Here is a 144,179-nt window from a genome sequence, read left to right on the forward strand (position 1 = left end):
TGTTTAATTGATAACTTTCACTTTTTGATTGATGTCAAAAGGGGGAGATGTTTTGGGCGAAACTGAGGCTGAGCATAATCATGCAACACTAAGCATGATCATGAATATTGAGACAACACTAAGCATGATCATGATAATTGACATTAATAATATTATATTGATGAGATTGATGAGCATGAAAATTATAATTGATGAACTATTAATTGAAAAACTAGTATGATATTGATGATCTTGAAATATGAGCATTAATTAAATTTAATGAACTAAAACTAAGTTTGATGAAATCTGATGATATGATATGAATAATGTTTTACTTTACAAATTTTGTTAAGATTATGCTTATTGTAAGGGCCGGGGGAGCCTTATTAAGGCTTACTCACTTTTGCTCCTTATTTGTCATCATCAAAAAGGGGGAGATTATTTGTAACAACCTATCTAATTTGCATATATATATATATATATATATATATATATATATATATATATTTCCACATATTAGCCTGCCAATAATCATAACTACCACATACATAATCCACCTAGACCCGTGGGTGCTGGAAAATAAACCTATCATATGAACATGACACCCTAGCAGCAGAAGGCTACAACATATACATATCAAATAGTCCAACAAACACAATACCAGAGTCATACAAAAATCTATCATATTCAAATACACACATCCCAACATGAACATAAAGTTCCCTAGGATCACTACCCCAAAATCCATCTAACCCTAGTGGAACGACTTACCCTTTTGGCAGGGTAGATCAGGCGACCACTATCGCTACGGAGCTCTATTCGCTCCCCTACTTGGATTCCCTGAAATATTTTAAAACTGGGGTGAGACACCTCTCATTAAGGGAAATAAACTAATATCAGTGTGTGGCAACATGGGTATTTCACGTGTCATAAGCATATGTTGTACACAAATCATATTTGAGAAATATGTCTGATAAATACTGAATAAACATATTTGAAAGTAGCATACATGTCATGTTATATATCTGTACATGTAAAAGATCTTATATTACTGTATAATACGTGAAATAAATCCCAAGATGGATAGCTAACTGATGCCATGTATTACCCCCACATGACTAGGTTGTGCAGCCCGAAGGCAGGACCTAGCACTGGTTGATCGACCATTCTATATCAATATAAGTTTGTAAGTATGATGGGTCCGCCCCACCCTAGTCCAGACTGCTAGGGGGATGTCTACAACTCTGCACTGAAGCCACATCGACTGTTAATCTCCCATAGCCCCTTACGGCATGTGGTAGCACTATCATAATCTGAATACATATATAGTTACGGTACCGTGTTCTTGAAACTGAACTAAACTAAGTCATCTGGGTTATGATATCATAAACTATGTTTCATTTGCTGAATATAACCATTTTACCATAATATCTAACATAATAATATTTTCATAAAAATAACATATCTTTCATTACGACCCCTGCGCCGACATTTCATATCATATCATATAAATTAATGGCCCTTACACCATTTTATATAAACCATGGCCCTTGCGCCATTTCACATGAATTACAGCCCTTGCACCGTTTCATAAATTACAGTTATTATACTATTTCATATAAATTAGGAAAAATATAATTCCTGTACTATTTTAACCATTTCCCGAAAACAATAATAGCATGAAGGTTCTGAATAAAATGCTGTAAAATAGTAAATATTTTCATGAAAAATACTGACTTAATTTATTCCCTTACCTGGTTTCTTGAACTACACTAACAAGAATCCCAAACTGATGCCTGCGGCACTCACCCGGATCCTGAATCAAAAATCCTAATTTCATTAAATCAATCCTAAATAAAATACTATTTTAATATTTCCTAGACCCATAAATTCCAAATAAATAGTTATACCCTCAAATATAATCAATTTACTTAATTCCCCAAATTCCACTCTCGCTTTGGAATGGTACCTAGGAAACCCAAATTGAAAATTTATTCTAGCCAAAATGACAACGATCGTGACTAGGACCCCGTGGTGGTGCTCAATCGTCGATTTGGCTGAAGATTTAAGGAAAATTTGAGAAAATAGGGAAAGATTACCTTATTCTACGAATGGTGCCTACGTCGATCCCACGACAAATCCGCTCCAGTATAAATGTCGGTGGTGGAGCTAGGAATCCAACGACACATTTCGTTTCCCGATCAGCTGAATGTTCGTCAAGAAATTAAAGGAAGTGGGAGAGAGATGGAGGTGAGCTAGAGAGAGATTTAGGGGGGGTTGCGGCATCTCCTCAAATGTAATTCAAGCTTCAGGAAGCTTTGATATAATAATAATAATAATAATAATAATAATAATAATAATAATAATCTTTAACATATATAATAAATATATATTATATTATATTATATTAATATATTAATATATTATATTATATAATTTAATTAATAATATTTATTTATTTATTTATTTAACTAATTTTTTTATTTTTTAAAAATCATTACATTCTCCTATAACAATTTTTTTTTTTTTTGGGGCGTTATATTCTCCCCTCCTTATAAAATTTCGTCTTCGAAATTTGCTATTCATCACCTTTTCATCCTTAGAGAAAACATTTTCAATTTTATTAACTACCCTCACTTATGGCGGAAGAACACCCTGGTTACGAAGAGGGTTCTGGGGCATATTTCCTCAGCATAGAAACGTGGAATACGTCATAGATCCTAGATAGGACCGGTGGCAATGCCAACCTATAGGCAACTAGACCCACCCGTTCAAGAATCTCAAATGGTCCAATATAACTAGAACTCAACTTACCCTTCCTCCCAAATCTCATGATTCCCTTCAATGACGCTATCTTCAAAAACACATGATCTCCAACTTTAAATTCTAACTTCCGGCGGCAAGTATCGGCGTAACTCTTCTGCCGACTCTGAGTTGCACTAATTCTTTCTTTAATGAGCCGAAATTTATTATACGCCTGCTGCACTATTTTCGGTCCCAAAACTCGCCTCTCACCTATTTCATCCCAGTATAGAGGAGAACAACACCTCCTACCGTAGAGCGCCTTATACGGTATCATACCAATGCTGGCTTGATAGTTGTTATTGTATGCAAACTTTACCAGCGGTATATATTGGGTCCAACTACCTCCAAAATTCAGCACGCATGCCCGCAACATATCTTCTAATATCTGAATCACCCTCTCAGTCTGACTATCCGTCTGAGGATGAAATGTCGTGCTAAAAGGTAACTGAGAACCCAGAGCCTCCTATAAACTCCTCCAAAAACGTGACATGAAACGTGGGTCTCGTTCTGAATACAATAGATATTGGCACTCCATGTGATTGCACGATCTCCTGAATATATAACTCTGCTAGTCTGTCCATGGAGTAGTTGACTTTAATGGGAATGAAATGGGCGGTCTTTGTCAATCTATCAACGATCACCCAAATAGCATTCTGCCCTTGTCGTGCCAATGATAAACCCATCACCAAGTCCATAGAAACATGGTCCCACTTCCACTCTAGGATGAAAAGTGGCTGCAACTGGTCTACCGGACTCTGGTGCTCAACCTTAATCTGCTGGCACGTCAAGTACTGCTGCACAAACTTGGCAATTTCTCTCTTGATGTCTCTCCACCATAAGGATTCCTATTGATCCCTATACATTTTAGTGCTATCGGGATGAACTGTATACAAGGACCTATGAACCTCCTCAAGGATTGTCCTCCTGATATCAACATCTGCAAGCATGCATAATCTATAATGAAACCATAAAGTTCCATCATCTAAAATACTAAACTCCTCCCCCTATCCGTCCTGCACTTTCTCAATCAATTCCACCAACTCTATGTTATTCTTCTAGGCTGCCTTAATCCTTTCATACAACGTAGGTTGCACCACCAAGTTGGCAACAAAAGCCTCGTGATCGCACTCAACCAACTCCATGTCAAATCTCTCCAGATCCATCAGGATCGGATGTCGAATTACTACTACTAACTATGCTACACCCCGTAATTTATGGCTCAGTGCATCAGCTACCACATTTGTTTTACCTGGATAGTAGCTGATGGTGCAATCATAGTCCTTGATAAGTTCCAACCATCTTCTTTGCCGCATATTCAATTCCTTCTACGTACAAAAGGACCTTAGACTTTTGTGGTCGGATAATATCTCGCATCTTTCATCATACAAGTAATGCCTCCAAATCTTCAGAGCGTGTACCACTATAGCCAATTCAAGATCATGGGTAGGGTAGTTCTTTTCATACTCTTTTAACTACCTGGAAGCACACACCACTACCCTACCTCGCTGCATCAATACACAACCAAGTCCTTTCAAGGACGCATCACTGTAGATAACATAACCATCACCCCTTAATAGGATGATTAACACTCGTGCAATGACGAGCCTCTGCTTCAGTTCTTGGAAACTCTGCTCACAGCTGTTGTAACAACCTGCTTAATTTCCATATATATATATATATATATATATATTTTCCATAATATAATAAAACCAGTATAACATATCCAACAGATCATGATCAACCTGAACCCGTGGGTACCAGGGATACATCAGAGATATAATACGAAAGTCTAAGCAGCAGGAAACATAAAATCATATACATCTCCATATATTATCTAACACAATACCAGAGTTACTATATTCATTATATACATCTCAAAACAGTCAAAAACCAGTCCTAGGGTTGTTTCCCACAAGACCATCCAACCCTACCAAAATGCATACCCTTCAGAAAGGGCAAACCAGCTGTAACTATCTCAGCGGAGCTTTATCCGCTCTCCTATCAGGGGCTCCTAAAATGATCATATAATTAAGGGTGAGACACCTATCAATAAAGGAAATAAACTAATACTAGTGTGTGGCAACATGAGCTTTTCTATGATATACATATAATCATATACATAAACATAACTAGTAAAACTATATATATCATTTCTGGAAAAAACATGTATAATCATAGCATAGCAAAACACACAGGATTTCTTTAAGCATAATCCATCTCATACAATAATAATAATAATAATAATAATAATAATAATAATAATAATAATAATAATAATAAAACAACCTTGGTAGGTTAGTGACTCACTCGAAAAATGAGCAGCTCGAAAGCTATCCCAAGTATAGGAGTTGTGTCGTGTAATATTAAGCCCAAGGGCTAGATCGTCTCCTCAGGGAATGCGTTTTAATCTCAGATTTTACGTTCTTCCAATCGAAATTAAAAATGTACTGAACTCAGTTCAGATTCGGGATTTCAAGATTGTTCAATTTCACTCTTGACAAATTAAATAACACGCAATTTAAACCCTAAAACTAACATTCACTAAATTAAAAAGCAAGAATGGAAACCCTATCCTACTTAAGGAAACATCAAAACACGCGCTAATTAAAGATGATAATTTTGAACATGGAATTAAAAACACACAGGCAAGGAAACTCAATTAGATTCAAACGCACACACTAAAAACCAAGACCTTAACACAAAGCAAGAACTCGAACCAAAATAAAAAAAAAAAAACACAAATAAAAACCTAAATTTAACGAAACACAATAAAAATACAAACTTTGATAAATCTGACCGTAAATAAACCGAGCTACAAAAAAAAAAACTAAAACTTGGGAAACTTCAAAACAAAAACAATATATATATATATATATATATATATATTTTTCTTTTTAATAACCAAACCAAACCTTAACAAAATTAACTAAATGACTCGAACAATAATTAAATCTACCACCGAAAATAATAAAAAAACATTAATAAATAATTAACCACTACAATGATAATCTTTTTTTGAAGTTTTTTTTTTCCTTTTTATATTTTATAATTTTTTTCTTTTTCTTTATTAATATTTTTCAAGAAGTAAAACGGAATTTAAATTAAAAGAACGATAAAAAGCCACTAATTTAAATATAATAATAACTTGAATTAAAAACAAGATAAGTAGACAAAAAGAGAATTAAACTTCAAAAGAAATTAAAACCAATTGAACAATATTCAAATAAACTCTTCACGAATTTAATAAATAACTAAACAAATAAAAAAAACAAAGCATTAAGCTGTAATTGAAATTAAACGGAAGAAAAGAAAAGAAGAAAGAGGAGAGAGAGCAAAACAGAGAGTGATTGCAGAGGAGGATCCGAAGGAGGCTGTGTTGGAGCTGTGCAGCTGTGCTCTGTGCTGGTATTCTGCTGGAAGACTGGAGAAGGGCGCGGGACTGCTGTGTTGCTGGTGTTGGATGCTCACGGGTTGCTGTGGCTTCGGAAATCTGGTATGGTGAAGCCGCGGCTGCTGCTGCTGTGTTTTCTCGGTTGAAGAAACTGTTGCAACAGAGTGAATGGCTGCAGTGCGGCTGTGGTGTTGGCTGAGAAGGGGTGGAGGTCGGGCTGGAGTAGTTGAGAAGTCAGAAGACAGGAAAGAAAAAAAAAATAGAGAAAGAAGACAGAAAAAGGAGAAGAGAAGATGGAATAGAAAAGCTTAAGGAAAAAAAATAGAGAAAGAAGAAGGAGAAGAGAAGATGGAAGCCTCCCCCTTGCAGGGAAGAAAAAGAAAAGAATTCAAAGGAGGAGGGCGGTGCCCTAGGACCTAGCGAGGAACATGGCCGAGTCACATCAATAACCCATTCAAATATATATATATATATTTTATTTTATTTGTTCTCGGTTCGTCACAAATTCTGCTCTTCTAGAGCCCGTATCTCACAAAAATCAAAAAATAAAAGTTGTAGATGATCCTTTTCTATTTCTCCAGAAATTTGAATTGTATCAATCGGAGCTTGAATGGAAAAGTTATGCATAAAATACGAACAGGTGTCGGTTTTGATTCTCGGGAATTTTCCTGCGACAAAAAATTACCAAAACTTCATAAATAGTGCAATGAAGTTCAAGAATGATGATTTTGGCACTTTATTAAAATATTGGACAATTTTAGGAATTTAATTAAAAATATAAACCGTAAGGCCTGAGTTAAACGCCCAATTACGCAGTTTTGACGCGAAATCAGTTAACTGGTTGTTGTCATGTATTACTCCCATATGACTGGGTTGTGTGGCCCGAAAGCGGGACCTAATAATGGTTGGCCGACCACAATCAAGTCAAAAGTACAATCTGTAAGTCCGATGGGTCTACCAGACCTAATCCATACACCAAGGGCGTCCATACTTCTTAAAACCACATCGACTATCCGTCCTCACGCTACTCCGTATAGCAGCGTTAACATAATATCATGATGATCATGAACACATAGAAGCGGTACCATGCAAGTGCTAGCCTAAACTAAGCCAACCAGCATCTGATAACATATAGCATATAATCAAATTGTGATACACAGATATTTCATACTATTAATTGCCAAATCAATATCATCACATCATTTTGCATATATATACATCATAAAAATCATTGGCCTATACGCCGGCATTTCATATTTTACCATAGCTTGGCTCGTACGCTGGCAAAACATATCCATAGCTCGGCCCATACGCCGGCAAAACATATCCATAGTTCGGCCCGTATGTCGGAAAATTATATCCATAGCTCGGCCCGTACTCCAGAAAAACATATCCATAGCTCGGCTCGTACACCGACAAATCATATCCATAGCTTGGCCCAGGAAAATCATATTCATAGCTCGGCCCATACACCAAAAAATCATATAAAATTTTCGGCCCGTACGCCAATTTTTCATTATAAAAAGCCATAATATTATCATGTTCCTAGAAAACAGTAATTCATCATAATTTCTACTCATGCCACACAAAATGGGTATTACGTATATTCAGAACATATCACCATTTTCAATAGTATTTTCCAACATAATGCATAATTATATATATATATATATATATATAAACATATATTTCCCTGAAATCAAATACTATAAAATTATACTTATTTTTCATAAAACATCTAACTTAGTTTATCCCCTTACCTGATTCCTGAAAAGCCTCATTGAAAAATAGTCCTGCACCTGCAGGGTTCCCCATTCAATTCCCTGAAAATGATATTTTCCAGAACTAAACTTCAGTATTTCTGCACGTACTATGCTTTCTACAACTGTCAAGAGTTCAAATATTGAGTAGAAAGTCTTACCCTAGATCTGGGATGGATTCCGAACTAGCCCCACCAACGATCCACTCTGATAGATATGCAGATAACTTCCTTAGGAGCATCGTGGTGGCCTTGGATCGTCGAATTGGCAAAAAATTAGCCTGAAATCCTAGAGAGAAGGAGGGAAAACCGAAAGGAGAGAGAGAGAGAGAGAGAATTCATGCGGCTAACTTCAGCTAAAAAATCGCGTTTAGGGCTATTTATACACTGGCCTTCATCGACGAGGTCATGAAGGCAATTTGTCGACGAACTCACTCCTTGTCGACAAAATTCAGAATCGTCCAAATCCACTCTCGGTATCTTCTCGTCGACGAAGTCTACTGTCGCCCCTTTTTTTTACTAATTCCATTTTTACTTCTCTTAATATTTAAATGTCATTATTCTTCGAGTCATTACAGTTGTCATCCCATTCAAACTTGACATTCTTTCTGGTCAATCGCATCAGAGGCCTTGATAATGCTTAGAACCCCTCAACAAATCGACGGTAATAACCCGCCAACCCCATGAAACTCCTGATTTTCTGAACTTTCTTCGATCTGGCCCACTTCATAACTGCATCAATCTTGCTGGGATCTACTGAAATTCCATACCTAAGATAACGTGCTCCAGAAATGCCACCTTCTCTAACTAGAATTCGCATTTACTGAACTTAACATACAAACTCTTTTCCCTAAGCGTCTGGAGTACCAATCGTAAGTGTGTTTCATGCTCCTCAGAACTCCTCGAGTAGACCAGTATATCATTAATGAAAACCACAAAAAATTGGTCTAATTACTGATGAAAGATTCTATTCATCAAATCCATAAATACTGTAGGAGCATTCGTCAGACAAAAAGGCATAACAAGAAATTCATAATGCCCATACCTAGTCCTAACAACTGTCTTCGAGACGTCTTCTGCTTTTACCTTCACCTGATGATAACCTGATCTGAGGTCAACCTTAGAATAAACTCGTGTACCCTGGAGCTGATCAAATAAGTCATCTATATGGGGTAGAGGATATATGTTATTAATGGTTACCTTGTTTATCTCCCTGTAGTCTATACACATTCTCATAGACCCGTCTTTCTTCTTTAAAAATAACACTGGAGCTCCCTAGGGCAAAACACTAGGTCTGATAAATCCTTTATTCAACCAACTCTGCTAGAGCCATATGGTAAGGAGCTTTAGAGATTGGTGTCATCCTCGGAAGTAGATCAATAGGGAAATCTACCTTGCGGTTGGGAGGCAACCCTGGAAATTCTTTTAAAAAAACATCTAAGAATTCTTTAACCACTGGGGTGCCGCTAAGCTTTAACTCATTCTTTGACACCTCTTTCACGAAAGCCATAAACCCCTGACACCCATCCAGGAGTAGTCTTCTCGCCTGCTTGGCTGGCACCAACTGAGGTAGGGAACTCACCTACGACACCACAAAACTGAATTCTGGTTGTCGGGTGGTCTAAAAATCACCTCCTTCCAATAACAATCAATGTTAGCATAGTTCGCCGTCAACCAGTCCATACCCAGTATTATATCAAAGCCATACATATCAAGCACAATTAGATCAGTTGATAACACTCTACCCTGGATTTCTATCAGATAACCCTTGAGCACCCTATGACATTTCATCACTAATCCAGCTGGTGTAGCTACTACCAACTCTACCCCCTAACAACTGGGTCTCATTTTCAGACAATTTAATATAGGCCACAGACATAAAAGAGTGTGTGGCACCTGAATCAAATAAAACAATAACCTGATATGGTAAAACAGTAAAGGTACCTGTCATGACGTCATCTGTGGTCTCGGCATCACCAGGCATCAATGCATAGACCCTTGCTGGAGCCACATTCCTTTACTAGCCTCCACAAGGTGCCTGGTAACCTCCCCTGAACTGCCTTGGAGTAGGAGCAATACCAGGTGGTGTAGAACAATCCCGTGCCATGTGCCCTAAACAACCACAATGATAACAAACAACACCCCCTTCTCGACACTATCTCAAGTGTTTCTTCCCACAAGTCTGACAAATGGGGTAAGATTGCGCTGCTTGAACCCCACGACCCCCAGCCTCATGTCTCTATCCTCTGCCATAGTTTCCTCTTCTCTATTGACCCTGCCTGGACTCCTTCTGGAAACCTGAAGGCGTAGGTCTCTTTTTTTATCCCTGCTCCTTAGCACCCAATCGCTCATTGGCCTCAGCCAAAGCGGCTCTATCTACTAGTTTAGTAAAATCCTGAATTTTCAACACCATAACCTGTCTGTAGATTTCACGCCTCAGACCTCTTTCAAACTATCTCGCATTCCTTGCCTCATCAGGCATAATAAATAGGGCGAAACGAGACAATTCTATAAACCTTGCCGCACATTGCTGGATTGACAATTGTCCTTGCTTCAGATTCAGGAACTTTTCCACCTTGGCTTCTCTGAAAATAGTTGGAAAATATCTGTCAAAAAAAAAATTCTCTAAATCAATCCCACGTCATAGCTATCGACGTCGTCCTCTACTATTCCAGGAGTTTTACAGCAGTCCATTAGTGCTCTGCCTCTCCTGTCAATTTATAAGTAGCAAATAGAACCCGTTGCTCCTCAGTACGCTGTAGCACCGCCAACATGTCCTCAATATCTTGAACCCAATTCTCAGCCACTAATGGGTCAGTCCCTCCAAAAAACGAAAGGGCTTCATACGCATGAAGTACTCAATCATGCAGCTTCGTTCTCCTAAACTCCTAGTCATTTCTGCCATCACCTGCTGGGTGACGTTACGTAATACCACTAGTACACTTAACACACTAGAATCCAAAAATAATCTTCTATGATCATTCATTTTATCATCTTAATCCAAATTTAGGATTCAATCCTACCACTCAAAAACAAGAACCGGCCATAGTATCCATGGTTTTCTTGAAATCGTCATCCCAGGAAAAACACAGAAACAACCACAGAATTCTTGCCTCCAAGCCACAAGATAGAACCCCAAATTCCCAATCTCATCCTCTAAAAATAACTTACTTATATTTCAATCTATCCATCTCCTACTCTCATCAAAATCCATTCCTATACTCTGGTATTGTTTTCCCTGCATTCTAAAGTCTACAAAACCTAACAACCTAGGCTTTAATACCAAACTGTAACGACCTGTCTAATTTTCATATATATTTTTTCCATGTATTAGCCTGCTAATCATAACTACCACATACATAATCCACCCAAACTCATAGGTGATGGGAAATGAACCTGTTATATGAACCTAACACCCTAGCAGCGGAAGGCTACAACATATACATATCAAATAGTCCAACAAACACAATACCAGAGTTATACAAAAATCTATCATATTTAAATACACACATCCCAACATAAACATAAAGTTCCCTAGGATCACTACCCCAAAATCCATCTGACCCTAGTGGAATGGCTTACCCTTCTAGCAGGGTAGATCAGGAAACGACTATCGCTACGGAGCTCTATTTGCTCCCCTACCTGGATTCCCTAAAATATTTTTAAAATGGGGTGAGACACCTCTCAGTAAAGGAAATAAACTAATATCAATGTGTGACAACATAGGTATTTCATGTGTCCTAAGCATATACTATACATAAATCATATCTGAGAAATCTATTTGATAAATACTGAATAAACATATTTGAAAGTAGCATATATGTCATGCTATATATTTGTACATATAAAACATCTTATATCACTGTATAATACATGAAATAAATCCCACGATGGATAGCTAGTTAATGCCATGTATTACATCCACATAACTAGGTTATGCGGCCCAAAGGCGGGACGTAGCACTGGCTAGCCCACCATGCTAGATCAATATAAGTCTGTAAGTACGATGGGCCCACCCCACCCTGGTCCGGACTGCCAAGGGAACCTCTACAACTCCACACTGAAGCCACATCGACTGCTAATCTCCTACAGCCCCTAGCGGCATGTGGTAGCAATATTATAATCTGAATACATATATAGCTACCGTACCGTGCTCCTGAAACTAAACTAAACTAAGTCATCCTGGTTCTGATATCATATATTATGTTTCATATGCTGAATATAACTGTTTCACCATAATATCTAACATAATAATATTTTCATAAAAACAACATATCTTTCATTACCGCCCTTGCGTCAACATTACATATCATATCATATAAATTAATGGCCCTTACGCCATTTTATAAAAACCATGGCCCTTGCGCTATTTCACATGAATTACGACCCTTGCGCCATTTCATAAATTACGGCCCCTGCACTGTTTTATAAATTACGGTCCTTGCACCGTTTCACGTAAATTACGAAAAATATAATTCCTATACTGTTTTAACCATTTCCCGAAAACAATAATAGCATGAAGGTTCTGAAAACATAACATTTTGTCATCAAATAAATCATAAGATTTTATACCCATGCCACACAAATTAAACCATGTTCTACTTATAAAATCTATACTGAAATCATTTTCCCTAATTAAATGCATTAAAACAATCTCCTGTTAACAACAGTAAATTTCTCAAACATAATTCTATGCTATACATAATTTCCTGGAATAAAATGTTGTAAAATAGTAAATATTTTCATGAAAAATACTAACTTAATTTATTCCCTTACCTGATTTCTTGAATACGCCAACAGGAATCCCAAACTGATGCCTATGGCGCTCACCCAGACTCTGAATCAAAAATCCTAATTTTATTAAATCAATCCTAAATAAAATACTATTTTAATATTTCTTAGGCCCATAAATTCCAAATAAATAATTATACTCTCAAATATAACTAATTTATTTAATTCCCCAAATCTCACTCTCGCTTTGGAATGGTGCCTAGGAAATCCAAATTGAAAATTTACTCCAGCCAAAATGACGACGATCGCGACTAAGACCCCGTGGTGGTGCCCGATAGTCGATTTGGCTGAAGATTTAAGGAGAAATTGAGAAAATAGGGAAATATTACCTTACTCCAGGAATGGTGCCTACGCCAATCCCACGACAAATCCGCTCCAGGTATAAATGTCGGTGGCGAAGTTAGGAATCCCACGGCACCTTCCGTTTCCCGATCAGCTGAATATTCGTCAAGAAATTGAAGGAAGTGGGAGAGAGACGAAGGTGAGCCAGAGAGAGAGATTCAGGGGGGGCTGCGGCTTCTCCTCAAATGTAATTCAAATGCTTCTTAAAATATATATTATATTATATATTTCAATTTATAAATATATAATAAATATATATTATATTATATTATATTATTCAATTTAATTAATAATTATTATTTAATTATTTAATTAATTATTTTTTATTCTTATTATTTTTTTTTTAAATCACTACATTCTCCTGTAACAATTATTATTATTTTTTTGGGCGTTACATTATTGGCCTAACAAGACTTATAATCTTATTTTGATGATAACAAATCAATGGTACTTAAGATATTTGGTTAAGTGAAGTTTCAAGGCTCAAATGGTTTTATAGAGATCAAGATCAAGTTTATTAAAAGCTTGGACTTAAAGATAGAAGATCTATTGAAGCTAAAGTCTATTGAAGAAAGAAGTCAAGATAGACACAAAGAATGGAAGCAAAATATATGAAGACTTAGTACTTAGAAAGCTATAGTTTATAAGAAGTCTCATGTAAGTACTTCACGATTTCAATATAATTGTTTGAAGCTCTTAGGATCTATATTTGACTTAAAGACCTACTTTTGAAAATCATGGAAAATACTTTTTAAAAAATCTCATTTAAGTTTTCCAAGATCAAAGATTAAAGTGTTGAAATCAAAGCTTTTGCAAATTTAGAAAAGTTATAAGCTCAAGCGACTGATGTATTTTGATCAGGCAATTGATCTTTTTATGCTGACAAAATTAAGCAAACAGAGCCGAGACAGGCAGCTGACTGAGCATTGTATTTTAAATTTTCACTGAACTATAAAAGCTCAGGTGACTGACCCTCAGGTCACAATCAACTAAGTTTCATAATTTTAAATTTTTAAACAGTGGGGGAAAGTTTCCATAATTGATTTATTGGACTCCAAATTTTGAGAAAACTTGGGAAACACTACAAGTAACTTGGGGAACACGAATATATATATATATACACATACATGTTGGTTTCAAGAATTAAAAACAACGATAATTAGCAATCAAGAAAAATCATACTACACATTCAAAGCTATCTTGCTAAAAGTCTTGTTGTGTTCTTACTAATAAAAACTCACGGTTCTTTGATCTTTTTATTGAGATTTTCAAATCAAGTTTGAACCACGGTGATATTTAACTGAGTTTCATTCTTTATATTGATTTTTTGCTTAAGTATATTGTTCTTAAATTGTACAAATATGCTCTAACTGAGAGTTTCCCTTATACAAACCAAAGTTGTTCTTGTTTCTTGTTTTCTTGACGATTCAAGGTTGTTTGGATCATTGCCTAGCAAGAAGGGGTATTCTTGTTAGAGAGGGATCTCCACCTTATAAGGAGAGAGGTTGTAACTTTGCCTAGTAAAGAAAGTTGGAAAGGTAAATCCTCACATCGGTTGCTTGGGGTAAGGACGTAGGCTTCTAGCAGAACTTTGTAAAAAATCTAGTTCTCAGCTCTTCTCCCTACTCTCTTTAATTTACTACAAGTATATAACCTTCGTGTATGATCATTAAATACTTGCTGAATTTTGGAAGTTGCTAAAATTACTAATTTTTTTTCATATCAGAAATCAAAGAACATATTGGTGATCATTGATTGAGTTAACAAATTTGAAGTTAATGTTTTGTTTTTATTTTACTAGTGAAGTTAATCTTGCTCAGCTAATTAAAGGAAAGTTTCATGCTTTATTTAATCAAATCTCTAAAATTATATCTCAAGGAATAAAATCTTATTTTGAATATAAAAGATTATGAGATTTTTTAATCAATCTTATATTGTTACTCAGAATTTACAAGCTGATCTTGAACATCATAAATGAACTAAACTTTGATTGATTGTTGGCTATACTTGATTGTTAATCAATATTATTTTATTTGAGTGATTGTTGAAAATTGATTGATTGCTGAAAATAAATTTGCTGGTGTTAAATACTCAACAAAAGGAACATGTAAAACAAAGTAGCAAAGAAATTTTAAAATCTCAATTCACCTCCCTCTTGGGAGTATACCTAGATTCTCATTATTATATAAAGTCAGTCCAAAATTTGTGTCTTTTATCTTTTCAAATTTGTTACTATAGGATGCCAAGAGAGATAGATCTGCCTGTCATCCTAAGGTAACAAATCTATAAATAGGGGCAGCTGTAGACATCCAAATTTGTCTGGGGCTTATGTAACAAAATTAGACAAAATTTTATTTCATAAAATGGAAAAAATACAGGGAAGTAAACTTTTACATTGAAAAGAATAAAAAAATATAGAAAAGAAAAAATAGAAGTTTCAGATTCTCCAATTTAATGTTGGCACCTGCACACACTCACAAAGGAAACAATTAGGAAATCGGCAATAAAGATTCATTGATTTTTTTTAAAAAAAAATTTTGATTGATCCATTTTTTAAAATATGATTGATTAAGTTTAAATGTTGATTATGCTAATCAATGCTCCAAAGCCTATAAATGAAATCTTTTTGAGAGATTGAGGACACACATACATGGAAGAATAAACAATTAGGAAATCAATAATAAAGATTGATTAATATGTTGCTTAATTTGATTTATCCATTTTTTAAAAATTGAATGATCAAGTTTAAATGTTGATTTATGTTGATCAATGCTCCCAAGCCTATAAATGAAAGTTTTTTTTAGAGGGATAAGACGCATAGAAGAATAAGTTGTTAGGAAATCAGTAATAAAGATTAATTGATTTGTTTTTTTAAATTTGATTGATCAGTTGTTTGATTTGGTTGATCAAGATTTAATATTGATTTGTCAATCAAATTTAATGTTGATCAATGCTCTCAAGCTTATAAATAGAGGTTTTTTGAGAGACACAGACACATTCACACATTTAGAGAGACACAATTACAGAGAGAGCACATGCAAATCATGAAAAAAATCAGAGAGTTCTGATTAAGACACAAGCATAAAGAGAAATCATACAGTCATTTGTGAGAAAATCAGAGAGTTTTGATCAAGGGTGAGCTAGAGTGCTTGAGAATTGGAGATACTGTGAAGGAAAAGTAAGGATTTAGAGGAGCTCAAGCAAAGGTAACTAGAGTTCGTGAATCAAAGCTTGAAGATTTAAGGACTGCAAAGAACTAAAAGGACTGGCACTAAACCTGAAGAATGGAGGAGTGTGAAGATTAAGGTTTGGTTTCGTTTTGTTTTTTTGTTTAATTTAGCTTTTAAATTGTACAAATTTTGAAATTGAAAATCTAGTGGTTTGAAATGAAAAATCATCTTTATATTGAAATTTTTTATCAGATCCAGTGACTCGGATTCGATCCCCTATTTGGATCAGACCCGTTGACCCAAAAGATCCTACCCGTCAACCCCACCCACAACCCAATATTGGGATCCAACTTGAAAAGTCAAGACCTGGGTCCATTGACCATTAACCCAACATTTAGCCCAATACCCAAATTGAATTGGGCCCAACTCAATTAATATACCTAAGCCCAATGCCTGGATTAGGCTAAGCTCGATCTAGTAAACGAGGCTATCACGTGGAAGGTGACGTCATGTTGATGTCACCTTGCTACAATAAATTTTAAAAATAAATAAATAATAAAGTGAACCACATCTCACCACTATGGGAGGACACGTGGCCCACTAAGCCCAACCGAATTAGGCCTGGTTCAGACCGGTTTGAAACGATCTGATTTGTGAACCACTGGTTTTATTTATTTTACTTTTATTTTGATTTTTAGTTGATTTTTAATTTTGTAAATTGGAAAAATAATTTTAAAAATAGAAAAAAATAGGAAAATATTTTAAAAATTAGGAAAAATAAATTGAAAACTATTTGAGTTATTTTGACTCAAATAATTTTTTTTTAAAAAAAGGCAAAATAAAAATGCCAAAAACAATGAGAAAAAACTTTTAAAAATCCTAGAAAATTTTAGAAAAAATGTTGAAAATTTTCAGAAACATTTTTATAAAATTTTGAAAAAAAATATGAGAATGTTTTAGAAACTCTTTTGCTTATGTTATTTGATTTTTGTGTGTGTGCATCCTAATTAATGATTTAACAAAGGGTAAATAAGTATTTCAGACCTCACCTATATTTGTTCTAAGGGGGGTTAATCTAATAAGATCCTCTCATTTGGGGGTCTTATTAGACATTCCTAAATCGCACTATGGTTTTCATCTCCCCTTTAATTTTATTTATTTTTTTATGTATTTATTTGTTTGTTTATTTTAAAAAAGTTAATCAAAAATCATTATATTCGATTTAGGTATATTTAATGATTAATTAGGTCTTGTTCATACAACAGGTGTTTAGGGGGTTCTAATACCTTCCTCTCACATAATTGAACTTCTAATCCCAATCCTGGTTGATGCAAATTGAACCTACTTGTTCCTTGGCCTAAGATTATTCTAGAAGACCAATCAACAAGTAGTAATTAAGTGAACTAACCACAATTGGGGAAATAACAAGTTAGTGGTGACTCCATCAAATTTTCAATATTATTATTCATCGCTATTCTGAGCCCTTTTGCAGGACGTTGAGACAATCCCTTTCATTGTAGAAGTTAGAGTTAAATAAGGAAGCAATCATTAAATATATTCTCTGCCTCCTATAATGACTCACCAACATTAGTAGGGATAGGAGTTATAAGCCCTTGAATAACCAAAAGAATGAAGACAGGGGAGAGGTAAGGATGAAAGTAATGAAGAAAATTGAAGCACAATAGACTCCTTTTACTTCCCCTAGATCACCTTACTAACTTAAGCACGCATCAATGATTTTTTTTTCTAGTACCAAACTCTTCTCACCCTCTAGACACCATTTGTTAATTTTTACATGAATGCTATTCAAAGGAGGCCAATATTTACAATAGGAGATTTTCCGAGTGCCCACCAATTTTTGCTTTTACACATTTTTATGGGATGTTTGGTTTGCAATATATTTCAAGTGATGCACGTAGCATCTCATTTTCATGTTTGTTTGAGGATGAGATTCTAACATGACGAGAATGTTATCATTCTTGGGAATGAAAGGATTCTTATAGAGCATGGACATCCTATTCCCACCCTCCTCCATGGGTACAATTTATAGAAATTCCATTCCTATGGAAATTCTATGTTTTGACCAAATTGTCCTCAGTATTTTGGTTGGTCCGACAACAATGCCCTCATAACATAGTATGTTCACAGTCAATTACTCTATTTAAAATATTAAATTTATTAATAAAATGAAAATAATATTATAACTGTGCTATAATAATTTAACATAATGATTAATATTTAGACTCTATATATCTCACAATTATTTCAACTAAATAATCATTGATTTTTTTTTAAAAAATATTTATGATTGTTGGAAATATTAGAACATGGATTTAATTAAATACATATCCTTAGTAAGTTTTTTGCATTGAAAATGTAAGTATTCTTCATATATTATTTACATACATTTCAAGGGTATAATGATCATCTTCTCAAGATGCGATTCCCATGCTAAATTCTATGTGTATTTTGAGGAGTCTTAGGATGCAACCGGACTAAAATATTCTCATAACAGAGGCATCCTATTTTAGGGATGAAATTCCCAAAATGTTATTTCATGAAAATATTTTTGATACCGTGAACTAGATGCCCTCTTATCCTACATTTAGAGCATGAAATTAAAACATGTGAATTTAAATAAAATATAGTATAAAATTACACCGACTTTCTTCGAAATTCATGCTCCCAAAAGAACTAACTTAATCCCAAAGTGATTCAATAGCAAATGTAACGAGTTTGGATCAAATTATGATGAGGTATTCTTTGTTTGAACTCACTGATCTTATGATTTTATCCTATAAAAAAAATTTCATATTGTCGGAACATAAATAATATTTATTATAAAATCGATTATGAAAATACTTAATAATTCACATCTTAATTTGTACGCATTTTCCGGATCATCCCCACAATACTATTTTGAGAAGAAAAAAAAAGCAAAATAGAAAACAAAAATCACACTAAAAAAACCCTACCCTATAGTTTTAGCCTCAAAAGATGAAGTGTGATTGGTTATGGGCTGACAGTTGGTGTGAGGTTTGAGAAAAACGCTTGCAAGGTTAACAATTTCATCATTAAACTGTCTCCCCAATTGACGCAGTCCCATCGCGCAATTCCCAAGAAGACAACATGGTGACGGACCGGCGTGGCCCCAGATACGCAAATCTGACGGCCCACGCAGGGTTTCGATCAACGGCTCCAATTGATCAAGATGTCCATCGACCCACGAAAGTAACACGTGGCAAATGATGTAAAACAACCAATCAGAAGGGAACACGTTGATCGCCATACTGGAATTATATTGCGGATTTTCTTATTATTTTTTGGTTAATTTGTTTTGTTACCCAAAGAGCCCATCAGCGTGTTGATAAGATCTGCAAAGCCCTCGGGAGTGTTCGAAGCCTTGAATTGACTCCTCTCTTCTCCCCACCACTACTCTCTCTCTCTCCGTCGTGAAAACCGATACACTCTCTCTCGCTCTTTCTTTCTCTCCCCGTCGTGAAAACCAATACGCCCGCCCTCTCTCTTTCTCTCTCTCTCTCTTCATTGGGTATTCAGAGTAAGCTCTGGTCGCCGTCGGCGCTGTTCGATTTGCTGAGATAAAGTCAGGTTACGTGTCATCGACACCTGTGTGTTTTGCATGGAAGAGAGAGAAATTAAAGAGAAAAGAAGCAGTAGAACTGTAGAGGGGAGAAGAAGAAGAAGAAGGGCTTTTTGGGTTTCTTTCTGGGTTTCTGGGTTTTGTATGCGCCCGTCTGAGCAAACCCTAAATCACCAATATTATCTCGGTCTCTTTTTTTGTCTCTTTCTCTCTCTTGAAGGGTAGATAAAATCACCATTATTATTTGTTGGCGGGGGCGTTTATGAGTTGTGAGTACCACCAGTGGTACCTTTCCGTAAATGGGTCTGACTCAGTTTTCTCAGATCTGACTGTTATCTTTCCTATTTATGTGTTTGATATGTTTGTTCTTCTTCTTTTCCTTTTCTTCTGTGTTCTTAGTTGTTACCATTTTTGGAAAGTTCATCTTCATCATCGTCTTTCCTGCGCTCTTCCTTTTTTTCTTTTTCTTTTTTTTTTTTTATGGTTTTTTGGTGTAGGGAGTCTGCCTGTTTCGGGGTCTTAGAGAGATTGACAGAAGAGAGTGAGCACACAGAGGCCGAATTGTATAAAGTTATGCAATTGCTTTTGCGTGCTCACTGCTCTTTCTGTCACCTCTTTCCACTGCCGGAATTTTACCATATATCACTCCCGTACGTGCCTCTCTCTCCCTTCAACATCTCTCTTTCTCTATGTGGAGGAGACGAATGGGAAAGGAAGATCACTCACTGTTTAATTTACAACTTCATTAGGACGTGTGTATTTGTATATTTAATTCAATAGAGGAAAATAGGTTGAAAGCGTGACTTTTGATGGGTTATCTTTGAGATGGTAATCCCTGATGGATTACTGTGCTGATTTAACGGAAAACTGTATTATTATTGGACCATTCTCACGTTATGTGCAGTACAACTTCATCCCATACATGGGTTAATTCTTTAAAACTCTTCCCCCCCCCCCCCCCCCACCCCACCCCACCCCACCCCACCCCCTATTTTCTCTCCCCTTTCTTTTCTCCTTTCTTGCTTTTTCAAAATTGTTTGTCTGCGCATGCTGAATCGTGAATTGGTCTGACCAATCAATTGGTTTTTGTGTGTGCGCGCGAGAGGGGAGGTATGTTTTCTTTTTCTTGTTTTTTTTTTTCCCAACTGGGACTTGGTAGCTTGCACTGTCAGTGCAAATGGAGCTATTTAATTTTCATGCGTTTGCTTCTAGCTTAAATCTTGCCCAAAAGGGAATTACTTGTATGTGTGCCCTTGCTTACGTTGCATATGGGGTTTGGGAAACAACTTCGAATTCTTTAGATTACGTATAGCTGTTGCTAATGGAGAAGTGTACTGTACGTTTTCTGAAATTAGTGTTTAAGATGTTTGACAGGTGGAGAAAAATATGTATCTGCTAGTGTGCGTCACTGTGTGCGTGTGTAAATGTGTGTTTTCTGGTCTTCTCTTCTGGAGATTGTGCAGATCTTTTGGAGGTTTTAAGGAACTTATGTGATGGTGGCAGGAAGCTTTCTCAGGAGGAGACTTATCAAACAGGTTTGGACTTTGTATTGAATCTTCTTCTTACTCCTACATACATAACCTGGTGTGGTAAAAGGCATTTTCATCTTTGCTTGCTGTAGGTATCTGTACATTCATTTTGCCAAATTATGCAACTTGTCTATTCAAGCTACTTGTCTATTGTGCGCGACCTTTAAACCGAAATTTTTTTTTTTTTTGAAAAACTTGTTTCTTTTAGGTGATGACAAGTGAATGGCATCCGGGACAACTCAATCTCTTCTTCTTCTTCTTCTTCTCAGATTACACTGATATAATATATGCATGGTTTACTCTCGCAGAACTGATGGGGGGATTTGTATTCGGGGTAAGGCAATAATATATAATTGCATGCATATGGAAATCCAAGTGGAACTTATTGTTTTGATAATCATTTTCATAAAGCAGTGATTAATTAATCTTTACTTTTAACTAGGGAACTTGTTTCTTTTGCATGATTTTAGAAGTAAAATCACGGAGATTATCTTAGACAGCTGAAGTAGTAATTGGAAATTTTTTCTCCTACAATTATGGTTTCCTCACTGGAGGGATTTCGGATTTGATTCGGGTCAAAGGTATTGTCTCCTTATTCCACACTCACTCTTGTTTAATCGGCAGGATATGTGTTTGTATTGTTGAATGCACAATCATTCCTTTGCAGAAGCTTGGGTTGTTGATATAGCTAGATCATATAAAGATATAAATGAAGTAACCCATTGGTAATTATTCTATGCGACGTATGGATACTTCATTCTTGGTTAAGGTGATTATTTGCAATCTAGCAAAAATTTAAGTGTGTGTATGTGTGTGCACGCCTGTTTGTGTGGACATAATTTCTTACTTTCCCGTTCAAAATTGTTCTCCTTTTTCAACATTTTTTGTGCAATAAGACACTAAAGCACTATTATTTTTGTTTTTATACTCCTTAATCTGAACCCTATATATTATTTTTAAACTTGACTTTTTAATTGTTTCTACTTCTGCATCTGTAAATTTTCCATCTTTCTTTTTCTGCTGTAGGCATACATCCCGTTTCCCTACAGCTTGTACATTCTTCCTCTCTTTTATGCATTTCCTCTTCTTTTTCTTTTTTTCTTTTTTCGAAAAAATGTTCTTCATTCTTACATACACCGTAATAAATCCAATAAGAAGAATTATTTTCTCGACACTTCCTGATTTAGTCAAAAAAGTTATTTTCATTTTTTAAAATTTAAAAATAAGCAGGTTGCTCTATTTACCACAAAAGGGGAAAAAATTATGGAAGGAGAAATAGAATGTTCTCTGTCTCTATTTTTTATCTTATATATAATTTAGGGATTTGTGCCAACACCTTGACTTGGTTGGAGAATTTATCTAGATCGAAATCCTTTGTCTATTGTTTTTACACAGTAGAGCATCATGCATGGCATGTGGTCTTCAAAACAAAATTTTATTTTAATATATTTGAATTGCATTGTTCTCAATTTGTGCTGCTGATACATGTATACTAGCTTCTAACAAAGTACAAATATCTGTATAAATTTTGTTTATCATATGCTGGGTTGATCAAGAGAATTACAGATTCTGTGGCTCTATTGGACTAGGTGAAGCAACATGAAAAACAAGAATTATTATATCTTTTGTAATTTTTGTATTTTCATCTAGCTAAATATTTAAAGTATTTTATTGGATCATATCTTCCAGATTCTATCTTTTTAAAGTACTATTTAATTTTTCCTTCCTCTCCAAGCAGTATAAGCTTAGGCCTCTTTATATTAGTTTTAAGGGGAGTTAAATTGGAAATTTTTATTTTAGAGCTATCACTGTTTTGAAAGGTTTAGGCTTTAGCAATTTTACCATAAATCACCAGAACTATTTTTCTGCAATTTTCAACTTACAAGTTACAAGCTTTTGAGATTTCAACTCAAGTTGCCTATGCAACCACAATCATCCTGCATTCCTTTCATCCCTTGGGCAGTCTCCTATTCATAGCCACCTGAATTTCTTCTTAGTAAACATGCAGTATCCCCTCTTTTTATTTTTGCGCCATATTCCCAACTTATGAGAGAAGTTCCATGGATTGAAGTGACCTTCATTGCCACACTATGTTGCAAATTTATTACCTCCAATTCAAGTTGCTGGTGTAGCAATACAAGTTACAACAAACTATTTTCACTTTTATTCTCCTAATCAATGTCCCTACACTCAGCAAGAATCATCAACTCCTCCAGAATCATTATTGAGCCCCTTTGTTTTCGACCTTACCTGGACACAAGAGACTTGATAGAGACATCCAATCATCGTTACACCTGGCAAAGTGCATCAAGTTAAATAATTTTTGGTAAATTAGGTGAACTATCAAGTGAAAAAGTTGCAACAAACTATTTTTGCTTTCGTGGCCTCCCAATCGATGTTCTTAAGGTCAGCAAGAATCATCGCAACCATCATTGAGCCCCTTTGTTTTTTACCCCATTTCGATGTAAGAGATTCGTTGGTGGTTCCCTGTCATTGTTATATCTAGCAAAGCATACCATGTCAAATGATTTTTAGCAGATTAGATGGATTATTAAATGAAAGTCACAATCCTTATCCAGTTTATTTAAAGACAAACAAACTGATGTCGGTTTTGATTGATAATTCATTGTGAATGGTAGGAAATCCCCCATCTTTGTAGCATAAAGATTACATGATTACAAGGAAAAATCTTCCTAGTGCAAGATATAGGCGCTTGAAAGCTTCATGACTCCCAAACTGCCTCTTCAGTTTCAAAAGATTATTGTATTATTTTTTTTCCCCCTTTTTTTGAAACATTAGGAATTACTGCCTTTTTATTTCTACTATAATAACATTATTGGTCTTTCAGCAATAGTGTTTTAAAAGGTGTTATTGAGGCACTCCTCAAGATTTGGGCCTAAAACGCCCTAAGGCGTAAGTGGAAACGCGCAACTCCATAAAGGCATATGCCTTAGGGGAGAAGGCGTACGCCTTAGGTCTAAATGCTCGCCTTTTACGGCTCAAATGTAAAGGCGTATGCATGTTGGGATGCTTGATTTAATACATAAATTAAAAAAGAAAGAATCCATAATGAATCTAAAACCCTTTCCTCCCTCTCTTCAACGAAGCTTCTTCTCTCGGCGAAGCTTCTGCTCTCGACAAAGCCTCAACGAAGTCTCTAGCGAGTCTTCTCCTTGACGATAGATTCTGCTCTCTCGACAAAGCTTCTTTCTCCATTATTCTTAAATTTTTCTCATTTTTACACTATATATAATTTTTTTATTTACTAATTATTTTAAAAAATACAGTCCCAAATTGCTTACTCCTCAATGCCTTGAGGCTTCGCCTCGCGGAGGGTAAAACGCCTCGTGGTATGCCTTTGCCTTTTAAAACATTGGTCAGCAAAGAAGAAAGGGCAGTTATAAGGCACTTTGAGATTTCAAAAATTATACCAATTATTGAAAATCTCCTTCTGATAGTATAGTTTTTGCTGATACTTTACTTTGTAATGTAATCATTGTTGTGTTTGGATATTACTTGTTTCATTGGTCACCAAAGTAAAAAAAACAGATCTAGTAATTTGGTGATTTCATATTTGTATTTGTGCTAATGCAAACACTTAGGTAAAGGAGAATTGCCATTTGCACCCTTATGGTGCAATGTTCTCTAGCTTGGACTTAAAAAAGCAAAGCTGCAAGTCAAAAGATTGGGAGAGCCTAGAGGGCATTCTTTACTTATTAATGTTGTTTTAACCTTCTAAGAATATAAGGAAAATGATAGCTTGTGCTTTGTATAGATGAATACAATTATGGTATTTGACTAGGTGACTTGGTTAAGGTGAATGAAGGTAAAGCACTTTAATACCTATGTACAAAAGTAAAGGATGATATTCAAAATTATAACTATTCTAGAAAAACTTATGGTCAAACTTTGGGAAAGGATAATGGAATAAAGACTAAGGTCTAAAATGAGGATTTTAGTAAATCATTTTGGTTTTATGCCTGAGAGAGCGATTAGAGAAGTAATTTATCTTTTAAGAAGATCGATGAAAAAGATTAGGGAAAAGAAGAGGCTTATACATGGGAAAAGAAGAGGATTATGCATGGGAAAAGAAGAGAGGCTTACACATGTTTTTTGTTGACTTAGAGTGAGCCTATGATGTAGTAACTAAGGAAGTTCATAGGATCTTTAAAAAAAGGGGGTATGCAATTGGTATAATGATGTCATTAAAGATATGTATGATAGAGTAATGACTATATATTGTGACACTAGAATTTTCAATCACAATAAGTGTGTGTCAAGGATCTACTTTGTCTCCTTATCTTTTTACATTAGTGATGGATGAATTTACTAGGAGTATATCCAAAATGAGGTTCCACGTTATATGTTGTTTGCATATGATAGTCTTGATTAATAAAGGCATAGTAGAATCTAAGTTAGGATGGTGGAGAGAACCGCTAGAATTTAGAGGTTGTAAGATAAGTAGAAATAACATAGAATATATTAAAAAAAAAAAAAGAAATTTACTCATGATTATATTGGTATTGGGAAAAAATTAAGCATTAAGAAATTAATATTTCTAGTATATTGGATTTATTGTACAAGATTAAGCAGAAATTGAATATGTTATACATAGAGCTAAAACATATTGCGTAAAATAAGTGCTTTGGGCATTGTGTGATGGTAGAACACCCTTAAAATTTAAAGGAGTTTTATAAGATGATTATAAGGCCAACTATGATATATGGATCAAAATGTTGGGCAACTAAGAAACAACATATCCAAAAAGTAAAAGTTGCTAAAATGAAAATGCTTAGGCAGAGGAGTGGTATAATGTAAAAGATAAATTAAGGAATAAAAATATTTGCAGTAAGTTAGGCATATATATATTAAGAAAGAGGTAATATCACTAAAAAGTGAAGAATTCAAGCAGGATGCTTGGATTCTTTAATCAAGACAGCAGATGAAGGCGAGGATAGAATCACCCTCCCAAATAAGAGAAATTACAAGAGAACTCTTCCCAATCTAAATAAGGCATATCATCTCTCGAAGATAAAGGAGAGATGGCTAAGATGGTTTGGATATTGCAATATTGTAAGCTAAATCGTGCACCAAGAGGAGTGAGTTGTTAGCGGCAGTATAAGGGTAGGGGTAGAACTAAATAACTTGGAATGAAATAGTAGGGATTTCATCAATCCCAAATTATTGGAAGAAATTGCCCAATTTACTAAAAAGGATTCAAGTAACCAACCCCTCCTAGGGGAGACCGTGGGACTTGAGTTTTGGTGGTGGTGGCGGTATGTTGATGAGTCAATATCTATTGGTTTAAGCGACTCAACCAATAACAGAAAAAAATATATATCTATAATAAAATTCATATCCAAATTGTTTATTTTGCATATCAAATATGTTTCAATAAATTTGATACGAATTAAATTGATGAATTTCTAATTTCTTTTCTAGGTCTACTCACTATTGAGCATCTCCCTTGCCAACACCATCAAACATTCCCCTTTTTGACTCTACAACATACCCAAAATCTTTTGAGACCAGCTATGGAAGATAACTAACAAAGGAAAAAACAATAAGAGAATTAATTACTCAAAAACCTAACCATAAACTAGCCCATCTAACTGAACTTTGAGCCAATCCCTGGACTAGTTACTCGTATTGGCTATGCACAAACCCAATTGCTTATTTGAACAACCAAGGTGCTACATTTGTTTAATACAAGACAATTTAATTTTTGTTAAGAAACCATTTTCCCTCAGAGCTTAAGTTGTAACACTATTGACCAACAATGTATATCAAGCTAGCACTCCCTCACATGTTCAACTCGATTGCACATGGTGAGAGAAACAAACAATAAATAACAACACAAAATAAACCCATGTAACAAGACTGTACCCATAGTTATCAAATTGTGATTCGAATCGTGAATTGAAATTCCAATTTTGGGAATCGAGAGTTGAGAATCAAACTAAATTGTTAGATTCGGTAGAATTTCCAAAATCAATTCTAAAGGACATGCATGTATTGATATACAAACAAGCAGCAAAATAGTAAAGCACAATTAAATATTGACAATAAAAAAACCATATTTCATGTGTATGCTTTTCCAAAGAAAATGAAAACTACGAGAACCCTCTTGGGTGCTTGGCTTAAACCATTACCCTTTTTCCTCAAAATTAACTTACCAGAGCATGCATCCTTCACCCTCCCTACCTTTTGGTGCTTGGCATGAACCATTACCCTTTCTTTGTGGAAGTCCTCCGGCCACTCCACCATTAAACTTGGTTGATCTCTTTGGGATCCCTCCAATTAATCAACACGTTCCCTCAATTGGGCCCTTAATTTGGCCACTATATTGGCTGGCGACTTAGCCTGTGCTTCCAACACATTAATTCTCTGGGCATTGGTCAACATGGTCATTTACCAAAGCTTTACCAATCCCACAATGAAGGCCAATGAATTCAAATAGCAACAAACCAAGCTCTCATACCAAGTGTCACGAGCCAAATATTTCGCACCTTTGTGAAGGGACCGTGTGGCGCTAGCTAAAGTCCTCTTGTTTAACTAGTTAGCCTAGCGCTTATCGCAATTCACCAGCAAAACACTTTCATTAACATTCAAGCAAATATAAGCGAAAGCAATAAGCAACTTATGAAAGAATTAACACTTAAGCAGTAAACATTGAAGTAAAGTTATTCATTGTCAACACCTCCGTCAACAATGTGTGTCTAGCAAAGGAGGCAAGTAGGCTAAACACGTTGATAATAGCTAGTGAGTTTTACAAGTTGATGAACACTCACTCTCCCCTAAAGAGCTTTCTATGCTATTCTCATTCTGGCACTAAGAAACATCAATATGACCGAGGAGTCATACTTGTTGGAATTGGTGTATTCCCAAGAGGGGGGTGAATTGGGTATTTAAAATTTTCTTCTTAAGTCTATTCAAATTCTAGCAGCAGTATTACACAAGCCTAGGGTCTTTCTATATAATCATAAACTTAATCAAGAATTAAACGCAAACATTCAAGTGCTGAAATTTAAATTGCAGGAATTAAAAGCAGGCACAAGAAATGTTATCGGGGTTCGGCCAATACTGCCTACGTCCCCGCCTCAAGCTCACAAGTAAGAGGATTCCACTAAGACTCACTTAACGGGTGGAGTGGCACCTAATACAACACCTTAATAGGATGGTGCACCTAACTTTCCTAATTGGGCCAAAGCCAATCAGAGACTTTTCACGGGACAAGTCTCCCTCTTCCAACCACACGTCAGGAATACAACAAATATTCAAATTTGTGTACAAACAAATATGCTTCTTATACTAAGCAGATATGTACCACTATGCTCAATCAATTAATGCACTCACATATGATAGGATATTAAGCTCAAGTGAGATTTTGTTAACCAATATGTTAACTCAACAATATGTATGTCAATGTGTGTATGTGAGAGTAAGACTTTTGATTTCAAGATAATGTGCTTGAAGTGTGAATAATCAAAAGATCTCTATAACCCTTAAACAAATATCACAATAATATTTTTCAAATGAAAAGCACAATAGATAATAGGGTTTAAGCTTGCTAAAAATGTTTTTTTTCAAAGCACAAAGCAAGCTTATGAATCTTGTAATGAGAATGCAAGATTTTAAGCCAAGTAAAATTTTTTCCCAATACAATATTTATGAGTGAAATATTATGGGAAAAACCTTAAGCAACTCTCCAAAAAATCAATACACAATCAAACAAAACGAGGGAGAGTTAAAGCTTGTAAGGTGAATATTAAACACTAATCTCTCTCAAAATAAAAGGCTAGATGAGTATGTAGAAGAGATTTTAGCAATAAGTATGAAAAATATGGAAGTAGGAAAGATTTTGCCCACTAAAGTTTTCAGAGAATTTTGGCTAATCTAAAACCCTAATCATATGTTAATTATGACAAATGAGAAGGGATATATAGAGTTGAGAAAAATTATAGCCGTTGGGGACACGCTAGGTATTTTGAAAAAAGATTAATTGAGTTAAATTAAAAAATAACCCAGTTTAACCTCGGTAAAATTCGAGCAATCCCAGAGGTTTGATCAACCATTTTTAAGGTTCAGTCGACTAGATTGCTCAGTTCGGTCCACTAGGGTGCTTTTGAACTGAGGTGTTGGTCGACCAAACTTGAGGCGATTTTTGAGCCTCTGAGGTTTGGTCGACTAGATCGAGTTCGGTTGACCAAATTTGCATGTTCGGTCGACCAAGTCCTTTTATAACTAAAGGTTCGGTCGACTAGAGCATTGGGATCTCCCACGTGCCAGTTCAGTCAACCAGAGTGTCACACTCCGACTATTTTCACACCGTTGTGAAGGACTGTGCGGCGCTAGCTAAAGCACTCTTGTCTTAACTAGCCAGCTTATCGTTTACCAACATTCATCCACAAAGCACTTTCATTAACATTCATTCAGATAGCAGCGGAAATAGTAATCAATTCATGAAATCTGTGGTAAGCAAGTAGTAAACATTGAAGCAAACGTAATTCATTAACAAATCCTCCGTTGACATGGTTTACTTAGCGAGGGAGGCAAGTAGGCTAAGCACGTTGACAATTGCTAGTGAGTTTTACAATGACTTATGAACATTCACCCTCCCCTAAAGAGGTTTTTATGTAATTATCATCCTAGCACTAGGAAACATCAAAGTGACCGAGGAGTCATGCTGCCTTATTTGGCTTACAAAGACTCCACTAGCAGAAAATAACCCTACACTAGTATTTACATGAGGGAAACCCATCCCAAGCACACGAGATAAGCGGTCACAGGCAAGCATAATGCCCTGAACAAGCTTAGCTCGTGACATTCTCCCCCACTTATGCGGTCGACGTCCTCATAGACTTTTGGTGGTAGGTACACTTCAAATTTGTCCACGAACGGTTGAATATCTTTCGCAGAAATCCAGCTAATTTCTTTGTAATCAAGGCATTTCCACTTCACTGAGAACTTCTGCCGCTTCTTCCTTAAGGATATGAACTTTCTGTCTGCAAGGATCTCTTCAACGTCATGTCTGTCAAGTTGCACTATCTTCAACTCTGCTCTGTTAAACTGACTTCTACTCTGGTCATTGGTGTTGACGTTGAACGGCTTGAGGCATCTGACATGAAACTGCGGTCTTCTCCCCTTATCTGCCCACTTCTTCATCTGCTTAGAAGCTTTCTCCATATAGGCTTGGGCAAACTCTGCATTCAGTCTCCATTCTTTGGTGAAGATGCACACCTTGGGACTCTTTCGTCTGTATGGCTCGCTCACTGTGTGAGGTAACAGCGGCAGCTGGCATGTAACAAGCTAAAAGGGCTCTTGTTAGTTGTTGAGCACCTTTAGGCGTTGCCACAGAATGGAGCCACATCAAGTAGTTGCATGCCATTCTTCTGGTTGTCATTGACAAAATGGCACAAGTACTCATCTAGAAGCTCTCTGAATCTCTTCATCTGTCCGTCTGTCTGTCGATGAGAACTCGAAGAGATGTCAATATGTGACCTGAATATCCTGAAAAATTCTGTCAAGAAGTTGTCAGTGAACATTAAGTTTCGGTCACAAATAATAACTTTGGGAACACCCCAATGTTTCACAACAGTCACAAGGAACAATCGTGTCTTCTCCTTTGCCGAACAGTACTTTGGTGTGGCCATGAAAGTAACATACTTCTTCCGCTCCCCCTTGTCTTGTTGGCAAGTGAGACAAGTTTTGGTATAATCAACCACATCATCCCGCGTGTGCGGCCAATAATACCTCCCCAGTAGTCCTGTCATTGGAGTCATTCTCCGCGAATACCCCTCAACGAACTTCCTATAGTTTCTAGTAAGGCCAAGAAGGGAACGCAACTCCTTCACTGTAGTGGAGATCTTCCGTTCTTGAATCATCCTTACCTTCTCCATATCCCTACGGATACGACCTTGTTCAACCACTTGACCAAGGAATTTTTTGCTCCGCCAAGCGAAAGATAAATTCTCCTTCTTCATAACCAGACTGTCTCCCCTCAGCCTATCGAACACCTTCCGTAGATGCTCTTCATGTTTCCTCTGAAACAACACTGATGCTCCCAATGGTGTTTTGGAAGGGCGAACACATCCCGCTTCCAATTCATCAAGTTGCTTCCCCAACTCTACTATCTCTCGAGGGGCAATTCGATATGGCCCTTTAGCAGGTGGTTTCACTCCTGATAACAACACGATCTCATCCTCCACAGTCTGTCGTGAAGGCAAATTATGAGGCAGCTTATCCGGCAACACCTCCTTATACTCATCCAACGCCTCTTGGATGGTCGTAGGCTCTAGCTCTTAGCCTACTTCTTTGTCTACCACCACCATGGTTAGACGTGTCTACTCACCCTGACCCAATCCCTCATTGAGTTGTATGGCTAAAAGGGACTTCCCGTCGTCTCCTTTCGTTGCAACGACTTGCACCATGCACGAGTGATCTCCCATCAGACACAGGGAACCAGCCGAAGGCATCAGCACTGCCCTCGTTCCCCTTAGGAACTCCATTCCTAGAATGACTGGAAAGTCATCCAATAGCACCGCTATGAAATTCGCATGACCTTCCCACTATCCAAGCTTTAGAGTCAATTGCTTGGCTACTCCCTGAGTAGGCTGGGCTATAGAGTTAACTACTTTCATGTGTCCTATATCCTTCTCTAAGGATAAGTTGAGTCTTCATGCTTCTAACTGCGAAAAAAAATTATGAGTAGCCCCCGTATCGACCATAGCGCGAGTACTCTTCCCATTTATCCTCAAGTCTACAAACATTAACCCTTTTGCTCGTGTAACTTTTGATGTTTTTGCCTGCTTTTTCAATGCATTCACCAACCACACTAAACCCACCCTTGGGGCATCATTCTCTTCCCCATCGTCTTCCACTGCTTGCTCTACAATGGAAGCCTGTAAAGCATTAAGTGATGCTTTGTGAGGGCACTCAAAAACTCTATGAGGACCTCGACACAAGAAACACTCAAGTTTACCCTTTCCCTTGGGTGTGTTGAACCCTTGAGACGACGAAGCTTCCTTTGAGGTTGATGATTTAGAGTCGGCTCCCCCACTCTTGGGTTTGCCATTCTTGAAAGACTTTCCACTGTTTCCCTCTTTTCCAAACCATTTGGACAAAGCGGTATCATCACCAACGTAGTCAGTCAAGCGTTCTGCAGTCACTTGTGCAGTTGAGAAGTCTTGAACCCTTTGCCTATGAAGTTCAGTTCTTGCCCACGGTTTCATCCCCTGAAGAAAATAGAATAACTTGTCTTTCTCCGACATATCCCGATTATCCAACATTAAAGCAGAAAATTGTTTCACATATTCGCTGATTGACCTCGTATGCTTGAGATCTCTCAGTTTTCTCCTTGCATTATACTTAACATTTTCAGGAAAGAATTGGGCCTTGAGCTCTCTTTTCAAGTTTGCCCAACTATCAATTACACAACTTCCATTTTCAATTTCTCTGTACTTGGTACGCCACCACATTTTGGCATCACCAATCAAGTACATGGTCGCAGTATCCACCTTTGCCTGTTCTGAGGTCATCCTCACAACGCGAAAGTACTGCTCCACATCAAACAAGAAGTTCTCTAACTCCTTGGCATCTCAGGCACCCCCATACGTCCTGGGTTCTGGCACCTTGGTCTTGCTAACTCCCGGAGTGTTGGAGTTCCCCATAGCAAGAACCATCACATTCATCTTTGCATCTAGATCTACCATCTGCAACTGCAAAGTTTCAAATGTGTGGCAAAAGTCCTCTGACAGGTCGCCTATCAAACCTGCTTGACGTTTTTGTGATCCCATCACCTCATCAACAAGTTCTCTCATCTGGGCCACCTCCGCGGCCATAGTGTTGGTTGTTGTCTCAACCTGTGCTTCCAGCATGCTGATCCTCTCAGCAGTGTTTGGTGCCATGGTCACTTACCAAAGCTTCCCAAATCCAACAACGAAGGCAATCGAATTCACGTAGCAACTCAACCTTGGGTTCTCACCAAGTGTCACCAACTTGGCTCTAATACCAAATTTCACGGTCCGACTATTTTCACATCGTTGTGAAGGGCCGTGCGGCGCTAGCTAAAGCACTTTTGTCTTAACTAGCCAGCCTATTGTTTACCAACATTTATCCACGAAGCACTTTCATTAACATTCATTCAGATAGCAGTGGAAACAGTAATCAATTCATGAAAGTCGTGGTAAGCAAGTAGTAAACATTGAAGCAAACGTAATTCATTAACAAATTCTCCGTTGACATGGTGTACTTAGCGAGGGAGGCAAGTGGGTTAAGCACGTTGACAATTGCTAGTGAGTTTTACAAGAACTGATGAACACTCACCCTTCCCTAAAGAGGTTTTTATGTAATTATCATCCTGGCACTAGGAAACATCAAAGTGACCGAGGAGTTATACTGCCTTATTTGGCTTACAAAGACTCCACTAGCAGAAAATAACCCTACACTAGTATTTACATGATGGAAATTCATCCCAAGCACACGAGATAAGCGGTCACAAGCAAGCATAATGCCTTGAACAAGCGTAGCTTGTGACAACGTTGGAGTTCATTTCAATCTTAGTCGACCAAATGGTCAACTGTTGACTCTGGGGAGGTTCGGTAGACTGAAGGTCTATGTGTATTCTGGTTTGGTCGACCGAACACACAAAGATTATGCATTTTAAGTTCTAATTCCCTTTTGAAGTCACCCTTATTCACTTAATTATTATTTCTAAGATATGGGGAACCTTTTCATGCAATCTTTTGGGACCTATGGTCAGTCTAAGATCTTTGAGCATATACCCTATCATGCATGACATGCAAATAATACAGTCCATTATTGCAGACCCAAAAACTAAATGCAATTACAATAAAAATAGAAATGTCTTCAGTCTTCATGCTCTTCACTTAATAAAGTACGCCAGGTGAATGTGTATTATCTGTCTTGGCCTCTATACTCTTTGTCCCTTATATGTGATCTCAATCGTAGATCTGTGCACATGCTAAATACCCACATAAGTTCACTGTATTTCGCCAGCATCAAATCAGAGATCGGACTCACAAAGTCAACAATACTCCCTTTTTTAGCCTAGGGAGAAACTACCTCTGAAAAATAACCCTACACTAGTATTTATATGATGGAAACTCATCCCAAACACATGAGACAAGCAGTCACACGCAAACATAATGTCTTGAACAAGCTCGGCTCGTGATGGGAGTCAAGAAATATTAGTTAATAAAAAAATTGAACTTTATGCTATTTAAAGGAAGGAATCAAGAAAAATAATAAAAAAATTGAACTTTTGGTGTATATCAAGAAATAACAATAATCCTATTTCATGTATACTCTTTCACGAACTAAATAGAAAAAAAATAAGTAACCTAAAAAATGATAATAACTAAACAAACTACCACAAAATCAACTCTTGAATCTTATATATAACATAATGGAACATGAGAACCACCTCAGTCGGTGAGTGCTCTTTCCCTTCTTATTAATAGCATACCAGTATGCTACTAGAATATAGAATGGTTTTGTGAAGGCAACATAAAGATGTAAAGCATTTTTCTTTTTTTCTTTTTTCTTATCGCAAAACTAACCTACACACAAAAATGGAAGGTAATCACGTAAAAACAAAAGCAAGAAAGAAGAAATAAATTTTGTTTGGGGTTTTAAATGTCAAATATTTGGTCAATGGCCGAATGAATTGGCCTCGAGTTCTGTATATTATATACAGACTTTACAAGAGTGATCTTTCCCTTCATATTTTGTAGCATGATTCTAGCCCTATACAAATAAACTATAATCTGTCAAGCCCTATACATGTAAACAAAATATATGCTAATTGTACAAAATAATGAATTGAAATATAAGGAAATAAATGTGGGCTAAAGTAAGGAAAGAAATCTTTTGCTTTGTTGTTTGCTGTTCCGTTGATAGCCCCCCTCAAATTGATGCGAGTTTATCAACAAGCATCAATTTGCTACATAGGAAGCAATGTCGATGACAAGTGAGAGCCTTGGTGAAAATATCCGCAATTTGTAATTCAATGGAAATGTGTGGAAGAGTGATAACACAAGCTTCAAATGCATCAGGGATAGAGTGACAATCGACTTCAATATGCTTCGTGCACTCATGATAGACAGGATTGGCTATGATTTGAATAGCACTCGTATTATCAGCATGTAGAGGTGTAGGATCGGTCTCAAAATTATCTAGCTCAACAAGCAAGCCTTGAAGCCAAATAATTTTAGAACAAGCAAGAGACATCGCCCGGTATTTAGACTCCATCAATGACTTAGAAACTCTGTTTTGCTTCTTACTCTTCCAAGAGATCAATGCATCACCTAAGAACACACACCAACTAGTGATGGAGTGACGTGTATCCGCATAACTAGCCCAATCAGCATCGCTATAAGCAGCAAGGCGAGTAGAAATGCCTGCAGGAAAGAATAAACCATGGGCAAAAGTGCCCTAAACATAGTGTATGATCCTACGGACAGCAACCAAATGAAATGACGAGGATTTTGAAGAAACTGGCTGACTTGCTGTATAGCAAAAGAAATGTCTGATCTAGTAATGGTGAGATAGACAAGACTACCCACCAACTTCCGGTATAAACTGGGGTCAACAAGTAAATACCCTCTTCTTTGCGAAGCGTGACATTTAATTTCATGGTAGTATCAACAGAAGTACCCTTCTGAAGGCCAGTTGTGGCCACCAAGTCACTAGTATACTTATGTTGATTGAGTGAAATACCTGAGGGACTATGATTCACTCCAAGACCAAGAAAATATGTGAGAGACCCAAGATCCTTCATATGAATCTCTAGGAGATAAATCTCGAGCTAAGCAAGTAAAGCAGAATCGGAACTAGTAATATAAACCCAAAGAACAACAATACCCATGTCTGATTTCTAGAAAAACAATGAAGTGTCATATTTACTCTGCTTGAATGAAAATTATTATAAAGTGGTGCTGAATTTATCAAAGCAGGCCCTCAGAGCTTGTTTGACACCATAAAGAGAACAATGAAGCTTACACGCATGTGAAGTCGGAGAAGGAAACAAGCCTGGGGGTGGCTTCATATAAATAAACTCTTTAAGATCCCCGTGAAGTAGCAATAGCTAGAATCGTATGAACAATAATCATCTTAGCCATAGGAGCAAAGCTCTCTTCATAATTGACACCATGTTCCTAATTATTCCAAAGTGCAAAAAAGGTGAGCTTTGTAACAATCCAAACTTCCATCAGATCGGACCTTGACTAAGTAAACCCACTTAGAACCCAGAGGAACAATGGTGGGAGAACAAGACTCAATGTCCTAGGTGTGATTGGCCTCTAGAGTGGCAAATTCTTCCTACATAGCTTGTCGCCAACAATCATGCTTGGCAATGTATGAGTAGGAAGTGGGAATATCTAAATTGGATAATGCAGCAGTAAGAGCTGAAATAGAGTTTCCAGAACTTGAATAGGGAAACCCATACCTATTTGGAAGTACAGACAATCAAAAAGAGCAACGTACCAAAGGCTTTAGTGGTGCTGCAACTAACTGAATCTGGAGCGTGGTAGGATCAGATATCGAATAAGCTATCGGAAGAGATTGTGGGTGGGGGCGCCGCGTATACACAATACCTGGTTTAAAATGTGAGTTGATTGGAAGAGGATCCAAGAACTACTCCTCAAAGGAGGGGAGAATCACAGTAGAAGAGGATAGTGTAGAGGACACATGAAAGAAATGTTGATTTTCAAAGTAAATAAAATTCCTAAAAACGTGTGTATGATGTAATGTAGGATCATAGCAAACAAATCCCTTTTGACACACATTGTATCCCAAGAATGCACATCAAACAGATTAAGCATATAATTTTTGTCATTCATGAGGAGGCAAATGAACAAAACATACACAACCAAAGGTACGTAAGTTATCATAACTAGGTTGCTTAGCAAATAAACGGAAATAGGGAGACTCCATGAGTAGGACTTGAGAAGGTAAACGATTAATCAAGTAAGTAGCAGTTTTTAGAGCCTCAACCCTGAACAAGGATGAACAGAGGATCCCAACAAGAGAGTACAGACCACATCTAGGAGATGACAATTTTTCCCTTTGGCTACTCCATTCTGTTGGGGAGTAGCAAGACATGAACATTGATGAATAATGCCTTTGGAAGCCAAAAATTCCTGAAACTCAGTAGACACATATTCACCACTAGAATCTGTGCGTAATGTCTTAATAGAAGCAGAAAATTGATTGTCGACATACGCTAAAAACTCAATGAAAGTACGAAAAACCTCAAATTTAGAACGAAGAAAGTAGACCCAAGTAAATTTGTTATGATCATCGATGAAAGTCGCAGAGTATTTAAAATTTATTTGTGAACTAACCGGGGAAGGTTCCCAAACATCACTATGGATAAGCTCAAAACACTAAGAAGCTCTATTAGCATGCAGAGGGAAGTGAAGAGTTTTGCTTTTACCAAGTTTGCAAGTGGAACACTTAAGAGATAAAGAAGAGCGTTCTTTATTACCAAGTAAACCAGAGTTCAGATGATGCCACACCATACTAAGATCTGAAACATTATTAAAAGAAAAAGACTTAATAGAAGAAACTGGAGAATGTGCTAGAATAGGGAAAAGTAGTGAAAACAAGCACCCCACTTTAGGTCCCTTCACGATCTGCTCCCCCATTACTTGGTCCTGCACAACACAACCATTTAGAACCCATTTAGAACCCAGAGGAACAATGGTGGGAGGACAAGGCCCAATGTCCTAAGTGTGATTGGCCTCTAGAGCTACAATTTCTTCCTGCATAGCTTGTCGCCAACAATCATGCTTGGCAATGTATGAATAGGATGTGGGAATATCTAAATGGGATAATGCAGCAGTAAGAGCTGAAACAGAGTTTCCAAAACTTGAAGAGGGAAACCCATACCTATCCGAGGGTACAGACACTCGAGAAGAGCGGCGTACCAAAGGCTCTATTGGTGCTGCAACTGACTGAATCTGGAGCGTGCTAGGATCAGATATCGAACGAGCTATCGAAAGAGATTGTGGGTGGGGGCGCCGCATATACACAATACCTAGTTTAAAATGTGAACTGACTAGATGAGGATCCATGAGCTGCTCCTCAAAGGAGGGGAGAATCATAGTAGGAGAGGATGGTACAGAGGACACAAGAAAGAAATGTTGATTTTCAAAGTAAATAAAATTCCTAGAAATGTGAGTACAATGTAATGTAGGATCATAGCAAAAAAATCCCTTTTGACACACATTGTATCCCAAGAATGCTTATCGAACAGATTGAGCAAATAATTTATGTCCTTCTTGAGGAGGTAAATGAACAAAACATACACAGCCAAAGGTACGGAGGTTATCATAACTAGGTTGCTAAGAAAATAAACGGAAATAGGGACACTTCATGAGTAGGACTTGAGAAGGTAAATGATTAATCAAGTAAGTAGCAGTTTTCAGAGCCTCAACCTAAAACAAGGATGGAACAGAGGATTCCAGCAAGAGAGTACAGACCACATCTAGGAGATGACGATTTTTCCGTTTGGCTACTCCATTCTGCTGGGGAGTAGCAGGACGTGAATGTTGATGAATAATGCCTTTAGAAGCCAAAAATGCCTGAAACTCAATAACAACATATTCACTACCAGAATCTGTGCATAATATCTTACTAGAAGCAGAAAATTGATTGTCAACATATGCTAAAAACTCAGTGAAATTACAAAAAACCTCAGATTTAGAGCGAAGAAAGTAGACCCAAGTAAATCTGCTATGATCATCAATGAAAGTCGTATATTATTTAAATTTTTCATGTGAACTAACCGAGAAAGGTCCCCAAACATCACTATGGATAAGCTCAAAACACTGAGAAGCTCTACTAGCATGAGAAAGGAAGGGAAGAGTTTTGCTTTTACCAAGTTTGCAAAAGGAACACTCAATAGATAAAGAAGAACGTTCCTTATAACCAAGTAAACCAGAGTTTAATACATGAGATAAGATCTAAGTATTGGGATGGCCTGAACGATGATACCACACCATACTAAGATCTGAAACATTATTATAAGCAAAAGACTTGATAGAAGAAACTGGAGAACATGCTGGAACCGGCAAAAGTAGTGAAAACAAGCGCCCCACTTTAGGTCCCTTCACGATCGGTTCCCCCGTTACCTGGTCCTACAACACAACCATTTAGAACCATTTAGAACCCAGAGGAACAATGGTTGGAGGACAAGGCTCAATGTCCTAGGTGTAATTGGCCTCTAGAGTGGCAAATTCTTCCTGCATAGCTTGTCGCCAACAATCATGCTTGGCAATGTATGAGTAGGAAGTGGGAATATCTAAATTGGATAATGTAGCAATAAAAGCTAAAACAGAGTTTCCAGAACTTGAAGAGGGAAACCCATACCTATCCGGGGGTACAAACACTCGAGAAGAGCAGCGTACCAAAGGCTCTAGTGGTGCTGCAACTGACTGAATTTGGAGCGTGGTAGGATCAGATATCAGATGACCTATCGGAAAAGATTATGGGCGGGGGCGCCACGTGTAGCCAATACGTGGTTTAAAACATGAACTGAATGGATGAGGATCTAAGAACTGCTCCTCAGAGGAGGGGAGAATCATAGTAGGAGAGGATGGTACATAGGACACAAGAAAGAAATTTTGATTTTTAGAGTAAATAAAATTCCTAGAAATGTGTGTACAATGTAATGTAGGATCATAGCAAAAAAATCCCTTTTGACACACATTATATCCCAAGAATGCACATCGAACAGATTGAGCAGATAATTTAGGTCGTTCTTGAGGAGGTAAATGAACAAAACATACACAACCAAAGGTACAAAGGTTATCGTAACTAGGTTGCTTAGCAAATAAATGGAAATAAGGAGACTCCATGAGTAGGACTTGAGAAGGTAAATGATTAATCAAGTAAGTAGAATTTTTCAGATCCTCAACCCTGAACAAGGATGAACAGAGGATTCCAGCAAGAGAGTACAGACCACATCTAGGAGATGGCGATTTTTCCATTCGGCTACTCCATTCTGTTGGGGAGTAGCAGGACATGAACGTTGATGAATAATGCCTTTAGAAGCCAAAAATGGCTGAAACTCAGTAGACACATATTCACCACCAGAATCTGTGTGTAATGTCTTAATAAAAGTAGAAAATTGATTGTCCACATACGCTAAAAACTCAATGAAAGTACGAAAAACCTCAGATTTAGAGCGAAGAAAGTAAACCTAAGTAAATCTGCTATGGTCATCGATGAAAGTCGCATAGTATTTAAATTTTTTTTTTGTGAACTAACCGGGGAAGGTCTCCAAACATCACTATGGATAAGCTCAAAACACTGAGAAGCTCTATTAGCATGCAAAGGGGAGGGAAGAGTTTTGCTTTTACCAAGTTTGCAAGAGGAACACTTAAGAGATAAAGAAGAACGTTCTTTATTACCAAGTAAACCAGAGTTCAATACATGAGATAAGATCTGAGTATTGGGATGGCCTAAACGACGATGCCACACCATACTGAGATCCAAAACATTATTAAAAGCAAAAGACTTAATAGAAATAACTGGAGAACATGCTAGAATAGGAAAAATTACTGAAAACAAGAGCCCCACTTTAGGTCACTTCACGATCGGCTCCCCCGTTACCTGGTCCTGCACAACACAACCATTACCAAAAAAATTAACAACACAATTGTTATAAACTAATTGACCAACAGGAATAAGATTCGTAGAAAACTAAGGAGCAAGAAACACATTAGTGAAGTTAGAAGAGGCATCTCCGACAGTAGCTATTGGCAAAGAACTACCATTGGCAATCTGAATAGCAGATTGACCAGCGTAGGGCCGAACATGACATAAGGTAGTGGGATTATTCTTTATGTGATTCGAGGCACTCGAGTCCACATACCAGATATTAGTAGAATTGTTACCTCGGAGCCCTACTGTTGATAATGCCAAAATTAGCATTTGTTACACCATTTCGGGTGTGCTATAAATTGCTGGAGGAGGTGCGGAAAAATATAGAAGTCACTTGAAGAAGAGCCAGAAGCCGCAAACATCACTGTGGGGGGTACACTAACAAAAGTTTAGAATGCCTGGGCCTGACGACTCTGCGGGAAGACACAACATTCTTTGATAATGTGACCCTTCTTGCAATAAGAGCATAATTTCTTGGAACAATTAGCAGTGATATGTCCAAATTCTTTGCAAAAAAAACATTGAAAAGTGTTGGAATGCGCTGGTGGTCCTCATCATTGAGCAGCATAATCCACAAGGACAGACTTGAAACTACCATAAGATTGTGTCAGAGTAACTTATGTACTAAGTCGTCGTTCTCCACGAAGTAACTCAGCAAAACAAGCATCTAGAGAAGGAACAATAGAGTGATTTAGCAGAGACGAGTGAATAGATTCATACTCAAGGCGGAGTTTCATCAAAAACTGATCACGACGACCAGTCTCATGAAGACGTTAAATAATGGGAAAAGAAGCCACAAGAACATCCGCAATAACCAAATCAGAATAATCATTGCAACAAGTCAGAAGCTCCAAATAATAGTCTTGAATGGAACAATTGTCATGTTGAAACATGGCAATCGCATGCGTGTCAGCCCGACTATTTTCACACCGTTGTGAAGGGTCGTGCGACACTAGCTAAAGCACTCTTGCTTAACTAGCGAGCCTATCGTTTACCAACATTCATCCATGAAGTACTTTCATTAACATTCATTCAAATAGCAGCGGAAATAGTAATCAATTCATGAAAGTCGTGGCAAGCAAGCAGTAAACATTGAAGCAAACATAATTCATTAACAATTCCTCCGTTGACATGTTGTACTTAGCGACGGAGGCTAGTAGGCTAAGCACGTTGACAATTGCTAGTGAGTTTTACAATGACTGATGAACACTCACCCTCCCCTAAAGAGGTTTTTATGTAATTATCATCCTAGCACTAGGAAACATCAAAGACACCGAGGAGTCATACTGCCTTATTTGGCTTACAAAGACTCTACTAGCAGAAAATAACATTACACTAGTATTTACATGATGGAAACCCATCCTAAGCATACGAGATAAGCAGTCACAGGCAAGCATAATGCCCTGAACAAGCTTAGCTCGTGACATTCTCCCCCACTTATGCGTTCAACGTCCTCGTAGACTTTTGGCGGTAGGTACACTTCAAATTTGTCCACGAATAGTTGAATATCTTTCGTAGAAATCCAGTTGATTTCTTTGTCATCAAGGCATTTCCACTCCACTAGGAACTTCTGCCGCTTCTTCCTTGAGGATATGAACTTTCTGTCTGCAAGGATCTCTTTAACATCATGTTTGTCAGGTTGCACTGTCTTAAACTCTGCGCTGTTTGACTGACTTCTGCTCAGGTTGTTGGTGTTGGCGTTGGCGTTGGCGTTGAATGGCTTAAGGCAGTTGACATGAAACTGCGGTCTTCTCTCCTGATCTTCCCACTTCTTCATCTGCTTAGAAGCTTTCTCCATATAGGCTTGGGCAAACTCTGCATTCTGTCTCCATTCTCTAGTGAAGATGTACGCCCTAGGACTCTTTTGTTTGTACGGCTCGCCCACTTTGTGAGGTAATAGCGGCAGCTAGCCTATAACAAGTTCAAAAGGGCTCTTGTTGGTTATTGAGTGCCTTTGGGCGTTGCCACAGAACGGAACCACATCAAGTAGTTGCACGCCATTCTTCTGGTTGTTGTTGACAAAATGGCACAAGTACTCATCTAGCAGCTCTCTGAATCTCTTCATCTGTCTGTCTGTCTATCGGTCATAACTCGAAGAGATGTCAAGATGTGATCTGAATATCCTAAAAAACTCTGTCAAGAAGTTGTTAGTGAACATTAAATCTTGGTCACAAATAATAACTTGGGGAGCACCCCAACGTTTCACAATAGTCACAAGGAACAATTATGTCGTCCCCTCTGCCGAACAGTACTTTGGTGCGGCCATGAAAGTACCATACTTCTTCCGCTCCCCCTTGTCTTGTTGGCAAGTGAGACAAGTTTTGGTATAATCAACTACATCATCCCACGTGTGCGGCCAATAACACCTCCTCAGCAGTCCTATCATTGGAGTCATTCTCTGCGAATACCCCTCAACGAACTTCCTGCAGTATCTAGTAAGGCCAAAAAAGGAACACAACTCCTTCACTGTTATGGGGATCTTCTGTTCTTGAATCATCCTTACCTTCTCCATACCCCTCTGGATACGACCTTGTTCAACCACTTGACCAAGGAATTTGTTGCTCCGCCGAGAAAAAGAGAAATTCTCCTTCTTCAAATCCAGGTTGTTTCCCCTCAGCCTGTCGAACACCTTCCATAGATGCTCTTCATGTTTCCTCTGAAACAACACCGATGCTCCCAACGATGTTTTGGAAGGGCGAACACATCCTGCTTCCACTTCATCAAGTTGCTTCCCCAACTCTACTATCTCTTGAGGCACAATCCGACATCGCCCTTTAGCAGGTGGTTTCACTCCTGATAACAACTCGATCTCATCCTCCACAGTTCGTCGTGAAGGCAAATTGTGAGGCAGCTTATCCGGTAACACCTCCTTATACTCATCCAACACCGCTTGGATGGTCGTAGGCTCCAGCTCTTAGCTTACTTCTTTGTCTACCACCACCGTGGCTAGACGTGTCTGCTCACCCTGACCCAATCCCTCATTGAGTTATATGGCTGAAAGGGACTTCCCGTCGTTTCCTCTCATTACAACGACTTGCACCATGCACGAGTAATCTCCCATCAGACACAGGGAACCAGCCGAAGGCATCTGCATTGCCCTTTTCCCCCTTAGGAACTTCATTCCTAGAATGACTGGAAAGTTATCCAATGGCACCGCTGTGAAATTCCCATGACCTTCCCACTGTCCAAGCTTTATAGCCACTTGCTTGGCTACTCCCTGAGTAGGCTGGGCTACAGAGTTAACTGCTTTCATGCAAACTGTATCCTTCTCTAAGGATAAGTTGAGTCGCCCTGCTTCCAACTGCGAAACAAAATTATGAGTAGCTACCGTATCCACCATAGCGCGAGTACTCTTCCCATTTATCCTCAAGTCCACAAACATTAACCCTTTTGCTCGTGTAACTTTTGATGTTTTTGCCTGCTTTTCCAATGCATTCACCAACCGCACTAAACCCACCCTTGGGGCATCATCCTCTTCCCCATCGTCTTCCACTACCTGCTCTACAATGGAAGCCTGTAAAGCATTAAGTGATGCTTTGTGAGGGCACTTAAAAACTCTATGAGGACCTCGACACAAGAAACACTCAAGTTTACCCTTTCCCTTGGATGTGTTGAACCCTTGAGACGAAGCTTCCTTTGAGGTTGATGATTTAGAGTCAGCTCCCACACTCTTGGGTTTGCCGTTCTTGAAAGACTTTCCACTGTTTCCCTCTTCGCCAAACCGTTTGGACGATGCGGTCTCATCACCAACGTAGTCTGTCAAGCGTTCTACAGATGCTTGTGCAGTTGACAAGTCTTGAACCCTTTGCCTATGAAGTTCAGTTCTTGCCCGCGGTTTCATCCCCTCTAGAAAATAGAACAACTTGTCCTTCTCTGACATATCCCGAATATCCAACATTAAAGTAGAAAATTGTTTCACATATTCGCTGATCGACCCCGTATGCTTGAGATCTCTCATTTTTCTCCTTGCATTATACTCAACATTTTCCGGAAAGAATTGGGCCTTGAGCTCTCTCTTCAAGTCTGCCCAACTATCAATTACACAGCTTTCATTTTCAATTTCTCTGTACTTGGTACGCCACCACAGTTTGGCATCACCAACCAAGTACTTGGTCGCAATATCCACCTTTTCCTATTTTGAGGCCATCCTCACAATGCGAAAGTACTGCTCCACATCAAACAAGAAGTTCTCTAACTCCTTGGCATCTCGGGCACCCCCATACGTCCTGGGTTCAGGTACCTTGGTCTTACTAACTCCTGGAGTGTTGGAGTTCCCCATAGCAAGAACCATCAGATTCACCTTTGCATCCAGATCGGCCATCCGGGCCTGCAAAGTTTCCACGGTGTGGTGAAAGTCCTCTGACATTTCACTTGTCAAACTTGCTTGATGTTGTTGTGATCCCATCACTTCATCAACAAGTCCCCTCAGTTGGGCCATCTCGTTGGCCATATTGTTGGTTGTCTCTTCAACCTGTGCTTCCAGTGCACTAAGTCTTTCAACATTGTTTGGTGCCATGGTCAATTACCAAAGCTTCCAAAATCCCACAACGAAGGTAACTGAATTCTCATAGCAACTGAGCCTTGGCTCTGATACCAAATGTCACGGGCCGACTATTTTTCACACCGTTGTGAAGGGCCATGCGGCGCTAGCTAAAGCATTCTTGCTTAACTAGCCAGCCTATCGTTTACCAACATTCATCCGTGAAGCATTTTCATTAACATTCATTCAAATAGCAGCGGAAATAGTAATCAATTCATGAAAGTCGTGGCAAGCAAGCAGTAAACATTGAAGCAAACGTAATTCATTAACAAATCCTCCGTTGACATGTTGTACTTAGCGAGGGAGGCAAGTAGGCTAAGCACGTTGACAATTGCTAGTGAGTTTTACAATGACTAATGAACACTCACCCTCCCCTAAAGAGGTTTTTATGTAATTATCATCCTGCCACTAGGAAACATCAAAGTGACCGAGGAGTCATACTGCCTTATTTGGCTTACAAAGACTCTACTAGTAGAAAATAACCCTACACTAATATTTACATGATGGAAACCCATCCTAAGCACACGAGATAAGCAGTCACAGGAAAGCATAATGCCCTGAACAAGCTTAGCTCGTGACACAATCGCATGCTCTAATTGAAAACGATAGGCACCATTATCTTGATGATATACTATTTTTAAATTACTCCACATGGATTAAGCGGTGCAATAAGGTCGCAAGTTAGAGACAATATGTGGCTCAACCGAGCCAAGAAGCCAAGACATAATCTGAGCATCAAGCATAGCCCATGAAGGATTGTGGACACCTTGGATTTATCAGGATTGGGTGCACAATTCGTGCCATCAATATGACCCCAAAGATCTTTTTCCTTCAGGAATAGTTCATACTGAAAAGCCCACGTAGAATAATTGTTGCCCATAATCTTAGCACACAAAGGTGTGGAGTCCATGCTAAATAATGTAGAAAATCGAGAAGCCCCAAAAAAAAAACTATGGCAAAAGAAACAGACCACCTAAAAATATAGAAGCCCAAAATAAACAATTCAGGTACAAAGAAAAACCAAGAACAACCTCCCTGCACTAAAAAATTAAATCTTGAACCAAAAAACTGCACTAAAAATTAAATCTTAAACCAAAAACCTGCTGTGCCGAGAAGATAAGTGCCAGAAGCAGCAATAGAAAGTTGTTGCCTGCTTGCCCAGAGTCACAAGCAACAACAAAAATTGGAGAAATAAGTGGCAAACCAGAAACCTGTTGTGCCTGCTTGCCGAGAGTTATAAGCGTACTTTCCGAGAGTCACAAACAACAATAGAAATTGGAGAAATAAGTGGAAAACCAGAAACCTATTGTGCCTGCTTTCCGAAAGTCACAAACAGCAACAGAAAATTGTTGCCTACTTGCCGTGAATCACAAGGAGATAAATTGGAGGAATAAATGGCAACCCAGAAACCTATTGTGCCGACAACCACACAACCACATAAGTACAAAAGAATAGAGAAAAAATTCCAGAAGAGAAAACAAAACCCCAATAGCCACGAAACCGAGAAGACAAAAAATCGAGGGGGAAAAAAAAAACCTAGCAATCAGCTCGCTCTGATACCATGTTAAATATTTTGTGAATGGCCGAATGAATTGGCATTAAGTTATATATAGAATTTACAAGAATGCTATGCATGGAAAGTAAATAAGGTCTAGCAAGATTCTAGCCCTATACAAGTAAACTATAATATGTCAAGCCCTATATATGTAAATTAAATATATGCTAACTGTACAAAATAATGAATTGAAATATAAGGAAATAAATGTGGGCTAAAGTTGAGGAAAGAAATCTTTTTCTTTGTTGTTTGCTATTCCGTTGACATTAAACTAGTTAGATTTGTTAGGATATGATAAGTCTAGAGTCGTGTGAATTGATAGATTCAGATTGATTCATTAAAATCACAAGGTGAACCGATAGATTAAGAAACAATTCAGTAGTTTTTAGATTTTCTAGTAAGATTCAAATCAATTTGGTGTGGAGTTTATACGAATCATATGAATTGAATCAAGAATCATAAGATTCCAATAACTATGACTGTACCATGTTAAGCAATTGCTTTAGCTAAAAGCTTAAGCTATTAAGTTGTGGCTAACAATTAATATCAAGCTTTTAACAATTTTGTTTAAACAAACGTAACCTCAAGCATCAGTCACAACTTTTAGCTCATATTCCACCATGAAGCCTATGCTCCCAACCCCCCATTTAGAACACAAGTAGTAGCAACTTTTGTGATAGAAGAAAATGAATCTACAGAGAAAATGATAATTAACTTGTTCTTTCAAGCTTCTAAACTATTAAACATGATTCTATGATAAGCAAGATGGAATATGTGAATTCTTTAAATTTAAGACCCAATAAAGGAAATAATGGATGCACTAGAGTTGGAGTTCGTGTCGCCATATGTGGAATTCATTTCATTCTTTTGAATAAATTTTTTAGTTGCCCCTCTAGTTATTGACCCATCATATGGCCTGATTGCGTTGGTATCCTTCCCTTTGACCTTGTTTGTGACCTTATTTCTTGATCCTCGCACATTTTAAAACTTGAGGCTAATTTTTCCCCCCTTTAGGAGAATGGCACAACATTTAATCAAGAATTATTTAGTGTTGCTCCATGCAAAAGTGGAAAATGTTTCATAAAGCTAGCCGAGGAGAGAATACCTCTTCTCTTGATTAGTTGTATGGTTACCCAGCTTATAAGAAATACCACCATGAGATCCCCTCTTGATCTTTGAAGGAATTCTGGCCTTCCAAATAGTTCTATGGAGTGCAAAGGGAATATTAGCATTAATCAAGTACTTAGATTTGCAAGAATAAGCCCCCTCCCTACCTAACAATGTGTTGTAAGAGTATGAGACCTTTAAAGGCACTTCCACTTGATATATGTTTTATTTGTCTTGATAGCTCTAAAACAATGTCACATTTGTATTTACACTTCTAGTTTTCTTAGAATATATGGAATAAGATTTTCAATCTTTTGGAAGAAAATTGGGTTTGTCTACAGTCAGTGGATGATTTGTTGTCCACTTCTTTTCTGATTTTGCTAAAATGGAGGATGATTGTGCTTTGTGGATATGTGCGGTTTTTGTAGTTTTGTGGGGTTTATGGATTGAAGGAAATGCTCATATATCTATGGGGAAAAATATGAACAAATATTTGTTATGGAAGAAGATTCATTATTTGGCCTCATTTTGGTGTGGTTTGTTGTTTTAAAGGAGTGAGGTTTTTGGGTATCCAATGAGATTGATTGGCGTTGTTAGTCTCTAATTATTTGAGTTTTTTTTTTATTTTTTTTTTTCTTTTGTTGTGGAGGATTTTTTGTTCTCCTGCTTGTACATTCTTATTTTTCTATTTTGTTATAAAAAAAAAAAAAAAATTCAAACTAAGCTACGAGAGATTGGATGCATCAACGCATATACAACTTTTCTCAGCTTACGAACCCTTCCTCTAGTTGAAGAGGAAGAAAAATGTGGAGAAGTTACAAATCTTTTGTCTAGTTTGAGGAGTTAACATAAAGGAATCTCCATGTATTATTCCTCCAAATCTCCAAGAAGAAAGGGATTCCTCACATTAATTTCTGAAGGTAAGAACCGAGATTGGCTACACAAGATACAATTGCCCAAGTAAAGTTTATTTCCTCCATAAGTTCCCATGTTAGACCATAATACATGTCAAAAGTCTTAAGTAAACCCTTAGGAATTAATATTTCTTCATAGTTCCTTTATTTCCTTTGTTTAAAAGGAAAATAACCCCCTCCCTCAACCCCCCCCCCCCCCCCCCAAAAAAACCTACAAAGTGGTACTACGAATTTGGGTCCCATTGTGTCTACAAGTAACCTAATAGAGATGATTCATTTCCACTGCTAATGAATCAAGGCATTGGTTTTCTTCTCTTTAAGAGTAGAAAATAATCTAGACCTCCTTGTGTTCAAAAATGACAATTAGCAATTGGGTGTTTAGCGTGATTGTTGATTTCCCCTTGGAGGGTAATGCAAATAGCTACTATGGAATCCATCACAACTATGGCATTGGAAAAGCCAATGATGAAGCTTAGTAGAGGCCATCATGGAGGCCCCTAAGATAAATGTAGCATGCATTTTCAATTGCATCATCTTATTTGTACTTAAAAGTGCCCCAGCCAACAGGAAATTGTGCAAAGGCCTAAAATTATACAAATGGCCTATGACTAGAGCAAAAGAATGTTGTACCACAAAAGCTCATTGGGAAAAAAGTTCTTGAGCTGTGTTAGGTGAGAAATCAATTTGTGCTCCATGAAAAACTAGAAAATCTAAGAATTTGAATTTTAAACTCTCACTATTAGATAGGGATAGCCTTTAATTAGTTTATATATATTAGATTGGGATAGTTGCATTGAGGCAATGAATGCATGGCAAGAGAAAGTTACGGAAATCAATGTAGATGAAGATAAAAAGGGAATAAACTTTTAAAACCATGCCGCTCTCTTTGAGCTATTTGGAGCCCATCATGCAATGGGTATGCCATGGGGTTGGATCATGGAACTAGTGGACCAAAGTCAAGTGCTTTGGGCTGGTTTTGGGTTGAGAATTTACAGAAGCATTCAAACAACCCACAACCAAAGAAATATAAACCATGAATCTAAGTTGAAAGCTATGAGATTGTTATAAAATGTTTTAAATGGTTCTATGATTGTCATCTAAAAGCTAGAAGAGGATATCACAATGAACAGGATTGAAGATAAAATAAATGAAAAAAAAAGAAAGAAGAAAAGAGAAAAGGAGAAGAGGGTTGAAATAGAAAAAGGACAAGGGTTCTATCCATACAAGCATTGCTCAAATCTTTAAAGAAGTAAAAACTAAAAGAAATTATTACAAAAGAGCTTGACATCAATGGGACAAGAAGAGCTTAAAGAACTAGTGGACAACTCGGTTATGGATGATGGGATCTTAAAAAGAAATGTAATTATCACAGAAAGCAAAGGTGATTTAGAAGTTGGGAAAAGAATTGAATCTCTTATGTCAAGTCATGATAAGAATGTTATTCGAACTCTTATGTACATAGAGGCAATAAATCCTATTTTAATCGGGAGGAATTAGGATTTCTCTCCTTGATGGTGATGGGTTTTCATGTTCTTCCTTTTGCTACTGCAATGGTCACAAAGGTGGAGGTAGTAGGTGGTATGTTGTTGCAAAGAGGGTGTCTTCTTTTCATTGCAGTAAAGTTCTTTTTTTATTTGTTTCCAATCAGTAGAGGTCCAATATTTTTTTTTTAGACAAGGGCTTGAAGCTAGAAAGTTTAACTCAATTGTAATCTTTGAGCTTCTAGGAAAGGGATCTTTGGAGAGTAGGAGTGTTTTGTGGTTAGTGTAGTAATTGTAGTAGCGGTTGGCATGCTCATCCTAATAGAGTTTGTTGGACATTGATGGAGGCTTTGCCCAATTCCATGTACTTGCAGGAGTTGGCAATGATTGAAGGTCAAGTCAATTGAGTAGATCATGAATTGTATGAATCAACATGGACGCTGACTATCAATGAAGAATGTGAAAAGACCTATGCTTCCTTTTATCTTCTCTTAAACTAGTTTGTCAATCTCAAGGTTTTAGGGTCTTAGATTTGTAGAGTTTGGGCTAATTTTAGGTTTGGGAGTGTATGAAACTCTTGATGTGATCCCCAAGTGTATGAATTCGGCTTCTATCACTTTGGTTTCCAAGTGTAGCAATGATGGCATGGGGAACGACTGCATGGGTGTAATCTATACAAAAGGAAAGACTTGGTAGATATGTCTTTCTCGCCCTATTTTTTTATTGTGTATGTATTCCATACAATTTAGTGATTAGCTCTTTCATGTCTATACGATCATTGCTAATTAAGGTTATTATTATAGGAGTTGATAGGTAGTACACATATCTAGTTCTCCTTAAGAGAATTTTGTTATTTATTTATCTTTTTTTCTTGGGCCCCCCCAGGGGAGTGGAGGGCATGTATATTTTGGATATTCTCCTTGTAACTAAATAGGTTGTGGACAACATTGAGGGAAGTAAGAAACAATGTTTGGATTTTAAAGCTAGATTTCTAAAAGGCATGACTAGGTTAGCTAGCAACGATGGCAAGGGGCATGGCTACAAAGAGGGTGTAATCTATACAAAAGGAAAGGCTTGGTAGGTATGTCCTTCTTTCACCCTATTTATTTATTGTGTATGTACCCCATTCAAATTAGTGATTAGCTCATTCATGTCTATACGATCATTGCTAATTAAGGTTCCTAGGATAGGAGTTGACAGGTAGTGCCCATATCTAGTTCTTAGGAAACTTTTGTTATTTGTTTATTTTTTCTACCCGAGGGTGCAAGGCATGTATATTTTGAATATTCTTCTTGTAACTAATGAGGTTGTGGGCAATGTTGAGGGCAGTAAGAAGTAGCGTTTAGATTTTAAAGCTAGATTTCTAAAAGGCATATAACAAGGTTGGCTAGCACTTTTAGATAGGGTATAGTCCTAGATTAGGAGTTGTTTTTCTTCTACTACCTTTTTTGTGATTATTAATATGGTCAACCAAGACATTGTTTCCAACCTCTAGGGTGTGAGTCAAAGTATCCTTTATCTCCTCTTCCTTTTTTATTATTGCTAGGGCCATTGGTAGTAGTTTTGTTCAAGGTATTGTTTTGGGTAGGGATGGAATATTTGCGTCTCATTTGCAAATTGCTGATGAAACTATGGAGCTTTTTCTGCAATATTCTCTTAAACTTGTCTTTGAGTGAGTTCTAGGGACTAAGATTAATTTAGGTATGCCATTAATTTGAGTCTCTAAGGTAACTTCTAGGTTTGTTGCCCTTGTGGGGTATGGGATTTCATAGTGGCCTTTGACTTATTTTAGATCTAGAAGTATCTTTAGGTGGGAATCTTCTGCAAGTTTTGGGATGCGAAGATCACCAAATATTTTAAACATCTGGATGGGTGGAAGGGGTCACATTACTTTAGTTGAAGTATGCTTCTTCTTCTTTTTCCCTTGGGAAGAAAGATCAAACGTATCCCAAACTTCTCACTCCACTAAGTGGCAAGGTAAGCTTCATGGCACTACTTCCACAACAGCTCATGTTCCACTACCCTTGTCCTCCAAAAGTGCTCAAGGAGCATCCTAATCTAGAGTTGGATGGATACCCTCTCCTCTTACAGGGAGGAGTACATGAGAAAACATAGCATGTTGCAACAAAAGTTTGATTCGAGGCATCAGCGCCTATCATCCCCCCCCCCCCTAATCAAGAAATGGTTTCGAGAAACAACCGACCAACATATCAATAGCCAGTCCCACAAGTCACCCACCAAGAAAGGAAAACCTTAAGTAGTTGAAGCAATTGAAGCAATTCCCATTTAAATTTAGGACCCACTTGAGGAAATAATGGATGCATTAGGATTGAAGCTTGAGTCACCACATGTTGAATTCATTTTATTCTTTTGAATAAACTTGTTAGTTGCACCTCTAGTTATCGGTCCATCACATGGTCTCATTTTGTTGGTATCTTTCCTTTTGACTCTGTTTGTGACCTTGGTTCTTAATCCTCACACATGTTAAAACTCATGGCTAATTTTTCCCCCTCCTTTTGGGAGAATGGCACAACATTTAAGCAAGAGTTATTAAGTAGTATTGCTCCATGTTAAAAAGGAAAATATTTCCCAAAGCTATCAAAGTGGAGAATATACCTTTTCTATTGACTAGTGGCCTAGTTATCTTACCAATAAGAAACCCCACCATGGGATTACCTTTTGATCTGTGAGGGAACTTTGACCATCCAAATAATTCTATGGGGTGCTAAGGAAGTTCTAGCATTAATCAAGTAGTCAGAAAAATATTCACAAGAATAAACCCCCTTCCTACCCAATAATCTATTGTAGAGTTGGAGACCTTCAAAGAAATGTTTTCTTGATATACATTTTCTTTGTCTTGATCGTTCTAAAATAGCATCTCATTTTTCTTCACATCGCTCATTTTCTTAGAATATATAGAATAGAGTTTTTGCTCCTTTACCTGTTTATGCGGCTTATTTGAAGATCACACTTGCTAATAGCTCATCCAAGTGATGCAAGGTGCCAAAAAGAGTGTCAAAATATAAGAACCTTTTTTTCTCTTTAACTGGCTACTATTCTTTAAGCCCCACTCAAGGCAAGCTCTTCTTTATGTCTTAAGTGCAAACAGGGAGTGTTAGTTGACAAGCGGTTGGTTAGTGTTGAAGGTATGCTTACTTGTGTAGGTGAGGTATGCTCTACTAGGGCATGCCAGAGGAGTTTAAGTGACTTTATTCTTTTCTTTTTGACAGATGCTTTCTCAATCAAAAAATGGAAACTGTTGGAATAGCCACTCTTTTTAGCCCTACCACTCGGGTTGGTCTCCTTGTAGCTAGTGACACCATAGAGCTACATAAGAATTGCATAATGGAGAGCCTCTTTAGCAGGCATGGAACTCTTGCTCTGCTAGAGAAGCAAACCGAGTATGCCCTCCCTTAACTTGTCCCCATAGCCAGCCCGCACCAAACTGTAGAACTCCTCCTACCATAATTGATAAACCAATAAAGGTGAAGTGAGCACTAGAGAAAGAAACCTCAAACAACTGAAAGAAGCCTATTATAGTTGTGAATTTAGGCAGAAGCAATCAAGCAAGTAAAAGAGTCATAAAGGCATGACGAGATTCAATTCAATCCATGCTTTTGTCTTCTCCTCACCTCTTTTGGGATTTTGTATGACTTTATTAGCTTCTTTCTTCCTACAAATGTCACTTAGCTCTGATAATAATGTTCTTTTTTCTAAATGATGTGGTTATCTCAAGTCATTCTTCACTCCTATCACAAGGTAGTGCTAACTATCTTCACATACTATTCTCATGCTATTTTTGCTTTGGTAGTTGCTTACTTTCTTTCCCATTTTCCCAATCCTTCGTATTTTTTTTTTTTAAATAAGGATAATTACATTAGAGAAAAAGGGAAACTCCAACAAGAAACCTAAGCTCCCAGAGAGCTAAAAACCAAAGTGGCGGAAAAAAAAAAAAAAAAAAAACCCCAGCCTACACACAAGCAAAGAGATAACCAAGAACATACAGGCTTGAGCCTCAAAGCCAAAACCAGCTAGAAGCAGCCTTGGAAATTGAGTTTGGCAGGTAAACTCAACCCCCAGATCCAATAAAATAGATGTGAACTCTTCCCAATCTAGCGTGCTAAGGTTGTTGTTTAACTAACTCCATTGATACAAATTTGATAAGCATTTTTGCGAGACCAAAGTGGCAATGGAGTATTTTTCCCGGAAGATTCTTCCATTTCTTTCCTTCCAAATTTCCCAGCAAATGGAAGTTAGGATTGCAAGTTTGAAACTTCTAAGAAACCCTTTGATCCTAGTAAAATTCCAAGTGTAGAACAACAATAACAACTCCTTTGGCATGACCCAATGCAGATTCATCCATTGCAAAACTCTAACCCAAAATTGTTCTAAGGTACAGTGTAAGAAGAGATGATCCACTCCTGCGTTTTCCTTCTTGCATAGATAGCACATGGAAGCAAGAATCAACCCTATTTTTTGAAAATTATTAGTTGTAAGAATCTTGTTTTTAACTGCTAACCAACAAAATACACTAATCTTCGAAGGAATGGATGGATTCCACAATGTTTTGGGAGGCACGTTGGACTGATTAGCTTGAGAACTCTTTTGAGAGAGGTAGTTGTATAAGCTTGCCACCGAAAAAATTTAAGATCTAGAAAGGTCCCAAATGCTAGTGTCTAATTCCTCCCTATAAGCATGTTTATCCTAGATTAATTTGAGAAACTTGATCACATGATTGACTTCTTTGCCTCTAACTTGTCTAACAAAGGACATATCCTAATAGAGATTACTATTGGTGTTGCGCATAACCTCAGCCACATTAACTTCCTTCCATTGGGCCAAAAGAAAAAAAATTTAGGAATAACTCTTGCAGAGAAGTTTTTGCAACCTAGTTGTCCAACCAAAATTTTGTTTTGCTTCCATCTCTGATCCTTATCGCGATGAGATCCCAGATTGTTGGCTTCATTTTAACAATATTTTTCCACAAGCCCCATACTTGGTTGCCCGAAGGTAGTGCTAGTGTCCAGTCAGCATTATTATGCCTATATTTGATGCATAACACCGATTTCCAAAGAGCCTTTTCTTTCCTGCAAAATCTCCATAACCATTTACCCATTAAAGCTTTGTTCGTAAGTTGTAGCTTCTTAATGCCCAAACCTCCCTAAACTTTTTACTTTGAAACTAAATTCTAATTCGCTAAGGCGTATTTAAAATTCTCCGCTGAGCTTTCCATAAGAAATTCCTCTACAGCTTTTCAAACACATGCATAACTTTCTTTGGCATGAGTAAGATGGACATGTAATATATAGATAGGCTAGTTGGAAAGAACTAAAGTGATAAGGGTCATTCTACCTCCCATTGAGTGATTTTTTCTTTCAAAGTTGCTAGCTTGCACTCCATTTTTTCCACAATCAGAACCCAAATATAGAGAGAGCTTGTTTTGACCCCCAAAGGAAGACCAAGGTACAAAGTAGGGAAAGATCCCAATCTACAACTTAGGATTTCAGCAATCTAATCAAAGCCACATGGAGCTCCTATTGGGAAAATGAAGCTCTTGGATAGGTTGACTTTCATACTCACTACCACTTCAAAACACAAAGGATGGCTTGAAAATTCTTGAATTCAAGGGAAGATTTGCTGCAAAAAAATCAAGGTGTCATCTACAAATAAAAGATGAGATAATTTAATGGAATATAAATGATTGATGTTTAATCCCTTCAAAATATTGCTGCCAACTGCTTTGTTAACCATCGGTGAAAGCGCCTCCATGACAATGACAAAGAAAAAGGGGGATAAAGGGTCACCCTATCTAAGACTCCTAGAACTTTTGAAGAAACCAACACAACCTCTCCATGATCATAAACAAGAAGGAAGTCATGGGAATGCACCATTTATCTAGCTCCACCATTTTGCACCTAACCCCATGATTTTCAAGATACTAAGAAGACAGCCCCAATTTACTTGATCAAATGCTTTCTCCAATTCTAAATTGCATAAGAATCTTTCCATATTATTCCTTCTCAAAAAATTGATACTTTCATTTGCAAGAAGGTACGCATCTAGTATTTGCCTTCCAAAAATGAAGGCCAATTGTTGGTTAGAAATAATAATCCGCAAGACTTCTTTGAGTCTGATCGAGAGTACCTTCGTAAGAATTTTAAAGAAAATGCCAATGAGGCTGATGGGCCTATATTCCTTAATATTTTTGGCCTCATATTTCTTTGGAATGATCAAATGAAGTTGGCATTCAAGCTCCTTTCAAACCTACCTTCTACATGGAATTCTTGACAGGCCAAAATAAGTCAGTTTTCATCACACCCCATCACTTTTGAATTTAGGCGACTGTGAACCAACCATGACCAGGAGATTTATCGCCATTCATAATGCTGATAGCATTCCAAATTTTAGGCTCTGTAAAAGTGATTTCAAGGTTCTTCTTGCTAAGTTTAGGTTTTTCGCCTTTGGTATGGGTCTCCAAGTATAAAAGGCTCTTGAAGTAGTTCATGAAAAATTTTGAAGCCAATTTTTTGATATCTTCGCACTCCACACATACCTTGTTTTTAATAGTCAATCTTGAAATAAAGTTCTTTTTCCTATGCATGGAAGCCACATTATGAAAGTAACTTGTGTTTTTGTCTCCTTCCTTTAGCCATAATTCTCAAGATTTAGGTCTCCATGAAGCTTCTTCTTGATCTAATAATTGAAGAAGTTTTTTGAAAGTTTCCTCTTTCAAAGCTTTGTCTTGGCCGCATATAAAGCCCTTTTCTTCCTGTATGTTTTAATAATCCAAGTCCTTCAAAAAGTTGTTGAACCATTATATTCGAGAGTCTTCCCCCATTCTTTAATATTCTTTGAGAATCCTTCTAACATAAAGCCACCTATTATCAAATCTGAAGGGGACTTCAATCCTTTGTATATTTTCTCTTGTTTAAGGTTTTAGTGGTGGTGTTCCGTAAGTTTGAGTGGATTATGCATGGTTTTCTTTGGTGCCAGGTGAGTTAGAAGAGGGATCATATTTGTCATCTATCTAAAATGGTTGCTTTGATGGGTAAATGGTTAATGCAATTTCCTTGGGAAACTAGCTCTTTTTGGCTAGGGTTATTAAAAGAAAATTTGATTTGCACGAGAATGGTGGGACTCTAATATTGTAACTAGAGCTTCATATGCAAGCCCATGGAAATATCTCTCTCAAGTAACTTTTTTTTGTTGTCATTATATCAAATATAAAGAGGGAGATGTGTAGTTTGATTTTAGAAAGACATTTGGCTTGGGAAGCTTGCTTTTCTAGTTCTTTTCCTTCCATTTTTCATCTCTCTTTGCATCATGATCATCCTATTTCTTCTTCTCCTCTTGCAATAGTTTGTGGAGATCTAAAGTTCTTTTCAAGGTAAAGACCATTCTATGGATCGCCATTTTCAATTAAGGGAATACCAACAACCTGTTATAGGTTCATAGGCCATATACATCTCTCTCTCTCTCTCTCTCTCTCACACACACACACACACACACACACATCTATTATGTCTTATGATAGTAACGAGGACCATAGTCATTTATTTCTACACTACCCCAAAGCTTGGTGAACAAATTACATAATTTGTTGGGAGAGTGTTAGGGGTGTCCGTATTCATTGGAGGCTTTCTTACTAGTTTATTTTAAAGGTTTTGGAAGGAATGTAAATATGTGATAGGAGAGAAATGCTTGGATTTTTCAAGATTGTGGTTTATCTAGACACTTGCTTTGGGATAAGATTGTGTTTTTGGTGTCCATGTGGGTGTTCACTATAGGGTAGTTTGCAAAATACAGATTTTTTTTTCTTTATATATATTCAATATGATTGGGTCTCTCTTTTGGCTCAGTCTTGGGTTTCAACTTTTTTTTTGGAGTTAAGTTTTTGAAGGTAGATGTTTGGTACACTTGTAGCTGTTTTTGCTTCTTCAATTGGATTGGCTTGTTGTTTTCTATTTCTTTTTATGTTTTTTATGGTTTTTTGGTTGAGTTTTTTCTCTCTGCTATACTTTTCCGTTTGAGTTTTTACTATTCATTGTTTGTGGTGTTGCTCCACCATTAGGGTTCTTGATGTGTATATCATCTTGATATTTTAAAAAAAATTTATTTTTTTTATTTAAAATAGTATTAATACCACATCTAGAATAGACATAGTCATCAAATAACACAAGTATTCTCTTACATTGTGTTTGTTTTGTAGAATCATTGCCAAAATGAATTAAAATTTAGCCCCAATTTTGGTTATGTTGTTTTGTGAGAGGATGGAATTGCATGTTGGGATGATGATTCCACCTCGGCACCCATGGGAATCACCAGTCCTTCCTACTTATTATTTATAAATACCAAAATAACCCCATATATATATATAATTTATCCCAAATTTATCCTTATCCCAACTTCCCCAAACCTGCTTCATGTTTCTTTTGTCAATGCCAATGCGACATGGATTTTGATGTATGGCAATTTAAATTAGTGGCTATATATATATATATACCAATAATCAAGGCTTTTCTATAAGAAACACATTTCGGTGAAATTTAACCCTTGGTTTAATGGCTGCATGTGTATGGTAGATGTGCGAAACTCACATTTGAATGAAATTGGGTCTGAATTACATTTGGATAAAATTAGGAAAGAGATAAAAAAGGATTTCAACTTCAACTTCATAGGGTCAGTGCTCCGTTTAATGCGCACAGGACCATCCTTTACTCTTGCCCCTGGGAGCTGTGGGGTTTTTATATTTGGAATAGATGTTAGTTTTTTTGGCATCTTCTCCTAAGTTGCTAGTTGGTGATCAGTTGCATGTCCAACACACAAGTGCCCTTGTGCATCGATTGTGGATTCTTCATTCTTAAAGAGAGTTCTTGTAATTATTTTTTTGATCATTTGATTCAAGTAAATGGGCCATTTGAGCTTTATGGTTGTATTTGGAAGGCTAAAGTTGCCTAAAAGATAAAAGCTTTTATTTGTTTGTTTGTTTGTCTCTCCCTTTTTTTTTTTTTTTATAACAAAGTTCATACCAATAATTTCTTGTAGAGGAAGAGACCTTCTAAGGCTTTATCTTCAAATGTGTTCTTTGTTTCAATTGTTCAGAATTGGATTCTCATCTCCTTTTGCACTGTTCCTTTCTTGGATGGTTTGGAATAAGCGTTTCGGTATCTTTTGGAAGAGTTGGGAATGTCCTCATTTGTGGAGAATTTGTTGGCTACTTCCTTTATATGGTTTGGTAGGAGTGGAGATGGTTTGGAGGGGTTGGAGGTGTGGAATTTTTTCTGTTTTTGGGGTATTTTGTTGGAAGGAATGCTTTTATCTTTACGGAAGGAAATGATGTCTTCGTCTTTCCTTTTGGACATGATTTAGTATTTGGCTTTGCTTTGCACTTGGAAAATGGATGTTTAAGTTGGTGTATTTTTGGGTTTATAGTATGATTGGAAAGCTGTGTTATTTTGATTGTAATTAATTCTTTTTTTTTCTTAGAAGGATTTCTTATGCTCTATTTATCTACATTTTTTTTATTTAATAATATATTTTATTTTTCTATAAAAATATACTACCGAACTCAACATACCGATAAGTCGCCATGTTACTCGTATGGACTATTGAGTAAAGAACAAAAATTGCTTTGATTTGTATATCTTCAATACTCAATATGGTGTTTCATGAGTGTGAATGACGGTGAAAATGATGGCAGGCATGAGCAATGCTGTGATGATTTCTGTCTTTGTTTTTTCTCTTGGATCTATAAGTGGATGAATCTCTCTCCCTCTCTCTCTTTCTCTCTCTCTCAAGGATCCGTTAGTGGTTGCACATGTGAGTTTGTGATGGTTGTGTAGGTTGCTGGCCTGCTGGTCTTGAGGTCACCATAGCTGGAGATGAAACTTGAGTTGTTCAATTTTGAGGTTCCTTGGTTGAAATCAATGATGATGTTTGCCAAGTTCAACATGGTGCTGGTAAGGGCAGGCTGACTATGAATGGAATGGATTCTTTTGTTTAGAGATGGCTACACTGGCTGAATTCAATGTGAGTATTGTAAAATTTAAATTTTATTTTAAAAATTTTCGTGTAGGGAAAAAATGAGACTTGGTTGAAGTTCTTTGATGGGTATTTTTGGAATCTAACTTGACATCCACATGCAGGCACACATGCTTTAAATTTCGCTTTGCTAACACATGAAGTGCTTTTTCACCAACATTGTTTTCTTGATTTTGCACTTATATTAGCTTCCACATTGTTCTTGTCAATTTCTAGCATTGTGGATCTGTGCTAATACATCATTTTCTTGAGTTAATTCATCTGTACGATACTTGCTGGGCATACTAAATATTTGCAGGGAGATCACTGCAAATGCAGTGTCCTAGCCAATTAGCTTTTTTATTTTTATTTTTTTTTTAGGGGTGCAACACGAGGACTTCCCAGGAGGTCACCCATCTTAGTACTACTCTCGTCCAAACATACTTAACTGCGGAGTTTTGATGGGATCCGGTGTATTAGTAGTCAATTAGCATTGTTATAGTACTATCAAGGGAAAAAAAGAGGAAATAAAAATGCAAAAGGTGGTCATGAAGGACTAGAGTATCATGCCCTAACAAGCAGCAATGTGTCACTGGTTAGAGACAAAATGCTTGTTTGCACTGTCGTCGCTAGCAAAGAGATTAGGATTGGGAATTCGTTTTTTTCCCACCAATTGGCAAACTATCTTTAAAACCTTTGAAGGCTTTAAGGGGCATTGTTTTGCAAGCTAAGATTTTGGAGGACTACTAGATTGAATAGTACAAGATTGGACTAGCTATGATAATTATCCTATGGATCTCTTGTTTGATACATCTTCAATAATAGTATAAGGACACGAGTGAGTTCTTGTTTTTTTTTTTTTTTTTTTCATTATTTTTTTTATGCCTTTGTTCTGCTATAGTCTGAGATGGTGGGGGGAGAAACTAGCCTCCTCTTATGCATGGGCTTAGAACCCCCTCCCCTTAGCCTACCACATATCATTTCCCCTTGTTGCTCCAACAAGGGGTAAGAGTGACTTAGCCAAGCCTCTTAGCCCATGAAACAAATGCACCTTAAAGTAATTTCTGGTTACTTCTATTGCCACCCCAAAGGTTCAGATCTTGCGCTTCCTAGTTTCTGGTATTTCTTGTACTGTTATCTTCAAACAATGCCACTGAATTGCATAAAACGTTCCCTCTCTCTGCTATCTCCATTTTTCTCTCTTCCCCTCTTTAGCTTTGTCACTCTAGTTTTTTTTTTTTTAACATCTCTCTCTCTCTCTTGCACATACACACACACAGTTGTTGCTGTAATCCCTAACCATTAACCATTTCTGAGTTGCAATCTGCCTGTGAAAGCTAAAGCCTTCCCTGGCCTGCCCCCTTCTTGGTAACAAGGCTCAATTTTTTAACTAGGGATTCACATTTAAAAAATTGTGAAAATTGGGGTTCGAAATCCTTAATCAGAACAAACACACACACACACGAATTTTTGGGGGAGGTGGTAGGGTACGTTGTTATGTTATAAACAACTCAGAACGCGAAAGAAATACTTAAAAAGGAAAATTTCAATCATTATCACTTCAAATAATGTCAAGTAAGGTCAATCCTTGATCCAATGGTGAAGGTATGTTGCACCTGATCCGGAAGATCATAGTTTGAAGTAACAATAATAGCCTATCAAACAACAAAAGATATGCTAAGTATTTAAAGCAAGCTAATTATATAGCAAACGATCATTTCCATGACTTGTGATTAAGTTCAAAAATAATAATAAGTAAAAAAAAAAGGTAATGATAAGTAAAATAAGTAAAACATACCTCATGAGGGGTGTCAACTAGTCCCAGTTGAGCTGGGGAACTGGTTCCGAGTTCCCAATTCTGGTTCCTCAACATATGGTACGATCCCTTAAAAGGCAAAACCAGAACCGAACATGAACCAATCAAACTATTTTCTAAATGGTGAACTGAATTACCTATAAATGGTTGGGGCAATTCCCTGTAGTAACTAGCAGGTGGTTGGTTGGTTCTCATCAATTTTGTTCAAAATCGGTCACACCCTACTTTTTTAGAGTTGTAGATGAACTAGGGATGGGAATTTATCATGGTTATGAAAATTGAAATGCTATAATTTATTGCAATAATCAAAATTTATTATCTACTGACAAATACAGCTGCCCTTTTTCCCACCAAGGGTGGCATGCATGGGAGGGGTAAGTTAGAGGACAACTTTTTAAATTTGAGTTTTGAATTGTTATAAATAAATCTTATTCATGATTGCATTAATAATTTCAAAAGCCCTATTTTTTTATTTGATTCTTAGTTCTTACTAATTAAGGTTATCTTCAATTAGCTTCCAGATCCTCTTTGGATGAAATTCTCCTTTTTGAAAGTGAAAGTTCGTTCAAGATTTTTTTGTAAATAGGTTTTTTTTTAAGCTTTTAGGAAGTTAAATTTATTTAATTTTTTTGGCAGGAGATTTAAAAGTTATAAGTTTGAAGTTTTTAAAAGAAAAATACAGGGATTTTTTCTATTTAAAAAAAAAATCATTCTGCTCTCTTTCTTCCTGGTTTTTTTTTTTTTCCCCCAAGTATTTTGAAATTACCCACATTATTTAGATCCATGATTTTAACAGATCAATGAGCCAATGCATTTGAATCATTTTACAATTGTTTTACAAATAGTCAAGGTCAACTTTTTCTTTTTAAACAACTCTTTTTAACAAAGAAGCCAACCAATGTTAACAACCACATCAACTCATCAGCTCCACTTTCATCAACCATAGGGTAACTAAGTCCATGTGAACTTGTTTCATCAATATTGTTTTTGCTAGAAATAACACCGGATTACTTTATTCATGTCTTGTAAGAATTTTGACATGATGGACCTTTGGAGACTTTTAACATTACAAGCATTGAATTCTATGGAGAGAAGAAAAAACACATTAGTATTGAAGTCCACAAGTCCACTTCATTCATCAGTTCTGTTGAATGGGATAAATGCACGCCGCTGATTAAGCATTCTCATGTGCTTCTTGCTCAACAGCTCAGCACCTGATCAGTTTTGTTTGGTATTGGTCCTCTATATTATATTGGTGATATCTCCCCAGGGTATACCTGTTATCAAGAATCATATCTTCTCTGACAATCAAGGCCTATTAAAATAAAAAAAGGCACCCAAGACATAATGTTTCATAGATTACAATATTTGATAATATGTTTAGCATTATTGGTTTCCTTAATTAATTGAATTGAATTTATTTGAGTTGAATTTTGTTTAAATATGAGTCCCAGCATAGTGTAATGGACACCATTAAAACTCTTAACACCTTGATTATTTCAAAACAATGAAAGTTACATCTTAGATCATGATCAAAATTTGGACATTTTAATATTATAATTATCTCTTTGCATGGTTCATTTACGGTCAGAATGACCAGAAGGTAGTTTACAAATCGTATTTTAGGTTTTTCTTTTTCAAAATTTTATGTATAATTTTCCTTTTTCTAATGTGTAATTTGTTTTCAAATATAAAATAAAATTTCCAAAAGTGCCTTAATTCCTTGAGTTTGAGACTTTGCATAAAAAATGTTAAAACTTAAAATGCCTTGCATATGCCAATTGCTTTCTTAAGCATTGAATCCATCTCATCCATGGATGTAGCCAAGTTTTCGCTAAACCACATTATCTTGTTTTTTTGATTAATTAATTTTATGATCTACTTTGTTTTTCGTAATGAGAGCTTCCATATGATGCATCATCATTGCAAAAATTTTAAGCAAGTACATTTTGAAATGATTTTCTTGACTGCTAATTATTGTGTTAGAAATTACTGAAATTATTACCATGTGTAGCTGTTAAATTATATTTGACCTGATTGCAGCATCACTATCTGGAGTGTTTTAATGACAGTTGCTCTACATTGCATGTTTGTGGATTATATACATCAGTTTGTTAGGGTACCATGGACCTCAAAACATTAAGCTTTCAGGTAATTGACTCAGACAACAGCTTACAATGCTAATCTCACCCTCCCCCAAATAAAAAACCCTAAAGAAAATGGCACACACACAGAAGCAAAAATTTTGCTTGTTTCTTGCAAGGGCTGGTGCAAGTGGTAATTTAAAAGGCTATGATTTCAATTATACTGTTCAAAACCATCCAAGTGTGATTATTAGATTCACTAGGGCTAATTATACATAAGACCTACTGCTTTTTATTGGCTGTTGATGTCAATTTTTCCCACTAAGGATTCCCCCACACCACCCCCCCCCCCCCCCCCAAAAAAATTCGGGGGTGCACGGGGGGGGGGGGATTGTGATTGAGGTCATTAAACACCACAAGACATGGGTTTTGGGATAGACATTAAACTGTGAGGAAGAAGTGATTGTGTTGGAGATATGAGGGTTTAATGCTACATTTATTAAACATTCCAATGATTGACCATTGATAAACAAGTGTGCAATAGAAGCCTTATGTTGATGCTTGCACAGCCATTATACTAGGCAATTTATTTATTTTTGCTAGCATGTTGTTATTGTATCTCTCTATCCTATGTTTTTTTTTTTTATGAACATATTAAAAGAAATGAACCTTTTATTTTTAAGATGTTTTAACCCTAATGGGCTTGGTGTAAGCTCGGAGAATTTAGTGTAAATGCAATTTACTTTTATATAAAATAATTGCATATATGCTGAATAAATATGAAATATAGGAAAATTTAAAACTAAAGTTTTTAAAAATTTAAATACAGCTTGTAAATGATAAGACCCTAGGGTTTATCATGAAGAAATTGAGGAAATTTAGACAATGGAAAATAATAAGAAAAATAGAGTAGATCACTTCGAGGGGATCTGCCTCCAAATTAGCCAAAGGCTTGAATGCTAAAAGCCCCGTAAGGGTCACATATATATAGGGTAGAGAAACTAACTCCTATAAGAACTATAGAATATCCCTTAGAATCTTAATTGATTTGGGAATCTTAACAAACATTAAATAATCCTAACAAGCATTAAATAATCCTATAATATTAAATAGAATCCCAATTGATTTGGGAGTCGTAACACGTTGATTAGAAATCCCAATTGATTTGAGAATAACAACATTCTGGCCTCCCTCAAATTAGCCTAGCTTGTCCTCAAGGCAAGCAGCAATAAACTCTGGATTCTCCTCCAAGGATTGATAAGTTTTCCCAAGTTGCAGCTTCAGATGGTAAGTGAGACCGGTGAACTAAAAATTCTATGATGTCTTGACTTCTATTTTTGACCACTCGACAATCTAGAATTGCTTGTGGTTGTTCTTGAACCTCACCAATAAGTGCAACTTTACGCAAGTGGCGTTGCACAAAAACTTGCTCCCCTAACTTCTTTTCGAGTTAAGAGACATGAAAAACTGGATGTATCTTAGAACCTCTTGGTAAGTCAAGATGATGATAGCCCATAGGGCCTATGCGTTTCAGGATTTTATAAGGCCCATAAAACTTAGGAGACAACTTCATTGAAGAACGAACATTCACAAATCTATCTATAGGGTTGTAGCATGAGAAATACCCAATCTCCCACTAAGAATTCCCTTTCACTATGGTCAACTTGCTGTTTCATATGAGCCTGAGCTATAACAAGATTTTAGTTGAAGCACTTTGTCTCTATCATGTAACTCCTTGTCAACTTGATCAACTCTAGATGATCCAACTGAATACCTAGAAAGAACAGGAGGAGCTCGACCATAAACAACCTCAAATGGAGTCAACTTGATGGAAGAATGATAAGTGGTATTATATGACCATTTCGCCCATGGTAGCCATCACACCTAATCCTTTGGTTCGTCGCTAGCAAAGCAACGAAGATAAGTCTCCAAACACCTGTTAACAACTTTAGTTTGCCCATATGATTGTGGATGATATGCAGTGCTTAACTGCTTATATTCAATTGTGTTCCTTGCGAACGGAAAAACTCCTTCCAAAAGTTGCTGGTAGAGACTTTGTCACTATCAATGATGAACACATTGTTGAAATCTAACAAGGCAAGAACTGGTGTGGTGGACATAGTGTGCTTAAGCTTGATAATGGCTTGTTTAGCTTCCTTATTTCATTTGAATGAACCCTTTCTCGGTAGAGCGTTTAGTGGAGTGCTATTCTTTCCATAATCCTTGACAAAGTTGCGATAGTAACCAGTCAACCCCAAAAATCCTCGCAACATTTTTATTGTTTATGGAATAGGGCAGTCTATCATCACTTGTATTTTAGAAGGGTCAACTAAAACACCTTCTTGGGAAACAATATGTGCAAGGTATTCCACATAAGTTCGAGCAAAACTACATTTAGATTTCTTAACAAATGGAATGATGCTCACCAAGAGTGGTAAGTACAATTCGCAAATGACCTAAATGATCTTCGAGAGATGAGCTAAATATTAGGATATCATGAAATAAAAATAAATAATAATAATAATAATAATAATAATAATAATAATAATAATAATAATAATAAAATATGAAAGCAAATTTACGTAAGGTTGAAAAATGTCATTCATGATACTTTTGGAAGGTCGAAAGGGCATTGGTTAAACCAAAAGGCATAACCAAGAACTCGTAATGGTTATCGTTAGTTCTAAACGCAATCTTCTGAATGTCATCAATCCTTGTGTACCCGAATTTGGTGATAACCTAATTTTAAGTCAAGCTAGTTTGGTGAACTGCTAGGCACCTCCCAACTCATCCAATAATTCATCCACAATAGGGATAGGATATTTATCCTTCACAGTGTTCTTATTAAATGCTCAATAATAAACAGGCATCCTTCTCCTTCACTAATTAGACGAGGAATTTGGGCTTGACACTTGGTTGAATTATGCTAGCATCTAACATTTCTTTCGCTATATTTTCTATTTCTACTTTCTTAAAATAAGGATGGTGATAAGGACGGACATTAGTAGGGATACTACCTAGCAATAGAGGAATGCGGTGGTCATGTGTTTGCTGAGGTGGTAATCCCTGTAGCTCCACAAATAGGTCAAAAAATTCTAAAATAAGAGATTCTAGCCCTTCATCATGCCCAGATTGATGTTGCAAACCCTTTGATGCTTGAAGTTGTACCACGCAGCCATGCTGCTCCTTTTTAAGGAGCTTCTCCATACGATGGCTTGATATTGTAGTAACATTACCACAACATTTGCCTTTAAGAGTCACTCTCTAGTAATTCATGGTGAACTTCATAACCAGTTTAGAGAAATTCCAATCTACATCACCTGAAGTCCTTAACCATTCAATACCCAAAACCACTTCACATGGTCTTCTAATGGCAGCAAAAAGAAATCAACATACAACCCATGATTTTGCATAGTAAGTTTAACCTTCGGACACTTGCACAGATATGTCAAGGTCCTTTTGTCTACAACCTTCACATCAAACTTTTCACATTGCTCCATAAGATAGGCTAGCCATTTAGCAATCTTAGAGTCCATGAAATTATTAGTGCTACCCATATCAATTAAGATAGTAACAAGTTGGCGTTTTAGGAAGCCACTAATTTTCATAGTTTGAGGATTAGCATAATCAGCTAAAGCATGAACTAAAGAAGTGATAGATTCATAATTATCACTAGATTCCATACCTTCCTGATATGAATAAGGGGGGTCATCCTCACCCTTTTCTGGTTCTTCCACTGGTTCAATCATCAAGAGTTGTCCATTGTAACAGTGCCCTCTATGCCCTTGTTCATCACAATGCCAACATAGTCCTTTTGTCATTCATTCTTTAAGTTCCTATCGAGTCAATCATTTGGCAAGGGGATTGTGAGGAGCAGATGGTGTGACAGGGTTGCTATCATTCTGCTTACTAATGGTCTTGTTAGAGCAACGTCATTCTTCTCCAAAATTATCTTCTTCTAACCATGCAAAGGAAATTTCTGAAATCATAGTTTGTGGCCAATGAACTTTGGCCTCACGTCAAATATTAGGTAGGAGACCTTTCAATAAAAGTAACAACAAGTTGGCTTTCATTCCATATTTAGTCCTATTGGATAATTGCTCAAATCGTGCCTGACAATCCAAGTTAGTGCTAATTTGACGTATTTTAGCAAGCTCTCCATTGATATTCTCATATCCAATGAGCCCAAATTGGACAAGTAATCCAAAAACAAATTCTACCCATGAAGGCACTTCATAATGAACTTCAAACCAATCATACCATTAAATAGCATCATCATTCAGACTAATAGAAGCAATCTCAACTTCAGATATTTCTGGAGTGTGGTGAAAGAAAAAGTATTTTTCATTCCTAGAAACTCAATCGATAGGATCATCACTATCCCATTAAGGAAATTCCACCTTCATATGAGAAGGACCATGATCACGCTCTCCTTGGTAATCTCCTTCAACGCATGTATGTTTGCTCCCAATGATTACCTGATGACTAATGTAGAGACATCATCTTATCTCTCTTTATGGGAAGATGTACTGAGTAGTTCAGAGAGCAATGCTTGATATCTTCAAAGTGAGACTTAAATATATTAATAAGTTCAGCCTTTAGCCTAGCCTCCATCTGGGACTCTGCTGAATTTTCTAAGGTCATTGTGTATGAGTGAAAATCAAGAATTCCAAGATCTTTCTATTGTTGGCAGGTTAACGGCATTCGCAAGAACGCCTGCTCTTATACCAAATGATAAGACCCTGAGGTTATCGTGGAGAAATTGGGGAAATTTAATGAATGAAAAATAATAAGAGAAATAAAGTTGATCACAAGGGGATTTGCCTCCAAATTAGGCAAAGGCTATGAATTATGTTATTGCTTCATTGCTTGCTTGACTATTAAAAGCCCTCCAGGGGTCACATATATATAGGTTAGAGAGAGACTCCTATTAGAACTGTAAAATATCCCCTAGAATCCTAATTGATTTGGGAGACTTAACAAACATTAAATAATCCTAAAAAACATTAAATAATCCTATATTAAATAGAATCCCAATTGATTTGGGAATCATAACACATTGATTAGAAATCCTAGTTGATTTGGGAATCCTAACAGTAAACTACTTGTTTTTCATTCTAATCATACAAACTTAAATACACTCAAGTAAACCATGCTGGTTGATAATCATGAGATTTATAATAGTGCAAAGTTCAAATTGTGTCCATAATTCAAGATGTCTCTCAATTGTATTGGAAAGGTCTAGGTTCTAGAGTTTAGAGACTCACTCCGATTGGAACATTCATTAATATTTTCATAAACATTTATTTTTTTGGCCCTAATTTTCTAGCCAAATCTAATTTAAATTTTGGAACACAAAATGTGCAAGCCTTAACTAAAATGGCGCCAAAATTGAGCATTTTGTATAAATGCACAAGCATTGGGGTATTATGCTTTTATTTTTCTGGACTTTGGTAATTTAGACTAAGCCTCATAGTATTTTAGGCACACTTAGCCTTGAGGCAAGCCTTGGTTTGAATCACTTCTAAGAGCTTGCATTTGGAAATGTGGTGGTGTTGTTTCTGTTTCTATTGTAATACTTAAAAGATGACTGTGTAGTATCTCTTGAAACAAGTTTTTGGGCTCCTAAATTGGAAAAAACTATCCAGATTTCACAACCTTATGCCATCCTTCAAATAAATTTTTTTTATATATATAAAAGAGATAAGAGAGTTTTTATTCATTTGACTTCCTCAAACAAGCATCTTGATGCGGAAACAAGTACAGCAAAAAAACTCTCAGCTGCATGTTGAGATTTTTCAATACAAAAATTACCAGAACGTTGTGCAGGTTGAAACATTAAAATGAAAGCAAAACAAACCTATAATGTCTTCAAATGCACCTTTGCAGCTTATGCTAATGTGAGCATATAAATGGGCGGGCGGCTTTCACCCCCCGGGGTTTGGTGCCGCACCATAGTGTCCAAAGTGGTTCAATGGTGGCTGGAGTCCCCGGGTTATCAAAAAAAAATAAAAAAGATACTGGTTTGTGTTCTTGTGTGTTGTGGTCTAGAATGGTCTTCAGGCTCACTGTTTGTATAAACAGGAATGTGGCGCCTTGTCTACTGGCAGTTGTCATGCATAATGGCAACACATTACTGTGATATGACACCACACAAGTTGTCTACACATGAACTAGGAGAGCAAACATAATATATGCTAAATCATGATCAAATATCGTACTTTCTGCCAATTATATATTAAACTACCGCTAACATAACAACTAGTGAGCGACAGAACTGAATAGAAAGTTACCTATTTTATGCATTGCATTCCTGATGACAGAGAGACTTTAGCATCAAATCAAAAAGCTCCATTTCTGGGTTATCCCAGGTCTTGTTTATGGGTTTGAAGAATTCAGGGATTTCTTGGAAGATCATGATAAGAAACAAAGATTGCACGTTTCATGTTATAATATATTAATTTTTTTTTTTCTTCAACAAGAACTTGAAAATTAAAAGTAATAAAGTAAAGACATCTTACAATTGGTTTTGTGTTGGTTTATAGATCGCTCCAATTTTTTCACCCTGCAAAATCATTTCTTGTAGACACTTCCCAATTAGAACTCCTGCACTGCTTTCACTCTGGGCTGCATCACATTATGGCGGGAAATATATTTTCCCAGGTGCCCAATGTTAGTACTAATGTTATCATATAGTGCCATGCCTGCCACGATGCAAATTTTCATGCACTGAAATGATTTATTTGAGTTCATCTTGCTATTCTCTAGTTCAAGCTCTAGGGCAAAAAGTATTGTCAAATATAATGTTTACTTGACCCTATTATTTTCCCTTTATGCAGTTGGATTCCACTTTATTATTCTGGTGCATTTATGGGGGTGAATATTTCAGATTGCAACCTCATTCTGCAACCCAATCCAACTTAACTGGGTTTGGTTTTGGCACCCTGTGACGGTGTGTGTGTTCTTAATATTTTATATTTCTACGTGTGCACTGTGTGTTTTCAGACTGATGCTGTGAACTAGGTATCATTTTTGTAATTCTGTGAATTAAGCCTCCTTTTGTGGTGCGAACACCCTCATTGATGCCTGCCAATGGATGTGAAGTAATGACAAGAAAACAATAGATTTTAATCTTCTTCTTGTTTTTTCTTTTTTTCTATTCTTTTTTTTTTTTTTGCATTTTAAAGGAATTCAATACTTGCCTTCCCTCAGGTGCGGTTAGAATGAGTTCTCTTGTAAACAGACTGTCACATTGGATTGTTAATGTCTTGCAGGCACTACTGTATTTTGGTCATTCTAGAATTCAAAACCCTATTCTGTTTGCTGCCGCCACTAGTTCTAATGCAATTATGTATGGAACATTGCCAACCCAATTCATATAGCCAGTTGGTAATATTTCTCACGCTATGAAGAATACACATCAACTTTGCATTTAGATTAAGTTGTGTCCTGTTTAGTCTTTTCAATGTGTGTACTTACCACAGTACCTGACCAATATTAACCGTGTTAATGTAGTGGAGAGAACCAGTGGCTTTGAAACAATGGCTGAACTATGGAAAGCACCAATGTAATACCAAATTTTCCGTGTATCAAATTTTGCCAACTATGGAACTAGAAACCTAACCTACTTACTCATTTGGTGCAAAATGATCCAGATTTCTCAGGGGTATTGGAGAGCTGGGAGCCAAGACTTCAATTGCTAGGGTTTCACCACGCCTCCTCTGCGAATAGTAGCCGGCCGATAGCAGCACTCAGTGCCATAGGTTCATTTCATAGGTTCTGTGAAGTACTCCAAAAGTTCTTGCAAAGACAAATGAATTGAAGTGTTGTATTAACAGAACTGCCAGATACAAGTTGATTAAAAACTCAAAAAAAAAAAATAAGGAAGGAAAGAAGATAGCTTTGTGGAATCTCACCAGTTTTGTTGCTCAGTGGCATTATTATCTGCTGATTCCTCTACGGCTACTTTATGCTAGGAACAGAAGCTTCAGAAAGCGTTTCCCTGAAACATTTGTTGAGTGAGGGATTGATTGATTGCGTTCTGTTTCTATGTTGACCGTTTATTTGCATGTGGCGGGAAATAAAATTTGTACCGCAATTATTGCCGTGGTATCATCTGCTCCCAAAGAGTTACTTTTTTCTCAGTTTTTTTTTTTTTTTTTTTTTTTTTAAATCTTTTTCTTTTGTCATACCCGTTCCTACTTTCCAGGGTGGTGTTTATCAGCTCTTTAAAATTTATTCCGCCCAGGGATTCCCTCTTATCTATGCTCCAGATTCAGATCAAATTTATAAAAATGTTCTCTTATCACGCTGAATAATACTGTAATAAGGAAGGTGCTCATAATATGCACAGCGCACAGCGCATTTGAAATGCGTACGAGCAGAATGCTGCTTCCACCCCCCTTCCTTTTCTCACCCCGTTGCTGCTGCAGGTGCCCGGAATTCATGGATCCTGTGGTAAGGGGGAATTGAGGTTGAATTCTTTGGTAGACTGGCTTAAAATGAAGCAGCCAATTGCAGTAGCATGACTTCAATTTTAGCTTCCATCCTGAATCTTTATATCTCATAATTGGATATGACGAGAACTAAATTATTCAGATCCTATGTTTGAAATATCTTAGATTTGAATTGATTAAAATTACCCAAGGTTAGTTTAAAATCCATGCTCCAATCACAAAATTAAGATCTCCAACATTCTAAGCATATGCTTTTGAACTTATTTTATATATATATGCATCTAAATTTTTTTCATTTCAATGTTGCAAAAGTTCCCCATTGTGCAAATATCGCTTCTTGGTTCCCAACCATTGGATATATTTATGCAGGGAACTAACTGAGTTCAGGGGCCAAATTGGACCACCCAACTCGCGAACATTTTGCTTCCATGAATTTGTTTCAGGGGCAAAACAAGATAATGCAGTGGAACCTTTCCGGGGGAATAAAAAACCCATGACTAAACTTGTTATGAAACAATTGCCTTTTTCAGGAGTTCAGAGGAAAAAAAAAATCCTCTGTAGATAAATGACGGCAGGCTACTACTGTTACAGTGAATGAATAAATAGGAACACATTGTGCGCCGACCAAAGGTCTGCTATCCAGAGTCTGCAGCAGTTTTACATGCAGTACCACATTAAGGAAAAATCAGGGGAAGGAAAAGGGAAAACATAAAAGATGCCAAAGATTACACGCTATAAATTCAAAGTTAATAAAGTTGATTTTTACAGGAGAGGTTGGCAAGCCAAGATTCTGCACCCAGCAATTTAAGCCAACCACCTTCTGTCAAAAATCGTGCTTTCTTGATCGACTGCAAATCTATACACCTTTTGAGAGAACCCCAGCTGCAAATAGAAGATTCCGTCGAGAGAACTGCCCCCAGAACAAGAAACTAGCATTACACATTGCAAAATTTTTTGTGGTAAACAGCATCAACTCAAAAGGACGAGGTGCAGATTGATAGAAGTTACCCTTAGGCTGTATACCGGGCTGGACTTCGTTGGCAGAGCCTTCAATGATCTGAGCCTGTTGGTATTTGCGCTTTTGCTGATTGAAGTGAACAAATTCCATGAATCTCTCCTCAAATCTATATAAATCTAATTTCAACATGAAGATAATCAATGATTTCAGAAATATAAGTTAAACCTACTTTTCCTCTGTTCTAGGAACCTTTGTGCTTGTGGTTACATCCCATAATTTTACAGTGCAATCAGCAGACCCAGATGCTAAAAGTGAACCTTCACAGCTGCCATGTCCAACAAAAATGAATGTCAAGACAGTAGATCTGGCTACAAGCTGCTAGATATATTGTCAAAATATTTTTAGGGGAACTACAAGGAACAAGGAAAGCGTGTCACCTAAAAGCAACTGTCCATACACAGGAGCTATGACCGACCAAAGGTGTAACACAACGACCACTAGAGAGATCCCACATCATGATAGTGCCATCCTCATCACCAGATGCCATATAACGACCATCAGGTGACATTGCCAAAGATAAGATCATACTGCGATGACCAATGAAAATACGGACACACTCTCCGCTCTGTACATCCCACAATCTAACTGTTTTGTCACTTGATCCAGTTGCAATGTAGTTGCAGTTTGCATGCCATTGCACACACTGAATGAGCAAAAACCAGCATAGTGCAATCAGATTTAAAAGATGACAATGTAAGTAGAAATGCTCCAATATAATACAGAAACAAAAAAAAAAACACATGAAGAATTATTTGGATATGAATCTCATCGATATCATCCTATTATCATGCTGAATCCTATCAATTAAATCTTTTTTTTTTTTTTTTTTTTTTTTGAGAATGCAAGAAATCTAAACCACACAAGTAAAGAGATCTATTTATTTGATGAGGGGAAAAAGAAATGTGAATGGTGACTGGATTGATGATAATAAAACAGAACCCTGACTAAGAAAAATGATGCAAATTACACACACACGGCCAGCTTGACATCTCACGTAACAACATACACTCAGCAATTAGAAAGCCTGCAAAATTCAATTTGTTTACACAGGGAAGGGGGTAAGGATTCCTCTAGGAAATTGTACTTAAAAATAGCATATCATTTCATGCTAATACCAAAAAAAAAATAGAATTATCATTCAGGGTCAAATAATAGTAACAGTCTAACAGACTGCATTCAAATCATCATATGCTTCAGACACAAGGGATGACCAAAATTGTTCTTTTTTTAAAAAAATAAGTAACATCCTTTTGACTGGATTAAGTTGGGGAACTTCTCAAGAACTTTTGGGTCAGTATATGCGTGTGCAACTCCTGTGGGAAATGTAGTTTTGGCAATGATTTTCCAAGTTTTCCATTTTCCACCGCAGAATAAGCCTACATCAACATGTCAGATGCTGAAATTCCTGATAATTCAGGTATATGATACGCCGAGCACCAATAGTGACGATGAATGTCAAAATACATCTTGAATGAACAGGCCACTCAACCCTTGAGGAAGAAGCAGAGGAAGAATGAGGTCTTTATCTGACCAATCATGAATCACTATAATACCTGATGGAAATTTATAAAAAATAAAAACAGAAAAAATAAATAAATAAAATCACTACCATAGTCCCATTCTCACATAAATTGAAAACCCATCTTTGCATGAGCCTATCTTTCTATTGTTTTAGCCTCTGATCCCCTCCCTCCCCAAAAAAAAGAGATGGGGGATAAAAACATGGTTTTAAACCCAGACCGGTAACTGACCTAGCAAGCTCGCTCATTCTGCTGGGTTGTTTAACCCATTCATCAAACCAGTGATGTCATCATAAAATGTGGCATAATATTTTTATTATATAACACACACACACACACACACATATATATATATATATATATGTATAAAATTTATTTTTACAAAAATTGCATATTTTTCCATTTTTTGTTGGAAAAAAATAAGCCATGTAAAATATGAAGTATTTAAATATAATATTCCACAATAAGGGATATCCTGAACGTTTTCTGCATGTAAGTCTTCCTACCCTCAACTGAGTGACCAGGGTTCAACCCGGCAGCCTCTTCCCATTCCTCTTACACTTCCTAGCAATTTTACAACCTGGTGAACTCACCTGACCCACCAGGTTTTGCTGGTTTACACCGAATTGCATCAAGTTGGCTAAGTTGACCCTGGATTAATTCAAATCTGGTTCTCCTCCTGTGCCTGGACTGGCCAAGTCACTGGTTCCAGTCGAACCCGATCTGGCCAGCCAGTCTGGTCCGGTTTTACAGACTATGGATTAAAAGCACGCATCATAACCACTACTAACACAAAAACATCATAACCACTACTAACACAAAAAAAAAATAGTGGCTGTAGAAGGTGACAGGATACTACTCCTTTAAAAGGGCATCCCTGGGTCACAAGGCTCCCTGCTTTGCGAGTATAGGGAGAGGGTCACCAGAGTGTACGAAGCATTACATCCGCTTTTGTGCAGAGAGGCTGTTTCCTTGGGCTTGAACCCATGATCAATCAGTCACAAAAGAGCAAATTTACAGTATAATATTGATTTACTTTATTTGAATATTTCAAGTACATGTCCATGACTGTTAGAAGGTTGATTGATTCCAAATTAGTATGCTCTTACAGATGTGCAGACTCAAAATACAGACCTTTTTTTCACATGTTTGGGCATTTAAAAAGAGTTTCAGAGTGTGGATGAGGCAGTGGGAAGAGAAAAGCAATTAACATAGGACAATGTCAAAACCCTAGCAAACTGCACATTAGTACAAGCATTCTGTAACATGGTGCATCTTAAATTTGAAAAACCAATCTAGTCATTTGAACTGAATATTCTCATATGACCTAAAATTTTTGCAAGGAGGCACTTGGCTCCGGTTATCTTAAATTCCCTCCTGGAATCGCTTTCCAGGCTGTCTTATGCCTGGGAACAAGATTACTATTTTATGGTAATATATTTGCTTGAATTACTCACTAATAATCCTAGAAATATAAGGATTATAGCATTTGGAAGAACATATTCTATTGTAATTTCAGTAATGTCAAAAGAATACTCTTGACCTGTAATGATAAAAATGTGAATGCATGCTTGTAATGTGCATATATATATTAAAAAATATTTTTCTCAAAGATGGAGTGTTATCAAATTACAATATTCTCAAGCCGTTATCAATATAATTTACTAAATATCATTTTAAATTTTGAAAGACAGAATCCTCCTCCCTGTGCCATTATACATATTTATGTTATATGCACAGACGGCAGAATAATTACCAGTTAAAAGAAATACAACTGCTGGAAAATTTTTAATGGCACAGGAGAAAAGGCCCTCAACAAAAACTCCAAGGTACCATAGGTTCTCTGACACAGGTCAGTGAGCTAATTTGTCAATGTAGACAAAAAACTCTTGTTCACTTAAATAGTTTTCATTCTTTCGACACGCAATTCAAATGAGCTCAACTATCATTCATTTGACTTGAAAATGTTTCCTTGCTACGATGTCTTAAATTCAATAAACTATGGAGATTCAAGTGCTTGATTAAACAAACAAGCAAAGGAAATAGGCTGCAAATGAGATTTCACAGAACAAATGAGGGACAAAAACACTGGCTTGATTATGACAAAGGCAATGCCATATGAGGGTTAGCTTACAGGGGAGAAAACTACTCACATCGACATCAGACAAGTGGCCAGCTACTATTCGTAAAGGTTGTATTCTGTCCATAGACCAAATCCTTGCTGTTCTATCATGGGAAGCACTGGCAAAATAATGTCCGAAAGGGCTAAACTGCACAAACAAATCAATGAAAAGAGGACATGAGTTATAATAGCATATAGAGGAAGCATAGTTACATAAGAAGAAAAAAAATGAAAGGAGTTTAAGCTAACAAATGAAAGGAGTTTAAACTAACATTAATCACTTAAACAATGCTTTTCTTTGGTTGTAAATAATTTATGCAATGCACCAAAAATGTATTAAGCAATCCAATGCCATCTCAGCATATATCTTGGGCTTGACAGGCTATTAGCATAAAGAAAGTAGCAAAACAATTTCTACATGCCAAGGAACCAAACAAATTTTTCCAGACCTCTCAAAACGACAGGTAAACATGGAAAATCAATTTTTTTCCAAAACAAGGCCCTTGCCCCTTCGGAACTTGACTCAGGGACTCATTTTTTAATTTTATTTTTATCAATATTTAACTTTACATAATAGCCAAAATTTAAACTGAAAAAAAATGAGAAACTAAGCTAAATCTACTAAAGTACTGTACAACAAATATAAGGGCATGAATTGTATCAATACCTAGACACTTCTAAAGAATCAGAATGGGATTACTTCTAGATCCCTACTGAAGTTTGGTTCAATGAGGAACTGGAATGAAATGTGGTTAAAATTACAAATATGTCCATATTTTAAAACATATTTGAAAAAATTTAAATTTAATGTCTTCGCATAAGAAAATTTAGCTATAATTGACCATAAACGTATGTGAATAATAATACAGTTACTAGTTAGATAAGAATATCATTTTTTTTTTTCTTTTCCATTTTTAAAGATATATTTACATTTATATATATGCATTTTTTTTCTTTTTTGGATAGAAAAATGAAATATATTAAGGAAGGAGAATAAAGAGAATTACAACCTAGGAGAGGACAAGAAATCCTCAAAATGAAGACAAACGGCTAAAAAAAAGAAGGAAAAAGAACTAACAGAATTTAATTAAGAAACCCTTTTTTAGACCTCTGCCATTGTAATTCATTAAACATTGCCAGTTTGCTGATTCTTGCTAGCCTTTCTTCACCTTCCTTGTGCCACCATCCAAGACCATTTTATTTCCTCCAGAACCAAACGTCCATAACCCCAAGTTTCCATTAATTTTCTCCACGAGAATAGGCAAAATATCATGTGAACATTGACGCTCTTAAATCAATCCATCTTCCTCACAAATAGGATACCTTCAAACCCTCCATCGGAGATGTTGGAACATACAATAGATCCCCAAGTACATCAAATGACTCAGAAACATAGCCATAGGCCCTGTTTGGAACTTGGAAAATATTATGGTTATTTAGCATTATTGATATGTCTTATTGCTATGTTAGTAAGTGTGACTTAGTAAGGGTTTTATGGTCATCGTTATGTACTTGACATTATAAATAGTGCGAGGATACCTACCATTGTGATTAGGTCTTCCAATTCACCCAATCCTTCAACTAGGTATCAGAACAAGATCCTACCTAAACCCTAAGCGCATAGCTGCAGCCAAACCAAACCCTAAACCTAATAATATTATGCAAACTGCCACTACAGGAGGACCATCTGTACAGTTAGAGATCAGAAACAAGTCCAGGAGTCGCCTGAAACATAGCAGTTGTCAGAAAAATTCCTTGGCATCACTGCCCTTTCAGAATCCAAAGAACCCCTTCAGAGAAAAACCAACCTCATATATAGCCACAGAACCTGCCGATCATTGCTGAAGGAAGCCCCAAGCACCCCTACATGCCAGCCGAAAGCCAGCAATTCTGAACCCATATGCCTATGCATGAGAGGTTGTTCAGGCCTATTTTTGCTTTGATTTTTTCCAGAATGTCTCAGATACTTCAATACTCCATAATATCAAGTTGCTGGTCATGTATTTTGTTCAAAAATTCAACTTTTTTTTGTTTGTGCATTCGTGAAGCTTTGTTAATGGTTGTTTGGTACCATTAGGGTTGTCTATTAGTTTCTTGGGAACTGTGACCATGTTCATGTGTTAGTTTCTTGGGGTTGTGGCAGTGTAATGCTTGTTTGTTAGTGACTCTTTTGTGATCATTGTAGTTGTTCATTTTGTTTGTGGTTGTTCTGGTAATTTTGTCCCTAGTTGGTCTCATTTTCGAGTGTTGGGATGGAGTCCATAAATCCCAAAAGTATGTTTCCTTCATCACTGCCGCAAACAACAATTGAAACGTTGGTTGGAAAGAATTATGATTAGCAGTATAAGGTTATCAAGATCCATTTGACATGCTTAGGTATATATAAACACTTGTTCCAATGCGTAGTGACAACAAAAGGAAACAAATATGGATTCAGGAAGATGCAAGATTTTCTCCCTATTGTGGAACTCAATGGAACCCTGGATTGCACGGATGCGCACGCATTTGGATGCATGCAAGGAGATTTGGGATTTTGTCACTCTTATATTATAGTAACACTACGCCTATGTACTATGTATCCCAAAGACATGGTTTTAAATAGCAGTAGTGCGCTACCATAATGGTAACAAGTGTAGCGAAAACCAGAAGTAGAGGATGTATGTTACATAATGGAAAGCGGATCTAACAGCTGTGAATTTTTTCCAAGCATACACAACCTTGGCATATATACATGCTTTAAGCTCTTAACCCTTTTAAAAAGAATGTGTATTTTGGATCGTTTAGTTCAACTTATTCATGTTGTTTAGTGAGGGTAACAAATTTGTACATTCTGTTTTAAATTGCAATTGACATAAAAATTGTGTGCATATATATTCCACATTTTCATTAATTGTGATAAATTAATAAATAAAACAAAGTATATTATTCACTCCCTTAACCCATTAGGCACATAAGATATACAAACAATACAATAAATTTTAAAAATCTATTATTTTATTTGTTAAAAAATTTATACCAAGAAGTTATATTTTACAGCTATAACATATGTTTTAAAATGAATAAGTTTATCATAAATGAATAAAGCAGCAACTTGAGCATGACAAAAACTACAAAAGAAAAGGTTGAAATTGAAAAATATATTAAAAAAATATTAAATAATGTTTTAAAAAATAATGTTTAGAAGAAAATTAAATTACTAATATCACCAAAATAAATATTTTTTTTAAATAATGCTAATATCAAATTGTTAATTAGTGCATATCTTGTGAGTATTTATTTTTTTTTATAAAAACTAAATAATTTTTGTATTATTATCATCCTCGACATAATCTTCTCCCCCTCTCTTCACATAGTTTATTGAGAATGATTTATGAAAGGGGAAAAGAGAAGATGAGCGAGAAGCAAAAAAAAAAAAAAAATCGCCATAACAGTCTTATAGCAATTACGCAATTATCATAGTGGCATGGTTCATAAACTGAATTATCATCCTCGACATAATCTTCTCCCCCTCTCTTCACATAGTTTATTGAGAATGATTTATGAAAAGGGAAAAGAGAAGAAAAGTCAAAAGAAAAAAAAAAAAATATCGTCATAACAGTCTTGTAGCAATTATGTAATTATCATAGCGCCATGGTTCATAAACTGCTACATCTATGAAAAAAGCTACATAACGGTCACAACTGCTATTTAAAACCATGCTTGGTGTACTTCCAATTATAACAGATAGGAGTGTCACAAAATACTTCATAGATATGAAGCACATCCATGAGGAACTTAACATCATGCAACCCATAACCGCCAAAGTCACAAAAGCAGACGGGGAAGGTGACAATTCTTTGAGTCCTAAACAGGTTTGAAACCTGAGTTTGAGGCACTCTGGTCCTAGAACCTTGGTAGTGCAGAGTTGCCATCCTTTGCTAATGCTAATTCACGTGTTCTTCATGCTTCCTCTGGTACACATTCCTTAGCTCCAGCTTCTAGTGTTTCAATTTTTGCCTCTGAGGAGACTGCTTTTGTTGCACAAGATGATTTTTTTCAACCAGCAAAGAAAATTTATTAGAAAAAGAGAAAGCATCGAGGAGATGCCAATCAGGTACAAAGATAACAAAGAAAAACAAAACACCTATTACTGAAGTACATCGAGAAAATCCAGAATCACAGAGAAGTCTCTCTCAAATACCCCCACAATAACAACTAGATATCATAGAAATCTAGTTATTCTTGACAGAAGGTCATATCATTGAAAGCCCTTCTATTACACAAGATGATTCTTGTTTTCCACCAAAAAGTCACAGATGTTCTCGAGATGGTTTGAGTGGTCGAGAAGGAACAGATAGATGTGGTAGAGGCCCCCATTGATAGTGCACTCATTGTGGACTGCATCTATAATTGAGTAGTTTTGGCATCCTCACAATAAACTGCCACGCATCTCCAAAGCAGCTGTTCACAAATTGCACATTTTCGATCTCTAAGTGGGGAGCAGTGTAGTGCCAGACAGAGTATTCCAAGCTCTATTAAGCATCCAAGCACGCTTCTCTTGCCACTGCATCTAAGGTAACCCTACAGCTTGCCTATCGTCCAATATTTCTTGCCTAATCCTTGGAGTAGTTAGCCATGGCAGGTATAACTTATGTCTTTTCCACCCTACGGTTAAAGGTATAGGGACAGTAAGTCTCTCATTCTTCTGTTTTGTATATTCCCAAGATTTCCTTCAATCTTATATCAACTAGCTAGATTGAAAAATCAATGAATTGATCAGTAACATTCTTTCCTAATTTTGTTGTCATTCATGATTTTGAATTTTGAAGATGAGAAAGACAATTGGCAGAAAACATGAAGCTAGTGGATTTTACCACGTTAAGTCACTATCTCCTTCTATTTCCTGTAGTGCTGTTGCTACACCACTCCAAACTCATTGTTGCCTTGGTCTTCGTCCATTAAAAAGGCTTTAAAAAATTACTCCTTGTTTGAGTTCTGTGTCTAGTCTTGAATTCGAGTCTTGTTAATTGAGAAAACATCATGATGTTCCATTTTCTTCCTGAGTCAATAAATGGGCAGCAAGCCCTTTCACCTTAGTCCATTCTAATATTGGAGTCCTAGTCAGGTTGTGTCAAAGTTGGTTATTCGATATTTTGTGCCTTCTGTTTATGATTATAGTTGGCTTTATTTAATAAAAGATTGTTTTAAGTTATTTCATATCTTTTGAGCCTTTTGTTCTATAATAAAGACTCAATTTGATTTGCCTATTTGAATACTTCGTAATAATAATACTAAGGAGTACTTGACTACCCAATTCACTACTTATATGACTAGGTCTGATATTGTTCATAAATCATCTTGTGCCCACACTCCAAAACAAAATTGGGTTCCAAAGAGGAAAACAGACACTTCCTTGTAGTCACTCCTACTGAGTCCTACCTTACTTTGTCAAATAATACATTATCCTAAAGTGCTTTTGAGCGATTCTATGCTCACTACCTATTCTCTTATCAATAAAGTGTCATCCTATATTCTTGGTCATAAAATTCCCTACTCTATTCTATTTCAAATCCTCCTTTTGTTCTCTTTACCACCTTGTATGTTCAGGTGTGTATTTTTTTGTTCATTAGTTAACCCCCAAAGTGGATAAGTTGGATCCTCGATCTATAAAATGTATTTTTCTGGGCCGCTCGTGTACACAAAAAGGATATCGCTATTATAATCCTATTCTTCATTGTAATGTTATCTTCTTTGAATCTACCCTATACCGTTGAGGAACGAAAAAGGGTACTAATTTCTAGGATTTTTGACACCCAATAGAGACCTCAATCTGTTTTTTTTTTAAATTGAAATAAATCCTAAGATGATACAAGAGCCTCCGTAACAGAGTTTTATAACAAGCTGCAAAAAAACATACTATCCCAGGCCTTAGTCCCTCTTTAAAGCTTTTAAGCTTAGCTGCCAGCTTCTTTAAATGGTGACATGCTAGTCATGTGACTACCTAAAAGAACTCAAATAAAATAACTTTGAAAAGTATAAAGAGACGAGAAAAGATGCAAAAAAAGGTCGTTAATGAAGATACACATAGATCATTTAATAATTTGTATGATAGATTATATACAAGAGAAGGGAAAAGAGATATATTTAAACTTGCAAAGATAGAGAAAGAAAGAGTAAGGACTTAGGTAATAGAAAATGTATAAAAAGTGAGGATGATATTGTCTTGGTTAAGGAAGAAGACATAAAAGAAAGATGGTAAAGTTACTTTAGTAAGTTGTTTAATGAAAATCAAATATAAGGCTTAAACTTAGAATTGACAAATGAGGAAAAGACTAAAAAATATGGGATTTTTTTTGCAAAATTAGAATTAGCGAAGTTAATTTTGCAGTAAAAAAATATGAAAAATGGAAAAGCTATAGAACTAGATAACATCCCAATTGAAGTTTGGAATTGCTTAGGTGATAACAAAAATTATATGGTTAACTAATTTATTTAACACAATTATAAAAACTAAAAAAATGTCAGATGAATGGACGAAAAACACTTTAATAGGTATATACAAAAATAAAGGAGATATTCAAAATTGTAAACTTATGAGTCATACGATGAAACTATGGGAAAGGGTAGCTCAACAAAGATGGAGGCTAGAAACGAAAGTCTCAGAAAATCAATTTATTTTTATGTTTGGGAGATCTATTACAAAAGCTATATATTTTCTAAGAAGATTAATGGAAAAGTTCAGGAAAAAGAAGAGGGACTTGCATATGGTATTTATTGACTTAGAGAAAGCATATGATAAAGTATCTAGGAAAATTCTACAGTGGGTTTTAGGAAAAAAGGGTGTATGTAGTAGGTATAACGATGTCATTAAGGATATGTACGATGAGGCAATGACTAGTGTAAGCACTATAAATGGAGAAACTAGAAAATTTCCAATCACAATAGTCATCAAGGATCCACTTTGAGCCCTTATCGTTTTTGCTTTAGTGATGGATCAACTGACTAAGAGTATCCAAAATGAGGTTCCATGGTGTATGTTATTTGTAGATAATATTGTACTGATCGATGAAACTAGGAGCGGAATAGAGGCTACGTTAGAATTATGGACAAAATCTTTGAAATCTAGAGGCTTTAGGATAAGTAGAAATAAGACAGAATATATGAAATGTAATTTCAATAATAGTAGGAGGAATATTGGAGACAAAGTTAAACTTGATAATGAAAAAATAACTAGCACTTATAGATTTCAACACTTTGAATATATTATGCAAGCTGAAGGAGAAATTCAAGAAGGTGTAATGCATAGAGTTAAAGCATGTTAGAAAAAATGGAGAAGTGCTTCAAGTGTGTTTTGTAATCGTAGAATACCTTTAAAATTAAAAAGGAAGTTTAATAAGACAACTATAAGACTAAGAAACAGAATATCCAAAAAATAAAAGTTTCCTAAATGAGAATGCTTAGATGGATGAGTGGTATAACACTGAAAGATAAATTAAAAAATGAACATATTCGCGGGAAGTTAGGTGTAGCTCCCATAAAAGATAAGATTAGGGAGGGATGACTTAGATGGTTTGGGCACTTGCAATGTAAGCCACATAGTGCGCTAGTGAGAAAGAGTGAGTAGATTACTGTGACGGGCAATAGAAGGAGTACACCTAAAATAACTTGGAATGAGATAATAAATAAGGATTTAATAGCCCTGAAATTGTCAAAAGAAATGGTCCATAATGGCATAAATTGGTGGAAAAGTATTCGTGTAGCCAACCCCACCTAGTGGGATTTAAGGCGTGGTTTTATCGTTGGTGTTGTTGTTACATAAATGATTCTAGACATAAAAGCCCCTAAAAGTAAATAAAAATGATATAATAGCATGAATCCCTGCTACAATAACATACAATAAATCTTGCTACACTAGCATAAAAAGAAAATTTTGGGCTTGCTTGTCCTTTATTTTCGACAAGCATAAGAGAGTAGTAAGCATTATTATGCACCATATCTCAAAACACATAGTTCACGATCATCCACACTGAATAGGATTGAATCCATCAATACTTATGAAAATGTTTGAAACTATATTTGTGACCCAATGTCAGAGAGAGAGAGAGAGAGCATAGCTCAATGCCAAGGAAGGATAGTAGCTAACTAATGCCAAAAACAAGAACAATATAAAAAATAAAAATTCATTACAAGAAAAATGAAAAGTATAGAAACAATGACAATCTAGAAAACAAGATGACAATTGCAAGAAATAAGCAATATGAAGACAAGTACAAATAGCTCGGATGCACCATAGGAATCACTGTGCTCCCATTAAGATAATTACAAGCACTCAGTCTTAGGGTAGGTGTTAAAATAGCATATCAATCTATGCATTAAACACGCCCCACAAGAAAGCAACGCAACAACTAAATCCTAAGCACTTTGAACATCAAAGATCGAAGGTTCAGTGCTAAATTCTTAAGCATGCCATCCGAAATATGTACCAGCGACATCACCACCAACATCCATTTGATGAGTCCCATGGGAGCCCAACCACTAGAGGTGCACAAAACCATCAAATGGATGGTGGTGATGTTATTGTTATCTAAATATTAGAGTTGAAAGTTGGGCAATATTCCATGATTTCAAATGGGATTGCAGAAAATCTAAATTTTACCTGAACATCCCATACAGGGTAATTATGCCCCTTGTAACAAACAAGATTCGCATTCAGTTTTGTGCTCCACAACCGAACTGCAGCAAAGTAATGTGTGGTATTTTCCCCCCAAATACACACAAGTTACAGTTCCATGACAATCAGTTACAATTAAATAGGAAGAACTAGAGGAAAAAGTGAAGGAAAGAACAGGCATTAAAATGAGAGTCAAGGAGAACATACTTGTTGAGTCTGAAGAAGAGGAAAGGATAAAATCCCCCATGGGACTAAAAGTTGCAGAATAAACAGGCCCTGAATGACCTTGAAATAATGCATAAGATCTTTTCCCACCATTTTGTCCAGTGTGACTGGGATCATTTTCACCCTGCAGAATAGCTGACACCAATGGAGTTTAATACAAACATTACTCTCCACCTAGATCACCTAGGCAAGAAACAGACTAATACATGAGCATGTTCATAATATACACACAATTATATCGAACAGAAATGTTCTAAAGCCCATTGAGCTCCATATGCTCCCTATGATTAACAGAAGCAACACAAAAGGTTTAAGCACAGAGACCTGATGATATGCTTGATGGCCTGTTATAAATTCTATTTTGAAATGGGCACTCATTTTGAAGGGGATTTGAAGCTTTTGTAAAATTACTTCCGAATATGTTACCAGAAGAATAAAGTAAGAAACCTGGAAAAGTTTATGGAGAAAATCAACCAGAGCAAATGGTTCATTGCAACTGTTGCTACTCATGTCAAGTTTCTAGTGATATGATTATGTTCACTTTAACTAGTGTTCTCAACAAATCTTGGACTAGGGTCAAGTTTATTATGTGCTCCCATAACAGTTTCAGATTATAATTGAAATACTTCGTGCTTTCCTCCTCTCACAAAAGCGTGGGTGTTCTTGGGGTTTTCATTTTTTTGAGAAATCTTAATAAAAGACCAAGGTGCTTGCCTCTTAGATTAATGTGCTTCATTCTTTTCAGTTCCATATAGGTAGTGACAAGAGTTTGGGGTTTGGACTCCTCGGGGGAATTTTCTTGTAAATCTTTCTTTTTCCACTGACTCATATTCCTATTGCTACTCCATTTGACCCTTCTCCTTGATTTGGAAAGCTAAAGTCCCTTCTAAAAGTAGGGCCTTTGTGTGGACAGCGGGAAAAATTAATACTAATGACTTGTGTTGGAACTAGGTTTTGATATATGACAAAATTTCTCTGTGTTTAAATGTATTTTGGATTAAGTATTGACAAATGTAAAAACAAATGTATTGACAGATGAAGTTATAAATGCATTGACAGATGCAATTACGAATGCAATAACAGATGCAATTACAAATGCATTGACATATGTAATTATAGATGTAATTACAGATGCATTGACAGATGCAGTTACAGATGCTGAGATAATCATCTGTTAAGACATCTATTATAGTAAATTAAGTGTATTACACCTCATATCATATATTAACTGTCTGATAATGTATTAAGCTATTAACAGTTAAATGTTCAGCTCAAGTTTGTGCTTTGACTTCTTACCATCTTGGAAAACAAAATTTCTCGAAAGTTCAATTCTTGGAACTTACATGCTCTAGCATTTCAATTCTAGGAAGAGTTTGTCCGTTGGACATTTATTACCAAGCTGGTGCCATTTTGTTGATGAAAGCTGATGTTCGAAGAAGACTTATTGATCATTATATATTAAGTTTGTCGAGCTTGAAGAAAATAGATCAAACTACACACAAAAGAGAAGCTTACACTATCATCTCTTTGAAAGAACTTCATTTTGTTGTATTTCTTATTCAGGTGTACTGATTGTAAAAGTTTCCTAATAGGTTGAGACTCAATTAAGCCTCTAGTCTCACTGATTCTGAACAATACTTGTGGTGAGCTAGAAAAGAACCTTGGAGCTAATCTTTTCTATTTTTTATGTACTTGGGCTGTTTCCCAGTGGGGACTGTGTCTCCTAAATGCTGTTGCACTGACCATTAGGAAGGATGCCAAGAGAGCGTGTGAAAAGGAAAAAGCTAAAACTTGAGGCATGTTAGAGAGAGAAGCTCTCCCTTCTCTCTAGAAGGTGCATGCCCCCGGATTGTGACCTTGGGGCTGATTTCGTTTGGTTGTTTTTTATTTTCTCACAATCGGCTCTGGTTGTGGTTGGATTGATTTCTTGTGTGGAATCTTCAGAAGACAGTGGATTGATTATAGACTGGGAGTGCAGATCTGTAACCGAGAAAAAGGAAGAAGCTGTTCTTTCGTGAAGCTTCAAGAATCTGAAATCTCTTGGGTTTGAGGTTTAATCTGGTTACTGATACTATTTCTGAAGCCTCTTGACTAAGCAAAGAGGGATTTCAACACTGAAATCGATTTGGGTTCCTTGAAGATCTACCGCTTATTTTTTCCCGCCCATATGCTATTTTGAAATTTAAATGGTTCTGTGAAGCTATGGGTCATCCTAGAGTTGCAGCTAAGATCTCCTGAGAAGATGAGAAGAAGGAAGAAAGGGATCTAGCACTGAAATTCATAGCAATCAAAGGTGGCAATTGGAATGTGTGGAGTAAAAAGAATCATGGTGAAATTATGGTAGAGTTTGAAAGACTTTCAAAACTGGCTTTGCAGAGGGCCATAGCTCTTTCGAGCAAGTTGAAATCACCTGAGGTGCTTCGTGAGCTTCCGCAAGAACCTAGAGGCGTGCAGGTTGATGAAGAGGTTGTAGAGGAGAGAATGGCTGGGAGTTCACTGATGGCAAACAGAGACTCGATGGAAAGAGGAGAAGAGGAGAGCTGTGGGGTGGGGAATGGAAAAGAGGATTCATTGGGGTGATGATTCATCCTGAGTCAGAAGAAATGAACTCGAATGATATGTGTAATGCTGCGGCCATGGCCCGAGCATGTGCTCAGATTCCTGAAACTGATAATGGTGTTGATCAAAACCCCCCCTGGCATTGTTGCGAGTGAAATGAAATTGTCTGATAGCCATGAAGGTGATATGATTATAAGGAATAATAAAAAGGTTCCGTGGTCAGAATTGTTTGCGAAAAATAGATACCCTACCAACTGTGGTCCTCTACCAGAGTTCAAGGCCTGAGAAGACAAAGTTCGAATTTCAAAAACTGAGATGTTTAGCTCTGAAGGCATTGTGAACAAAAATCTGGTGGGATACTTTACGGGCAAATTTCCTAGTAAGGAGGCACTTAAAAATTTGACAGGATCCTGGAAGGTTAAAGTTGTTTCTGCACAGCATGATAAAGGCTGGATTGTCTTTAAATTTCTCAAAGAAGAAGATGCTAACGAGGTACTCATGAATGGGCCTTATAATGTTGGTCCTCAATACAGACCCAAAAGGTCTGCATCTTTCAGAAACTGAAGTAGCAAAGGAAGGGACCATGGCAGCAGTAAAGGGATTCAAAGTAAAGTTCCTAATCAGGAAGATGCCAGAGCAGATGCTGAAAACAGTAAGTCAGATTCTGTTGAAGAGGAGCCTTCAGAGGACATAGATGAGGGCAACAAGGATACTCCTAGTTTTATTTCAAAAGGGGTTGAGGAGACTTTATCAAAGTGTGATGAGGTGGTCTCTAATGAAGATACAATATGCAAATATCCTTCTGGGGTAAAGGATGCTGGGGCTGAAGGAGCTAATACCAGAAATACTCAAGAAGGTAATGTGAAATTGAAAGACAAAGGAAAGGAGAAGATAAATGAGTTCATTCCAGTCAAGAAAAAGAAGAAAGGCAAGGTTACACATTTTAATCCTCTGGTGTTTGGTAAGGGGTTAAATGCCCCTTCTAAATTAAAATGAAGATCGCTAGTTGGAATATTAGGGGCTTTAACGAGCCCCTAAAGCACAATGGGGTTCATAACCTCATTAGAAAGAATAAAGTGGATGTATGTGGTATTTTGGAAACTAAGTTGTCTACAGAAAACTTAAGAGGCCATGATGAGGAAAAGGTTCAGTTCGTGGGAGGAGGTGAACAATTTTGAACACAGGGCAGGGAGAATCTTTGTAATATGGAACCCCCAGAAAGTGAAGCACCAGGTATGTCATAAGAATGCTCAAGCCATACATCGTTTTGTTGAGTGCTTAATTACTGCAAACAAAATGATTATTAGCTTTATTTATGGATTTAAATCTATTGTTGCAAGAACCTTGTGGGGTGATATTTGTCAGGTTGGTAGTAATACCCAGGGACCATGGATGCTTGTAGGGGATTTTAATTGTGTGCTGTCAGCAGAAGAGAAAATGAATGGTGTGCCAGTAACCAGTTATGAGATTAAGGATATGGCAGAATGTTTCTTTGATGCAGGTCTCTCGGATCTGAAATCCTCGGGATGCTTCTTGACGTGGACAAATGGAAATATTTGGTGCAAACTAGATAGAATTCTGGTTAATCATTTCTGGTTTATGGCTGGAATTAAAGCACAGGTTGAGTTTCAATTCCCAGGGATTTTATCTGATCATGCAGTGGGTATTATAACACTGTTTGAGGAGCAAAAAGTCAGGAAGCCCTTCAAATTTTTCAACATGTGGACATTACACCACAGCTTCCAGGAGGTGATAAAAGAGGGATGGAACATAAATGTTCAGGGCACCAGACAATTCTCTTTTGTTAAAAAAATTCAGGCTCTTAAGAGACCTCTTAGGTCCTTGAATGCAGCTCACTTCTCTCATATTTCTGCCAGAGCTGAGAAAGCAAATGAGAAGGTATTAGAACGGCAACAGAGGCTGCATGACTCCCCTACAGATTCAGAATTACAAAAGGTATTGAAGGATAAAAAGGCAGTGGCCACCAGACTTGCAGAGGCCAACAGGATGTTTACAACACAGATTGCCAAATCCAAATACCTGAAGGAATGCAACAGAAACACTTCATTCTTTCATGGCATATATCTGCTATATATAAGAGTAATGGGGATCAAACCACTTCTCATTCTCAGGTGGTTGAGGAATTCTTGGGATTTTATTACCAACTTCTGGGGATGGAGGTGAGTACGGCTGGGGTTGAGAAACACATTGTTAAAAATGGTCCTTTGTTGAATGGCCCTCAAAAGGAGAGTATGATTGCTCCCATAGCAGATGAAGAAATTAAAAAGGCCCTCTTCAGCATAGGGGATAGTAAGTCACCAGGCCCTGATGGTTTTTCTGCATGCTTCTTCAAGAAAGCCTGGAGGCACTGTGGGAAGGGAGTTCACTGGAGCTGTTAAGGAGTTCTTTATGACTGGAAAATTACTTAAGCAAATCAACCACACTGTTTTAGCCATGATTCCTAAATCTGATCATGCTACATCAGTTGGTGACGACCATGGTTTGAAATCGCGGTCGTGGGTAACGTCGCGTAACGGTCGCGGGACGCGGAAGACGCGGGTGTTACGTAACGGGAAGAGGGCGTAACGGTCGTGAATTTTTTTCGCGCATGCACAACCGTGCCAAAATCGAAAAATAAGCATGAAATCCATTAATACATGTTTTTTAATGAATTTTAAAGGTCTTCATTCAACCTACAAATGTTTTTTAATAGGCATTATGATTTTTATATTAATTTTAGTGCGCTGTTTACAAAAAAAACATTTTTTTTAATAATTTACATTACTTTAAAATTTACAATTTTACAAAATAAATATGAAATTGTAAATCTTACAATTTAATTATTTAAATGGTAATAGACTTAAACTTGAGTCACTTAAGAGTTGAGACTTGACTAATTGTGTACAAATTAGAATTTATTATAAATTGTAGATCTAATATTAAATTATTAATTGTCAAGGACCTCAAGGTATTAAAAAAAATAAACATGTAGAATATTAGTTAATAATTTTTTACTAAATATGTACTCTAAGTTTCTAAGTTCTAAGTTTTAGGTTCTAACTCTCTAAGAGTCTAAGTAACTCTATAAATTTTATATTTTTAAAACTTTATATTATTTTTTTATTTTAATTAAAAAATTCTACTTATACAATCATTAATAATTTGCAATTGTTAATTTGTATTCTAATTAAATAATAAATAAACTAAATTTATATACTAATTATATTTATAAACTGAAATTATAAAACAAAATTTACAACTTATATACTAATCAGTAATTAAATAAACTGAAATTTATAATTTATATAAACTATAAATTGAAGTTATAAAACAAACTAAATTTAAAACTGAAATTTATAATTTATATACAAATTAAATGAGCTGAAATTTACAATTTATATACTAATAAACTGAAATTTAAAACAAACTGAAATTTACAATTTATATAAAGCAATAAAGCATAAATTGAAATAATAAAACAGAATAAATTATTGAGCAATAAAGCATAAATTGAAATAATAAAACAACAAACATACTACATACCCACTGGCCACCACCCACTTCCCAGTTACCACTTACCCACTCCTGACTCCCACTCCCACGGAAGCTGCGACCCTGTGACTGTGAGAGCTGCTGGCCTGCTGCAGCTGCAACCTGCAAGCCTCCAAATTTTGGAGGAATCAAAGGCTTCGAATGAAGGAGTCGAAGCCTTGCTGATTTTTGGGTTCTTGGACGAAGGAGATGAATGACGGACTGAGGGAGACAAAGCTGTACAAAGCAGATTTTGGGGGTTTTAGGGATTTCGAAGCTTCAAATCAGTAGATCGAAGCGAAGAATCGAAGAGTGATTCAAGTGAAGAGGGAACTAAACTCAGCTTGCGGACGACAGATGTAAGGGTTCGAAGGCTTGAAGCTGCGTAACAGACGTTACGTTCCGTAACGTTAGTGTAATGGCCATTATGGGCCGCTACGTTTCCGTAACGGCCATTAACCATTTGAATTTTTGGCTCGCCGATAATGCGGCCTGAAACGGTATCAGAGACCTGTTTTTCCGTTATGTAACGGCCATTATTTAATACCATGGTGACGACAGACCGATATCTTGCTGTAATGTTCTATATAAGGTGATTGCAAAAATTATAGCTGACAGAATTAAACCAGGATTGTAAGGGATCATCAACCTAGCTCAATCTGCTTTCATACATCAGAGAAGTATGGTGGAAAACATTTATCTGGTTCAAGAATTGGTGTGAAAGTATGCCAGAAAAAAGGTATCTCCAAGGTGCATGCTTAAAATCGACTTAAAGAAGGCATATGACTCAGTCTCTTGGAGCTTCTTAAAAGAGATGCTGAGGTACTTAAATTTCCCAAATATAATGATTGATTGGATCATGGAGTGTGTTTCTACCACATCATTCTCCCTGTCCCTAAATGGAAACTTTCATGGGTTCTTTAAGGGAAGGAAAGGCCTAAGACAGGGTGACCCCCTATCCCCATTGCTGTTTGTGATATGCTTTGGAATATCTATCAAGGTTGTTGAAGGATATGGAGCAAAAATCAGATTTCAATTACCACCCGAAATGTGATAAGTTGAAAATTACTCACTTGGCTTTTGCAGATGACTTGGTACTCTTCTCTAGAGGGGACTGTCATTCAGTCAAGCTACTAATGGAGTGTCTTGGTAGGTTCTCTGAATGCTCGGGGCTATCTGCAAATTGTCTTAAGTCTCATCTTTCCCATGCTGGAATTAAGAAGTATGATCTTAGGGAAATCAAACAAATGACTGGGTTTAATGGAGGTGTCTTTCCTTTTCGATATCTTGGCATCTCCCTTGCTTCATCCAGGCTCAAAGCTACACATTATCATCCTCTGGTAAACAAAATTGCTAATTTATTTAAGAATTGGCCTGGACATACGATATCTTATGCAGGTAAGCTGGAATTAATAAATTCTGTTATCCAGGGCATGGAGTGCTTTTGGTTGGCTATATTTCCCATCCCATATAATGTCCTTGAACAAGTGGTGAAACTCTGCAGGGCTTTCCTATGGGATGGAATCATGGAAGGAGAAAACCATTTGTGGCGTGGAAGGAGGTTTGCTTCCCAAAATCTGAAGGAGGGTTGGGGGTCTTGGATCTCAGAACTTGGAACAAGACTCTCCTTAAGAAAACCCTTTGGAATATACAATCCAAAAAAGATTCATTATGGACCAAGTGGGTTAATCAGTTTTATTTAAAAGGTTCAAGTATTTGGGGGATGAACTCGAAGCATGAAGACTCCCCCCTTCTGAAAAAAAATGATTGATATCATGAACCAACTACTTCTGAAATGTGGGAATCAAATTGAAGAGGCTGAGAGAATGTTGAAGGAGTGGGATTTAGATAACAAGGGGGCATCATAATGCTACGACTTGGGTAGAGTTAAATGGGTGAAAGAAGTCTGGAAAAATGACAACACTCCAAAACATGCCTTCACACTATGGTTGGGGATGAAAGAGAAACTACTCACGAGTGATAAGATATTTTGGGGAAATGATGATCATAACTGTGTTTTTTGTAATAAAGAAACTGAAACTATTGATCATGTTTTCTTTAATTGCAGCTTCTCCTCACAGGTCTGGGATGGTATTAGGAGGTGGTTGGGATTAGAAAGATCCATGTCTACACTGAAAGCTTCAGTGAAATGGCTTCATAAAGAGGTAAAAGGAAATGGTATTGGTGCCGTGGGGAAAAGGGTTGGTCTTGCTACTACTATTTTCTTCCTATGGCACTTCAAGAATAAGAAGAGATTTGAGCACAAGGATATTGGAATTGAGGAATTGATTGAAGTTATCCAGAGACATATTTATAGAGTTGTGTTTGACAAGTTTGACTTGCACATGATTTGAATGTAATATGCTAGTTGAGTAGGTCTCCATTTGACTGTATGGATGCTCTGTTGAGTTATATGTAAAATGGCCTCGTGCCCCTGGGTATGCACAGGTTTTGATGTATTCTTTGTTACATGTGTTATCTGGATGGGGAACTTTGTTTCCTCGATCGGTGTATGTTTTGTACATATTTCATTTTGATCAATATATTTACCCTTTACTGATCGAAAAAAAAAAGCGTGTGAAAGGACCGATTGTCCTAATTGAGTGATACTAAGGTGTAATTAGTATCTGATTATAGTGAAAATTTTCAAGTTAAGTTGCTTGGGCAGTAGACGTAGATCTAGTGACCGAAACCACTATAAATCTAGTGTTTTTTCTCTCTCATTTGTGGTTTGTTTATCAACTTATTTTATGATTGTTGTGTAGCTGTGTTTGAATTGCATCATCTCATTTACTGACATTGATTGTGTTTATCTTAATCTCTATTTTGATTTGAAAAGAATTTAAACAAGTCTTAATTTTTAAAAAAGCTACCCAATTCACACCACCACCACCACCACCCTCTTGGGTGCCTAAGCACACCAACATTGCTTCACAAACGAAAGACTTAATGCAGATACTTAGAATCAGGCTATATATAATGAGAAAGGATGCTCTCTTGAATATCATAAGGAGAAATTAATTAATGAATTATTGGACAGAAAAATGAAGTTTATGACAATATTGGCATGTTAATCATCACAGGGGAAGTGGAAATAATGACTACAAACATACAATTGCCAGATTCTTGTCCAAGCTTTGCCATGTTCCAAACCTGCGCTGACACAGTTCAGATATTAACACGTATAAAATAACTACATGCAAATTCTGTAAGTTAAGGAACATAATATAACCTTCAGTGATGAATCTGAGAATCCACCAGCAACCAAAGATCCATCATGGGATATTGATGCACAATTTAAACTAGCACATTTGACATAGAACAGAAATTAAGCTATAAAATGCCAATCATGAAATACAAAGTCAAAGATGAATTCATAAAATTACAGGCATTACCTATTATGTGTGTTGATGAAGGTATAAAAACTGACTGATGGCAGTGCTGCACTACTCAATTGTACCCGGTTTCTTAGGTCTTCCAGAATAGACTGTTCAACATCTGTTGACCTGAGATGATAAAAAATAATGGATAGATAAAACCATGCAGCAGAGAATGTGGTCTCATAAACATCACCAGTCACTTATACTCTGCTCACTCCCCAAATTCAAAACCATATCACATCATATAGAATACAAAACCATTACAAAGTAATGAAGCATAAAATATTCACATAAAAATCACCAGCAATCAAAATAAGGACCGCAATAATTGTGACACGAGGAAACAATAATTTCCTATATTTCATTTTTGTGCTCATCCTTGTTTATCTACTGGGTTACAGAAGGCTGAGAGCCTGAGACAGGGATATTTACATGAAATTTCATAGACTCAAAAATTCAACAAGCTTTTCATTCCAATATTTAATAACTTTAATTCCTTAATGCTCGGCTTTTTAACAACATTTTCTTTCCCTGGGCATTGCCCTGGACGATCAATCCTACTTCACCATTGCACTCAATCTATGAACATAGTTTCTCTTGATAAACTGGCCATATTTTACTTCCATAAATTGAAACACAAGATGCAACACCTAGTGCACAAGACTACCATGCCATATCAGGGTTTGGGAAGGGTATGGTGCACACAGGCTTACTCGCACATGTAGAAAGGTTCTTTACATGACTTGAACCTGTGATGTTTGGGTGCAACGTCCTTACCATTGGGTCAAGGTTTTCTTTCTCTAGTAAACAATAAAAGAAATGAAACTGGGTTCTGGAAAATACATTATGGGCAGCGTAAGCTCTGGTCTGACTCGAGGTGCCATGGAAACGCTGTTAGCATCAGGCCGCACACTCTTCCCACTTGCACCAACAACCTTGTCCTTTTTCAGCTTTTTGACAGAAGCACCTTCCTTTTTTCCTTCAGCTGATCGTTTCTATCCAACACAAATCAACAAAGGTTAATAATAAATTTCCAAATTTTATGAGAACTTCTTGGAGTTGGAGACACAAAAATGGCAAGTCAAGAGGCACATGAAAACCATGAATACAGTGCATTATCTACCAATCAGACATTTAGAGAGCATAGGAAATAGGATACCTTATTCTCTTCCAACTCTCCATCCTTGATTTCCCCTTCTGCCTTTTCAACATCTGAAAGCAAACCCCCGACCTTCTCCAAGCGTTCTTCTAAAGAATCTTCAAGCAACTATGACACATATAATCAAAAATAAAAATAACACAAAATTCTAGGATAATTTCCATTACTAGCATTACATTATTTACATGAAAGATAGATATTAATTAGATGGTAAATTTAGAAGAAGTCAAAACCATTGGACTCTTCACACTATAAATTTAAGCATGATATACAAATAAAGGAGGCACTCAATAAGCAAACCAATGACAAAATCACTTATCAGAACAATACTTGCAACAATGGACTCACAGACCCTATTTAATGTAACCTGCTATGGCACCCTAGGACAAATAATTTGCTGAATTCCTTCAACATAAAAAAAAGTATAAAATAATTTAAAAGAGGGGGGGAGAGGAAACACCATTAAATTATCCATCAAATTATAAAAACCTAGATCTGATGCAAACATATTTTGCAGATCATCCTCGCTGAATATAGTCCTGCAGAGTTTAATCTGCTTGTCATCCAACCACTCCTTACTTTGAATACCCCTTGCAATTTTCATCAATATGCACTGTTGTAGAAAGGGAAGACCTTCAGGTCTCTCCCTTTTATACCTCTTTCATTAACTATCCCAATATTTTTCAGCAGGAAAAAAAATACTTGGGACAGAACAGCGAACAACAGTTGAGTGCTCAGCTCACTCACATTTGTAACTGCTTATTTTATCAAATAAAAAAAAAACCATTTGTAATTGCACAAAAAAAAAAAAAAAAAAAACAACTCCCCATTACTCTCTTTTTTTTTTTTTTCTCCCAACTTATTTTAAAATTGCTTAGGGCCCGTTCAATTGTGGAAAAAAATTTCCATTTTCCACTTTCAGTTTTCCAAAGAAATATAAAGTTCCAGCTTATCTTTTAGTTTTCCAATATCTATATTAAAAAGGTAGAAAATAAAGAGTTTGTTTAATTGTGCAAAACTATTTTTCATTTTTTATATTTAGAATTCAAAATAATTACAAAAAAGAAAACTTAATTTTTCAATTTTCCAAAAATTATAGATGGTATTATTCATGATCATAGGTTTTGGACCTTGGATTTATATATGTGGTTTTGGAAGAAACTCAATACAATTTTATACTATATTGTCATAATCCATACAAATGCAAATCCGATATATGAATTTCATGCTCCCGAACATAAAGTAAGAAATCAGAAATATAAAAAACAGTAAAAAGATTTTAACTTTTCGATACGAAACAGGAAAAACAAAGTAGCTTTTGTAATGATTTGAAAACTATAAATGGAAAATAAAAGTATTACCACAAGCAAATAGTGCCAAAACTTTTTATTGTTTTTAATTTTTTTCATACAAATATCGTAAAACTGAAAAATTAGCCAAGTTTATTGTAAATTTTTTCCACAACTAATGGCCCTTAGCGTCATGCACTTGCAGGCACAAAATACATGCCTGATCCAAACAAGGCAATAACTAGTGATAGTAACCATACAAGCAAGCAGAAAAATAGCCAATCAAATACAGATATCAACAGGCAACTTGAATTGATTTTGTAACAAATTGGGTGTTGTAAACTCCTCATATAGTCAGGAATTCAGCCACAGTTCATACAACAGATACTTCTTCATAAAAGAATAGTGACTGCAACTTTTCCACAATTTCATCAAATTTTGAACAAAAGAGTAAAGCCAAATTCTGTGAAACTTCACCAAATAAAGAAAAAGATTGAAAGGCTTGAACTGTCCAAATTTTGTTTCCACGCCTCGAACCCGTGACCTCCAAGTCATATGATGACATCCTTACCATTGCACCCAAGGTCTTAAATTTCGATTTCGACTCAAATTTTAAAACTCCAAAAGTACGGAAATTTCGATTTCGATGTTAATTTCGATTTGAAAAAATAATGGAAATTAGTGTAAAACATGGAACTCCTTGTGAAAGTTTAGAAATGGTTAAAAAACATAATAATATAAGTTTTAGGACTAATATATTACAAATTAAAAACATCTAGGTTTTGTATGAGGTGGCAAAGTAGTAAAATAGTATGTGTATCAAACATATTTGTAAGATAATGTACATTAAACATATTCAGTTAATACAAATGAAATTCACAAATCATTTAAATATTATTTATTAAACAAATAATGATAATTTAGACATGAATGGTTAAATAAAATGTTACTGTAAGTTTATTTTTTCATATAATTTCAAAAGCACTTGTAATAAACTTTTGTTTCGATAAAATAAATTAAGATAGAGATTTCACTTCACTCCTAAATTTCTCATTTGAATTCTTACGAAATTTCATCGTATAGTCAAAATTTCGATAGGTTTCACCAATATTTCGAGATTCCAACAAATTTCAGATGATTCGTTGAGATTTTGACAGAAAGCATGCAAGACAGAAATCGACTGCCATTTGGTGACAGAATTCGTAAATTTCGACGGAACTTTCGATAATTTTGTGGAAATTTAAGACCATGGTTGCACCTAAGCTTCCCTTCTGGAAGTTGAAACCACTTATCAAAAAGTTCAAAACTGAAAAATGTGCTGAATTCGATAAGCACTGACAAGTAGTGCAGAACTGGATAAGTTCTGAAAAGTCAAAAATACTGTTTGGTCGCTGTTGGAGTTTGGAAATTCATCAAGCAAGGCTAGGATGATTTTTTCTTCCTTATCAGATTTCAAGCGAGGATTGGAGATAACGTCTTCTTTTGGTACAATGTTTGGTGCAGAAATCTCCACTCAGTTCGAAATTCCCATCCATTTTCTGCTTGGTTTGCGATAAGGATGCTTAATCAGTAAGCACCTTCAATTCTTCAAATTACTGATCAAAGGATCTTTTGGAGCAGTCCCCTGTTAAGATGTCTCTGGTTGGGAATCTGACCACCTTACAGATTCTTACAGCAGCTTGAACATATTTCAATATCGGAACACCGCTGATGACCTCAAGTGGGGCCTAGACAAAAATGATAGATTTACAGTCAGACCTCATTACTGGAATCTCACTTGCTGGAACCCATCTGAAGTACAGCAGCCCCCACAAAGGTTGCTTTCTTTGCATGGGAGGCAACTCCTGGGAAGATTCTTGCCCTTGATAACCTGTTAAATAGGAGACCATCCCTTGTTGACAGGTGCTTCTTGTGTTTGGATGATGCTGAATCTGCTGATCACATCCCTCTTGCACTCCACCTAGACCAGGAACTTTTGGAACTTGGCCTCCTTTATGGCCAGGCAGCAGAGGGTTACTGCCAGAACAGTGGAAGAAGAGTTATGGGCCTTGGGAGGTATCCAATCTAGCAAGGATAGAAATTACTGGTAGGGCTATTGAAATTGTGAGCATTGGCATGTAGGTTCCAGATCCAAGTGGTAGTATCGGGGACCTAAGCTATTGTTTTTGAGAAATGACCAGGCCTGGCCCATTCCTCAATAGAAGTTTTCATGGAATCTCTATCTAGTATCTACCAACATTTTTACTTCTAGTTCCAGCGAACAAATAATCATTGAGTCCTCTTTCTGAACAACAAATATTTTCCCTGATTCCCCTAGCCATTTTCTGATTTGACTGGAAGGAAAGAGATAAAAGAACTTTTAAGGATCAGCAACATGTTAGTAAAGACCATTCGATGGCATACTGGATTGTTTCTTATTAACTTTTGTAATTTGACCCTTTGAACACCCTGCAGTGTGGGTGATTTCCTTTTGTTGTATGTACTTGGGAGTCATCCCCTTGATGCCCTTTAATGAATCTTATTTACTGATCAATAAATAAATAAAAAATGTCTGGTTGTGTCAGACATTAAGTACCGACGACTGATTATAAGTATTTACAGGCTTCCTCTCATAGTGATAGATTCCTATTCAACAGTGAGTGGGAAAGTGTTTTTGTGTCGAGGGAGACCGTTGTTAGGCCTGTCTCAAATCATTGCAACATGCTTTTAGGCTCTAACCCAGTGCAATGAGGCCCCACACTATTTAGGTTTGAGAACATGTGGCCAACACACCCCTTGTTCAAGCCTTGAGGAACATGTGAGGTTCTGGTGGGGTGACTGTCAAGTCCAAGGCAGGGACAGGGAGGGCTTTAAACTGATGAAAAAGCTAAAGTTTGTTAATATTAAGCTGAAAAAGTGAAATAAGGAGGATTTTGGGAATATCAAAGAGATGAAAAAAATCTATTCTCCAAGTTGAGGGTTTGGGTAGGTTTGAAGTGAGTGTCCCATTAGATACAGGAGGATATGGCTAGAAGGACTACTCTTTGTAATGATTTGGAGGTGTTGATGCTGAAGGAGGACATGAGTTGGTGACAGAAATCGAGGGTGGAGTGGGTGACAAACGGGGACTGTAACTTGGGTTTTTTCACAGGGTGGCAAGTGGGCAGAGGAGGAAAGGTTTTATAAAAGAATTGAGCTAGATTAAGGGAATCTTGCAAGGGATCACAAACAGTTTGAAGATAAGATCACGGGCTTCTACAAGCATCTGATGTATACAAAGGAGTTTCAAATAGATTGATGTTGAAGGGCATTGACTGGAGTCCCATTAAGGCAAATCAGCTCAGTGGCTTGAGAGGCCTTTCAAAGTTAAATAAATACAGAAAACAGAGTTTGAAATGAGTAGGGAAGTGCCTGGTCATAATGGTTTCACGATGCCCCTCTTTTAGAAGGGTTAGGAGTTTCTAAGGACATTTTGAGGTTTCTTGAGGCTCTCCATCATAATGGTGTGGTAAGTAACAGGGTGAGTTCTACTTTTTTACCACCCCTTATTCCTAAAAAGTAGAGATCAACCAGGGGAACTTCAGGCCTATTAGTTTGGTCTCTAGCCTCCACAAGATTCTTTCAAAGGTCTTACCTAAAATATTTAGAGTTTTGGGGTGAAATGGTGATTATGGCTCAGTTTGCTTTCATTGAAGATAGACAAATCTTAAATATTGTATTGGTGAATAATGAGGTGGTCGAGGACGTGAGTACGAGAGGTAGAAGGGGGCTAATTTGTAAGTTGGACTTCGAGAAAGCTTATGATATGATGAACTGGGGTTTTCTAGATAAAATGACAATTAGGAAAGGATTTGGAGATGTGTGCATGAAGTGGACTAGAGGCTGCTTAATTTTGACCAACTTCTCGGTGATTGTTAACTGTTAACCTAGAGAGAGGTTTAGGGCTTCTAAGGAGCTTAGGCAAGGGGATCTTGTGTCTCCATTTTTGTTTTATTTTGGTAGTGGATGTTTTGAGTAGGATGTTTTAGCACACCCAAGTGGGGTGTTGGAGAGGGGGTGGGGTGAATCAAGTGACTAGAGGGATTATTAGTTAGGAGGCAGGAGGAGGACGTGGAGGTGTCACACCCTCCAGTTTGCCAATAATACTACTTTGTTTCTGGAGGACAATGCTGTGATTCTAAAAGGTTACAACATTTTGAAATTTTTTTCAAAAATATTTCGAGATTAAAAATCAACTTGTCCAAAAGTTGGTGGCAAGCATTAATATGGGTGGTAAGGACTTAGAGAGGTTTAAAGTCTTTGCAGGCTGCGTCACTTCCCTATCTTGGTCTCCCTCTCAGAGACAACCCTAATTTAGTGACCTTTTGGGACCCTGTGATTAAGAAGGTAAATAGGACTCATAGGAGATTGGAGGGTGGAAGAAGACATACTTATCTCTAAGAGGTCATGCTCTCATTAGTGCTGCCTCCCTTTCTAGCAAGCCATTTATTTCTTATCTTTTTTTTTTTTTAGTGTCCAAAAGTGTTGCTAGGTTTCGTGAGAGGATGATGCATGACTTTCTTTGGTCTAGTTTTGGGGAGAATAAGAGAGATAGCCTCATTAATAGATACTGGTAGAAGACCCAAATCTGAAGGGGACCTAGGCCTTCATGGTTTCCAAAAATGTCTCTCTAATAAAATAAAATAAAAAATGGTTGTGGAGGTAGGGACACCGTTAGAAGACCCAAATCTAAAGGGGACCTAAGCCTTGGTGGTTTCCAAAAGCATCTCACTAATAAAAAAGTAAAAAAAAAAATTGGTTATGGGGTTCCCATTAGAGGATGATTCCCATGGCACAAGGTGATAAAAATTAAAAAGTAAATATGGGATCAGAGTGGGCACCAAAGGAAGCAACATTTTTTCTCATGCAAGCCCTGGAAGCTTGTCTCCCAAGTTGCTTCTTTGTTCTTTCCTCTCACCTGTTTCAATGTGAGCAATGATAACAGGGTTTGGTTTTGGAAGAATGCTTGGGCTGGTGAGATCATTGGAGAAGACGGTGCCCCATCTTTTCAAGATATCCACTCTTCACAATGCATCTACTAGCCCTCACTTTTCGACAAAAAGGTGCTCTCTTTCTTGGGATTTCCATTTTTTTAGGCATCTCAATAAAGGAGAGATTGATGAATTCACCACCTTGCTTAATGTTCCTGATTCTTTTGTTCCTTCAAATATGGGGTGATGAAAGAGTTTGGGATGGGGATTCTTAAGGTATCTTTTCTACTAAAATTTTTTCACTTCACCCCTTAAAAACTCCTTCAACCAATCATTTTCCTTGGAGCCACTGAGTCACATCACTTGGAAAGCTAAGGTTTCTTTTAATATTTAGACATTCATTTTGACTGTCTCTCTCAATAGACTTGATACGCATGACCCATTACAGTGTAGAAGATCCTATAAGGCTTTGGTCCTGAAATGTGTTCTATGTGCCTGGAGTCCAATGGAACAAATACACACCTTTTCCTTCATTGTTGGGTGCCAAACTATCTCTTGAGTGCTCTTTTCTCTTGTTTTGGTGAAGCTTGGGTGGCTCCTCAGGTTGTTAATGGTTATTTTGGTCATTTAGTTTATTAGTATTTGCTACTATTATGTCGGTAAGCATGAGTTAGCAAGTATATTATGGTCATTGGCATGTACTTGACATATATTATATATAGAGGGAGAGACCTACCCCTGTGATTAGGTCTTCCATTTTATACAGTTACTAATGTGGTGTCAGAGCATGATTCTAGGACGTAAACCCTCATTGACACAGCCACTGTCAAAACCAAAGTCTGAAGCCCTAAATCCGCAGGACATACGCCATCTCAGGAGAATTTCTAGCACCACTATAGACATGAAAAACAGCCAGCAACTGTTAGAAGCCACGGTAGTCACCAGAAATTTCCTAGATGACATTGCCAGTTCAGAAGCACAAAAATCCCTATAGATTTTGCAAAAACAATACCATAGCCACCCACAGACATTACCAATCTGGCCCCCAATGATATCCCATCACCAAAGCTCCTCCCACAAACTCTCACGTGTCAGTCAAAGGCAGGCAGGGCACATGAGGGTTATTTCAGGCATGTTTCTGGCCTGAATTCCTCCAGCAAATTTTGAATCCCTCTATAAACATATAATTGAAGTTACTGGTGATCTTTTTTGTCCTAAGATCTCACTTTTTAGTTGCTCGTGTGAGGCACCCGGGTTTGATCGTTTGATACTTCCTGCAGCTGTTTGTCAATATTTATACTGAGTTCATTAGGGACTGAACCGGTTGTATTTGCTGTGTTTGTAACTCATTTGTCATGCACTTGTGGTTTGCTCCGGTTGTCATAGGTTGTGTGTTGAGAATACTTGAGATGGAGTCCATGATTCCACAACCATGTTGTTTGCTGAGTATTTCTGATTTGTTGTTGTATTGAGGTGTGTATGTTATGGAGTCCCCAAATCCCAAAAGTGTGTTTCCTTTATCAATCACTAGTTCGGGTGTATACCATACTACTATCTCAAAAGTGGAGTATTCACAATTCCTGCAATATTAGGCAACCCAACAAACATCTCACCACATTGCATCTTTTACTCGAAAAGGTAAACCTACAGTCTGTATGTCATCTATTATCTCTCCCACTAGTCCTTGGGTTATACACTCTGCTGCTATTAACCATATGACAAGTGTCACCAACTTATTTATGACATCTAGTATTCTAAAAATCTACCTCAAGTTACCCTTGTTGATGGGTCCACTAATACAGCTAAGGGGATAGGAACAGTAAATCCTACTCCCTCCATCTCTCTTTCTTATGCTTTATACATTCCTAAATCCCCCTTCAATCTCATGTCTGTTAGTAAAATTACAAAGTCATTAAATTGTTTTGTAACCTTCTTTCCTAGTTCTATTATTTTTGATGCTCTGAAGACAAGGAAGGCGATTGGCATAGGACATGAGCTAATGGACTTTATTACTTAGAGACAATCTTTCGTCCTATTGCCTGTAGTGTTGCTACTACACCACATTAAATCCATTATTGCACTAGTCGTCCATTATTGAACAAGTTAAAACAACTAGTTCCTACTTTGAGTTCTATGTCTAATCTTGAGTACGAGTCTAGTCAAATAGGAAAGCATCATTGTTTTCCCTTTGCTTCTCAACTCAACAAACGGGCAATTAGACCTTTCATGTTAGTCCATTCCAATGTTTGGGGTCCTAGTCATATCACATCAAAGTTGGGTTTCCGCTACTTTTGTTACATTTGTCAATTACTCCATAATGACTTGGTTGTGTTTAATGAAAGATCATTCTGAGTTGGTTAATATATTTGTGTTTTCTATTCTCAAATAAAAACTCAGTTTGATATGCCGATCAAGACACTTCATAGTGATAATGCTAAGGAGTACTTCAGTACTCAATTCACTACCTATATAATGAACTTTGGAATGATCTTGTGCCCAAACTCCACAACAAAATGGAGCTGCAGAGGCATATTCTTGAAATCACTCAAACCCTATTGTATCAAAAGAATGTCCCCAAAGCTTTTTGGAGTGATGTCGTGCCCATTGCTTGCTCCCTCGTCAATAAAATGCCATCCTCTGTCCTTTGTGATAAAATCCTATTACCTTCCCTAAGGCTCCTTTGCTCACACTTCCTCCTATTATATTATGTTGTGCGTCGTTTGTCCATCAATTAAGTCCAAGGAAGGATAAATTGGATCCTTATGTTGTCAAATATATTTTTCTGAGCTATTCTTGTACTCAAAAAGGGATATCTATGTTAGTCCTACTTTACATCAATTCTTTGTCTTTGTTGATGTCACCTTTTTTGACTCTACACCATACTATTCTAATTCCTTGAGTTCTATTGACCATCATGAGTCCCTTCCTCTGCATAGTTGTATAGATACTTATCTATTACCAATTTTCCTAAATCATCATCCAGTTCCAATACTTCTCATCACTTGGATCATCCCAATTTGGAAGAGTACATATGGTGACTCAAGGGAGGACAGCCACCTCCAACCTCCACTTCTACACCTCTCTCAACCTCCACTTCTACACCTCTCTCAACCTCCACTTCTACACCTCTTGTTCCCTTGTCAGATAATTCTATTTCCCAAGATGTTGAACCTTGTATTGCTATTTGAAAAGGTAAATAGCACGTGTATCCAACATCCAATTTCTAATTTTGTTTGTTCTAATTTCTTATCACCCCCATATTACTATTTTGTTAGTACTATGTTTTCAATTGCTATTTCACAATCTATTTCTGAAGCCCTGTCCCATACTAGGTGGAGGAATACAATGATTGAAGAGATGCATGCATTACATGATAATGATACTTGGTCGTTCCTCTTCCTCCTAGTAAGTTTGTGGTTGGTCGTTTGAGCATATACCATGAAAGTCAATCCATATGGTTCAATGGCTCAGTTGAAGGCCCACCTTGTTGCTAAAGGATATATTCAACTTTATGGTTTGGATTATTCAAACACATTCTCCCCCGATTGCCAAACTTGCTTCAGCACGTTTGTTATCTCCTTAGCCACCACCTATCACTAGCCTCTACGTTAGTTAGATGTGTCAAATACTTTCCTACATGGTGATCTTCAAGAGGACATCATGGAGCAAACACCTGCATTTATTGCTCAGGTGGAGTCGAGCTTAGTGTGTCAGCTCAAGAAATCATTATATGGTTTAAAACAATTTCTACAGCATGGTTTGATTGATTCAGTGTTGTAGTAATTAAGCTTGGCCTCCAATGGTGTGCAATAGATGACTCTTTATTTTATCATCGTACTCCATCCAGCAAGATACTGCTTATTGCATATGTGGATGATATTTTGATTACTGGGGATGATGATCAAGGTATCTAGGGCCTAAATCATTTCCTATGAACTAAGTTTTAGACCAACAATGTGGGACCATTAAAGTACTTCTTGGGTATAGAAGTATCGAGATATTGCATAGGAACCATCTTGTCACAAAGGAAGTATGTTCTTGATTTTTCTGATGAAATAAGGTTCCAAACATGTTGATACATCCATGGATCATAACAATAAGTTAGTGATAGATATGCGTGATTTGTTGCCTAACTCAGGACGGTATAGGACACTTGTTGGAAATTTGAATTATCTCACACTCACTCAACTAGAAGTATCTTTCGCAACAAGTGTTGTCGATCAATATCTTGATTCTCCAAGAACAAGTCGCTGCAATGCAACAATTCCCATCTTGAGATTTCTTAAAGGTGCACCTAAGAGAGATCTCTTATATCAAGATTGACTTCACACTTATACTCAAAGATATATAAATGCAGATTGGGCTTGGATATCTTTTGACTGAAGATCCACAATCGAGTGTTGCATTTTTTTAATGATAATTTCATTCCTTGGACAAGTAAGAAATAAACTATGGTGTCCATGTCAGGTGTTGAGTCAAGGTATAGGCCACATGTGAACTTGTTTGGTTGAAGAACATGTTGGAATAACTGAGTTTTCCATTCTCAGTCTATGGAGTTGATAACCAAGCTACTATTCATATAGCCTCCATCCTGATCTTCCATGAGCAAACAAAACACATTGAAATTTATTGCCACTTTGTTTGGGAGAAACTTGTGCAGAAGCTCATTACAACCACCCAAGCAAAATCTAATTTGCAGCTTGCTGATTTAATTACTAAAGTCTTGGGGTGCTTGCGTTAAATTCATTTGTAACAAGCTAGGAACATATAATATAAATGCTCTAACTAAAGGGATTGTGTTAATGGTTATTTTAGTCATTTAGCATTATTAGTATGTGCTAGTGTTATGTTGGTAAGCATGAGTTAGTAAGGGAATTATGGTCACTAGTATGTGCTTGACATATATTATAAATAGAGGGAGAGAGCTATCTATGTGATTAGGTCTTCCCTTTTACCCAATTATTCACAACAGGCAGTGCAAATTTCTTGCAGAGCGAGATCTAGGGTTTTGCAGCTTTTTCCAAAACCACAAACAAAAGAGCTTTATGGAGCTGTGCAGTTTTTGCTTGTGAATGCTTTGGATAGAGAAGAATACAAGAACCGCAAGGAGGATTGTACAACCTCTGCTCTTTTTGTGCACATTTGTTCAGGTTTTTAGGGGGTTGTCACTACTCCAGCAAAGGGATTGGAGGGCAGCTCTTTTGTAACTGATGGCAATTTTTCTTTTGGTTTCTCAAGAGAGCATCTTGTTCTCCTCTCATTGAATTTTGTTCAAAATAAATATTTTCTTATCCAAAAAGAATGATAATAATTAGTATTTAGCTACTAACATTTATAATTAGATAATTAATAATTTAATAAACTTTCATATTTCATCCTTAATAAATTGAGGTAGGCTCATACACGCATACAAGTAATATTAAAATAAAATTAAAAGAGATTGCAATTATTAAGTGAAAATTATTTAAATTTATACATGTTTCCATAATAACATATTATTAGCTTGATCAAAATTATATGATTGACATAAAATTATTAAATGTAGTGTATAATTCTCACAATTGAACAAATATATTCATCCATAAAATTTTTAATTATATTAGTGACTAAATTCTATATTTTTAGTAAACAAACAAACAAACAAACAAAACCAAGCCTTAGTCCCACTAAGTGGGGTCGGCTATATGAATCCTTTTCCGCCAATTTATGCTATCATGTACCATTTCTTTTGATAGATTCAAAGATATTAAATCCTTACTCACTATCTCCTCCCAAGTTATTTTAGGTCTACCCCTACCCCTTCTACTGCCCACCACAATAACTAAGTCACTCTTCCTCACAAGTGCACTATAAGGCCTACGTTGCAAGTGTCCATACCATCTGAGTCGTCCTTCCCTTATCTTATCTTCTATAGGAGCTACACCTAACTTACCACGAATATGTTCATTCCTTAATTTATCTTTCAATGTTACACTCATCCATCTAAGCATCCTCATCGGCAACTTTTACTTTTTAGATATTATGTTTCTTCGTCACACAACATTCTAATCCATATAGCATAGCGGGTCTTATAGCTGTCCTATAAAACTTCCCTTTCAATTTTAAGGGTATTCTACGATCACATAAAACACTTGAAGAACTTCTCCATTTTACCCAACCTGCTTTAACTCTATGCATTACATCATCTTCAATTTCTCCTTTAGCTTGCATAATAGATCCAAGGTATCAAAATCTACAAGTGCTATTTATTTCTTCATCATCAAGTTTAACTTTGTCTCCAATATTTCTCCTATCATTACTAAAATTACATTTCATATATTCTGTTTTATTTCTACTTATCTTAAAGCCTCTAGATTCCAAAACTTCTCTCCATAATTCTAACTCAGTCTCTACTCCATCCCTAATTTCGTCAATTAATACAATATCATCTACTAAACTAAAAATATATTTTATACTAAAATATAAGAATTATATTTGAAAAAATAATACATATCAGTGTTTTAAAAGGCATTCATAAAGGTGTTTTGGGCTTAAAACGCCCTAAGGCATAAGTGGAAAGGCGAAAAGCCTAAAAGACATATGCCTCAAGGGAGAAGGCATATGCCTCAGGGGGAAACACTCGCCTTTTATGCCTCAAATTGGAAGGCGTACGCATTTTGGGCTGCCTGATTTAAAACATAAATAAAAAAAATAAAAAAGTACCCAAAACTCTGAATCTGAACTCTAAAACCCCTTTCCTCCCTCTCTCAACGAAGCTTCTTCTCTCTCGACAATTCCTGCGGCGACATCTTCTCCTCTCTCAACAATTCCTCCAACAACGATTCCTCTAGTGACGATTCCTCTCTCGACGAAGCTTCTTCTCCCTCTCCGACAACTTGACGACTGCCTCCAACGATTTGTCCAAGCTTCTCGTCCATCTCCGACGACTCCACGATTGCTTCCGACAATTCCTCAAAGCTTCTCGTCTCTGTCCGACGAGTCATGGATCCCTTCCAAGCTTTGATCTGCCTCCGACGACTCCTTTGAACCTCTCGTCTCTCTGCAGTGACCCTCTACAACCTCTCTGCTTCGAGATTTCATCTCAATCTAAGGTCTTTGCTCGAGTATTCAACTCTCACTCTCGTAGCAAACTCCCATGAGGCTCTCTACCACTGCACTTTGTGATTCTTTAATTTGGCTTTTTCTCTTCTTTTTGTGAAGTTATGGCTTATGCTTATTTTTAACATGCATTGTTTGAGTTTGTTAGCTAAAATTGGCCTATATGAAACTTAAAAATTTTGTTCTTATTTTTTTCTCCATTATTCTAAAATTTTTCTCATTTTTTATACTATATATATATTATTTATTAATTATTTTAAAAAATATAGTCCCAAAATGCTTTCGCCTTGAGGCTTACGCCTCGCCTTACGCCTTCACCTTTTAAAACATTGATACATAGTATTCAACATCTCACATTTATAAATAGTGAATTTTTAAATAAACTAACATATTTCTTCCTTCAGTAATTAGTCTCACACAATGCATACAATAAATAAATTAAAATTATAAGATATTACAATTACTTAGTGAAAACTATTTTAATTTATAAATTAAATTACGATATTATATTATTAATTTGACTAAAATTATATAATTTAAAAAGAATTATTAAATACAATTTACACTTCTTACACTGTAGAAAAATATATTTATCTATAAAATTTGGTTATATAATTTATTAAAATCCCTTTTTAGTTATAATAATAAATTAAATATTACTAAACTATATTAAAATAATAATTTAAATTTAAAATACATAAATTATATATTTAATGTATAATAATTTTATATATTTATATAAAATTAACTATAAATTTACATATTCAATATATTAAATTTCATAGTAACTATTTTTATTAAACTAATGAATATATTTTAGTAATATATAAATCAAAGCATCTAAATCATAAAATACATGAATTATATTTAAAATTTATTCATACAATTTATAATTCTTATGATTAAATAAATATATTTATCTATAAATTTAAGAGGGTGGACCTTGGATCAATGGTAAGCTTGCTCCTTTGTGACTGGTTGGGCACGGGTTCGAATCCAAGGGAACAGCCTCTTTGCGTAAGAGCAAGGGTAAGGCTGCGTATACTGTGATGACCCTCCTCATACCCTCGCAAAGTGGGAAGCCTTATGGCCCAAGTATGCCTTTTTTTTCATCTATAAATTTACTAAAATATAATTAACAAATTATTAAGAATTATTAATCATAATTTATTATTAAATTACGCGTTTGCTAAAATTGAAGCCAAAAGCACAATTCACCACTGTAATTTATAAAGGGCCAAAGCTAATCCAGAATTGCTTATAGAAAACCACTTACAATAACAGGAATTTTTCCCACCAAGTACTTCATATATTCAGCAGTTAAGCACTTCTTTTTAACAACCCAAACAGCACTTAATTGATCAAACGCTCATTTTAACTAATAGGTGCTAAAAGTACATTTTTAAGGGCTGTCAAACGGGGCTAAGTCAGATCAAGCCCCAGGTCTTCTCTCTTCAACTTACAAATTAAAACTAAATCAATGACAAAAACACCTCCATGCAAACTTAAGTAGTGAAGAATGTTTCACAGTAGTAAGCACATATTTTTTTATAGAACATTAGGAAATGATTATCATCAAACAAACTGCAAATTCATCAATAAAGGGGAATATAGTAAGTGGCTTTACTGACTCACCCCCCAATGTATCTCTTTCTGATTTATCTGATTGGCTGCCTCTTGGCTACCGCCAAAGAGTGTTACAACCTCAGCATCATCAGAAATTGAGCTCGGCTGTCCTGAAGAAACTGCCAACAGATAATAATTAGTGACACACTTATAGATACAGTTAACAAAAGTATCATGAGTTTGTCCATATAATTAAAAGGTAAGAAGAGCACCTTGAAAATTAATATGCTCATTGATAATCCCAAGTATCGTGATGGATTGTGACTTGTGTAAATATTGCAGCAGCAGCTCGTAAGAGTACTGAAAGAAAATTGTCAATCAGCATCACTTGGTTTAGGCACATGAGCAATACAACACTAAAACATGAAGTAATAAACAAAAAAAAAAAAAAAAAAAAGGTAGTTAGCTAGGATTAGCACTTGTAGAAGATGTGAGGAGGATGAGTAAGATGGGAAAAAAAAAAAAGTGATTTTAGTCCATATTAGACGTTACATGAGAGGAGGGCAGACCTAGACTTACTTCAACTACAGTAGCAAGCAAGGATTTGAAGGCGAAAGTCAGAGGATGTTGCCTAGATCATACAAAACAGCATAAAAAGATTTATAATTTTTATATAGGCCAACCCCACATAGTATGGCTATGCTGTGGTTTGTGTTTCTTGGTTGCAATTTATAAGAAAAATAATAATAAAGAAGAAAAGAGGGGAAAAAAATTGTACAAGAAAAAGAGGATCAAGCTTCATTCTAATCAGGAAAAGAAAAAAAGAAAAAAATAATAAGCACAATAAAGATTTCCAATCCCACCAAATATCAGTTAATCAAGGTAAAAGCCACAATCCTAAAGCAACTAAGAAACAGCATATCTAAAATATAAAAGTTTCCAAAATAAGAAATCTAAAGTGGATGAGTGGTATAACATTAAAAGATAAATTAAGGGGTTAACATATTCGCAATAATTTAAGCATAGTATGTGTAGAAGATAATGTAAATGAGGGACGACTGAGATGGTTTGAGCACTTGCAACATAGGCCAAGTAGTGAACACAGAGAACTGAGCTAGTTAATGTTAGTTGTAGTAGAAAGGGTATGGATGGGCCTAAAATAACTTCAAATGAGATATTAAGTAACAATTTTACGGCCCTCAAATTGTTGGAAAAAATTGCCCAAGATTTTCTAAATTGGCAGAAAAGGATTTTTGTAGCCAAACAACTTGAGGCTTGATTTGTTGTTGTTGTAAGCGCAAGTATGTGGGGTGTATAATGCAATAATTATAATAGGATAATCATACTAAACATATTCAATTAATATAAATGAAATTCATAAATAAGTTAAATACAAGTTAAAAATAGCAAATATAATTTAGACATAAAAGGTCATATAGTAGATAATATCTAAATTTATTTTAAATTTAGTTTTCCATATCCTTCGTATAATAGTTATAAGTTTCAATTTAGAAAGAGAGATTTTTTTCTTTTTCTTTTTTTTGTAAACAAATAATTTTAATAGAAGAGAAAAAAGAATAATCAAAAAAAAGAAAAACAAGGACGATAAAAATTCCTCCCTTTACCAAAAACAAAAAACTAGCTACAATTCACATAAATAAACAAGAACATTTCAATGAAGTAGAGCCACCCGATCCCACTATATGTCTTCCAAAGAAACATGACTATAGAAACCACTTGCCGATACCCACAATGATGCACGATAAACCACTCCATAGTTACCAAAAAATGCTAATACCCTATCGAACCATGTATTGGTATGAACATTCCAAAATGAGGCACATTTTCATTCTGGGATGCTAAATCTAATGATCCAAAGTTTTAGATCAATATATTTCACAAATCATAACTTTTTCTTAGGTAAACGTGGGGAATTATCACATTTTAATTCTATTTCTAACATTATTAATCTATTCCACAACAAAAACTCTCTTCAAGATTTAGAAACAGCTCAACATCCTCCCCCAAAAATACAAATGACTTTACACTTTTTTCACCAATATCTAATTAAGTATACCCATGACATTCCACATTTTAAATCATGAGTCGTACCACGATCCCATTTCTGTTACACAAACCAAAATGTTTCACATTCTAGGTAACATAGCTCTACTCCACTCCAAAGGAAATCCTTAGGAGAAGGCCAACCTTTGAAGATTCTAGCATTCATCTCCAACCAAATACACCATAGAATAGCCATAATATTGCACCAATACAAAGCTTTCCTATCCTTCCCCTTGCCAAACCCCCTAAACATTATAGTACTAAAGGCGTTCAATAAGGATAGAAAAACCCAATTTCCACCAAAGATACTAAATAACTTAAAGGAGTCTTTTAGTTGAGAGGGAGGAGGTGGAGGTGTCTCACTTGTTTGAGGAAAAAACTTTTTTTTGTTAGAAAATAGTGTTGAGAAATTCCTTAAGGCTCTTGCCTTGCTCAGCATTTTTTAGGAGGCCGTAAAAAAAAATTGTCCAGAAGTGGTTTAGCGCATATTAATTTCCATAATAGGGAGTTCAAGGGTTTTAGATCTCTAGTGAGGTGCAATACTCTGGCTTGGCCCATTTCATATCTTGATCTAATCATTTGTCATATGCTTTCTACGATCCAGTGATTGAAAGGGTTGGGAAAAGATTAAAGGGGTTGAAGAAGGTTTCTCTCTTGTAGAGGGGGGGGAATTACTCTCATCAGTGCATCCTTCTCGAATATACCCATTTATTTTCTTTCTCTTTTTAAAATTTCTACAAAAGAGGCCAGGGATTTGGAGTTAATAAGAGGTTCCTTGTAATCTAGTTTCAAGGAGGACAAGAGGAATCACTTGTTAGTTGGAGGATGGTTAGGAAACGTAAAGGTTAGGAAGGCTTGGAAATGTGATTTCTCAACATCCCTTTAATAGGTAAATGGTTATGGAAGTTTTTCTTAGAGTCTAACTCCTTATGACAGCAAGTTATCAAGAGCAAATATGGAATTCATAAGAATGGGTGGGATACCAGGGACTGATATTCTTACCCATGGAGTCCTTGGAAATTTGTTTCCAAGGTATCTTGTTATTTCTTTCCCCTCATTCATTTTAAAGTGGGTAATGGTGCTAAAATCTGTTTTTTTGGAGGATATCTAGGATGGGTGAGATCAAGGTTGTTAGAATCGGGATTCTAAGTGGGATCGTCGGAGGGATCTGCAGGATCAAATCGTAGAATCAAATCGAGAATCGTAAGATTCTACTTTCAATGTAAAATAAATATTAAAAACTTATATATGTGGACCTTATGACAAGTCTTAAGACTAAAACTTGGTTAGTAAGTTAGCAAGTATAAGAAATTAAAAATAAAATGAAAATTCAAACAATAAAAAGAACAAAAAGAAGAAGAGCAAGAAAAGGAGAAGGAGGAGGAGAAAAACAGTGCTCAATATTGTGTCTTTTCAAGACGCAAATCTGTTTCAAAGCATACCTTTGTAGCTCTGCTGGGCCTGCTGGCTTGGCTTGTTTCTCCGCTGCTGCTGATCAAACAAGAACTCTGTGTTGAAGAGGACTGATGTGTTCTTGTCGAACACCAAAGAAGGAAGAGAAGTGAGGACTGAGGACTGAGTTCTTGTCAAACCCCAAGAACTCTGTTTGTTGAACAGCAAAGAACTGCTGATCAAACAGCAAGACTGCTAGCTGCTGGTGATCAAACACCAGTCACCAGATGGAGGGCTCTCTGGTTGTCAAATAGGAGAGAAATTTGGGTGCTAGGTTGCTGAATTTCAATGAGTAGAGAACTGAGGTGTCGAACTCTAGGGAAGTCAGGTGCAGATTCTGCAGAATCTGTTCATTGATGGGAGCCAGGGAGCCATTTTGCCCCAGTTTTAGAAGACTTTGGACCAAACATAAACCTTTTGGGGCCTTTGGATGAATAAAAACACGTATTGGGCCACATTATTGAAGCCCAAAAAGGGAAAAAAAATCCGAATCCAGGTAACAAAGTAGGATCTGTACAATTCTACTTACGATTCTACGATTCCAATTCTATGATTCTTTTTACGATTCTACTTGATTCCTATTTTTTTTGCGACTTGGATCGTTTGGGTGAATCTGGATTGTAGAATCGTACGATCCTATGATCAGAATCGCGATTTTAATAACCATGGGTGAGATTTTGTTGGAATCATTGGTCCCATGTTTGTTTAGATTCTCTTCCATTCATAATACACCAATTTCAACTATCTATTGCCTCGAGGTGGGGTTCTACTTCTTGGGGGATTTAGGGGTCTCAATGAAAGGGAGGATGCTGAGCTTACTTTACTATTAGGTGTTTTGGATTTATATCCCTTATGTGAGGGGAATGTAGGCTTTGGATTGGGGACCCTTTGAGGTCCTTCTCTTCAAAGTCTTTTTTCGCTCATCTCATAAAATCCCCAAATCCTAGCCCTTTCAATCTAGACAAAGCTAAGTGAAAGGCAAAAGATCCATACTAGCCTTCATTTAGACTTTGGTTCTCAATAGAATTAATATGAATGACTTGCTTCAAATTAGGAGGCCTCACAAGACTCAAAACTAGATTTGTATGTGATTGTCATGACGAAAATGAGACTTAACTGTCATTTTTTTCTCCATTGTTGCATGGCGAGGCATTTGTGGACCAATTTTTTTTCATGTTTTGCTGAGGTTTGGGTGGCTCCAAAAAATCTATGCAATTTTTTAGTTGTGAACTTTTTGGGTTTCAAAAAGGATGGAAGAAGGACTCTTTGAAATTGTGTAGTGTTTGCTACAATGTTGGCACTTTGGCTTGAAAGGAATGGCTAGAACTATTAAAGATCAAAAAACTTCTCATTGGGAGAAAGTAATATGCCCTTGAATTTATTCGAGGCATGAGCACAACTCATATTGGAGAAGAATACGGTTTACTTTTCTTCCTTCTTTTTAAGCTCACTCTTTTTGGGGTTTTGCAAGTATATTCGCGGTCTGATATCCATAGGGATTGAAGGCTGCGTTAATGTAATTCCTTCTTTTTTTTTCATTTTTTTAGAGGATGCCTAATCCTCATGCTGTAATATTCTTAAGCTTTCATTAATGAATTTTTTATCATCAAAAAATACAAATAATTTAACTTACTCCAAATGGCCAAAGTGATGGGGGCAATGGAGAAACAATGTGAGGCAAGTCTCCCCACTCCTCAACAAAGGACACAAACATGAACCGACAGGGCCTTAGCAGGACTTCTCTTCTGAAGCAAGTCATTGGTGTCGATTTTCGTAGTCCGAACAAAAAATTTTATTTCTATGGAATTTTAGCTTTCCAAATCAAAGATTACAAGGCAGAAAGAGCAGCATTAGGATCACAAGTCACATAAGAAAAAAGGGGGAAAAAAATACTTCCCCAGAGGGATCTAAGTTCCAAACCCTTTTTTCACTCCCCAAATGAACAAGAAAAGAATAGAGCAAGTTGCCCAAGAGAGCCAACTCATTAAGATATCTCCCAAAATGGAAATCCCAAGAGAATATGCAAGAGCCAAAGGCGCTTCCCCGACCCAAAGGTCCTCACATGAATTGTCTCCCCATTTCACACTTTATACTAGACAGTAGGGGAAATAATAATGATAAATATGAAACATAAACTTCCAATTAAGGACTCAAATAAGTAATATTAACTCCCACTTTAGCATCCCACCATTCAGTAGCAAACCAAGGCAAATTACCTTATGCCAAAGAGAAATAGGCTCTAAACGAAAACGCAGTAACCATTTCCCCACCAAAGAGATGTTTTTGGACACCAAATTACTTAGGCCCGAGCCTCTTTCCCTTTTAGAACTACTCCAAATTGCCCAAACTACAAGATGGTCTCTACTCCGCTCACCACCACTTGACCACAAAAAATCCCTAACTTCTTTTCAAGCCTCTGCAACACCAATTCTAAAGAGGGAATGATAATACATAGGGACGGAGGGCATACAAGCATGGATAAGAGTAATGCAACCCTATAAAGTGAAGAACAGTCCTTTCCACCCACCCAATCTCCTAGCTACTCTCTCAAAAACAGAACCAAAACAAGTCAGAGGTGGGGTTACCTCCTAAGGAGGCACCCAAATAGGTAATAGCCCAACTCAAAACAGCAGAACTTCCTAGCCTAGCAAAAGGATCTGTATTAATTTTTTTTTTTTATAGAAAGGATCCATATTAACATCTAGACCTTCCAAACCACTCTTAGAAAAGTTAAACTTCAACCCCAACATTATAAACACCTGGATGGTGGTCATCAAATTAGAGAAGCAACCCAAATTCTCTGAAAGGATAAGGACAGTTTCATCTGCAAACTAAAGATCTGATATGGTCGGCACATACCTTACACAGTTAAGCCTGTCCGCCAAACATCTATAAATCATCCTAAACATCAGCCAAAAGGAGAAAGTGGATCCCCCTCTCTTAGACTCCTGGATGTACAAAACCAAGACTTTAGACTCATCGTTCACTAAGATTGCAAAAACCATAGAAGATAAACACCCCAGAATCCATTTCCTCCGCCTCAAACCAAAACCTTTTCTACCCATTACCTTGTCCAACAGTCCAAGCAACACCAACTCACCCTATCATAATTTCAACACTAGACCTCTCTTTTTCTTTCAAACTGCATCTTCAACCCCACTCATTTGCTATCAAAGCTGCATCTAGAATCAGTCTACCACCTCATAAGATTTCTTAAAGTCCAATTTCAATTTGGGTATTGAATCTCAAATTTGATTCCAAGGAAATTCCATGTTATAGTTGAAATTTCAACAAATTTCACTAGAAGTTCGACAATTCAATAAATATTGGATGATTTCTGGAAATTTTTACAGAAACTTTATAACAAGAAATTTACAACCATTGGTGATGGAAATTTCGACATTTTTATTAAGGAAATTTAAAACCATGGATAAATCGAGACACAAATTCCCAAAGGCTCAAGTAAGTTATATTAATTCACACTTTAGCATCCCACCCATTTTGTAGAAGTTGAAATTTACTAATACTATGAATTTCCTCATGCCAAACAGAAGTAGGTTCTAAAGGAAAACGCTATAACCACTTCCCTGCCAAGGAGACGCTGTTAGACACCAAACTACTTCGACCTAAACCTCCCTCCTATTTAGATCTAATCACAATTGTCCAACCTAGAAGACAGTCGCTATCTCGCTCACCTACTCCCAACCACAAAAAATCCCTCCCTCACCAGTCACACTGGAATTCCAAAAGGGAAAGATAATACAAAAGGATGAAGAATAGACAAGCATGGATAAAAGCAACATGACCCCTTATAGAGAAAAATGCTCCTTTCCACACATCCAACCCCCTAGCCACTCTCTTAAAAACCAAGTCCCAAAACGAGTCAGAGCAAAGGATTACCTCTTAAGGGGACACCTAAATAGGTAATATGCCAACTCAGAATGGCACAACCAGCTAACCTAGAAAAAAGGATCTCAATTAATATATAGACCCACACCACACTTTTAGAAAATCAATTTTTAACCCCAACACTTTTTCAAACACCTACAAAGTGGTTAGCACATTAGAGAAGCAACCATATCCTCCTAAAGAAAGAGAATAGTACCATCTCCAAACTAAAGATGCGAGATGACAAATCCTGATGACCTACCTAAGCCCTTCCACCAAATCTCTATCAACGCCTTTATCTATGATCCTACTCAGGACAGAATCTGCAATAGAAAAATAAAAGGGGAAAGAGGATCTTCCTATCTAAGATCTCTAGAAGCTTGAAACCTCCATCTCCTCCATCTCAACCCAAAACCCCTTTTTTATCTATGATTGTAACCTTATCCAAGAAACCCAGCTGAGCCCATCATAAGCCTTTTTAAAATCCAGTTTCAAAGCTAGAACCCTCTTCTTCATTTTATTTTTATCTACATTAAAACATTTTATTGCTTTTCATATCCCCAAATGTCATGTCTCATAACTCCAGCATCTCAATTCCCTTATATCTCACATCACATCCAGTATCACATCACATTATCTAATAATTCATCATAATACCTCATCTCACATATTTCATGTTTATATTGCAAAATATTTCATCTCATATATACTATATTATGTTTCAAATCATCTCTCATATCTCATATCTTCAAAATTGAGATAATTTTGTTTATAATATTATTACCATTTATTTCTTCCTAGGCACAAACACAGTCTCATGCGCACACACAGTTGCAAACACTTAATATAGCTACACTATTTATGCACATACAAGAGGGCACATACATTTTATTTTCCCACTTATATGCAATTCTTACATGGTACGCATTTATGTACATTCATATACAGATAGAAAATTTTGGCCCAAGCATGCCCATTACCCTATTTCTAATCCCTCCCACGCCAAAACATAATGTGCACATGTGGTGGATCACAAGAACAAAATATTTACCCTTTCACCCTTATAAAGTTCTCTACCTTAATATTATAGTCTTCTATATTCCTTGTAGTATGATAATAAGCTAAGAAGAAAGTTACGCTGCGTTTGGAAGCATGGATTTCAGACCTTGGATTTGGATTCATGTGGATTTGGACAAAACTCAATACAATTTTGTATTACTTTCTCCCAAACCCAAGGTTAATGTCAAAAGATTAAAAATTATTCAAAATAAATAAGAAATATAAAAAGTAGCATGTGACCGACATAGTGGCATGTGGAACCATAATCAGTCATTGAAAGAACAGCTGTGACTGACATGCAATTCCTTCAAAGACATTTCAATGAAAAATGTCATTTTGGCATTCTACACTCTACAAAGCAAAAGCATTGCAAACCACAGCCAATAACAAAGAAATGAACATATTTGCAGTAAATTAGGCATAACTCTTGTAGAAGATAAAATAAGAGAGGGATAACTCAGATGGTTTGGACACTTGCAACGTAGGCCCCATAGTGCACCAATGAGGAAGAGTGAGTTACTGTGAAGGGCAGTAGAAATGATAGGGGCAGACCTAAAATAACTTGGAATGATATAGTTAGTAAGGATTTAATAACCCTAAATTTGTCAAAAGAAATTGTCCATGATCACATAAATTGGCGGAAAAGGATTCATATAGCCAACCACACCTTGTGGGACTTAAGGCTTGGTTTTGTTGTTGTTGGAACAAAAAAGTAATTTACTGAAATTGTATAACAAACAAAGTAATATTGTCATTAAAACTGTGTCACAATATTTCAACCTGCAAAGTGTGATGCTAAAGCAGAATTAACTTAATGGAAAATCCAATACAAACATAGCTCAGGTGAAATATTGTAATCAAAATCTGTTACTCCAGATGATAAATATTGGACCTTGATACCCAAAATTTCATGAAACTTGAGAGGGCTTCCATTAGCCAAGAGAATGAATAACTGGTATAGCATATAACAGATTTTTACAATATTGGAAGAAAATAACTGAGAAACAGTCAAGTATTACCTGACATATTTTTATGTTGACTTTGCTCTGCCTCAGAGAATGAGCAAATTCCATCTCCTGAATTGAAGAAATTGAAAAATCTTTCACTGTACAAAACTAACGGTATTAAGCTTAGGAAATGTGATGTGAAGGTTTAGGATAGGAATTAACCTCCAGATGTGAAGGAGAAAGCACTCCTTCCAATTTTTGTAGGTCTCTTGAGTGCATTTCATGGTCTTCACGGAAGCTATTGAAAAAGGTTCGAGCTGGGTATTTCAACAGTAGTCACACACAAATAAATGCAAAACAGCATGGCACTTATGAACCAAAACAGTGTTCAAAGTTTACCTTCTTGAATGTGACCTTTTGCAACAAGATCCATGAAACAATGGATAAATGCTGGATAAAGCACACGAAGCAACTCATGCTGCAGAGTTTAAATGCATAAAGTAAATGATTCTTGGTATTTTCTGATGGCAAAAGAAATCTATTAAGAGATAAAGATGAAATCCATATTTAAAAAATGACAAAGTCCTATAAATAAAAATTAAAAAAAAAAATTAAGAAACTATGTTATAGAACTCTCTAAGCTATTTAACTCCCTCCAAACAATTTTTTTTCTCCACATAAGTTTTCACCTTTCACTGGCTCACCAAGCCTAATTTCCTGGCCTCCAGCAATAACCAACAGGAAGCCCATCTCATCCAATAATCCCGATGCTTTACCATCTCCACAATCCTCCATTCTAATATCGACATCAACAGAAAAGTTGCTAGGTTGGAAATGGATAACACACCATCACCAACATGAATATTATCCTGTGCCCCAACTTTGTTCTCATCAGTAGCATTCAGAGACCCTTAAGCAAAACTTTAAGCCCATTCTCATTCTCCTCTCCTGCAAAACATTCCTCATAAAAAAAGTTAGACCCCCTTTCAAATTACTCACAGTGTTTCAGGTATACAAGTAGTCCCTTCCAAGATAGAATCATCAACATCCCAATAGAGTTCTCATAATTCATCAAAAAATAAACCTTTACCACATCCAAAACATTATCAAAATCAGTCTCCCCTGAATCATCTACCACCTCTTGCTTCCAACGCATTCATCGTCCTTTGCTTTCTTATGCCCAATGACCACATATACTAGAACTTCTATAATATAAAAACAACCATCCCTACTACTCTTTAGTATCTTTTCGGTATTCATTTGCATTGCTATTCTTTTCCTCAAAATAACAAGATTCATCAATCTCATACTAAATTGCCTCCAACCAGTTAGTAGGCATACAAAAAAGCAAACATAATATTAGTTTAAACTACACAAACTTCACAAGCTAGCCATGCTAGTCACCAGTAGGAAAAATATATATATATAACAAAAGAATTTTCCAGCAAAACTCAACAACCAAACCTTGTACAAATCCAGTGAACTGTAAGTCCATGATCTTAGCTTGCTATATCCATCATGATATCGTGCAGGCCCACTCTCTGATCTGGAAAAATGATAACATTAGTTAGAAATGTGGAAGTGCAACTTACGCCTCACATTGATTACTATCCCTCACATGCAACTACGCCTGCTCCAGTGTCATTATGCCAATGCCACTAAAAAGTCTGTCTTGAATGCCAGACTTCTAGTAGCAAACTAGGAAACAATCATATTTGTCCCAAATTTTCAGAGTAATTGCATAAACAAATAGAGAGACTAAACTTATCTGTTGCAACTAGCCCACGAAATATGTTTTTTAAAACAGATATATGATAAAAGGAAAGCGTATTTTTTTTACACGTGATGGGATAGATTCATTAAAAGCCTGTCAAGAAAGGCAAACAAAGATTAAGAGAATATTACACAATAGTGAAGCAGCAACAAGATCAACAGAAAAAGGAGATTATCAACGAAACTTAAAATATCATTATAATTTGAACTAAAACCCTTAGTTTCCCAAAAATAAAATAATTTGAAGCCTTAGTGACTGGAACCTCCTTACTAGACAACACTTCCATCTCAGAAATTCAATTCTACAGTTCTACACAAAACCTTGATTGAATCTCACTCCAATCATGACAAAATCTTCCTCCCATCATTATAAAACTCAAAATGCATTTAGTAAGCCATCAGGCTAAGAGTTTTTTTTTTTTTCAAATCAATAAGATGAAGGATGAAGAAAGAAGTAATTTTGCCACTTCTTAGGCATTGTCATGTAAAAATATTGTCTCCACGAAGTTATAAAGCAATTTTACCACTTCTTAGGCCGTGCCATGTGTGTCTCGAAGGAAACATATCACGCTCCAACACCATCTGCCTTGCCAAAAGCCTATAAGGGCCCCATAGAAAGACAATGCAGGGAAAAAATGTCATTTTTAAACAAACTGCAACTAGCTTTGCCCCCTCCCATTAACTTTCATCCTAGCCTAATAAGGCTTTTGGAAGAACATACTAAAATCCTCTCTATCCCAATAAGCATCTCCATACTAGTGCCTTTTAGTGGTTGCATGACATCCATTAGTTAACAAATCCATTTATGTATTTGTTTCATACTTTCAGTAAAAGAGATATTCATTAAAGGGCACTGCACAAACCAAAGAAAGGAGAAAAAAGATCAGGAAGAATATCATATTATCATCTATTATACAAAATGTTTAGACAATCAAAAACTGCTTGTAGATACAGAGTACACCGGCCAATAATCCATCCAGTTGGAGCAGTAAACCACCTCTGTTTTAATAGTTGTGAGAGAAGTATCTGTTCCTTTAAAAAAATCTATCTATTTCTCTCCCTTAACACAAGCCAAAAGATGGTGAGAAGGATCAACAATAAAGCTTCTTTCCTGTTAGATCCTGATTGAATGACTTTCCAAGCCCAAATCTCCATCTCAACCGTCCCCGCAATGGCCCAAGATTGGCCAACCAGTGCCCCAGCTCAGTACCAAAGGTTAGACGAACAGCAGAGTAGCATAATGTGATCCACAGATTCAACATATTCATTACCCAAAAACATCTAACCAGAACTTTCCCCTCTGCAAATTATCAACTATTAAACTCCTGCCTAAAGTCACTTCACAGGCAAACAAGGAAACTTTAGTCAGGGACACTGTTTTCCATATAGCCTTCTAACAAAAATTAGCACCATCATCATCGGTGTTTAATCTGTCAAGCTTCCTATAGAAGGAACTAAACATTATTGCAAGGCTTCCACTAAGGCTTGTCAAGATTAGATTGAGTGACAAATTTCATTTCAGGCAGTTAAAAAAATCAGCTTAAGCTTCTAGGTCATTCCTTTCAAAAGGGATATTTCACACCATTCCATTGTCTGAAAACTCAAACGTACACAATAATCAATGCATCCTTATTATAGACTAGGTTGAAAATGTCAAGAAATTAAATTTTCAGGAGAGAAAACCCACAGCAAATGTCATGCCAAAGAGAATTCTGTCACCATTTCCCAGTTTAAAGTAGATGAATATGAAAAAAAAAACTCACCACTTTTTTTATAGAAAAAAATTATAAAGGAGAGGAAACAAAAGTAAGAGGATAAGAAATCCCCACAATGGGAAGAAACCAAGCACGCTCATATTAATAATTTTTTCCAATCCCACTGAAAATTCTCAAAACATGTATTAAAACAGCTTCAACTAAGAACCCAACAAGATGCAAACTACTGAATCCTATCTGGAAGCAAAGTTGAAGACAACTTCTTTCGATTTAAAACAAGCGCATTCAGTTCTGAGACTTCTGACCTAACCCCTGCATGACAGCAAAGAGCAAACACCTCCACAAAGCTACAGTATCCTTCCTCTTCCCAAATTCAATGAATGAAATACCCAAAAATCATCCACTGTTTACAATCAGGAATCCTCCTCAAATAATCCAACAATCTACTCCATATGCCCCAAGAAAATGGCCATTGTAGAAATAGATGAGACAGTCTCTAAAGTATTAAAACACTAAAGAAACAAATATCTAGGGCCAAAGCCTTGGATGGCCTCCTACTCTGCGACAGATTGTTCCTGTTAAATCTATTAAGAAAAGCCTTCCATCTCTTCCTAATCCATTTCCAAACACCAACCACATCAGGCTCTCTAGGCTCCTTAGATGACCACCCACTGTGAATTTGTCATCAATACCATAATTTTCATAATTATTTTCCTCCATTAGTGTTCCATCTCCAACATAAACAATGAGAGCCATTTTTCAAGGATTCAAGGAAGACTTTGTTAAACTTACAAACAAGGTAAGGGATTTAATTCCCAAGCCACCAACTAAATTGGTTGTGTAAGAACTAAGAACCCTGCAATTAAATAAATGCAACTTCATGTTCTCACCCATATTACCCAAATAAATCTCTTTCGTATAGCTTCCACCATTTGGGCCACTGAACATGGAATGGAAAAGAGGGCATGAAGTGTACCAAAAAATTTGAGAGAATACTCTTAAATCTTAATAATAGTCGGTCTTCCATCCTTGGAAAGGTAGTTATCCTTCCAAGCAGCTAGCTTTATTACAAAAAACTGTCAATAATAGGCTCCCAAACACCTTTTTCTTTGAACTTGGTCCCAAGAGGGAGCCCTAAGTAATTCATCGAAACGGTCCCCAATTGGCAACACAAGATGCCAGACAAGAACCTGCCTTATCCCCAATGCACTGATTCTCATATCAATTTTCGAAGCAAGAGGCAAATAACTTTGCTATGAATAGAAGATGAGGAAGGTATTCCCGCCTTGTGTGGTCTTTTGAAGCAAGAGACTAAGAACTTCCATAATTAAGATGAAAAAGAAGAGAGACAAACTTCTTTTGTACGTTGTAAACCTCTAGTCTCTAGATGAGTGAAACCTCTTAGAGGCTGCAAGACTTGTTAGGGGGTTCTATTTCTTCGAAACAATCTACCTTCATTAAGGATAAGACAGACTTTAGATGATGTCTTGGTTGCCAATGAAGTGGTGAAGGATGTGAGGAGAAGGAAGGGAGGGATGTTTTGCTCAAATTGGACTTTGAAAAAGCCTATGATATGGTGAGGTGGGGTTTTCCAGGTTTAATGATGGCTAAGAAGGCTTTAGGGGGTGGTTTGGAGGAGATGGAATTGGTGACTATGTATGTCACAGCAAATGGTAAAACCGAGCGTATGGCGTGAGGTTTCATGGGATTTAAGTCAAAAGGATCCTCAATCTGCTATTCTTATCACTCTAGTAGTTTATTTGTTGAGTCATATGCCTAGCCATGCTCAAGGACTTGATGTGATTGGGGTTCTTAAGGTCCATAGGGAGGCAGTCATAGTACCCAATCTTCAAATTGCACATCATACCTTTCTTCTACTTGAGGGTAATGTTGTCAAATTCTGAAAGGATTTAGCTTAAATTTTTTGAGAAGATTTTTCAATAGATCAACATGCCGGGTTGCAGGCATTAAATATTAGGAGGGAGATGTGTAAGAGGTTCTGCTGTCACTGACTATACTATTTTAGACTAGATTCTAACTTATTGGGTCTTCCTCTTAGCAAAAATCCTAATTATTCTACCTTTTGGGATCTAGGGCTGGAAAGAGAGGGTAATAGGTGTGGGGATTTAGGGGGTCACATCACTTTTATTAATGTGGCTATTTCTAAGAAGAAGTCAACAAAAAAGAAAGAAAGATAAAAAACTAACTAGCTATGAGGAAAGGGGCGGGTGGGATCACGATTGACTAACGGAGAAATCACCCGAAAGGGTAAATATTGGTTCGAATCCAATTCGTGAGGCACATGTGCAAGGAAGCAAGCTAAGGCACTGAATGACCAATCACTTTGATTTGATTCCATTCTAATCTTGTAATGAAAGAGATTCACATGCAGACTTGTTCTTTCAAAGTTCCTAAGGAGTGACTGCTATCCTCAAGAGGCCTACAAGAGATTCTTTGTGGTTAGGTGCCATGGAAGAGAAGAGAGATGATCTTGTTAATTAAGATAGGGTTAGAAAACCAAAATTTGATGGGGGTATGCGCCTCCACAATTTGGTGTCTATAAATATTTCCATGGTTGGAAAATAGTTATGAAAGTACCCCTCAAGGTTGATTCCTTTTGGAACTTGGTAATTCAAATCAAGTATGGCTTGCATTAGAATGGTTCAATACTTCTCATGCAAGCCCATGAAAGTTTATTTCATAAGTTGACCACTTCTTCCATCTCTTGCCCAATTCCTAGTTGGGAATCTTATTTGGTTTTGGGAGAAAATTCGAGTGGGTGTGGTTTCATTAGAATCTTTGATCCCCCATCTTTTCAGACTTGCCTTGACTAATGCTTTTTGTTCTTTGGAGTGGGCTCTCTCTTCGATTTCGTTTTTTCAGAAATCTCAATGAGAGGGTGGCATTGATGGAGAGGGTGGCATTGATGATGTGGCTGCTTTGTTGAGTGTTGGAGTCTTTTGACCCTCAAATGGGAATAATTTGAGGATTTGGGTCAGGGTTTCATAGATTCTTTTCTAAGAAATTTTTTTTCTCAATTGTTGAAAACCCCAAATCATTGTTGAAGGTGAGAGGACTTTATAAGGCTATTAGTCCAACATTTGTGTTATGTGTTTGAAGTAGGCGAAACCAGTGCTCAATTGTTTCTCCATCCTCATATGAATAAACAGCCTTTTAATGAGGCACTAGTGTTGCCACGGTCTGATTTTTCTTGTTGGTGTCGTATAGAGGCTTTGGGAGAAGTAAGAGAGGATAGTCTTATGGAGATGTGCTTCTTTTACCCATTTGAACCTTGGGGACTGAAAGGAATGCAAAATTTTTTTACGGCAAAACTCCTCTATACCCATTACGGGATAGAGTAAGTTGTCTTGCTTCCTTTTAGGCTCATTATTTGGGTTTCTTACGGGGATTTTTGCTGTCCAATCTTCAAAGTGATTGGAGATAGGATTTAATATAATTGTTAAACTGCTTTTTGTTTGCACTTAGGAGGATATATTATCCTTCACTCTTTGTAACTTTTCCTCTTTTCTGATAATGAAGTATTTACAATAATATCCGACCCACTTTTTCAAATTGTCTATGGATATTTTAGTTGTTTTAGTAGTTTCTCACCATTCCTCCTTATTTCTCCCCAGTTTGGCAGAGAAAAAAGTGATCTTTTTCCCTCTTTCTTTCAACTCCTTTTCTCCTCTACATCCTATACAACAGAGTGAAGAGGCGATGAGACTGATGAGAAATCCATTTATTTTTTCCTTCTCTCCTCTCCCCACTTCTTCCCAACCAAACGGTGTACAAAGAATTATAAGCTATCTTCAAGATGCCAACGTCAAAAATTATCATTTTCGTGAATGCACATCCTGGAACTTAGCAAGATGTGCATCCAGGAAAACTAGCACTATCAGCATATCCAGATGAGACTTTTTTGCACAGCAGATGTGCCATATATGTAAGTTACTCGAGTGCTCAACTTATTTAAGGCTTCTGGGTTGGGAGAGGGAGAGAGAGAGAGAGAGTAGTTACAGAAAATCAACAACGTTTAGCGATAGCAGACGAGCATTATACAACATGGTGAAAGGAACTTCAAATATTTATTAGGAAAAACCAGCTCCTTAATTCTCACAAAGTCCCAACTTGCAAACACACAAAATTTCCTAAAATTATAGTCAAAAAAAAATATCCTAAACCAAAACACTAGAAAACATCGTTATAACTCGAAAAATTCAAAAGGCCCATCTCACAAATTCACGTTATATACATAAAGTACAACAAATAATTTCAAGAGCACGAAACGTGTGGAACAGATGGTGATAGAGAATGAATGATTACAGAAGCGTACTCAGAATATGCAAGGATCTGCTTGGCGATATCGGGATCAGTCTGGGATGTAGCAGTGGAAGAAGAAGAGGAGTTCTTGGTTTGCTGTTCTTCTTGGAAAGCTAGCTCCGTTAGCTTAAAACCCCTCTTCTTCAGAAACGTCATCACTACTTTCTCAATCTTTTCTTCATCCATCTCTCCTTCTCTCTCTCTTACTAAATGCAAGCGATATGGAGAGTTCCTAGACGAAAGAAGTGGGAAGCTCCCCCAAGAACGTCACTGTAGAGGCTTCCAAGCTCCCCCCAGAACGCCGCTGTAGAGACTTCTACTGCCCAGACCTCTGCTAATCGGCGGCGAGAGCAAACGGACGACACTCTGGGTTGGGCTGCTCGTATTTCGTAGAGAATTGGGAAAAGAGGAGAAAAAGAGAGACGAACGGGCTCCGCCGGCCGTAGATCGGTGAAGGGTTTTTCCGCACTATACTCAGATAGTCAGATTTTAATTTTAAATGGGTCGGGCCGTCGTCAACGGGCGGATTTATAAACGGGTCAATGTTACGAATCACGGGTTACCTATTTAAAAAATAATTATATATTTTACTTTTTAAAAAAAAAGTACTCTTATTTTATTTATTAAATCTTTAAAAAAATATAAAATAAAAACAAAAAATGCAGATGGACCGACTAAGTCTCTGTTTGCAGGCTGAAGAGCCGAGACAGAGGGAGATTGAGGCCTGAGACAGTGAGACTAAGAGTGAGCCGAGAGTCCGAGACTCGAGAGGGGCGAGATCGTGAGAGGGAGAGTCGGAGATTGAGGGAGGCTCAGAGTGGGAGGGAGAAGGACCGCGTGCGGCGACGACGTGCTGGTGCTGGGCTACCTAGGGTGCCGGCGGAGTGCATGCTGGGCCGAGGGCTGGGTGTGGGTAAGACAGAAGAGATTTCATATTAGGGTTCCTTGGAGGAGTGGAAATGTGAATGGCTGAAGGGGATAGCAGGAGCCAGCCGCGGCGATTGAAATAGGAAATGGGAAGAAGGGCAGGCTGGGTTAGGGGGGGGGGGGGGGTGGTGGGGTTTCAGGTTCCTGTATAGGAATAGGACCAAATAAACGGGTCATCCGGAAACTGACCCGACTCAAATACGGGTTACCTCATTTATAAACGGATGGGTCAGGAATTGGCTCATTTATAAACAAGTTGAATTTTATAGATCCAAACCCGTCTTAACCGGACGAATCACGGGTGACTCGTTGAGACCCATTTTGCTAGGCCTATAGCGTTGGAATTCCAAATGCCCATGGTTCGATTTTTTATCTTGAATTCCAAATGGCCATAGTTCAGTTTTTTTATGTGTTGCTAGCCATAGCTTTAGTTAAAATTTATATTTATTTTGAGAAAATAAATGTGAAAAAATGAATGGATGTTGAAGTGTATTTAAATTTGATTAAAAGAGTAGTTATAATCAATTATAAATATTTTGAAATAATTATAGTTGATTATATAAGTATTTTGAAATTATTATAAATACTTATAAAAGTATTTTGAATAATTTAATAATTAGATTTTTTTTTAAAAGAAAAGGAAGAATTTGCTTTCTAATAATAGATGTATTAAGGAATCAATGGAAAACACTTATTGAGAAGTATTTTTTTAGAAAAAATTAAATTTAATAAGTGCTGATTATAAGTATAATTGAAAAAGTTTTGAAAGTTCTAAATGGAGTTTGTTAAATTTAAAATAAATGGTATTTTATTAAGTACTTTTATTATAGGATGATGTATAATTATTTTAAAATATATTTTAAATTTAAAATATTAATAACTTCTTATTAAAATTCTCATCGGTAATAACTTTATTGCTTTTAATTAACATTTAAATTTTTCTCTTAAATAAAATAATACTAGGTTATCGGTTGCAATTAATAATAATCTAGTTACTAATTTATTTTTATAACATATGATTATTAGATCAATTTATGTTAAAAAATATTATTGATAATTAAATTAATTTTTTTAATTTATTTAATGTTAATTTAAATTTATAGATAGTCATTTTTATTCATTTTAAAATTGAATTATATTTCATTAATAATTAATATGTTATAATACATAATAAAATAATATATGATTACTTGTTAATATATTTTTTAAAACTATAAAAAAAGTCATTAAAAAATTTTATATTTATGAAATTAACCCTACTTGTAACGACCCGAATAAAAATGGTATTTAAATAATAAAGGAAGGGAAATGGAAACCAGAAACAGAAGGAGACCGTAGACTTCGTCGACGACATCGCATTTTGGGGGATAACCATAATTTCAAGAAAATGGCCAAGACTCGTCGACGAATACAGGGCCTCGTTGACGAGTGCATCAGAAAATTCATCGACGAACACAAGGCTTCATCGACGAAAAAATACAGAGAGAGGTTCTGGGACAACTTGAATTTCATCGACGAATACAGGGTCTCGTCGACGAATTTAATGAAGGACTCGTCAATGAGGTGACGTGTCTCGTCGACGAAATCCCCCGTTCTATAAGTATGAAAATCAGGATTCTAAGCTTCTTTAAGAAGCCAACTCTCTCCTCTCTCTTTCCCCTTCGGTTCTTCCTCTTTCTTCCGTCAATTTCGGGCCAGATTTACGTTGGATCGACAATTCGAAGTTACCATGACGCTCCTAGCGAGATTCTCTACAAGTTTGCCAAAGCGGATTGTCGCGGCGTCCCGGGAGCGCGTGTGCCCCGGGCGGCGAAATTAAAAATCAATTTTTATATTTTCAAGAAAAATGGGAATGTCGGAGTTGCCACTAACCTTTAGTGCGGTTAGAACACATGATTACTACCCCGTTAGGGGTAGAATCGGTCTACATTACCAGAGTTGGGGCCGGGAGTTCGGTTACGCGAGGGGAAGGTACGAGCACCCCCTACGCGCCCGTTCTTACGAACAGTACCTAATTAATTTGAAATTATCTCTAAATTAATCTAATAATTCTTTATATTATTCCTTTTTATGAATTTATAAATACATGTAAAAAAAATAAATAAATAAATATATACATATATATATATATTTCCTCGGAACTTAGGGTACGTGATGCCCGAAGGCTCATACCCCCGCAATAAAATCATAGGGATATACCCACACAAAAATAGTTACTAAAATAATACCAAAATATTATAAATAATAGATATCTCAATACAAAATATAAACATAGGATATAGTTGAGAATTCCATAAATATGTGAAAGTAATATCCCTAACATATTATAATGATAATATATTACCTGCAATAATAATACTACTATAATAATAACATGTATATATCTCATAATATTAATAACACATAAATACCAATATGATATTATAATACCACTTTAATATATATATATATATATATATATATATATATATACATCATAACATGTAAATATTAATACTATACCATAATAATACTACTAGACTAATAATACATATATGTCATAATTTCACTAACTATACAATATGATAATAATATATCTTAACAAATAAAAACCCTAACTATAAATAATCAAAATTTTAACACAACTCTAATAAAACCCTGTTAATATTGACAATAAAGGAAACATGACAATAAATCAAACCCTAAAAGTTAAATATAAACAAACATGGAAACAAATAAGACGAAATTATGGCATTTATACAAATCCAAAAATAAATATACAATGATATGGAAATAATCAAACCCTAAAAAATTCAACATGCAATAAAATGGAAATAAATCAAAAATCCTAAAAAATATGTACTAATAATTTGGAAACATAACAAACCCTAAAGTTAAAATGTGATAATAATATGGAAACACTCATAACCCTAAAATTAATAAACGGTCTTTATAGAGGCAATCAAAATCCTAAAAATATTAATAACATGCTAATTATAATAACGATGATAATAACAATAATAAACAATATGCTTGTATTTATACATAAACAATGTACTTAATACTACCAATAATGTACAAAAAATATAATATTTATACTAACACAATTCATCTAATAGTTATACTAATAAACTAACAATGATATAACCAATACTAGTATACAAACAAATATTAATAATAAAACACCAATAAGAATACTGATATCAATAGTAATATACAAACTATGTAATACTAATACTAATATAATTAATATAATAATAATGCTAATAATAATAAACCAACTATATAATAACATTACTAATGCTAATACCTAAACAATATGGTAATAATACTAATACCATCAATATAATAACAACACAACTACAATCCATATAATAGCAAAGGCAATAATAATATTCAAACCATATGATAATATTATTAATGATAATATACAAACAATATAATAACATTATTAATAATGATATACAAACAATATAATAATATAATATATAAATAATAATAATGTTACTATCAAATATACTAATATGGTCAATATAGTGTATATATATATATATAACTAAGTATACCCAGTTGGTCGGAGAAAAAGATGACCGCCGATGGAGGCTGTGACGTGGTTGCAGAGAGGGCCTTCGGGTGGTGCAGATGGTACTCGGGTCTGCTGGTCTACTGCTGGTGTGACGGAGACGGATCAGATGGCAGTGAAGAGGAGGGGGTTCTGCAGGAGGGTGGTCGGAAATCTGGAGATGTCGTAGGGCGGTGACGGCGACGGTGACGGTGACGATCAAGATGGGTGACCGGAGCAGGGGTGGCTGGAAAGACGAATGAACGCCGAACGAACACCAGAGAAAAACAATAGCAAGCGCCGGAGAAGATGACTGGTGCTGTTGAGCAGGGAAGATGCTGGAGGCGACAACCGGCGCAGGGTGAGGTTGACCGTCAGATTGAGGTGGCCGCCGCAGGGATGACTCAGCTGGAAGAAGCATGGAAGGGTGGCCGCTGCTGTGTCTTTGCCGGAGCTATGGTGCTTTGTTCGGGATCGTGGTGACGACAGAAACGCGGGGGGTGGCTACCGGAGTGGTGTAGCCAGAGACTGGCAGGGAGCAGCTATGCTGGAGAGTCTTCGAGGCTGCTGCTGCTGGTTCGTAAGGATGGCTAGGCTGGGTTGAGAGTATAAGAGAGATGGAAGGATGAGATGAGTGATGGTGGTGGATGAGGGAAGAAGAAGAAGACCAAGAAGAAGAAAAAAAAAAAATTTTTCCGGCTGCGCTGCTGCTGTGCGCTTTGTGTTTTTTTTTTTGGCTGTTTTGGCCTCTGCCCCCTTCGTTGTCTTGGCCTCCCTTCTTATAAAAATTTTTTGAAAACCCTAAAAACATTTCCTTTTTTGGATTTTATTTTTCTTTTTCTCTTTTTTTATTTTTATTCTTCTGGTAATAATGAAAAAGGAAATAATATTAATAATAAGTATCATAATAATATAAGTATCCATAAGATAATAATAATAATAATAATACTACTATATTAATATTAAATAATAATAAATAATTATGGTAAAAATAAAAATAAAGTATTATCAGTAAATTAATAAAAATAGAGTAATAATACAAAAGTAATAATAATAATGATATATCAAAAACAACAAAATAAATGAAAAATAAAAATAAGTATAGTAAAGTAAAAATAAAATAAAGATAATAAAAGTACTAGTAATAAAAAATGAAAAATATAAGTAAAGTACGAATAATATAGGAAAATAATATTAATAAAATAATAATAATAATAATAATAATAATAATAAGAGACCCCTTGTTCTGTTTGGTTAGGGCAAAAATAGGGTGTCTACACGGATCATCAGGGAAACGAAGCTAGAATTCATCCCAAATCCATGGTAAGGCCTTTTACTCAATATTTCGATTTGTGACAGTTGAAAAAAGTGTTATACGCTTAAAAATACTGAACTTTAATTCTGGGCAATGTTGTTTCCAGGGGTGTTGAATTAGGAACGTAGGGAATCATCCCTAAGTTGAGGTAAGGCTTTTAAGCCGAATTTGACTTAGTGGTAGTTATAGAAAATGTTGTACGTTCGAAAATACTGAGCTTTAATACTGAAAGTTTTCCTTTTCAGGGTGTTGAGTTAGGAACCCTGCGGGTGCGGGGCAATTCTATTAGGGGCTTTCCAGGAAGCAGGTAAGGGGATAAACTAAGCTAGTCTTGTTTTGAGAAAATATATGTGTGTGTATATATATATTTAGCATCTTATTTGCGGAAAATGTATATATATTTATATATATGTTTTATATTTGCAAAATATGTGAAAATGATCGTATGATTGAATATGTGAAAATCCGTTTGTGTGGCATGAGTATAAAATGTCGTGAAATATTGTTTTTTGGGAATGTGGATAATATGGATTTTTATGATGGGAAAACCGGCGTACGGGCCAAGATTTTTATGATGTGTTTGCCGGCGTACGGGTCGAGCTATGTTGTGATTTGCCAGCGTACGGGCTATGCTATGTTGTGATTTTTCGACGTACGGGTCGTGCTATGTTGTGATTTGCCAGCGTACGGGCTGTGCTATGATGTAATTGCCGGCGTATGGGTTGTGCTATGATAAAATATGTAATACCAGCATACAGGCCGATGATTTTCATGATACACGTATATATGCAAAATGATATGATTGATGTGAAAATTTATGATATGAGATATCCATTTCAGTATATATTATATGATATCAGAACCTGGTTGGTTTGGTCTAAGCTAGCACTTGTACAGTACCGTTGCTATGTGTCCATGGTTTTCGTGATCATGATATTTGTGTTAACGCCGCTATACGAAGTGGTGTGAGATTGGATGATCGATGTGGTTATTTTCAAGAAGTGTGCTGTTATCGCCCCTGGTGTACGGACTAGGTCTGGCAGACCCATCAGACCTACAGACTACTGTTTGACTTGACAGTGGTCAGCCAACTATTGTCAGCTCCTGCCTTCGGGGCACACAACCCAATCATGTGGAGGTAATACATGACAACAGCCAACTAACCTACCAGAATTGTTTTATGTTATTATTATTGTATGAGATGAGATATGTTTATGAAAATGTAGTATGTTCTGCCATGTTTTGATAGACATATGTTTTCCCAGATTCGATAAACAGTACTGAATATGTTATATATGATATATGTAGAACACAGAATACTCATGTTGCCACACCCTGGTATTAGTTTATTTCCCTTACTGAGAGGTGCCTCACCCCTAAATTTTACAAACTTTTCAGGAGCCCTTGATAGAAGACCTGGAAAAGCCCTGCTGATTTATAGTTGTTTATTTGCCCTCTGCGAAGGGTAAGTTTTTGTAGGGACAGTTAGATTTTTTTGGGGAAATGTCTCTAGATATGATTTTTGGGATGTATATATATTTATGGAAATACTATGGACTATAGCAACTCTGGTATAATGTAATATATGGTATTGAGATGTACATTATTATATGTTTTCTGCTGCTAGGGCTTCTGCTGTGTGTTCTGATATATCCCTGGTACCCACGAGTCCAGGTGGATTGTGACCTGTTGAGCTGGAATAAGAGATGTGTGGTATTGATTTTATGATGATATTATTATAAAAAAATAAATATATATGTGGAAAATGAGCAGGTGGTGACACTACTTATGAACAATGTCACTTATAACTAAGTAAAGACATCTTTCATTATTTCTCAAAATTCTCTTAAAAAGTTCTAAAAAAATAATTTTAAAAAAAAAAAAATTTTGAATTGCACACTAGGTTTCCACATGTCCGTTTTATGGTACACGTGACTAATCCTGCACCTCTCGAAGCCGATCCCACAACTCCAAAGGGAGGTAAATTTCTGGAATCCATGGGCGAAAATGAACTTGAGAGGGTTTGAACACCTGACCTCATGAGAAGCATTCTCGCTGCCCGCACTACCACCTGAACCACACATTGGGGTAAAATTATATTTTTATAAAAGTATTTGTTATAGTACAAGTCAAACATCACTTTTTTTGTAAAAGTGGTTGTTTAAGTGATAAGTGTTATAAGTACTTTTTTCAACTACTTTTAAATAGAGGTTAAGCGACTCAACTTTAGCATGTATAGATAACCTCCTAACTTCCCATTAAAAAAGTCAAGGTTCAACTACTCTGAAGTAGGATTCTCTCTAAATTTTAGAAAGGGATGGGGTAGGGCAAGGTTGTTGCAAGAAAGGCATTGGGTAGGGGTAGGAGATGTAGGGGGGAGGTTGAGGGTAGTTGTTATCGCTAAGGGTCGTTTGGTATTATTGTAGAAATTAAACTAGTAACATGTTTGGTTAATATTTTTAAAATGAAAATAAATTAAAATTTTGATTATAAAATACTCTTTTGCCCTTGAATTGAATAATAATTAAAAAAAATATGATTAAAATAATAAAGTTACAAAATAATACAAATTAAGAATACTATAATAAAAATAAAAATATTGTTATTATTATTTTATTTAATTATTATATGTCAACACTTTATAAGAACAATCTTATTGTGCATAACAATTGAAAAATAGTAAATATATTTTGTAATGAATTTTATTATTTTTTAAATTTTGTGATGATAAGTTTTAATTTCAATTAAAAAGTATGTGAAATGGATGATTTAATCCAAAAAAGTTAACTATGGATATTAAATACCCCAGCAACAAGTTGCGAAAATATAAAAATTATAAAAATCTAATTTTTATATTTTTTCAAATGGTTAAAAATCGACAACAGAAATAGAAAATTAACAACATAATTAAACGCATTTTCATAATATGTTTTTTCCTTGCATAGAAAATAAAATAAAAAACAAAAATCTGAAACAATAATAAACAAACCCTAAAATATCTTCTGACCGTCTTATGTGAAGTTATTTTATGTCAATACAACAAAAGGATTTCCCAAATGTGGTATGGCTTTTGAATATATATTATTAACAAAAGGAATTAAATTAGCTTAAGAGAATACCGTATAGACTTTTATGGTCAAAACTGAAAATCATTCTATAATTGGAACAAAATGAATATTTAAGAATAAACTTGATAAATTAAGAAACATCGTAAGAAACAAAGTTAAATTGGTTGCTCAGAGCCATCTGCAAGAAGGAATTCATTTTAATGAAACCTTTGCACTAGTAATTAAGTTGGAAGCCATAAGAATTTTATTTGTTTTTTCATGTTATATAAACTTTAGATTATTTCAAATTGATGTAAAAAGGGGTTTCTTAAGTTGATATATTGATGAAGAGGTTTATGTTTCTCAACCTCCTGATTTTGAATGTCATATTTATCTTAGTCATGTGTTTAAATTGAATAAAGCATTATATGGACTTAAACAAGCTCCTAGAGTTTGGTATTTTAATAATTGAGTAATTTTATAAAGATATATCATTTTTCTAGAGGTAATGTTGACAAAACTATTGAAAATTTCATTTGTAAGTTTGTCCCATATTGGAAAATTTGAATGGATGATGGGTGCTTATATACATGGTTGGACCCAAGACCCAATAGGCTTAAACTTTTGGATCAAGTTGGTGTTCACTCATGTGAATCAAGCCCACCTATGGGCTCATCCGGCACTAACAAGTGGTGTCAGAGGTGACAATTCGTAACTATGGGTGAGCGACATCGTAAAAAGTCGAGAAGTGAAAATAATTCTCCTTACGTGCTAACAGTTTGAAGACCAAGTGTGTGGCTGATGCCAATAAGGATCATCTAGGTTGGGGATGGATCCTAATAGAGTCAAGACGTGAGATAGTTCAGAGACACATGGAATGCAATCCGATGCATGTAAGGCACCAGTGGTAAGGCTCACTTGAGCAACTATTGGGGAATTAGGCTTACTCCGGTAAGAGAGATGGTTTCTATTCAAGGGGGAGCAGTTGGAACTCACAAGTGAGGGGTAGATTGTTGAGAATTTCACTTGTGAGTTTGTCCCACATTAAAAAATTTGAGTGGATGATGAGTGCTTATATACATGGTTGGGCTCAAGACCTAATAGGATTAAACTTTTGAGTCAAGTTGGTGCTCATCCATGTGTATTAAGCTCACCCATGGGCTCCTCCGACGCTAACAAAAACTTTATTCATAAATTTAAAAACAATGGCATGCTAAACGTTTAAATATATGTTGATGATATTGTTTTTGGGGCTACCAATGATCTATTGTGTGAAAAATTTGTTGTGTCAGGCACCCCACTTATGACAAACACCAATACTACAACTAATGCTATTAAATATATAAAAAAACTAAAGTAATGCAGAAACTAATAATAAAAGACAATAAAAAAACAAGACAAGAATTTAATGAGGTTCGGTACAGAATTACCTACGTCCTCGGGCGCCGATGATCATTCCACTACTTCTTAATAAAGTATAACTTTGAGGTGTATTTTACAAATGGAGAGTTGAACTCTTTATATAACTTCAACTTCAAGTCCAAAAAATACTTCTTACTAATGTGGGACAAAAAACAACAAATCTCCACCTTGACGATAAATTCAACAAATTTTTCAGTCGTCAACATTCTCTAGAGTTCCACATCATCGACGTCTTCCAAAAATATTCAGACTTACAGGATATTGATCAAGTCCAAACAATGTTTGAACTTGATTGTTTTCACAATCTTTATTAGCATATCTACAGGATTTTCAGTTGTAGCAATCTTCTGAAAAAGTATCTTATCTCCATCAATAATATCTCGCATAAAATGAAACCAAACGTTGATGTGCTTCGTTCGTGCATGGTAGACTTGGTTCTTTACCAAATGGATACCATCTATAATGCCCCGACCCTCTACGAGGGCCCGGAGTGCTACTAATCCATTCATTTACATGATAATCCACATTCTAATATCATGTACGCAGTGGAAAACATAAATATAATCTCCAAAAAAATATAATATCAGAGTTTACTATTTCTATCTATAATCCATACTAACTATTCATCCACTTATAATCACATATATACATGTCTTTAAAACATAATCCCCAAATATCAGTATTCTCAACCATCCATATCTTAGAAAACTTAAAACATAGAACATAAAATATAAATTTATACATCTCAAAATTTACATAAAAATATACCATTTTCTCTTTCTATCTCCCAAAAATGATATAAAAACCTCGAGCTCTCTAAGTTTAATCTCGAGGAAATCTTGAAAAAGATAAATTCATATTCAGGTGAGACACATCTCGGTAAGGGAAGAAATAATCTATTAAAACAATGTGTGTGGCCAACATGAGTTTATATAATAACATAATATTTAACATTTTAAAATCGTTAACATAATTTTTGAAATCATTCTCTGAACCTAATCAATCACATGCAAAAGATTTAACCCACGAGATTACCCAAGGATATGGGTGATTACCCGCCTATACAAGTAGCACCCCTGTGCTTTGATGCATTCGGCAACCCGAAGGTCACTACTAAAGTATATCAGGGCACTCACCTTACTTAGTAAGCCCTCTAGTGTTGGATTGATCTCGTACTCACACAGTTCAAACAAAGGTTTACCAGTGAAGGCTCCAAGAATAAGGAAATCTACCCGCCCATACAAATAGGTTCCCTCTGTCCTAGTACGTTATGCAACTACTGCCACATCTGAAGTTACTAGCGCACTCGCCTTTCTCAGCAAGCCTTAAGGCGAAGAGTATGCCCTACCCAATCGTAACATGTTCTACGAGCATAGATACTTCTAATATCATAATATATCATTCTTTATATTATTATTCAACCATTCACCTATGTTCATGTTCATAACTTTAACATTTCATTTCATTTCACTTTAAGTGACTCTTTCCCATTTTACATTGTTCACATTTCACACTTCATTTTCATTTCCATTTCCGTTTCATTTCATTACACACCCAGCATCTTTCATTTATTTTATTCAGCATCTTTCAGCTATTTTACCTAACATCTTTCAACTGTTTTACTCAGCATCTTTCAGCTGTTTTACCCAACATTTTTTAGTTGTTTTACCTAACATTTTTCAGCTATCATACATTTACATGGTTGCATTAACATACACAAGCAGCATGGTTCATATCATATTTCATGCTCAATGCTTTACTTAGCCTGCATCTCATACATTTAACATATATTTGCACAAAACTTACATTTACTCATGCCATACAATTTAACAATAAAATTCATACATTGCCTGTAAAATAAGTCAACCAACATTCAACGTTCATATACTCAAAATATATCTTTTTTATCTTACATAATTATCCTGAAAATATCTTTCACTTTCATGAGTTCATTTTCGCATATACGTACCTAATAAATAGCCCTAAGCTCGGAAAAACATAATTTAAATGGTTGGCATTTTAAACTCATTCCAAAACATATACATGTATATATAACACAATTCATTTTCCATTAAATTCATAAAAATTCTAGTTTAATATATATTTTTCCTCTTACCTGATTTCTTGAACTACGCCAATAGGGACCCTGAAAAATACTTGCGGCGCTCACCCGACTCTTGAAATAAAAATCCTAGTTTCATTAAATCAACACTAAATAAAATACTATTTTAATATTTTCTATGGCCATAAATTCCAATTAAATGGTTATACTCTCAAATATAACCAATTCACCTAATTCCCCAAATCCTACTCTCGCTTTGGAGTAGGGTCTAGAAAACTCCAATTGAAAATTTACTCACGCAAAAATGACGACGATCACGACTAGAACCCCGTGATAGTGTCTGATCGTCGATTTAACGGCAAATTTAAGGAGAAATTAAGGATTTAGATGAAATATACCTTTCCCTAGGAGTGGTTCCTACGCCGCTTCCACGGCAAATTCGCACCAGCAGAAATGTCGATGCCGGAGTTAGGAATCCAACGGTATTTTCAATTTCATGATTAGTCGAATATTGGAGAAGAAATTGAAGAAAGTGGGAGATGAGAGCAAGAGATAACGCTGGGGGGGGGGGGGGTTGCCTTGAAATCTGATTTCAATTTTCCCGAAGCTCTACTTCAGGAAGTAATATTGTAACGACCTGAAGAATAATGGTATTTAAATAATAAAATAAAGGAAAATGGAAATTTGAAACAGAAGGAGGCAGTCGATGACATTGCATTTTGAAAAGGATATTCTCAAGAATTTTTCAGCTCCTCGTCGACGAGGGTACAACAAGAGCTCGTCGACGAGGCTAGGATTCGTCGACGAGAAGATATCGAGAGAGGTTTTGGGCAGTCTGAATTTCGTCGACGAGGAGTGGGTTTCGTCGAGAAATTTTCTACAGGACTTGTCGATGAGGTGACGTGGCTCATCGATGAATCCCGCAATATAAATAGGGATTAAACGTAATTTTCAGTCATTTTTCTTGCGCAGAACTTCCCACTCACTCTCCCTACGGTTCTTCCTCCTTCTCTCTTCGATTTCAAGCTGGATTTCCGCCAGTTCGACGATCTGAAACCACCACGACGCTCCTGGTAAAGTTCTCTACAAGTTTGCCGGAGCGGATTGTTGGTGGGGCTGAAGTGGAAACCATCCCAAATCCAGGGTAAGACTTTCTACTCAATATTTGGATTTTTCGTAGTTGTAGAAAGTGATATACGCATAGAAATACTGAACTTTAGTTCTGGTGAATGTTATTTTCAGGGTGTTGAGTAGGGAACCCTGCGGGTGCAGGATAGATTTTCTTAGGGGCTTTTCAGGAATCAGGTAAGGGGATAAATTAAGCTAATTTTTTTTAAGAAAATGTATGTATATATAACATTTGATTTCAGGAAAGTAAATATGTTCATATATATGATTTATTTTGAGAAAATACTGTTAAAAATGATGGTATGATAAATATACGAAAAACTTGTTTAGTGTGGCATGAGTAGAAATTGTTATGAAATACTGTTTTATGGAATGTGTTAATGATACGGATTTTTATAATGAAAAACCGGCATACGAGCCGATATTTTTATATGTTTTGCCGGCGTACGGGCCGTGCTATGTGTATGATTTGCCAGTATACAGGCTGAGCTATGGATATATATTGCCAACATACGGGCCGTGCTATGGATGTGATTTGTCAGCGTACGGGCTATGCTATGAAATAATTTGTCAGCGTACGGGCTGAGCTATGGATGTGATTTGCCAGCGTACGGGCCAAGCTATGGTAAAATGTGTAATACCGACATACGGGCCGATGATTTTGATGATATACGTATATATGCAAAATAATATGATTGAATTGATAATTAATGATATGAAATATTCATGTATCACAGTTTCAGCATATGTTATATGATATCAGAACCTGGTTGGCTTGGTCTAGGCTAGCACTTGCACGGTACAGTTGCTATGTGTCCATGGTCTTTGTGATCATGATATTTTGTTAACGCCGCTGTACGGAGTGGTGTGAGATTGGTTGGTCGATGTGGTTTTAAGAAGTGTGTGATCGCCTCTGGTGTACGGACCAGGTCAGTAGACCCATCAAACTTACAGACTGTACTTTTGACTTGGCAGTGGTCGGCCAACCATTGTCAGGTCCCGCCTTTGGGGCACACAATCTAGTCATGTGGGGGTAATACATGACAACAACCAACTAACCTACCAGGAATGTTTTTGTGTTATTATTATTATATGAGATGAAATATGTTTATGAAAATGCAGTATGTTCTGCCATGTTTTGATTATATATATGTTTTCTCATATTTGACAAAACAGTTATTAAATATGTTCTATATGGTATATGTATAACACGGAATACTCATGTTGCCACACACTGGTATTAGTTTATTTCCCTTACTGAGAGGTGTCTCACCCTGAATTTCATAAATATTTCGGGAGCCCCTGATAGGAGAGCGGGTAAAGCCCCGCAAGTCAAGTACGGTAGATCTGCCCTTCCAGGAGGGTAAGTATTTGATAGGGTCGGATGTATTTTGTGGAAATGACCCTAAAACATCTTTTGG

At 36.4% G+C, this 144,179-nt stretch overlaps 1 protein-coding gene, 1 long non-coding RNA gene and 1 pseudogene across 5 annotated transcripts; 1 reads left to right on the forward strand and 2 right to left on the reverse strand.

Moving 5' to 3' along the window:
- The first annotated feature begins 19,609 nt into the window (after positions 1 to 19,609).
- LOC131152271 (uncharacterized) lies at positions 19,610 to 72,685 on the forward strand. Of its 4 annotated transcripts, none has more exons than XR_009135909.1 (8): positions 20,820 to 21,373; positions 21,576 to 21,701; positions 21,810 to 21,948; positions 22,035 to 22,136; positions 60,496 to 60,682; positions 71,848 to 71,962; positions 72,089 to 72,140; positions 72,229 to 72,685. It is a non-coding gene; the product is annotated as an uncharacterized LOC131152271 (long non-coding RNA). The 4 variants fall into 4 exon arrangements; XR_009135908.1 differs by having other exon boundaries at positions 21,838 to 21,948; positions 22,035 to 22,092; XR_009135906.1 differs by lacking the exon at positions 22,035 to 22,136 and having other exon boundaries at positions 19,610 to 21,373; positions 21,838 to 21,948.
- LOC131152552 (5S ribosomal RNA) lies at positions 61,054 to 61,177 on the reverse strand (annotated as a pseudogene).
- Positions 72,686 to 73,551: 866 nt separating the features above from the next.
- On the reverse strand, positions 73,552 to 130,351 carry LOC131152100 (transcription initiation factor TFIID subunit 5). Its single transcript, XM_058103744.1, has 19 exons — positions 129,330 to 130,351; positions 122,970 to 123,051; positions 121,905 to 121,983; positions 121,728 to 121,822; positions 121,578 to 121,634; positions 112,368 to 112,455; positions 112,165 to 112,274; positions 97,194 to 97,301; positions 96,878 to 97,029; positions 96,050 to 96,160; positions 95,887 to 95,956; positions 95,768 to 95,807; positions 86,547 to 86,699; positions 86,325 to 86,401; positions 77,721 to 77,837; positions 74,425 to 74,690; positions 74,217 to 74,312; positions 74,038 to 74,113; positions 73,552 to 73,939 (listed from the first exon to the last, which is right to left on the reverse strand). The coding sequence occupies exons 1-19, from the start codon at positions 129,500 to 129,502 to the stop codon at positions 73,886 to 73,888; spliced, it is 2,004 nt and encodes a 667-aa protein (XP_057959727.1). The 5' UTR covers positions 129,503 to 130,351; the 3' UTR covers positions 73,552 to 73,885.
- Between the last annotated feature and the right edge of the window lie 13,828 nt (positions 130,352 to 144,179).

Source organism: Malania oleifera, chromosome 3, assembly GCF_029873635.1.
Source record: "Malania oleifera isolate guangnan ecotype guangnan chromosome 3, ASM2987363v1, whole genome shotgun sequence".
NCBI lineage: Eukaryota > Viridiplantae > Streptophyta > Magnoliopsida > Santalales > Ximeniaceae > Malania > Malania oleifera.

Bases quoted from the DNA above. Each gene is read 5' to 3' on its own strand.
- LOC131152100 (XM_058103744.1), bottom strand. From the start codon at position 129,502: ATGGATGAAGAAAAGATTGAGAAAGTAGTGATGACGTTTCTGAAGAAG. The intron at 121,635-121,727 runs GTTAATTCCTAT...TCTTCAATTCAG, and splicing joins TTTCTCCTTCACATCTGGAG to GAGATGGAATTTGCTCATTC. The intron at 112,275-112,367 runs GTGCTCTTCTTA...ATCTGTTGGCAG, and splicing joins TGAGCATATTAATTTTCAAG to TTTCTTCAGGACAGCCGAGC.